The 139,671-nt window shown below is 35.3% G+C and overlaps 3 protein-coding genes across 3 annotated transcripts; 1 reads left to right on the top strand and 2 right to left on the bottom strand.

The window, feature by feature from the left end:
• The first annotated feature begins 27,619 nt into the window (after positions 1-27,619).
• Positions 27,620-100,047, top strand: Tup (LIM1_Isl and LIM2_Isl domain-containing protein tup). Its single transcript, XM_076905413.1, has 6 exons — positions 27,620-27,902; positions 79,827-80,013; positions 87,529-87,833; positions 96,122-96,423; positions 97,493-97,699; positions 99,716-100,047. The coding sequence occupies exons 1-6, from the start codon at positions 27,764-27,766 to the stop codon at positions 99,938-99,940; spliced, it is 1,365 nt and encodes a 454-aa protein (XP_076761528.1). The 5' UTR covers positions 27,620-27,763; the 3' UTR covers positions 99,941-100,047.
• A 3,614-nt stretch (positions 100,048-103,661) lies between these two features.
• On the bottom strand, positions 103,662-108,595 carry LOC143429829 (sorting nexin-4). The gene is made up of 10 exons (XM_076905627.1): positions 108,284-108,595; positions 107,158-107,264; positions 106,802-107,018; positions 106,380-106,485; positions 106,181-106,290; positions 105,980-106,117; positions 105,606-105,816; positions 105,256-105,388; positions 104,986-105,100; positions 103,662-104,909 (listed from the first exon to the last, which is right to left on the bottom strand). The coding sequence occupies exons 1-10, from the start codon at positions 108,359-108,361 to the stop codon at positions 104,859-104,861; spliced, it is 1,266 nt and encodes a 421-aa protein (XP_076761742.1). The 5' UTR covers positions 108,362-108,595; the 3' UTR covers positions 103,662-104,858.
• Positions 108,596-109,997: 1,402 nt separating this feature from the next.
• On the bottom strand, positions 109,998-120,860 carry LOC143429816 (synaptic vesicle glycoprotein 2B). Its single transcript, XM_076905612.1, has 12 exons — positions 120,765-120,860; positions 120,535-120,597; positions 118,479-118,640; positions 116,014-116,176; positions 115,649-115,770; positions 113,870-114,114; positions 113,204-113,361; positions 112,141-112,333; positions 111,780-111,894; positions 111,336-111,495; positions 111,138-111,265; positions 109,998-110,510 (listed from the first exon to the last, which is right to left on the bottom strand). Exons 1-12 carry the CDS (start codon positions 120,823-120,825, stop codon positions 110,440-110,442), a joined length of 1,641 nt encoding a protein of 546 aa, XP_076761727.1. The 5' UTR covers positions 120,826-120,860; the 3' UTR covers positions 109,998-110,439.
• Positions 120,861-139,671: the final 18,811 nt, after the last annotated feature.

Genomic DNA, 139,671 nt, shown 5'->3' on the forward strand with positions numbered 1-139,671 from the left:
CGAAAGGGAGGGAGCCAGGAGGCACGGACCAGTTGATGGGGAGAAGCTTTTAGCCCGGCTAGATGGTGCCGAGATAACGGCGAAGTGCAGAGTGCGCCGCTGCTCCGCCGCACTCGTCCCACGCTTGTGTTCGGACGCGTACGAGAGAGCGCGCGCGCGCGCGCGCGCAAGCGAGCGGACCTCATGGCTATATTGCTCCACTTTGAGTTCAGCGCGGTTTTAATACGGTGTCTGTTGGAATTTTGACAATGCGCTAACGTGGACTGCGAGGAGGGAGTTGCGTCTCGAATGCGTGGATGTTGCGGTTTTGACGTTAGCAGTGCCATGATTGGTCGAATATGACCGTTTTTAAAGTTTTTACAATGCGCTAACGTGGACTGCGAGGGGGTTTTGTCTCGAATGCGTGGATGTTGCGGTTTTGACGTTAGGAGTGCCATGATTGGTCGAATATGACCGTTTTTAAAGTTTTTTCAATGCGCTAACGTGGACTGCGAGGGAGTTATGTCTCGAATGCATGGATGTTGCGATTTTGACATTAAGAATAGCATGATTGGTCGAATACGACCGTTTTTAGGATTTTAGGATCTTCGATGTGCGAAGCAATTGCCATTGCTTGAGATCTTCACGAGCTTTTCTGTAATATACGTACAATATGTCTTTTACCAGTATATCTAGATGTAGAGACATCAGTTTAGAAAAGTCAAGTTTATGGAAACTTTCTACCTTATACCAAAAAAGCTATTTATGTTGCATAATATAATAACTAAAATATCACATATTTTATAATGACTCAAATAAATTTGAAGAAAACTTAACATACCTTATTACAGAAAAAAAGGTCGATTAACAAAAAATGTAAGCATGCATATAGCGTAAAAATCCTTTAACGCAATGACGAAAATAATCTTAGCGCGTTATAGTCACTAAAGAAATACTACAAGACATGCTTTACAACATAAAAAAGGAGATTAACCAAAACACAAGCTGAGCACGGTTTTAATATGGTGTCTGTTAGAATTTTGACAATGCGCTAACGTGGACTGCGAGGGAGTTGCGTCTCGAATGCGTGGATGTTGCAATTTTGACATTAGGAGTACCATTATTGGTCGAATATGACCATTTTTAAAGTTTTTAGGATTTTCTATGTGTGCGACGTGTCTGTTAGAATTTTTACAATGCGCTAACGTGGACTGCAAAGGAGTTACGTTTCGAATGCGTGGATGTTGCGATTTTGACATTAAATCTACCATGATTGGTCGAATATGACCGTTTTTAAAGTTTTTAGGATTTTCTATATGTGCGACGCAATTGCCATCGCTTGAGAACTTCACGAGCTTTTCTGTAATATACGTACAATACGTTTTTCAGTATTCACTTCTGTTTTTATTATTTGTCCTCCAGGAGGAACGTGTAGCTTGTTTTACCTATCATGATTGATTATTTGACTGGTTGAACGATTTATATCTTTTTGTAATAGCATTCTCTCGTGCGATGCAGGCTATTGCTTATATTCTTGCAGTGTTCTTTATGCTTTGCGCACGTTACCATTGTTTTCCATAAACGTCAGAAAGTTTCGTGATTCAAATGGCGAATATCGAAGCGTGAAAATTATAAAGAACATAGTTGACAATCTGTTATTTTGTATTTTTATTCAATTACTGTCTTACTTTTATTTTATATATTGCATTACGCAGTATATTTTGTTTTTATAAAAATGAACAGAACTAACAATAGTTTGTAGCAAGTTTCAAATTTTATTTTTTACCCATCTTTTCTCATTTCTGGGGAAAAAACTCTATAACTTAATGAATATAACAAAATAAAAAAAATTGAATATACTAGGTTATAAATTATGAAACGTATTTACGAAGTGAAAGGTAAGATCGTTGACATTAAATGCAAGTATTTTCAACGCCAATGGCTACCATGATTAATTAAAGCAGCAGAGTTTTAATTTTAAATATTATAAATACATAATGCGAGTTAGCAACTCTAATTTTTATTTTACGAACGTCACGCTGGTAATAAGTATGAAAATACTGGGGAAATTATATTACGACTATTATACATAAAGTGATCCAGAACAATATTTGTTCCACCTGCAACCAAAACTCCAAATTTAAACTAAAAATATTATTAAAATTTGCTTTCACCACAACAGTCCATAAGAACGTAATTTTCCTTCAAATGCATTCAAAGTGCAGCTAAATTTTAACTCGTATAATGTAGAAATATAACTTTAATATTACTGCAAACACATATAACTTAAATTATTTCAATAATAAGTATTAATTTGCAAAATTCACTAAAAATTCATTTATAATTAGAAAAATATTTCATATATTCTTAACACGACTCTCATTTTGAATTCGATGATGGACGACGAAATAAAATTGTTTCAATTAGTCGATTCTTGGGGAGTTCGATAAATATTTCAAACTTACAGAATAAAATAATAATTTTTCCTAAGAAATTTTCCGAAAAATTAACGGTTGTTTGTAGTCGTCAACAATCCTACAATCTTAACTCTCAATCCTGAGCAATGGACGTCTATAGACAAGGTTAAGTAAATGTTTAGTTAGTTCCAACGTTGAATCGTGAAATTCGCAAAGCTGCTCACTTTTCATTAAAATCTAAAACAAAATAAGTAGCAGAACATAATATTTTAAAATATATTACTAAATAGATATTACTAAAACTATTAAATAGATATTACTAAAAATAATCCAAAGTTGAAGAAAAGGATATCGAGACAAGTAAAAGTAAGCCATTCCACCATCACTACTTAGAATCACCACCTCGTTACTTCAAAAACATAAATAAAACGAATTTAATCTCATTTTTCCACATTTCCATGGAATTTTGTAAAAAATAAATTGCTTCCAAATGAAACTATTATAAAATAGTGTTCAACAAATTTTTTAATCCTAAAATTTATGATTTCTATAAACTTTAATACATAGTTATCCATGTCTAATCACGTGGAAAATATTTTGATTAAATACACAAAGTTTCGAATGAACTACATACTCTTTACTAACTCCAAATTCTCTAATTACACCATGAATAATCATTCAACTATAATTTCTATATAATTCTGTTTATTATCTTTCTTTCTCAATGTCAGATTTTGTATCGTGCAATAACAATGGCGGATAAACGTGCGCACAGATACGTAACAAAATATGAACGTTCGTTACATTGAAACGAAGACCTCGAGCAAATAAATTTCATTGTACGTTTCTAACTGATCTTTATCCAGGTACCTCTACTTTCTGACCGATTGTATCATATGTCCTGGGACGCTGTATACGTACGTACTTAAACACCCTTAAAAGAATCTTCAACTTCTAAATCACTAAGAGGGTATCTAGCGCATAAAATTTTTACCTGAACTATCATTACCACGATTTGCGGACCCACTTAAGCTTCTTATGCACCTTGCCACTCTGAACCGTTCGTTCGCAACTGCTGTGCTCTAATTAGTTTCTCGGAACAAATTAGCAAAGATATTGTACGAGTTCGAAGGCTCCGCTTACCTATGAATAATTATCTGCCATTCGTATCTTTAAATTGTTAGTGAATTGCGAATATTAACTATTTAGAAGGAAATTTATTCAGTTCGAATAGACGTGTCTTTTGTAGAATCCATTTGTATTCTTTGTATTATAATGAATATAATGTTTCAACTATGCATTATAATTGTGTAATAATGAAGTGTAATGAAAATGTGTGTATATAGTTCTTTGAAAACTTCAAATGGTAAAAATAGATTCCATTTTACTATACTATTTATTTTGTTCTTAAATTACTTTGGTAGTTTCATTATTTGCACTCATTATAGCTAATATCATCATTGTTATAGAAAAGTTTGCATTTTTTAAATATAAATTACAGCTTAAGTGTCTTAATAGAGTATATAATTTGAAATAAATAATTTAATATAAAGACTAATTAAAGAAATTCATTTTTGACTTGGATATTGCTGTTAAATTATTCTCTATTTTTACTTCACAATTAATTTACAGCTATGAAGTGTGATCTAAAGTTATTAATTATATTACGTTGATGTTTGCACCACAAATAAATTGTATATCATAGCTGTAGAAAAGTAGTATACAAAGAATGAAATATTTGAATTTTGCTAGAAATTGTACCTGCAACATATACGTAATTTGTTAATGGAAATTTGTTAATTTAATCGATTTTAATGGACTAGGTAAAAGAAAATCTGCTCTAAATTTATTATTTTAATGGATGCCAATCAGAAGGTGGAATAACGCAAGCATATTACATAGCGCCATGGCGGTTCTCGTAACGCCATTATAATTTACACTGCTATATAAAAGCAGAATTTTCATTAAAATAATAACGATTAAGATCTGCTTGAAAAATTGTGTCTAGCAACCTAAAATGATATTTTTACTTAATACAAAATGTATCTAAAAATACAATTTAATTGTTGCTAACAAAAATGATTAAATGACATTGCATTAATTCGCAATTTAATTACACGCTTAAGTAAATTACTACAATTGTCCTTAAAATTACAACTGTTCTAATTATGCTACAAATCATTTACACCAAACTGTATCATAATCGTACAGCTACAATTTCAATATAATTCTGTTCATTATTCTCTCTTCCACCCCCTCCTAAAATGTTATTTTAAATTGTAAAATTACAATAGCGGATAAAGTGAATATTAAGGAAATACATTTTCGATTATACAATTTATAAAAGAAAATTCTGTTTACATCTGTATTGCAAAATAATAGACAAAATATCTCCATGAAAATTGATTCTATCTGTAAAAAACTTCTTATACAATTTGAATGTACCAACATTTAAAAAGTAATACGTATTTGTACAATTATTGTGTATCTAGTCTTCACTGTTCGCCATTGCTGCCTTACAAAGTAAATGATCATATTTTTAATCAACTGTTCAACATATAAAGCAGATAGAGATATACATTCTTCTAGAATACGATGAACTAACGCCTTTATACATAAAATATCTTCTCAACGTAATTCACTCCTTAAGATAGACCAAGCATTCCTAATTAAGTTTGCATCGGAAGAAAAGAATGGTCAATCGAACACTGTGAAACTATTTGGCATACAGAACGCTTATCATAAAAGTAATATATTAATTAATAATGAAAACGATACTTATAATTTACATTCACTATATTTTACAAATGTCAGATGGTACACGTTATATCACAGACTGCAGACAATTTACCTACAAATTTAATTTTCATTTTAATCTCTCCATTTTGCAGTTACATAATCACCAACCTCAACTACCTCAACCACGTCCAACCCACGCTAACCCAGTTTCCCTCCACCCTTCTTGAACCATCGAACTTCATCAGAGGTTACTTTAGCCCGCCATCCCAAGTATTCCCAAGCATTCCTCGCGTCAGGACGGTTCGTTTCGCCTACACGACCATCGAAAGCCCCGGATGAGAGACCGTCTCATTAGCCGCATTTTACAACAGGGGGGGGGGGGGGGAGGGCATTTCTCAGATTTACGACAATACCGTGCGCAAATCGTCCCAGCTCAAGAATGAAACGAAACGAAAAGCGAAAAAAAAAAAAAAAAGAAAAATGCAAACAAACTGAGCACCGTCCGATTGACTGCGACAGCCAAGAGCTCGACTCGTAGTCGCTGGCGATCGTCCTCGCAACGAGAGTCGGCATTTCTCAGATTTACAACAATACCGTGCGCAAATCGTCCCAGCTCAAGAATGAAACGAAACGAAGAGCAAAAAAAAGAAAAAAAGAAAAATGCAAACAAACTGAGCACCGTCCGATTGACTGCGACAGCCAAGAGCTCGACTCGTAGTCGCTGGCGATCGTCCTCGCAACGAGAGTCGCGGCTGGCAATTTGGCAGCGGCGGTGGTAGGGCGACGAAGGGCAATAAGCGTCGATGCCTGGGCTACCGCGACGGTGAACGTTTAAGTGCGCGTCGTTGCGCCTGGCGCCACGCTTTACGACGCGTATCCTGTTCTCGTTCGGCTCTCAGGTAGCCGGAGGATCCCTTCCGACACCGTGCGCGCCGGGGAGGAACGACTTTAAGCGCGGCGAACGTCAATCGTAAACAAGGTCACGGAATCCTCCGGCTGAGACGCCTCGCGCCGTCGCCCGTCCACGTGGTAACGGGAAAACGAGGGACCCACCGTCCTTTCTCGAGTGATAATGGCCCAACCCGGGCGTGGCTCGCTGTCTCTCGTCGATTACGATAAGTGATAGACGCAATTGCGGCTTTTCTTGGGGACCTGGCTGTTACTTTGAGGGATTTCAGGTGGATCTACGTGTCTGCTACGGTTTCGTGCCAGGTATTATATAGAGTATGTATACGTTTCATCGTATTTGTCACTCGCGAGTCCTTAAACCTTGTATTTTTCTTTTTCGTGTAAGCGAGATTTTGTTTTTTCGACGAGACAGATTGGGAGAAAGGTCGTTGATCGTACATCGATGTTTGATACCGCGTTGTTTAAATTGTTTGGAGAAATGCAGCTTTTCTTGGGATCTGGCTGTTACTTTGAGGGATTTCGGATCTACGTGCCTGCTACGGTTTCGTGCCAGGTATTATATAGAGTATGTATACGTTTCATCGTATTTGTCACTCGCGAGTCTCTACACCTTGTATTTTTCTTTTTCGTCTAAGCGAGATTTTGTTTTTTCGACGAGACAGATTGGGAGAAAGGTCGTTGATCGTACATCGATGTTTGATACCGCGTTGTTTAAATTGTTTGGAGAAATGCGGCTTTTCTTGGGATCTGGCTGTTACTTTGAGGGATTTCAGGTGGATCTACGTGCCTGCTACGGTTTCGTGCCAGGTATTATATAGAGTATGTATACGTTTCATCGTATTTGTCACTCGCGAGTCCTTAAACCTTGTATTTTTCTTTTTCGTGTAAGCGAGATTTTGTTTTTTCGACGAGACAGATTGGGAGAAAGGTCGTTGATCGTACATCGATGTTTGATACCGCGCTGTTTAAATTGTTTGGAGAAATGCGGCTTTTCTTGGGATCTGGCTGTTACTTTGAGGGATTTCGGATCTACGTGCCTGCTACGGTTTCATGGGAGGTGTACAGAATATGTACAGTCAACCCTCCTATAACGCGGTAAGTGCGTACTGCGTTATATGGAAACCGCGCTATAAGAAACTTTGATTTTAGTACAAATCACATCATTCGTACCGCGTTACATGGAGACCAATAAATACAAAAGACAAGATAAATTATAAATTATTTTTATTGAATCGAAGAGTTCATATAAGAGAAATGATTAAAAAAATGAAACAAAAAGTAAACTAAAAAACTGTTTCCAACTAAAACAAGAGAAACTTTTGTAAAATTATGTAATCTTTCAACACTCATCCTCGCTGTCGGATATGAGTCGCCTAACTCGTCTTCTTTGAATGGATAAAATGTTTTCCTCACTTAGTTCATTTTCACAATGGTTTTCAATTGTAGCTTCTTTTTGTAACTCTACTGCGCGTTATATGGAAACCGCGTTCTACGAGTACCGCGTTATAGGAGGGTTAACTGTATACGTTTCATCGTATTTGTCACTCGCGAGTCCTTAAACCTTGTATTTTTCTTTTCCGTGTAAGCGAGATTTTGTTTTTTGGACGAGACAGACTGGGAGAAAGGTCGTTGAACGTACATCGATGTTCGAAATCGTGCTGTTTAAATTGTTTGGAGAAATGCAAAAACAGATTTGTGTTTGTCGATGCAAAGGACTGATGATATGATTAATTAATGGTGATAGGAAAGAGCTAATGTTTCCAAATGGAAACGATTAGAAGTAATTGTGTATCTTACAGAGTATGTTAAATTGGACGCCACAAACATGTGTAAAAGCTGCATTTATAATTTTGTACTCTAATTTAATACGTATTTTATAAATGTCGTAGTTTTTTGGTGAATTTAATACGTTCTCTGTGAAATTTTTGACATATGCTAAAAAAATTCCAGATAGGCTTTTTAAATACTTTCTGATAAGTTTATAAATACATTACGAAAGATTAGAATTACGATGTCAGAGGTTTTCCAAATCCTTACATAAAAATTGTTCACATTTGGAAAGAAAAATTCCTTTAAATACCAAAAACTGATATTTTGAAATAATTTTTTGCTTAAAATCTGTATACTGTTCGTTCGTAATAGTTCTCGAATCGAAATTGTCGATTCGAGTCACGTTGGTAATTCCGCGCAGCGCTGTTTTTGGTTTTACTTCGTTGTGGAAGCGCAATGGCGGAATGATTGGGTATGTAATGTGTTATGGTGTAACGCGCCGTTTTTAAAGGACGTTATTATGAATGACTATGTTTAATTGGGTTGTTTAATGGATGAATAACATTGCTTTGTTTTTATTTACTTATTTTTTTAGTAATAAGTTGTTGTAGATAATTACACAACTGATATTTTAAATAGATACTTCGATATTTCGATTTAGATCCATAGCTGCTACTTTGTAGAGAAAGTAAAGTATTAATGGCACATATACGTACATTCAATTTCTTCTAAAAAGTAACTAATACTACAAATTGCGCTTTCAAATTACTGCAATCATTAAAACTGAATAACTATATCTTATACACTTGGTACTTTTTATTTACCAAACATTGATGATATTTTTCAATTAATCGAAAAAATTATAACATATCAGAGGCAATGCTGCAATATCCACGAAGCAGTGATTATTAGGTAAAATAAAACATCATCAATGCTACCGTACTATATTCCTATTACAATTGTTGAAATATTTTTCACTGAATAATTCTCCCAACAAAATTTTTAATTCCTTCATTTGGATTCCTTCATTTCTATTACGATTGTTGAAAGATTTTTCAGTGAATAATTCTCTCAACAAAATTTTTAATTCCTTCATTTGGATTCCTCCATTTCTATTACAATTGTTGAAAGATTTTTCAGTGAATAATTCTCCCAACAAAATTTTTAATTCGTTCATTTGGATTCCTTCATTCCTATTACAATTGTTATAAGATTTTTCAGTGAATAATTCTCCCACCAAAATTTTTAATTCCTTCATTTGAACCAATTTCAATAAAAAATAATTAAACGTACTCGTATATATCTTTGAAAAAATAAATAAGCCATAACACTGGGCAATTTACAAGTTCGATAAATCCAAGTGTTAATCATAAACGACGTCCCAGAGTGTTAAGAAATTCCCGTGCGACCATTGGCATTTATCGGAATGAACCGTGACCAGCATTAATATCGCAAATGTTTCGTTATTGTAAATAAATATTGGCGATCTTCTCGAGCATCCGAACAGCCAAGCAGCGGCGGCCAATCAAATAATCGCGAATGGACACGGGAATGTGAACGACGGTGAAAATAAATACCGCGAGCCGACGATTATTAAGTTTACCCAACGATTAATGTTGTTTGCCGCGACATTATTTAACAGCGCAAACCTGGATGTTTGAACGCAGAGCCGAAAGAGGCAACGTCCCCGCGATCGCGATCACCGTTTTTCGACGTCGTCGAGATCCGTGCGACGATTACGTCGAGCACGGTAGTAGATCCTCGGGGATCAAAACATTACGGGTGCGTTCCGGGCTGTTTTAGAATTTCCACGGCTACCTGACCTTAAACTCCCTACGGCTACCCTCATTAGCACGGATTTATCGATGATTTCGCCACGGTACGACCCTCTTGCACCTTTACCATCCTACGGCCCCTCTGATCCTCGGCTCCCGGAACCATTTCCGGTACCAAGTACCCAGAAACCTCCTTCCACGCTTTCCACTCGAAATTTCCGCGTGCATGTCGCTCGAATTTGACGAATTTTGCAGAAAGCTGCGATACAACAGTCGAAAGGCTGTTTTAGCAATGAAATTTAAGATCGTTGATATTAAATGCAAGTATTTTCAACGACAATGGTTACTGTGATTAATTAAACAGTAGAGTTTTAATTTTGGATATTATAAATACGTAATGCGATTTAGCAACTCTAATTTTTATTTTGTGAACGTTGCACTGATGTTCAAAGCAAAGCGATCAAGAACAATATTTGTCCCACCTGCAACCAAAACTTGGGATTTAAATTGAAAATATTATTAAAAATTGGGTTTACTATAACAGTCCGTAAGAACGTAATTATGCTCCAAATGCATTCACAGTTCAGCTTTTTAACTCATATAATGTGGAATTACAACTTTAATATTACTGCAAACATATATAACTTATATTATTTCAATAATAAGATTTAAGTTGCAAAACGAGGTATTCTATAAATTCACTAAAAATAAATGTATAATTAAAAAAATATTTCATATACTCTTAACACGACGCTCATTTTGAATTCGATGATGGACGACGAAAGAAAATTGTTTTAATTAGTCGATTCTTGAGGAGTTCGATGAACATTTCAAACTTACACAATAAAATAATAATTTTTTCTAAGAAATTTTCCTAAAAATTCACGGATGTTTGTAGTCGTCAACAATCCTACAATCCTAAGTCACAATCCTGAGCAATGGACGTCCGTAGACGAGGTTAAGTAAATATTTAATTAGTTCCAGCGTTGAATCGTGAAATTCGCAAAGCTGCTCACTTTTCATTAAAATCTAAAACAAAATAAGTAGCAGAAAATAATATTTTAAAAGATATTACTAAAAATAATGTAAATTTGAAGAAAAAGATATCGAAGCAAGTAAAAGTAAGCCATTCCACCATCACTACTTAGAATCACCACTTCGTTACTTCAAATAATGTAGAAATATAACTTTAATATTACTGCAAACATATATAACTTAAATTATTTTAATAATATACAACAAGCTACAATATAACAATCAAAATACTACTTTAACAATGAAATTTATAAATTTCGTGGTTTGTTTATGTTTGTAATTAAACGTATAACTTTTCTTTGAATCAATTGTACGAATTAACTAATAATTTCGTTGCATAATTAGATCAAGCGTCGTCGTACACGAATTTAAAATTGTCAATTTTGCCAACTTTGATTAAATTGCGATTCTGAAAGGGGGTTGATGACGCGTGCTTTACTTTTATTCTATTTTGATAGCTTTGATAGCTTTCTTGGGTGTTTCTAAAGTAACGTTCGTATCCTGCGTATTGTCTTTAACTGAGAATTCCCTAAATTAGGTAATAATTTTGGTATTATTGGTAGTTTCATTTAAGTTGGGTAAGGGTATTTATTGCAGAGGCTTTTGGCGCCTTCGTAACGCCGGCGCTAACGGCCTGAGCCCCCTTTCACTTCCTCTGTCCCCGTCACACAGAAAAAGTAAAGGCTAGGGGCACGAAGTTTATAACAGTTCGTTCAACGTTGAAAAAATTTTTATGATTTATGGTTTATCGATGTAGATAATGGTTACTACGATTTTCTTAATAAACGCAAACGTATTGGTAAAGAATTCGAATAGTCGAATTAAAGTAAGATAATAAATAATAAATATATTATTTGATTAATTTACGCGAAAATTTATACGAGAAAGCAGAATTATATTGCGTTATTCTTTTTTAGATAATTGTATTGTAATATTGTGAAGCAACTATGATAACCATTTTTTTATTTACATTTTGAGACGCATTTATCGTTACTTTGAGAATAATTTGATTCTTGTCATACCTATTTATATGAAATTAAATTTTTGTACATTTCTGTTGCGTATAAGTATTATATTCGACATTGAAACATGCACAATGGATGAGATATAAATTACTAATTGCGAACAAAAGGAATTTTTGCTTCGTGAAATAATTTTGCTCGATTCCAGAATATTCGTCGCAGAATTAATCTCTTTTAAAAAATTCTTTATTCCGTCATGATTTAATCGAAATTTTATCAATAAATTTACAAATATACATCATATATTTCGTTTAAAACCGTTTTACGGATAATATAATTTATTAAAAGTTCGATTCGTATTGTGCGAGTACGAAAAAGAATGCGTTAATGGCAGCTGAAAGATTGAAATTGGAAAATTGGAATTTCATATGAATTCATGAACGAAATGGATTAAAACAAAAGAATAGTGAAGTAATGGTTCAAAGGTATAGCCACTTATTTCTTCTGTGTATGTACTTTCTTTTATATTTCAAATAGAAAGGAACAGTCGGTATACTTTGACCATTGTAATCTTAAATAGTTTCGTTAATACTCGGTTCTGTAATATTCACAAAATTTCCAGCAATTTAAGTAATACTTTAGAATACACCACAAATTACAGTGGTTGCTCCAACTCAGCACACATTACTATCGAAATCCTTAACTACCTATACATGTAAACTTCTAAAATGTAAGAAGTAGACACATCTTCAGCTGTTGCAATCTAAGAATTCTAATTAAACACATAACTGAACAATTCTACTCTAAAACATACTCAACCTCAAATCGATTCCAAAATGAAGAAAAAGGCATCGTATCTGAATCATTGGAAGCCATCGTTGACCGAATTCATCCTTCACATTCGAATGTTTCCTCTGAAAGGGAAGTGAGATGAATGTAACACTCTCGAGTAGCAAATTTAACCATTTTGGATTGTTCGAAACTCGAAAAATAAAATTTCTTTAGTCAGCAGAATCAGAGATCAGGTTCTCTTAGTTATTATACTCCAAATCCGATCTGAAATAAAAATGATAATAGCAATGCCAACCATACAAGACTTAGAATTTGTACAGTGGTTTAAAAGCTGCCCCAACATCTGTCACTTATAAACGAAAGCCTCAGTACAACAAGAACCGACACTGCGTGTCAGTAAGCTGATCAACTATAGTGCACACGATAGTCACTCTAAGGATACGTCAAAATTGATTAGTGATTACTATAATATTTTTTGAGAGATATGTGTTTCTCTCAAGTTTTCTATTTAAATGTTCACAATAGTCACTCTAAGGATACGTTAGAATTGATTAGTGATTACTACTTTTTGAGAGATACATGTTTCTCTCAAGTTTTCTATTGAAATGTTCAATAGTCAAATGTTCAGTATTGATTAATGATTATTACTTTTTGAGAGATAATGTTTCTCCCAAGTTTTCTATTGAAATGTTCACAATAGTCACTTTAAGGATACATCAGCATTGATTAATGATTACTACCTTTAAGAGATACATGTTTTTCTCAACTTTTCTATCGAAATGTTCACAATAGTTGCTCTAGGGATACATCAAAATTAATTGGCGATTACTATTTTATGAGAGACACATGTTTCTCTCAAGTCTTTTATTGAAATGTTCAATAGTCAAATGTTCAGTATTGATTAATGATTATTACTTTTTGAGAGATAATGTTTCTCTCAAGTTTTCTATCGAAATGTTCACAATAGTCACTTTAAGGATATGTCAGCATAGATTAATGATTACTATTCTCTAAGAGATATATGTTTCCCTCAAGTTTTCTATTGAAATGTTCACAATAGTCACTCTAAGAATACGTCAGCATTGATTAGTGATTACTACTTTTTGAGAGATACACGTTTCTCTCAAGTTTTCTATTGAAATGTTCAATAGTCAAATGTTCAGTATTGATTAATGATTATTACTTTTTGAGAGATAATGTTTCTCTCAAGTTTTCTATCGAAATGTTCACAATAGTCACTCTAAGAATACGTCAGCATTGATTAGTGATTACTACTTTTTGAGAGATACACGTTTCTCTCAAGTTTTCTATTGAAATGTTCAATAGTCAAATGTTCAGTATTGATTAATGATTATTACTTTTTGAGAGATAATGTTTCTCTCAAGTTTTCTATTGAAATATTCACAATAGCCACTCCAAGGATACGTCAGTATCGATTAGCAATTACTACCTTCTAAGAGATACATGTAACTCTCAAGTTCTCTATTTCAATAGAAACTTTCAATCCGCTAGTAGACATTACCAATAGAAACTCCCCAATAAAAATTAATTTCTTTACCAGTTTTCTATTGAAATGGAATGTTTCAATCCGCTAGTAAACATTAGTAATAGAAGCTATGCCTACGGATGCGTCGAGTGCAAAGGGTTAACAAGTGGAACAGTCCAGGATCCGACGTAACGAGGACTCTCGCGGCGATACGAGCAGCAGCGTGGGCGCAGGAGCGAAAAGAGGGAAAGGACGTCTGACGTCGAGCCCTCCGGGGTTGAGACGAGGGTGGGAAGAAGGCGCGGAACGACGGATTAAGGCTTTCCTCTGCGCTGAGACGGCCGGAGAAACCGATTGACCTCCATATTCCCGAACCGGGAGCCGCTCTGAGCCGCTTAAGTAGGTAGGATTTGGTTTCCAGCAGCGACGAGTGCCTTGGTGAGCTCTTTTACCCGGACAGAAGGCGCCACCCCGGTGTTTTTTCCTGTTTTCACGCGCGCATAATCGGCCACGAGCTGCTGGCCCGTCGCCGCTTAGCCAAGCGCGACGTTGCACAGTGTCTGCTGCCAACTTTGGCACCCGAGCTCGACAAAATTAATAACTCGTGTACTAGGGCCACCATCTCGTGGAAGATTCGCATCGAACCGTTTTCAGAGTTGCTAAATTCAAATCTCGAGTCGTTTGTGTTGTACGAATTAAGGGAGTGGGATTAGAGGGAGGTGGGGGGATAATCGAGGGCGACTGAAGGCTCCTGAAATGATCGAAATTTTTATTTCTCGAGAAGATTTTAAGATGGACATTGTCGCCGCTTAGCCAAGCGCGACGTTGCACAGTGTCTGCTGCCAACTTTGGCACCCGAGCTCGACAAAATTAATAACTCGTGTACTAGTGCCACCATCTCGTGGAAGATTTGCATCGAACCGTTTTCAGAGTTGCTAAATTCAAATCTCGAGTCGTTTGTGTTGTACGAATTAAGGGAGTGGGATTATAAGGAGGTAAGGGGATAATCGAGGGCGACAGAAGGCTCCTGAAATGATCGAAATTTTTATTTCTCGAGAAGATTTTAAGATGGACATTGTCGCCGCTTAGCCAAGCGCGACGTTGCACAGTGTCTGCTGCCAACTTTGGCACCCGAGCTCGACAAAATTAATAACTCGTGTACTAGGGCCACCATCTCGCGGAAGATTTGCATCGAACCGTTTTCAGGGTTGCTAAATTCAAATCTCGAGTCGTTTGTGTTGTACGAATTAAGGGAGTGGGATTAGAAGGAGGTGGGGGGATAATCGAGGGCGACTGAAGGATCGTGAAATGATCGAGGTTTCGATTTCTCGAGAAGATTTTAAGATGGACATTGAGTCGTGTATTTGGTAGTTCGTTAAGAGAATCCTGAAGTTTGACGTGTTTTGTACGTTCTTGACAGGAATTCAATAGTTCTGAGGTGAATTTCAACGGTTTTATCTACTTCGTAGAGAATTATTCCTCTAATTCTTTTCGTTTGTTTCATATTACCAAATTACTGTCATTATTGGAATGAGATTTGTATAATTACTGTACGAAGATTGTTCTATGTATCCTATCCATCGTTGTAATCAAATTGTACGGGAATGCATGTTAACTGAATCGTCGCGTTGTGATTGGCCAGATAAGTTTCAGCAAGAAACTACGTTGTGGATTTTATTGTTCGTAATGAATAAATGCTTGTCATCTTATTCGCCATAAAATATCTCAACATCTTCTACTATAATAAAGGAACTTCTACTATGACAAAGTAAACTTTTACTATAATAAAGAAGTTGAAGCAGATTTTGAAAAAGCCATCGACAATCGAAAGAATAGGAAGTTTATATTCTACCTTCTCGATTTGTATAAAAATATATTTTTGGTACACTGTACAGTAATATAAGATTGCGTTTATCAGTTTATGTAGAGAATGAAACGTAAAGATCAATATAAAAAAAATTCCAATTCAACGTTTAACATTGTAAGGCTTGAAAACTAGCCTAAAATTAGTAATAACTGATATGTGATTATATTTTATTGAAGAATATATGTATACGAGCATGTACGAGTGGTGGGATATTTTATAAAAAATAATTAATTATTGCATTTGAAAGGAATAAATAATTAATTAACCATTGTGACAAATGTCTAGTTACTCTGTACCAGTGATGGGAATGAGCACCCATCGAAACGTACTCAAAGACTGAATAGTAACGCGTAGTCAGTACTCTGTCAACAAATTGAAATCTCACCAGCTTTGTTAACTCTAATTACTACCTACTAATTAAGGCAGCTCGCTAAATAAACGAATACAATATTTGAATCGTAGAACTATTAACATTTATCAATATTAAATAATTTATACAGCTTTTTCTGAGATCTTTAAAGACTTTAATTAATTTTAACACTGAAATTAAATTTTCTAAATTAATTTACTATGAGGAATTGTTTATGATTGCGCGTTGTCTGCTCTCTGGACTTTGCAAATTACTCTCTCGGTCGAAGGATACCTCCATTGAACTGCAAACGTACTCAGCGTGGATTCAGAGATGGATCATCGAGCAATATGTGGGTACGTCTCATTTTTAAGTAGTATGCAATAGTTTTTTTGTATGTAAAAATGCGTAGTCACTTTTACAGGGTGGACCTGGGTCCTTGGTAACGTTTTCGAGAGATCGGTCTCTCGAAAACGACATTAAGCTATGGACTACGCGCGTAGATTTAAGTCGTTTGCAATTCAGTCGAAATTTTCCAAGTCCTTTTCAGGACTTTGAAACTTTCAGATAGATTGTAAATTGTATTATTAGTTAAGTTATAGTATAAGTCAAGTTAAGTTTAGGTTCTCGCCGCTGGATCGTCGTTGGATCGCCGTTGGATCGCCGCTGTATTGCTGAAGGATTTTAATTATAGATTCTTTCATATATTTTACATACATGTAATTCTCCATTCCCTTATTCATGTTCATAATAAAATTGTAAAGGAATCCATTCTCTTATCCGAAGTGAGATACATTCACTTCTACAATCCCTTATCGCTCATTTATCGAAATAGAACATAATTCTTCTCGCTTAAGTCGGTTTGTCTTTAGTCAGTACTGATGAACATGCATTATATACACTCTTGAGCATTCTAATTTTTTGCTGTGTGAAGTCGCTTCACGCAGTTTTTTTTCTCTATTCATTCGAGATTTTGTCTTCCATCGTCACGCAGCGAGACAGTCGAAACTCAATCAAACTGATGTGGTTTACGGTGTTCATTGAAATTTCGTAGCCCTGGTCGATTGGTACGCTCGACCAGGATATAAGTCTAGCACAGTGGACGTGTTCGTGGCGTTGTCGCGTCGTCTAGCTCCTATCCTGATGCGCTAGGGCCTTCGAGCCTGCTGTAAGACGGTTCGTCTTCGTCCACGAGTAATGCGTCCTAATGCTAAGCCTCGCTGAGATCTCGATGATAGCCGCATTCAACACTGAGGAGAGCGTTTCGATTGTTTCGACATAAGACGTGACAACTAGTTCGCGTTTTGTGTCAGGTAAGGTTCGCCTAGGGACTAGTGCCGATCCATCGCAGGTTTATTGGTACTTGTTCGTTTTGGTCGTGTCACGAATTTTATTCAATTAATGATATATAACTTAATTTTTTGTCTGCATTTTTATCAAGATTCTTATCAATTTTTCTTAGAATAGAACTATAGAATTTAGTATATCGTACCGTAGATTTTTCTGCGAAACACTTGAATTTTTCCAAAGTGTGAGTAGAGTCATTTTAGAAATTTCACTTTGAGTAAGATAATGGTATTTCTAGTCATCCCTTTCGTAAAATCCATACTGAAATTTCTGAAATCTGTGTTAGATTTTGTAGAATGTATTATAGATTCCAGTTGTTTGAAATTTACAAGTAGAGTCAGTCCTCAGTACCCTCTGTATCGAGAACAAGATAGATGTAATGAAGGGTAAATAGGATTATGGTTCTACGGTTTTTGAGAAAATTTTGTTGGAAAAAAACCGTTTTTGAGGAATTGTCCTCTCGAAAACGATATCAAGCTACGAACTACGCACGTAGATATAAGTATAATTGTAGACTGAGCACTAGTACTATGTAACCACTCAAAATAACCATTATTCGTACACTTCTTACAGAACAAGAGACTTTCAACCTACAAAGATTTCTTAGATTTATTTTAAAGAACATTATATAGCTCGTTACATGTTTAAACTATTTATTTCCAATGATATCACTTTTATCAATATACCTACCCCGTTTTCGATTTACAACACTTTTCTCTCAATCCATCAAACATCTAATTTTCTCTCGAAGAAATTAGAACACTTTAATCGCGAGTGTCCCAATGTCCCAATGTCGACTTCCTTTGCGATCCACTTTCAATTTTCCAACTCCTTTTCAGGACTTTGAAGCTTAAAATTGGACGGCAGATGATACAATTCTCGAACAAAGCATAATTAATATTGGTTTTCGTTGGAAACCAAATACAAAAGTTAATCTCTTGTCCTCAAGTGAAAAGAGATGTCATTTCTTTACAGATATATATTCCTAAAGTTTGTTCATATAAAAAGCGATAGAGCCTTACGCACACACATGATTAATAACCGATGCTTTATATCATCGACTCTATATATTTTATCTTTAGTTTAGTTCTCTTGAGAGAGAGAGAGAGAGTGCAAGGCAAAGCTCTCTTCCAATGTATGAAAATAAAGAACATTACAGAAAAATAAATCGCTATTAGTCATTTATAAAAAACCCATTTCCAACAATTAACTTCAACAGCTCCCCTCACAGTAAATACCTTTCTTCCCTTAACTTTACTTTAACTTAATTTTTTGTCTCCATGTTTGCCAAGATTCCTATCAATTCTTCTTAGAATAGAACTATAGAACTTAGTATATCGCCCCTAGTATAAACCCTTTTGCGAAACACTTGAATTTTCCCAAAGTGTGAGTAAAGGCATTTCGCAAAATCTGGTCCTGTACCTGATCCTATGGATCGAAAACCCAGATCCTACGAATTAATTCAACATTGCAACACTCGATATGAGACAACTGCTCTCTCTGTACATATTTCCTCGACTATCGTTGCATAAACGAGAAAAGCCAATAGGAATGTCGATCGCATCGGTTGTCCGTCTCGCAGGCACGAGAGTTCGTCTGGGAACCGCAGCGTGCCGCGTGAAGAGTGGCGTGCAGCTCGCTGCTCGGATTTTTCAGCTCTGCGAGAATCACTCTATCGAACGGGGGCCGTCGAAACGTCTGCTCCTCCGGCTGGAACGTTTCGGAGAGTCTATACGTAACGGGGGACTGGTGAATTATTGCGCAGGGTTCACATGGCTTCGACACTCGAACCAGCCTGAAAGAGAGATCGACGGGGTGGATGGTGAAGAGAACGAGAGAGAGAGAGAGAGAGAGGGAGGGAGGAGCGCAGAGAGCAAAGGGAGCATCTGCCAGGGATGCATTCGGCGCTGATAGCTTTGTCGGTTTCTCGCGCGTACACGCTCGTACGCGCTGAGCCGCTTAAGAGGCCTCCTCTTCGTCCTCTTCCTTCTTCGCCGGCGTCGCTAACACTTCACAAAGGAGCATTATATATGGGTGAGGCGAATACGCGCACTTATAAATATACGGAGTGGAGCTGAATGAGTTGCCACGAGTTTCGTCGAGGCGAGGGTGGCTGCAGGAGGGGGCGAGCGCGGGACGAGCGATGGGAGGGGTATGGATAAGTAGTTTATGAGATGGGTATTAATTATTGGCAAGTCCGGGGTGTCGAGTTGAGCAACTGGCAGGAACGGTGCCCAAAAAGGGTTCCTGCGTTTAAAGGTGCGCAGGGGGTGAAGGGTTCAAGGTTCTGCGGAAGTTTTAGGTGAAAGCGAAGGACTGTTCGTATATTGGTTTATTGCGTTTGATGGAGAAAAGATCGCACTGGCGATAGCAGTAAAGGTGTCGATGTCAACAGCAAACTTTGCTTCTTGATTGTAAGATGAAATTGTTTTAAAAGTGTTTTAGATTTTTCCTTTAATCTGATCAACAATGTTCTAGACTATTTTTATGCAAAATAACGAAATGTATAAATAATGTTATTTGCTAGCATTTTCATTAATATTTATATAGATTTAGACTCGCGTATGAAAATATTTTTGAAGATGGAGAATAGGATCCTAAAATGTATTTGAAGGATGATGTCTCTTATTGTAGAATCGATCTATTATGTACAGAGTATTGGTTTCTACACAAACGAGTCTTGAAAAATTACTTGCTCTACAAAAATTCAAAAATTATGGAAACAATATTATTAATGAGACTAATAGAATTTCTCAAAACTTTAGCAATTTTTAAAATGACGCCAGTGAAATTGATCAGTCATTATTACAGAAACAATTCATTGTAAAATCACATTCATCAAGAACAGAAATAGGTATTCAGATCAATATACGGAATCGAAATATTAATTTTAATTAAATTACCAAAATAACATTTCAGACATTTTTATATTAATTTTAAAATTCGAAAAGACAGCAATAAAAGATATTTCCGTGGAAAACGGATGTTCGAAATGAGCTTCGTAACTTTTTAATCCGAATTGTAGCTCGAATTTCGATCGAGGAATTAAATCGGCCCTTTATACGACGATATGTCGTCGGACTTCTTTTCAAACGAAATTTCGCGGGAGAAGCGTGACGATCCTCGGGTTTGCAGCGTGACATTGGCCAGGATTAGCATTTTGCACGCGGTTGGAACGTGTTTTGTGTTCACGAATGATCCACGATCGCGGGAGCATGTTTTCTTTATATTTGTCACTCGCGATCCTATCCTCCGTTTTTTTCTTTTGCATACAAGTGAGATTTCTTTTTCAGAACGAGAGGGATTGAAAGGAAGATCAGTCCATCGCTGATCGGAACTGTGCCATTTCAATTCTTCAGTGAAAAAGAAATGCAAACAAATTTGTGTTTATCGATGCAAAGGATTTGCTTGTTGATGAAAAATTAGTTAATAGAGTTAAATTAAATTTTTAAAATGTGATTAAGTGACGAATAAATTACTCGAAGCATATTTCTTTCAACTATTTGACAAATTTTATATATTAAAAATTAAATATATTCTTCTTAATATTATATTTTCTTAAACTAAGTAAAAATTTGTTTTAAAACTTACAATTTTCTCCTTTTTCTTTTTTCTCTCTTTTACTAGAACACTCTAACGGATTTCCAATTTATTATCGTTAACTTCCAGCTTTTTAATTATTTTTACTTAATATACATACAATATTCCAACGAAATATTCCTGAAATAAATAATAGAACGCTGCACGTAAAAATAGTAACGTTTGCACAACATGTTTGATCACTTCTAAATACGAGAAATTAAACAAATATTTTCAGAACCCAAAATAAAATGAAGATCAGTACCAATCATCAACAACTCTCCATTAAAAGCTTCGTTTCAACAAAAACAGTTTCAAATATCGTCCATTAAAATATTATCACATAACGAAAGTCACTAGGAAATTTTAATAAAATGAAACAAATTTCCAAAGAGCGATTAAAGAAACGAAATTATTTAAACAAATTACTTAAAGCACACTTCTTTCTACCTTACAGCATTTAAGTATTTCCATAAACTAAACTGGACGAAAAAGAAAGGAAAAATAATACAAGCATCCACGATTAATCTACGCTTGTCAAAAAAAAATGAAAGATGAAAGACGATCGACGCAGAAAAATTGCACGATCCAGCATGATCTAGCGTTCGCCAAGTCGACGACTACAAAATGTCCTCGACTGTGGTCACGCGACGTCGCAAGTTGGGCGTTCTCGCGCGCGTAGGTAACGAGCAGAGCGAAAGCAGAAGAAAAAAAAGGGAAACGAGCGGTTGCTGACAACGGGCAGTCTGTACGCAGGGGATCCGCTCACGGTTGACCGTGCTGGAGCAACGCGGATTAGCCGCCATAATGCACGCGGTGGACCACGAAAGATATTGGCCTTTTTCGGAGGGCGAATCACGCTTGGCCACCTCGAGGCTGCTCTCTTTTGCGTAAACGCTCCTTCGAGCCGTATTTGCCGAGGTATTTCTGGTTGAACACCGCGGAAATCCATGGCGGACGGTGAATGGCTCGAAAGCCGCATTAGCGTGCCCGTACAATTTCACGATTGCCGTCCGCGTGTTGGCATGCACGTGCCTCGTTGCACGGTGAGAGGTTTAATTGAGCAAATGGATTCATTATTTATAGATGTAACGCTGATTAGTGTTGAAATTTTTTTCTCGTTTCGTAGAAAAAAAAAATTGGAAACCGCTGCTCGAATGCGGTGAAAGTGTTGTGCAAGATGGACGATCGTGCTTTGGATACTTTTCATTCTAGATTGAGTGAATTAGGGGCGTGATGGATCGAGTATTAAATAAATTCGATGGAAATAAATAACTGAAATTATACACTGTACATTGATATATCGAAATATTTTTTGTTAAATGACTAAAACGCAATGAAAGCTCGACTTTGAGGACCATTTGCGACACTGTTTCGAATAACTGCATAAATTGGATAAAAGCAGAGCATTTTCATTAAAAAATGTTACAAATGCTAATGTTAAACGAAGGCAGAAACTTTAATAGAAAAATCGATTAATTTTTATCAAATAATTATTGAAGATTTTCTTAGCTTTTCTCATTTGCTTGTGAATTCGAAGTAAAAATTTATTCACTACATTAGTAATTGTTACATCAATCACGACGGAGAAACCGCGGTAATAATAATAAAGAGTACATTCATTATCCTGTTAATTGCTAATTATGCTGTATTACATTTTGGCATCAAAGCGCGTGATCCAGGATCGAGTACGAGCGATTGGTAATTCATTAACAGCAGCGCAATTATAATGGCCCTTTATTATAATTTTTGATTAAAATTCCTGTAGATAGCGAGAAAAATTCTGGAAAAAGGAGCTTTTAATCATTTTTCTAAAATCGTTGGCTGTAAAAAATTGAAATAACATTGACGTAGCTTCTATTAAAATATAATAGAGCATAGTAATTAAAATCTAATAAAACATAATAATTTCAAGTTGTACGTTTTACTATAATAATTTTAAAATAGATGCGTATATGTAGATGTATATTATTCCATATTAATGTAACCGAGGAAAATTTTCATCGCATGAACTTTATTTATTTAAAAAATTAACGAAAAGCTGGATTAAATAAGAATGCTAAAAAAGAAAATTTAACAGAATTTAAAAAACTAGCGAATTATAAGCAACCACACATTTCGATACTACTTAGAATACTTTCAATTAGTAGATAACATCTGTGTATTCAAGAAAACAAAAATAAATTTATTCACAATTTAAAATATAGAAATATATTATTACAGAAATAAATAAGAATATAAATTATTATTATATATTTATACTATAAATATATTCTGTATTAAATATAGAAATATATTATATAACTAATATATAAAAAAATATACTATGACAAAGATACTTTGAACATAAGTTCTACCACAATTGCACTTGCATCACAAATATTTCCAATCTTAAAAAAAAAAAAAACGTAAAACGAAGATCGAATAAACTTAACGTTCTATTCTTATTTTCTTTGTCCTCTTCGTTAATAATTAGAAAAGTATACAAAGTACAATCGCACAGACATATAAATATATAAATATTTGTTGACGAATAATAAACTACTCGTTTTCGATCGATTAAATAATTAAACGCCCAATTCTCGTTCAACGATACTCTCCTTCGCTCTTGACACGTATTATCGATGTACTCGAATCCCATTTTCCACGTTTTCCGACGAGCCGTCGAAGGCGCTCGTTAGATCGTCTAGCTTCGCTGCTCGATCAGCCTCAATCTTTAATGAGTCGATGTCTGCGCTCGAATTTTCCAATTTCTTCTCCAGCTGTTATCGATCTGTGGATTAAAAAACGAGTCGCGAGTTTCGATCGGTTCTCTCGTCGACTCGCGATCTTTTATTCCACCCGCCAAGCGCTTATTTACTTCGATTCGAAGGATGCATTATGCGTGTCTGTTAGGGTAATCGTGATTACTTTCGCGCGAAAAAACATTTTACATAGCTTTAGTTGATTATTTTTTTCTATTTTGAATCTCTGCATTCGTTTATTGTTCGTTCGTCTGTGTCTCGTAAAATAATTAGCAAAATTATAACGAATCATACATTTGAAGTGTGCGTTCGCACCATAAAAATTGCAATTATAGACTTTAATTAACGTGGGACAATATATATTTCAAACGTACAATGATATTATAAAATAATCCGATTAATCGTACAATATCAAATTATCGTATTTTGATAGAGACTGCGATAATATCGTTTCTGTTATTGGCAATTAATGATTCAAAAAAAAAATTATTGATATCTCTCTTCACACTCCGCTCGAGAAATCGATATTCATTTGTTAGAGATATAATTTAAATCTTCTTATCGATGTTTCTGATTAAAAATCCCTCTTTATAATTCAGTCGCAGTTTATAATTGAATATTTTATTCGCGACAGATATTAATTGGATAAATACAACGCAGAAGTAGTTCTGATCATATTTATAACATGTACAACAATTTTAAATTAAAAAATTAAAAATAATTGAAATATTGTGATGCAGAATTTAGGTAGTTCGAAGTGAATTTTGAAGCAAAGTAATTGGAAGACAATTCTGTTCGATGGATTTCGAAAATTCGAGCCATAATCCAACTCGCAGAGCACTCGAACGACGATATACTTGGAAATGGAAGAGAATGGATTTCAATCTACGTGGCTATAAAATAACTAACGTTATTATCGACGCATCCCCTTTAACAACTCGATCTCGTAAACGATTGCCCGCTGTTAAGACGAATCGCACAGTCGATTTATGCAGAATTCAAAATTTAGAAGAAAAATTTAAATATTTATGAGCGATGTTCGTCGCTGAGACTTTCAATAAAAATATAAAAAAGGAATAACAATATTTAGTACCCGGATGAGGAATATGGCTGACGTTCTGTGTTTTAAATGCGTACAAATTTAATAATTGCACATTTTTGAACAAGAATAACGATAATAAAGTTATTGCGATGAAAGCAATCGATTAACAAGGTTTTAAACAGCGAAACAGAAGAAAACAGCTAAACTCTTGCCTTCACACTAATTCATTCGCAACGTTTCCCAAGCGTACTCGAAAATTTCAAAACAAAGCCATTCGATCACCGAAATGCTCAATGATTCCAACAACACGTGCCAGAGGAGCCTCTACAACTCTTCCAATCAAGGACCTACAATCTTCCAACATAAACACATCGACTATAAATATTCCACGAGTTCAACTCGAATAAATGAATCTCCCATAGAGCAACATCCAAGAGACACCAACAAGAATTGTCCACGAAACACAATAAAAAAAAGCCACGCGTCCCAACGCACTACATTCGAAGTCAAGTCAGTTAAAAGACCGCTCGAGCGAGCTAGTCGACTCGAAGCGAAGCAATCCAAAGGATCCTGTGGTCGCGGGACCCCTTACTCGCGTCGAATCAATAAAACGTCGAGGTATCCTCGGATCGTTGGCGAAAAAGTCGGTTGTAAAGTGAAAAAAGGCCGTTGCGCCGTCGTCAGTCATCGAGATCGAGCTCCGTCGAGGGGCAGACGGCGCGAGGACGAAACCGCGTAGGAATAAGAACGGGAGGAGGAGAGGCGCGAGAGAGGCGGACGGACGAAACAGAAGTCGAATCGATGAAGACACGAGCGAGGAGTCCGCGGCGGGGACAACAGGTTGTCTGGATCGTCGATGCGAAGCGGCGAGGCTGGTAAGAAAAAAATCGCGCACGAAGGGCACGGAGGGGCGGAAGCGGATCGCGTAGCGTCTTTCAGCGGCTGTGGCGGGCATCGAAGCGGAGGAACGCGATCGCGAGGCGGTCGTCGGTGAGGGCAGCGCGCGCGAGGCGGCTGCGACGACGTCGTCGTCGGTGGCGGCGGTTGACGTAGGAGAGCCCGTAGGGAGAGGGAGAGGCGAAATAAAAGGAGAGGAGAGGGTAGGTACGAATCGATTAGGTCCGTCGGCCATTTTGTTGGCGGCTCGAGCCGGCCAAGTGTCCCGCAGCTGCCCCCAGGAGGCGTGGAAGCGACGGAGTCGACTCCATCGGGAGAGCGAATGGCTCGACGTCGGCGTGGAATTCTCGGCTGCGGATAGGACGTGCTCGAGCGGTGCGAGTGGTGGTACCCGACCTCGGAGTGGGGTCGAAAAGGTCGGCCTCGAAGGTGGGGGCATCGGGTGGTTAGGTTGGGTTCTATAGGAGCCTAACCGGCAGTCAGTGCCTCCCAGGGCCCCGCGCCGTCAGTTTCGTTGGTGTTGTGTGTCGTGTAACGTGTCCTCTCTTTCTCTCTTTTTTCTCTCTTTCCTTCTGTCTTTCTCTCTCTCTTTTTTTCTCTCTCTCTCTCTCTTTCTCTCTGTATCCGTTCCACGAGCCCTCTCTCCCTCGCGCCTTTCCACCCCCTTCGCCCTCGTGCGTATACGTATTACCTTCTTCTCTTTTTTTTAGTTGTCGCCACAATCGACGCCGTCGCTGCCGGCCGCGAGTGATAAGGAAATAATTGCGCGTACACGTATACACGGACACGGACACACACACACACGCGCGCGCACACGCGTACACGTAGGTGCACAGGTTCGACGGGCCAGGTCGTTGATAGATGCTGGGCGTCTGGAGGTTCGAAATTTCGAGGACGACCTGTCCACCCGCGTCGAGTCCCTCGCAGGATCGAAGACACACTGGGATCGAGTCGAATACCCCTGAGGATACAGTTCGTTCGGTTCCTGGGATGAGTTTCCATTGAGCAGACGAAGGCGTCTGAGGTTGCGAGCGTGGCAGGTGTGTCCCCCAGCCGCGTCCTGGATCAATCGCCAACCGCTGCGGGACCGTTCTTTAAAGTTGCGCGAGGATTCGAAACCATCGCGCGCGTTCGATCGTAGATCGACGTACGTTTCGAGACATCCACGCGAGCGAGGACAACTCGCGCGATTCAGCATCGAAATTCCCAGTGGCGGATCCGTGAGATGCATCAGGACATCGCGAAAAATCGTAGCTCGTGACGGTGGCAGACGGTTTTCGATTCGCTCGCGAGAGATCAGCGAGGGAGAAGGTTGCAGAGGTCGTCGTTTGTCCGGATGCCAGCAAAATGGCGTGGGTTCCGGTGAACTGTCCCTGGAAACGCGGAACCTCGCCTTGAGAGATCCTCGTCGCGCGGATTCGACGCGGATTCCACGCGGATCCGAGTGTGTGAACGACGCGTGTGTGCACGATCGTGATGGACAACGCGGCTGGGACAGAATCGCTGCTGCGACGAACCTAGTGTACGACGGCGAACCGAGCACCGTCTCCAGTGGTATCGAAGGTGCACTCGGTAGTCGGCTGCGATCCATCGAGGTTAAAGCTACACGAGTGCTCGTCGAACAGAGGACACGACTCGGTTGTCGAGAGGAAACCAGAAGTGAATTTCTCCGCTGTTCTCCAACGGAAGTACAGTGACCATTCGCGAGAAGTGACGAAGTTTCGTTCGGAACTGATTAACCCCGCACACGCTAAGTCCAGGACTCGTGAACGGTGTTTACACGCGTTGGTACGAGATTCGCGTGACAGACAGAAAGCGTCGGCGATCGAGGACGTATAAATAGTGGTGTATCCGTCCGATCTGGTCGACTCGTGCCCTTGAACGTCGCTCGTAAAAGGGGAAGCAGAGCCGTCGAAGGCGAAGCGTGGTAGATTCGAGCGCCGCCGGGGTCGTTACTTGGGACGAATTCTGTTTGGAAAAAAATCAAGTAAGTACGGCCGTCGGTCGTACTTGGCACGAAGGCCTCAAGATTGCTCGAAAATCGTCGAGAGAGGTGCGCAGGGCAGGAAGAGCGATGGAAATCGGGGGCGCAGCGATGCAGAGGATGGCCGCTGCCGGAGGGCCCGGGCCCCTCAGCCTTCAGGGCCCTCCAAGGTCAGTGAAAATCTCACCCGTTAACATACAGGACGAGCCCGGTGACCTCACTTCCCAGAGTACGTATATTAGAAATATACCCACCTATTTTCCTACGATCGTCCGGTTCGTGCGGATTTTCGCATTGGTCATCTCGCGAGAGTTTCGTCTCGTTTCGCGTGTTTTCGCATTTTCTGATTTAAATCTACATTCATAGTTATGGATTTAGAGCGATATCGTAGGGATTCGATTTTCTTCGTCTTCTTGAAGAGTTCGGTTCTTTTTTTATATTAGTGAATTTGTGTGGTAGATGTCAATGGATGACTCGTATTAATATTTTATTATCTATGTGTAATCTGATAATTTGGAAATTGAAATTGGGTTTTTTTTTTATAAATAGAGAGTGTTCTGGGAGTGAGATTGAAGAATTGCAAGAATTTGGAAGTTTATGTTTTATTATTATTAATTTTGTAGTTGGTAATGTACGTTTGTCTATGAAATTTGTTAACTTTTTATTAGATTGATTAATCTATAGTTTTTCTTCGTCCAGAAATTGGACAGAAGTTATTTAAAGTTCTACGTGTTATGAAAAGATACGGTCAGACTTAATTAGCAGAAATATTGCACAGAGTTTATATGATAAAATGTGTAAAAAATTGTGTTTAATCGCGGAGAATCGAAAAATTGAATGACTGTGTAGAAATTAATAATAATACTGTAACAGTTCAAAATTAGTAGTGTAGTTTATTATTTATTAGAAAGAGGAGTTAAGCGTTTCTAGGATTTAAGAGTACAGTCTCAAGAATTGAGTTATGTTCTGACATGAAATTTTAAGGAAAGACAAGTGTGCGATAGAAATTGGAATCAATCATTCTTGTCCTTTAAATTTTTCACGCGATCGATGGAACGTATTAATATTAAACGGTGTACCTCGATTACTTCCAATCTAAACGAAAATGAGAAATAAGTAGCTATCACACGTCTGATAATTACATTCGCTTCGATTTCGACGTGAAAAATTTGAAATTAATTCAAAAATAATAATTTGAACTGTAACTTATTTTATCTGATTCATCTCTACTTAATCTGTTTTTAATGTAATAGGGAATTCTATATTTAATGCACACGTAACACAATTAATGAAAATACAAGAAAGCTTGGAATATTGAAAAATTTGAGAATAGAATTAATAATAATTATCTTCTGTGAAACATTGTAATAAGTGTAGTCACCTATTTATAACAATTGCCTGGAATTCTAACCCACTTTTAATTTCTGAAAAATGTTCCACTATTTTCTGCACTTAATAAGTCTGCTTTCAATTTCTAACAAAGAATATTGCCAATCACTTTAGTATCATTGTGGTCAGTGAATAAACTAGTCTATATACAAGGTTCATTGAAATTACACTACGAAAATTTCACAGTCAATCTGAAATATAAAATACAAAACATTCAACGATTATCATTGAAATTTTACATCTCATATTTTAGAATTAATGTGTAACACATAGCAATATATGATACACAAGTAGAATTGTAAATAATTTATATGACAGGCTCCTTGACAAGATCGATAGAAAACAATATTTTGCTACGAGTTATCAGAAATAAATTTTTCATGCGAAAATTTTACATCCATTTCCGATATTTCAATTTTCTTGTTAAAATTTTCGTCAATTCGTAACGCGGATTGCCAAACAAATTTCCTTAGTTCCCAACATGTCACTCGTTCTTTGAAAATATGAATTGATTCGAGGAAGTGATCGTTCCTCAAAAACATTGCTAATACATTCACTTTAAACACGATATTTTATAAGTATCTACTACATTTAACACTGGTAATTAACGTACTGATAAGAAATAAAAATAATTCGTGCGAAAGAAAATTTTAAAACGCGTTTTGTCTTGAAAATTATCGAATTCGAAAAATATTGGTCGATGAAACTTGCAGGGTTTGTCGAAGAGAAAGAATGAATGGTAAAAGAATATATGAGGCGTAAAAAAAACAATTAAAGTGCTCGCTAAATTTTATACTCTATAAAAGTTCGATGTAGAAACAAATAAGACAAATTTTTTTGAAGATATGCGAACAAAATCAAATACACAAAATTGTGAGAAGGATAAAAATTAAATGAAATACAACTGTCATAAAATATTCTACTTTCAATGACTAAATGGATCAAACTGAGCATTTAAAGAGGATATAAACAATAATATAATACAAGAAAAACCATAAAATATTTGGAAAATCTACGACCATTTACATAAAATAAGTCTATCAATCAAAATCTTAGCAACAACGTTCGAAATTTCTACACTGGCATTCTAAATATAAATTTAAATAAATAGAACGTATCAAAATTAAATTCCACTATACTTAATATCCTCCATAAATAAAAAGTATTTCACCAAAACCAATTTTACTTTCACTAAATTACACGCAACTACTCGCAGTTATTATTATAAACAACATTTATCTGATCTCGATGCACGCATTAACGAAATCAAATTCGCGAATTTTTCGCCAGCCATTCAAACAAATTGCAAGTACGCGTCCATTCCCCTTGCAACCGTATTTCTCTGTAGCTATCCATACATTTCCATTCGTTTGCCACGAAAAACCGAAAAGAAGCAAAAAAAAAAAAAAGAACTGATCCGCGTCCAATTATCTCGAATGCTTTTTCATCGCGTTTATCGAATTATTTCGCGAAACAACATTCCCGCGGCGGAGTTCTCGCGGCGCGTCGCATTTGGGAAACATGGCGGCCCGCACGGGCCAAGCAAAGTAGCGGCGTTCTATGAAAAATCGTGAGAGAAATTCGCGAGCTACGCGCTGGTTAATACGCGTCTCGTTCGATCGAACGGAACGCAAACGCAACACGGCCGTCGGCTGAAATTTTCGCGATCGCTCCTCGTCCAGTCTCGTTTCACGCTTGTTCTGCGAGATCGATCGAATTTGTTATTTCGCGTTCGTTTCGTCCATTTCGTCCATCTCGATACGAGAATCGTTCTTCAGCTTTCAATGTTTCGTTGTGCGACAAGAGGGAGACATGGAGGACTTTGACGAGGGAAGCAATCGTTCTCGCGACTTATCAACGCCTGGCTCGATCGGTGGCGCGGTATGCGAGCTTGTCTACGACGTTTGTTACTGCATTGCGTGGCTGGTGCACGATTTGCTCGGTTTCAGAGGAATTCTCGACGGCTCTCGCGGGATACTGACGCGAGGAACGCGAGTATTCGAGAAAAAGATCGTAAAAGTTCGGCTTGTCGGTGGTTGGACTTTAAATAGCCAGCGTCAGTGGTCGCTCTGCGAGCCACAGGTTCGATACTTCCTACCATTGTCTGAGAACCGAACGTTACTAACGAGGACCATGTACGTAGTCAAACAAGACAGACGATACATTTTTTTAATTATTTTTCGAATTTTATTAGAAAATTTTCAGCCAAGTGTATGCGTATTTAAATTAACCTGCTAATCGATAAATCGAGGGTAGTGCAACAAGCTTTGATTAGCGTTTCAATTAATTATTCAATCTTGTGATTGTTTTTATGTATATGAAAGTATCTGTGAGAGTTTGGTTTAATTGTGCACACTTTTTGGTTGATTTCTGAAAAGCTACATTAAAGTATTTGAGGAAAATTGAAATACAATTTGAGTTCAAGTACTGGTGAGGACACAGTGGGGTGATATTGTAGGTTATGTTAAGTTTTTACGATTAGTTATCGCAAATTCAAATTTTTGAGAATCAGTTTAACGTTCAACGTGCAACGTCTACATGGGAAATGACCAATTTTTAGGACTCCTCTGAGGGTTGTTTTCTTTCAGAATTTCTTACTGAATCTTTGTCAGGTACATTGAAGCATTAGTGAAAAACTCAAGTAAAATTGAAGACATAATTACGTGATATAAATGGTAGCAAAAGGTTCGACATTGATTATTCAACACCTATGTATGAGATTTCCAAGTAACAACTCTTAATTAAGATTTCTCTGTAGGTTGTCTATTTTCATGACAGACTTATCCAGAAAATGTCCAATTTCAAATTCCTTAGTTTCATTATTATATCCAGTGGCTGCAAGAAATATGACCACATTCAATGGAACAATCTTTAATCAAACCCTATATGAAAATACTATTAAACCATACAAATTTGAATACACTTGAATCGTTAACACAAATACAACGATGTGCTCTTAATTTTTTAACCATTGCAAAGTCAGACACAAAACACGAACCAATCGCAAGCCTAATAAACCTCTTCATTCGTCACAATTTCCACTCATACTTTCCCTATTGTATCTTCAAATACTCAAATTCTCCTTTTCTTCTTCATAAACTGTGCACTTAACTCACCTCCAATGACATCTCGCGGCTAAAATTAATGGAAGTTCTGCACAGTTCCACACAAAGATTTTTGTATCTTTTTCACAAACTGAGAAATTTCCACTCATACTCTCCCTATTGTATCTTCAAATACTAAAATTCTCCTTTCGTTCTTCATAAACTGTGCACTTAACTCACCTCCAATGACATCTCGCGGCTAAAATTAATGGAAGTTCTGCACAGTTCCACACAAAAATTTTTGTATCTTTTTCACAAACTGAGAAATTTCCACTCATACTCTCCCTATTGTATCTTCAAATACTCAAATTCTCCTTTTCTTCTTCATAAACTGTGCACTTAAGTCACCTCCAATGACATCTCGCGGCTAAAATTAATGGAAGTTCTGCACAGTTCCACACAAAGATTTTTGTATCTTTTTCACAACCTGAGAAATGACTACAAACATTAACCTTAAAAATGATATATAGCACAAATATAAAAAAAGAGACTCGTATTAAATATTATCGACAATATCAAGTGGAAACAGGGGGTGCCACAGTTCCACAGCACCTACACGCGAGACGCCATTACTCACCACGTGATGCAAAACTCACGTTGCATCGAAGCATTCAAAATTGCCTTCAAAAAACGTAACAATCTCTCGAAGACTGCGTACGGAAGAACGCAGAAACAGATTTTGCTTTGAACGAAAGCCAGAAAGTGCTCGAGGATATAAAAGAGTCGTTACCAAGCATCCATTCATTCATTGGTGTATAATATCGCGATATCGGATCAGCGTGGTCCCGTCGATTGAAATTTTGGGCGCGAATCGAGCGCAGGTGTCGGTCAATCTGATTTTCTACGTTTCCACGCCGCTATCATGCACGCGTAATAGCTTTACTGGTTTGACAATAACAATTTATCGGACGCGGCACGCAGCGAAATGGGCTTCGCGGAATCCTCGCGAATTATGCATGGGACGCATCGATGAGCGCGCGTTGCGAGGTTCTCGCGATTAAAATTATAGAAATTGCATCGCTCGCTGGAACAGCCGTATTTTTTAGCACATTTTCTGACAGGCCTCGTCGCGATCGAATTAATGGCGTCGTGGAAAATTTTTGCGTCGCGTGAGTAACATTCCTTCTTGCTTTGGGACAGTATTTCTTTATATTATCTTTTCGTAGCGATTAATTATACGAAGCAATTTTTTAATTTTTCTATTTAACTCGATTTTTTAAACAGTATAATAATAATGGTAGAAGAACATCGTGAAAGATTCTAGAAACTATATTTTTTGAAAAATCTTAGGTTTATCCGGTGCAGAGATATTCAGATCAGTTGAAAATTGTAGAAATGTATTACTGAAACAATAATATTCCTTATATTTCTCTATTTTATGTGAAAAGGATTTAAAAAATATATAATAATAAAAGAAATATAGCAGTAATCCAGCCTAACTTATAACATAGATGATATAATTGTGAAATATATAATTTGTAAAAGCTGTGAATAAATTAAAAGCATTCTCCTTCGCATTTAACTTTACAGACTTGGAGAAATTTTTGAAAACTTAGAAATATTGAACTTCAAAATCTGTTTTTCGTATTAGAATCTCTGTTTCGCATGAAATAATAGAATTTCGTGTCTTGTAGTTGAATAAGGACAAAAAGGAAAGGTTTTAAGGAGCGATCGCAGTTTTACCGATCCGTCATTTGCAAAGTAACGCGGAGGGAACGATTGCGGTCGAAAATAATGGGAGACCGGTTGGCTGAAGAAATATTTTTACGCGAACGTTTCAAACAGCTTCGATCGCTAATTTTGATCACAATGGGAGCTTTATTATGCTGCTACGTTCTACTGTTTGAACATTTAGTTGCCTGAAGTTTCTGCTACTCAGCCGCGTTTTCTTCTGCGGCGAGAATGGTTATTATAGTTCCCAGGGACTCTTCTAATTTCATATATTAAAATACATCTGCTTTTCTAACATTCTTTACAATTTTATAGAAACAAATACATATTCAAAATGCCTCTTGGTTTAAAATACAAAATTTCTGAGTGATACCATCTGAAAATCGTCAGAGAATCACGTGCTATATGGTTGAAGAATGAATATTGAAGTTATTAATGATAACTGAATAAGAAACAAATATTTTTCAAAATTATTTCTCTCAAGTGAAAATCAATTTTCTTGAAAAATATCTTTCACAGTTAAATATAATTTTTAGAATGTATATTTTGAAACGTCGATCTGATGTTTTGAGTGATCGATTCGTGACAAATGTTAGTCTAGAGAAATGTTGTTTAACTGAAAAATTTGTGTATATCGCGTTGAAACGCATAGATGCGCGAAGTGAAAACTACGCAACTGCGCTGTAGAATTTGTGTGAAAAGGTCTTTCGAACGGTGTTCCTCTGGCCTCTTTATTTCGCGATAAGTTGTTTCAAAAATAACCGACGAAAATTTGAACGAAGCTGCGCAATTTCTTTGTGAAACGCTCTAGTAACATCGTTGCTCTGTACAGATATCCGCGCGAGGACGCCAATGAAACGGTTGGATGGAAAAAGATACAATCATTAACATTTGATTAATTAGCTACAGACATTTTACCATTGGGTGGATACTATTAACCCTTCCTGTACAATGTTATCTGTATTCCATCCAGCTGGTCATTTCGAAATGTATAATTTCCAAATTAATTCAATTGCAACGACGAGATAATGCATTTTTAAAACGCACGAATACGTAAATTTTCGATGGGACGATAATAATTTTAATTAACTGATAAACACATGCCAGGATTATTTTGTTTCCAACTATTTATTATTTTATTATTGATAGGTTTGCATGGCCTAGGACACATTTAATTAGTTTGAAAATTAAGTTATTCTAAGGTTTAAGATTGTTGCTAGCAAATTTCTTTTAAACATTTGCTATCTCATTTTATTTTCTTATTATGTAAAAATAAATAACGCAAACGAAAAGATTGTATTAGTATTAATTTATATTCGCTTCGTATTTATGACAGAAGCAATTTGTCCTCCAAACTTTCCATTTGTTTGGACGAATCATAACATCCAGTATCATTTTCGTCGTTCCTCGAGAGACAGAAGTGAGTTAACCAAGCATTTGTTCAATGGTCTATAGACTCACAATAAGACAAGTCTCTGAATTTCGTGTCGAAGTAAAATCAAAACAAAATCCGTTTAAAGTGTCAATAAAAGACAGACAAAGATTATTTCTGAATAGAATAAAGTATAAATGAGCTAGCTGCGATCCACAAGTCACTTGTAATCCCTAAAACAATTGTGTTCTGCTCGTGAAAAGTTTGCGCGCGCGCATCGTACAGAGAACGCACAGTGTTTCCAAGTGGACCACAAAAGTGTTTGTAAAAACGTTATTCCAGGATCGAAGTAAATCGTGGAAGCCATATTCGTTGTTATAAAGAGTGTTCACTGATTAATTATTTAATTTGCAAAATTTGAGGCTCATAAGGCTCATACGTTTTGAATTTTGGGTCACCGTATAGAGAAGTTTGTGAAATCAAAGACAAGCCTTGAAAAATCCTTTGATGAATTATTTGCAAACTGTTTGTGTATTCTACGAAGAGTATTCAGTGTTTAGTTATTTAATCTGCAAAATTTTAGGCTTGCAAGGGTCAATCTTCAATTTTGGGACTCTGTACGGAAAAATTTGCTAATTCAAAAGCAAGTGTAAAGAGTTGATCTTCTATGAATTATTCGCAAATTGTTCACGGATTGCTTGAGAAGCTTTCAATGTTTAGTTACTTAATTTGCAAAATTTTAGATCTGTTTCTTATTATTAGACAAGATCACCCAATTTTCAATTTTGAGTCACTGTAAAAATTTATGAACTCAAAATCACGTCTAGCTAGAAATTTAATCTCCCATGGGTTATTCGCAAACAAATTCTAAATTTTGAACCATTGCATTAAAAGGTTTGCTAATCCAAAGATAAGTTTAAAAATTTAATCTTCTATAAATCACAAATAATTTTTAGATTCCATAATAAATATTCAGTGTTTAATCATTTAATTTCCAAAACTTCAAATCTACAATTCTCATCTAATTCTAAATTTTAAACCATTGCATAAAAAGGTTTGCTAATCCAAAGACAAGTCTACAAATTTAATCTTCCATAGCTTTGCAAACTATTTTTAGATCCCACAAAATCATACACACTTTAATTATCCAATTTCCAAAATTCAAAACCTACAAATCCTACCCAATTCTAAATTTAAAAGTAATTGTATACAAAAATGTTTTCAACCCAAACACACGTCTATATAAAAATCCACAAAACTATATACACTTTAATTATACAATTTCCAAAATTTAAAGCCTACAAATCCTACCCAATTCTAAACTTAAAAGTAATTGCATAGAAAAATGTTTTCAACCCAAACACACGTCTATATAAAGATCCACAAAACTATACAAACTTTAATTATACAATTTCGAAAATTGAAAACCTGGAAATCCTACCCAATTCTAAACTTAAAAGTGATTGCATAGAAAAATGTTTTGAACCCAAACACACAATTCTACAATTTCCAAAATTTAAAGCCCACAAATGCTACCCACCCAATTTTAAATTTACAAGTGATTGCATAGAAAAATGTTTTGAACCCAAACACACGTCTCTATAAAGATCTCGAATCTTCCACAGCTGATCCGCGACCAGCTCGCAGATCCGCTGAACTACCCAATCGCATGCAATCGTGTAACATCGGACTTCTGTACACGCGTCTTAATTATCGGAATCGCGAAATCTGAGCGGTAAAAAATGCAGGTTAACCGCGGAACGTATTAATCATAGAGAGGGCGTTAGGCTCGCGCGTACACACATACATCCTCGAATCAGATAATTCGCGGACACGATCCCTCGCGGCCACGGAATATTCAGCGGCGTACAACGATTCGACGATAACTTTCAACCTTTTCAACGTAACACCGTGTCCGAACGGTTCGTCGGACACGTATCCCCTGTGTTTCGCTAACGATTATGGATCCGGTACGTCGATCGTAATTATTACCACCGAACGCTAACGTCCACCGTTTTATCTCGCATAATTATGGCGCCACGGCTGTTGCATCATTTATGAATAAGGTATCGACGCGAGTCCTATTGCAATTCGCTTCTGTGTCGTTTTCACGGGGCTCAGAGAAACAGTGGCGCAATCTGTGAAACGAATTCGGTTTCGCTCTCAAAATTTCGTTCTGCGCACTTTCATTCTCGTAGGAAATGAAATCTTTCCAGCATGAATAACGAAGCTGGACGAGTCAACATGGTGGACGAAGTCTATCGCAGATTTTTAGAGCTGACATTTTTAGGTGATCGAATTTTCAATGATTCTCGTAGAAAATGAAATCTTTCCAGCATGAATAACGAAGCTGGACGAGTCAATATGGTGGACGAAGTTTATCGCAGATTTTTAGAGCTGACATTTTTAGGTGATCGAATTTTCAATGATTCTCGTAGAAAATGAAATCTTTCCAGAATAAATAACGAAGCTGGACGAGTCAATATGGTGGACGAAGTTTATCGCAGATTTTTAGAGCTGACATTTTTAGGTGGTCGAATTTTCAATGATTTATTTTCTTTTGCTGGTTTTTTCTAAGGTGGAAGATGGAAATCGTTGAATAATGGAAGATTGGTGTTTGAGGTGAAAATTTGTATCGTTTCTAAAATTTTTGTAGCTTAGATGTATTTAGTTGCAAATTATTTGATTGAATTGAAAGGAATAGAGAGATTTTGTAGATTTCTGAGATTGAATTGGTGTTGAATTTCAAACGTAGAGAAGAAGATTTGAACAGGTTTAAAATAAATAATTTTAGCGATTCAAATGGAAGATGAAAATCGTTGGATAATGGAAGATTGATGTGAGGTGAAAATTTGTATCGCTTCTAAAATATTTTTGTTGGTTAGATGCATTTAGTTGCGAATTATTTGATCGAAATGAAAGGAATAGGGAAATTTTGTAGATTTCTGAGATGTGAATTGGTATGGAGTTTCAAATGTAGAGAAGAAGACTTGAACCTTAATTTTAGCGATTCAAATGTTAAGATTTGTTCGATGGTAGCATTCGATTAAACGTTTACTGCTTTCAACGCATTTTTCAATAACAAAATTGAATCTCCTGCAAGCGAGAAATAGCAAAAACGCATAGATGCAAATTTTGAATTGTTTCCTTCGCTACTGTATTTACACGGAACCTTTATAAAAAATGTAAACACACATTATGCATCTCGAGGTAACTCATAATTAGTACTCTTTCGTCTGGTGTGATTCCATGTTCAAATATAATAATTATTTGAACAATATTTTGTATTTATACTACGAATTTCAAAATTCGATATTATGTAAGTTTATGGTGCTCGTTGCATAACATAATGCGTATAAAAAGAATTGCTATTTCATTTGCGAAATAAAAATTAACTACTATAAAAGCATGATTACGTTTAAAAAGTAATTAATCGATAACAAAACTAGTATTCTTATCTCATTGTACGTGTGAAATGGTTTAAATGATTTATCCATCATAAAATATACAAATTCTGAGCTTCTTTAAGTTTAATATTTTTTTTGCAAACACATGTTAACGTGGAATTGTTGGAGAAAATGCTGGTCAGTTGAAATACGAATGAAAAATGTAACTTAATATAAAATACCGTGATATTAAAAAATCCTGAGATTGCTGTTAATTAGTTATGTTCGTTTTAATTCCTAAATATAAGGGAAAATTTTGTGGAGCGCATGTTTGCAAAATAATATTAAAAAGTGCTACGATTCGAGTGTTCACATGGGAATCTTTGAAGTGATGATTATAAATGCGGTCGAGTTTGTATAACCATCGTGGAAATGATTAATTTGTGCCTCGTTAATACTGCACTTCTGAGAGCTCAAAATACCGTGACAAACGGAATATAAAATATTTTATATTGGAAATCGTATATAACCAAGCTCTGTTATTTAGATGCAATTATAAAATTAAATATATTTCACTTATACAGACAATTAACAGAAGCAATTATAAAATTAACAAATATTATTTCCTTTTTTAAATAAAAGTAATTGTTATTTGCTTATTTGTATACTCTGCTTCCTTTTAAACGTATAAAAGAGATATTTTACGCTATTCCATATTAGGACCGCTATAAATTAAATGTAAAAAATGGGAACTTCTAATTACTATTAACCAAATCATTGTTACATTTTATAAAAATCCAAACAAAACCATAACGTCTAAATTTCTATAAAAATTCTCAAAAAATACCAAAAATACGTGCACAAAAAGTATTCCACATCACAAAACAGCTCACCCCCACTGCACTGTTCTCCAGGTTCTCCACCATCGCGACGACCAATGTCACACTCGTCGACTTCTATTAACGAACCAACTGACTGAATTCGTTTAAACCACAGAAAACGAGCGTCGATCGATCGATGGGACATCGATAATCGACGAAACACCTTGAATAACCGTGACGGGCAACGAAATTATTTAGATCGGATGGCTCGAGCGTGGCGAAGGAGAGGAAATGGAGAACGGGTGGATCGTTTGATTTCGACCAACTATTTAGAGCAGCCCCAAAGACCACGGTCTTAGTTCGAATTCCTCGAATTCACTTCATTTGTTTCTACTTAACTGCCGAATAGTCGGCCGCCGAATCGGTCCCCACGGGTGCAATCAGAAATAAACTCAAGTGAATCCGGTCTGTCACCTCGAGATCGACTCTATTGGTCGGCCAAGAACTTTTCCCGTGTTTTTCGCTGAAAATTCGGAGACAAACTTCCTCTAACCATTTGACTAATCGAAGATTCAGTGATCGAAGGGTTTGCGTTAAGAATACGAAGTTTTAGGTGAATTGAATTTGTATGAATGGTAACTCGCTTCTGTTTAACTTAACCGATTTGTATATCCAGTTTAAGTCAGGTTTTATTGACTTCTCTGTGCATTATGACGAAACTAACTGAAATAATATGTTTTATGGAAGATAGTAATTGTGATGTAAAGTCTTTGTTTCTAGAGACCTTTGAAATGTCACTTTTCTGTTCCTCAGGAGTTTCTTGTCATTTGTTTGAAAGAAGTGGTGATCTATTATAGCGTGACTTGCAAAGATTGCAGAATTCTTTTCGCTATTATTTTGTGTTGAAAATTTGACGAACTGAAATTTACGTATTCTATCATTTACTGCACCCTGGCTTTACACTGTACTTATAGTATGTAGAGTATGTGAATAGAGTTCTTCTAATATAGAATGCATTTCTTAATGCAGGTATTTTACCAATTTTCTCGACTTTTATTAAAATTTATATGTTATGGATTTATAGAAATTTCATGCTATTTTAATTGGTGACTGCCAAGTTTAAAATAAAATAATGATTTAGACAATATTTGTTATAATTAGTAGATAATTATTTTTATTTTAAAAAATACAAAATCTGTTATTGTATTATAGAAAAGTTTAAATTGCAGGTTCTTTTTAATATTATTTGGTAAACTTTAGAAATTCTTCGTATGATCACTGGTTTAATCAAACGAAAAACATAATCAATAGACAGCAATATCAAGATTTCTTAACATTGCAATATTTCATATTAGTTGTGTATTTGATGTTAACATGCATCAAATTTTATTTATTTTTACTTCAACAAGAAAAACACACCCAATCTTCGCACCCTCAAGTGTGAACCAAAATGTCCGCTCTCAGATATCTCTAAAACTACTCTCTCGTAACATTTAACACCACATAGGAAAAAAGAGAACGAGACTTTTTAACTGACTCAATGATATCGCCAACTTCGAAAATTCTGGAAAACACATCGGTTTTCATCCGTCATAAATCTTTAGTGACGTCTCGCCATTGCGAAAATCAAAGGCTGATGGCTATTAGAATTCCTAGAGTTCTCCAAAGACCTGGAATCTCGCAGCACTTATTTCGAAACGTCGAAGAGCAAACGACGATCTGATTTAAACGCAGCGCTGCGTATATTTGAAGAAAATGTTTCGAAAACCCGAGAATTACAAAATGAACGTTCGTCTGCGAATTTTATTACAATTGCCGATTCGCGTGGACCGTAATTCGCTGTTAATGGTTTTGGCAAACTCCAAATTAGATGTGCTCCAGTGCGTCAAATGAAATTAACTTCGTACAGATTTTTAAAAAAGAATTGTTGGCAGTTGAGAAAATTTAAAGTCGACAATTGGTATGCAATAGCCAATATATTAAGAAAAGGATCTTTTTACGATTAATTTAATTAGTTATAATATGTATTATAATAAAATAGAGCGGAAACTTCGCAAAATAAGTTTTTTGTCTTCTCCAACGCAGGTATATTTTGTGCTAATAAAAGTCGCTCGTATAGTTGGCGCAACCTTGACTTTTTAATCAATTATGTGCAATAAAAACGTAAAGCAAAAAAAGGAATCGAATCATCTCCAAAATAAAAAGTTACAAATGTTGGACTTGTTAAGTCACATCGAGCGAAAAAATATTCGCTATCGTTCCAAAAAGTAATGGAAAACTTATGAAAATCACTTCTGTTCTTAATAATATTAATAAAAAAGCACTTGCATGCTTTGATTATAAAATTATATACTCCATTTTGTATATATATAAATTATACAATATTTAATTTATTTACTCTTACATTTTATGACAGAAATTAAATTTATAATTAAATAGAAAATTAGTTTTACTTAACAAAACTAGTATACGTTATGAAAATATTTTGAAATTCGTTTTATCAAATCGTTTCTAATATTTATTTGCCAACGATTGGGTTTTATATGGAGAAGAGACAACGAATAAAAAGTTCACGATATTAAAAATTAAATATTTCTTAAAACTAACAAATTTCGAATTTGTTCAGTTTCTTCGTGCGTTCCAACTATAGATTCACAACTCCATTATGCAAAAACCACCAAACAAAGTCCGTACAATTTGCGAGCGCGTACGAACATCGATCTGAAAACATATTTAAACAATAAATTCTAAACGTACAAAAACACATAAATTCATTGGATAAATACAAATCTCGAGCTTGTGAACTTCCACTAGCGTGCAAACAGAACGAGGATGGCTCATTCTCACCGTGCAATAATAATTAACACGCCATTTTTTCCAATAAGTCGCCATTCGATTCGAACTAACGAAGCCTGGAAAGGTATTTGAGAAAATCAAAAATATGTTACACGAAGTTCATGTATTCACGAATTTGTTATGTTTTTTTTTTTTTCTATTAATTTCTGCTCCAAATACCAAACTCGAATCAACTTCGACGCAAAAATTTCTCGCAATCATGAAAAGTGTTCTTCTCGCGAAAGACAGAGCAGCGATTTGTAATAAAATTGAATTCCTACGAGCAAATTTATTCCAGCTGACTACCGCTAATAACCATTTACTCGCGGTTAACTGAATATTAATGCTCGTTAAACCGGGAAAGAGAAAAAAAAATACGAACTCCAGAGAAGGATATGTAAAAATTGTCCGGTTTTTTTTATTTATGGAATCTCGCGGCGCGCGGAAGGAAGCTTTCCCTGCCAATTGCCGCCATGCGAAATGCAGCTTGTGTCGATTTTAATTAACGGCTAATACATTTGCATGATTAAATCCTACGTGTTACGTGGTCCCGGCATTCCGTGCATCGGAAACGACCACGACATTTAATAGTAGGTCTCGTCCCTCCCTCTTCTTTCTCCCCGTTTTTCTTCCTCTCGCTCTTTGCCGTTCACCGACGCGTATAACTTTGCCTGACGTCGACTTTAAATATTTAAATGTCCCTCGTTCTGCCCTGTTTTTCTTACACCCTCTCAGCTCCTCGTTCTGACGGACGTAATACAAATGTTGACGACAGAACGAATAGGAATGCAATCGAATATTTTCCACTATGTTGTGACAATTTTTTATCGAATGGTATGAGAGAGCACTATCGACCCTTTTTCTAGCGCATTTGATTCGCATCCTGTTATGAGAAACTCCGATTAATTCGAAACGCGTCAATTTCTTCATGAATATTGTAATCTAAGTTTTTTTGATATTGTTAATTGCGTTCTTCAATTGGTTGTACTTTGCACACTTGGTACTTTATTTAGTAAATATTATCAATATTTTTTAAACCATTAAAAAATAAGTTTAATATTAAGAGGGAACAAATATGAAAAGAGTGTCAGTAGAATTTAGTAAAGTAATTAGGGACTACAATACAATTTTTAGAATAATTCCTACAGAAATATAGTGAAGCAATGAAGAGAAAAAACGTTCGCGTGATGCGACGCGTTCTCGACGACGCCACCACCCTGTTCGATCGCGTTCTTGATCATCTTTTGTCTTTTCTGGGCGTTGGCCACCCTTGACCCGCCACGCGATACAAACTACGCCTTACAGTTTTCTTTTCCTCCTCATATAAACTCATTCTTCCCTGGTACACACAAATCAAATTAAGTTCTTTCGTGTTTTACAAAAATTGCATTCTTAGAATGCCATATTGTGAAATAAAATGTTTGGAATGCGAAGAGCAACGAATATACCATATTTATTCAATTCAGGAGTTCATATAAGAAAATTAAGAGACTGTTTAAGATAATTTAAGAGGAATTGTTGTACAGGGTTGTCACAATTCCTCCTCCACGTCGCACAATGTCTCAGGTGCTATATCTGACTAGAAAAAAAATTAATAACTTGTTAAATCGTTTTCGAGGTCGTCGAATCCAAATTTGGATTTGTCTTCATTGCGCAGACTAAGATAATGGAATTAGAAGTGGGTAGGGGTGCGTAGACGTATAATAATCGAGGGCAACGAGAACCTCGTGAAACGAAAAATATCGATTTTTTGACGATATTCTAAGCCGAACATTGACTCGTTATCTATCTATCAGTTCATTTAAATACCACGCGACGTATGCGAACTATGCGTTACAAGAGTATCGCGTTTTAGAAGGGTTGCAGTGACGCGTACGAGCATCACATTGTTCAAGAGTGACAAGCATTATATCGTGGCGTTATCTGATGCGAATAGTGTATCGATACGTAGAGCACAATATCAATAGCACCTACGCATTGCGCAATAATGTGTTATTACGTAGCGTCGATTATAAATAAAGTGCTATTTCGTGTTTGGTATGAGCAGCATGTAGTATTCTAGTATTTTATAGAGAACTATCGCGAGTTTTTCAATGGAGATACTCTGCATTATCGCCAGCGACGAATTCTCAAATATGCTAGCTAGGTTAGAGCCTAAAAAGCGGCGTTCAAACGTGGAAATATCGTTTTCCTTATTTTATTATCTATTTTTAGTTATTTGACTCTGACTATCGCTCGATATTTACTATAAGCGCTGCTTTTTGCTATTAAATAGCTTAATGTAAATAATGTACTTGCATGTTGCATGTGAGCCATATATTGGTGTATTATGAAAAGGGATGCTTTTGGTCTGAAGAATAGAATTGTGGATAAAAAAAAATCTCTTCAAGTTCGTCACAAAGTTGCAAAATTCCAAAGAATTAATTTTTATGAGTTTTTGTTAGCCAAATATGTGATACAAAAAGAAATGGTATATTCGTGTATATTTTTTACAAAAAGTGACGTAAAATTGATACAAATATTGCTATTCTACATTTTATGGAGATTGTGTAGGAAATTTTGTAATTCGTAATCGCTTTGTATGTTATAATAATGTCAATGTTGTGGACTAATTACGATGGAGGAAAAATTGTAATATCGGGTTAGAAGTGGAAATGTTTCGCATTTGTCCTTATTTATATTAATATCGGTGAACGCAACAGTTATGCAAATGAAAAACGCAGCTGCGTTATTTTGCGTTCGTAAAAGATTCAGATTTCGGCGACGTTTAAAATCATTATAGATTATTTATGAAACATTTATGCAAATACAGGGATTCTTTGCACAGTTTACCGCGTACCAGAGACTTTTCTGCATAATTTGCATGAACGCAAAAAATGTTTGAACAAATTAGTACTAACGTAGCCTTGACATAAATCTGCTCGAATAATATTTATGAAATAAAAATTTCGTGCCTACGTAAAACCTGATACTCTCCTATACAAATTTATTATAAACGAATATAAGCAAACTTACAATAATAACAATAATAATAATAATAATAATAATAATAATAAATAATATTGTGCTTTCTATCATTTAAAAAATTTCTTATATATTATTTAATTTTTATAAACGTTCCATCAAAAAACCCTATATATTGTACAATATTGAATTTGCATAAAAAAAACGGTTCTAAGCAATTCTTAAATTTTACAGAGAATGCTTACTCAAGTTCATATCTTCATACAATTAACTGTAATTAAGATAACTTTTTCTTCGAGTCATTGCAATTTGTTTGCAGGACCTGATATCAAAATTGATGATGTACCATTCTACATTAAAAATTGTCAAATTTAAAATATTATTAAATACCATGCATAAGCGATGCCATAATTTTTAATCGAAATACCAAACTATTTATTTTAGTAGTTTTAGATTAACTCGAAGTGCACCATCGTTACATGTATGCTTATGCAATGTATGCATATAGATTTATGCCATAGGTATATTGTAACAAAATTGAAATAGATCCACGTGGAGATACACATGATGCAACAATATTCGCTAGAACACTATGCTGCAAATATAAAGTAGTAGATAAAGAACGACTGTTTCTTTCTACTATTTATTTCTACGTTTCTCTATAAGATAATTAGCATAGATTAATTTATTTGCTTACTATCGAGATCAAAATATCACAAGAAAGATGATACTTTCTATATAATATATTATAAATTATTATAAACAATTATAACAACTCCATTTACTATCATAAAGAAGAACATTGAAGTCTTACTACTTGAAAACAATAAATTAAATAAAGAGTACAAAAAATAAAGAATAATTTAATACAAATACAAACGAAATAGATTAATAACAGTGAAACGAAGTACTTAATACGAATGATTAAATTTTTTCTAACCTTATTGCACTTTCATCTGTAAAATATTATAATTTTTTAAATTACAAATTTATGTCGAAAAATAAATTTTGTGCATGTACCTTAAACAATTGATTACAGCACGAGTAAACATTAATTTCATTGTGCGATCAATTTCGATCAATAGTACTGTAGAGCGAGAACACAAGTTTAAAGACCCAGACGTAATCTCTTAAGCAGTTATCGAGGTGTCACAACAGTCTTGTGATGTTAAATTATACAATTGGTTCTGAATATAATGTTGCAACGACAGATTTAGAGTTGAATTATTCTTGTGAGTTTAAAATTAAACGTGTTACGTTGGATGGGTACATGAAGTGATTATTGTTTCGATGCCGAGGAAATTAGCTCTCGTTTCCTAAATAAAGAAGTAACAGCCATCGAAAATTACTGAGAGACAGATACGACTTAAAAGATCGACGGTTTTAATAGTTAATTTGCTGTTTTTAGGAAGAAGACTTCTCTATGTATCGAATAAAACTTAATTAATTAGTAAACTAGTGAGATTGTAGTAAAATATATTTCATTATGTCGTTATATGATGAGAAAGTAAATATTTGACGTTATTCTGTATACCAGCAGTGTATCAAAATATTACTGAATTTAATTCTCATAAAAATATTCCTATAATTTTACGAAAGATTCTGACAAAGAATCGCCTATTTTTTTTAGAAGAAATTAGTATATTGTCAAACAAATGGCTCTTTTAAAATGTTATAGAAAATTTCGTCGCAAGTCTGTAATTGGTGCGATATATAACGAAGTCCTATGCAATTATACGGTCTTATCATTATATAGTACGTGAACTCAACAAATTTTCAAGGTCGCATTTCATAGCAAGTTCAAACTTCAATTTTGTTACCGTATCGTTTATATTTGTCCTATTTTACCTCACACCGTTTTGCCTCACTAATTTTCAAAGTCGCTGCTTTCACAAAGTTCAAACTTCAATTTTGTCGCCCTTTATTTTCGTTTTTCTTTTTACCTCACAGCATTATGTATCTTTTCAAATTTACTATTGCAGGATATTTATTAATTAAGGACAATTGCAAGATTTTATAAATTGTTGGATAGTTCTTTGCAACTGAGATATTACTCTAAAGACGGATGACAAACAACTGACTGGTCGTTTTAGAACATTCACGCGAAAAACTCATTCGTTTCGCACATTCACTCTCGCTCGCATTCTAGAATATTCCACACAATATTTGAAACCCTAATTATCGACTAACTTTTAATAAGGATATCAATCTCATATTAACACAACACGGAACACAAAATAATCTCAAACTGACAAAAGCATCCCATTGAAAGCTTCCCTAAAACCTACCAAATTCGAACGAAAAACGAGTACTAAAAAAATAAAATAATAATAATTAAAAATAAAATCAAGTAAATGTATCATCAAACATTTCGTCAACTCCTAATTCGCGTGTCATTAATAAAAACAGCTTAAGATAGTTTCATTATCCTTCACTGTTGCATACCAATATCATATTAACGCAACACGAAACACAAAATAATCTCAAACTGACAAAAGCTTCCCTAAAACCTACCAAATTCTAACGAAAAACGAACACTAAAAAAATAAAATAAAATAAAATAAATGTATCATCAAACATATCGTCAGCTCTCAGTTCGCGTGTAATCAATAAAAACAGCTTAAGACGAATGTTCGATGAAAATTTGGATAGAGAACCGCGTGATTTACCGACTTGGTCCCGTCTGCGCGTTCAAGGGCGCCAGGGGTGGCTGGAGGAGGACGAACGAAAGTTTAGGTGGAAATCATCAGCCGATTAGAGTGCAGATGTTCCCGTACGGAGATTATAAGCTGTTTCCACCCTCTGGGGCGCTCTGTACCCAGGGTTCCCTGGGTTCCCGTTTCGAAGGGAGGAACCGACGCGAGGCTCGATGGGGTGAGCTTGATTGAATTATCATGAGTGTTTGCGGAACGGCGGCCTGCAATTGAATTAGGCCCCGGTTCTTTTCTCTATCGACGGTACGTAGACATCTATCAGTGTCTCGCTAGCAGACCCCGCTTTTAATGTTAATCAACAACGCCTTCGTCTCGTCTCGCGATGGAAGATCGTTCGTGTTTCACCCTGAACGAGGAGAACACTCGTCTTTTTCAGTGAACGCGTCTTCGATTCTGGTTTTCTTCGATGCGAACGAAAGTTTGTTTTATATTTCGAGGGTGGCGGAGAGTAAAAGCGACGTGGTGGTTAGAAAAAGTTCAAGGCAGTTTGATAGTTTTTTATTTTCTTTCTCGTACTGGGAAGATAATAAGTTGATCCTTTGGGTTTGGGAAATTATCGAAAGAAGTATGCAATTATAGTTAACTTTTAGTTATTTAAAAATAAAAAATAAAAATTCTAAAGTACTTGTTACAGTTTCTAATTTACTATGCAAGCGATACTTTTAATCTCCTTACAATAAAAATAGTAATTTGCAACAGCCAGAACTCAGCGATCTAAAATGGCAACGAAAGATTAACACACCAATCTACCATCTTACTACTCAAAATTCACACATATTCGTACGAAACATTTCAATTTCAACATCGCTGATTTCTTCGCTAAAACCTTAAAATTCTCCTCGTATTCACCAATAAAATGAACTTCTTTCGCAGAGAAAAACATAATGGTGGCCAGGAATATTCGCGATTGGTCACGGTACGATAAGTAACGACAGCCGCGAGGAACTAAAGTTTCTAGTTCGTTAAGCTTTGCGCAACGAGCGCGCTGCGACGGGAATTAGCGTTCGCGAGATCGTTCCCTATCTGGTAACCGTGTTTTCCACCAGGAGGATTGTTTATCGCGCCGCGGTGGTGTCCGTTTCGCGTCAAAAAGTTGCCCCGCTTTATCGTCCGTTACGCATAAAGTACACGCGTAGCAAATTGCACCGTTTACTCGGTACCATCGATAACGAGAGGGGTCGTCGTAAAAGCGAAACGGGACACGCGTCTGACGGGTCGATCGACGTGATTTATTGAAACAAGATCGAGCCGCGTTTTCGCGCGTTGCCTTCTGTCCGAAGAATTAATCGCAACCAGGCGGGAGAAGGATGCTGGATAATTGTGTCGCGAGCGCGACTGCGAACGGGAAATTGCGAAACTACATCTGCAGACCTGTTCGTTGCTTTTCTGTTTTTCAATATAATTAATATGTTAAACGACATAACGTTTGACGTAAAAAAAAATGTATGAAAACTGTCGTTAATGAACACATTTCTCAATGGCAGGTTGAGAAAGGCGAAGGGGTGGTGTTCTATGTCACCAGACGTGTTCTACCGCTTGGTTTTTACCTTTCCGGATGTAAAAGAGAACATTTGTAGTATCGACGTGTGTACCAGCGGGAATGATTTGTGAAAAATGGTGGATGTAATGAAATATTGCTTACAATCAATTTAATAGCGTTAATATCTTAATACGAGGTTGTTACGCGGGAATAATCAGTGACACGTTAAAATAGAAACGTACAGTGGCTCTGCTTGATGTTTCCGCATTTTTAACCAAATATTCACGAACGTTTTGTTGTAATTTATTTTTGGTTGTGGATCACGTTAATATAAATGCAATTACGCTACAATAATCTGTTTCACTTTTTACAAACCTAAGTAAATATATCAATATTGCAAAAATCTTTTAAAAATGTAGCTTAAAACACTTTGCTGCATCTATTATTTTCAAATTTATTTTGACATTGGTATCTAATAAACCTAAAATTAGATCTTAAACTAATTTTCAAGTTCATTAAACAGCATGCAACATTTCATTTGCTTTCTTTTTATAAAGTGAAAACAAATTTTGAAAATATCGAATTTTTAAATATTTATTCTCAGCAAACGTTTCACTCTGTATACATAATCTTATATTATTAATTCTTTAATGTATTTTATTGTTTAATTTTATTTCACCCCCACTCGAATTATTGTATTATTGCCTGTTGTTGTTACCTCATTTAATCTTTGAAAATTCAACGTCCATTCAGTTTAGAATTTAATCTTAATCTTCACGAATTTGCTATTTCATCGAGACAATGCTAACGCTTTCGCATAATTAAGCCTTTTACTGGACACATTACGTCGAATTAAGCTGGACGTACGATACGATAATCCGTCTTCGTCGTACGATTTCGAAATCTATTAATACGCGCAAAATTCGAATTCCACCTGCGTTGAATCAACAAATCTGTTATCCGTGAGAGCCGAATCGTATTTTTTCACAAATATTTCGATTTATTTCATATTATCTCTAACTTTCACGATACGAGCTTTGAAACGTAAAAATATATTAAAACAGCGTTCTAGCGAAACGACGCGAAGCGAAGAAAAAATTGGAAACACGATAAGAAAGTGATGAAGTGTTTCATTAAGAGGAACCAGCGATACGGATTCATTATTAAATTTCCAGACGCAATTCCCTACGATTAACGCTGATTTTAATACCGCGCGGGTATCGAGTAGTTGATTCGTAGTATTTCTTTCGATGATCTAAGAGTAATCATCGAACGATCAATTATAATCGATGATAAGATTTGCAGTGAGAATGGTGTGACACCATTTACTGTCACAATTATAGCTTTGCGTATATTTATAGATATGTATTTAATTAAATTTGTTGTTCGTCCCAGGCAACAATTATTTTTTTGACTTACTTTTAGAATAACAGAAATTAATTGAAAACATCGTTATCTGGTTCTTTATCTGTTTTAATTTCATGCCTCGCAGAGATTTATGCTATTTTAATGTTAAATTATTATTATTCCAATTTTCACGAAAATTGACAATAAATGAAACTTGCAAATATTTTGGTAGAAATTAATCAATTTAAGTTATCAACTTAAATGTTCAACCGTATAATTATTCTTTTTTATTAGTAAATGTTCCATCATTTTTTACCAACCTTTATAAATTAAAATGTGTGTATCGTTTGCATTTAGCCACATTGTCCAACGAATTAAGTCTTAACAATGAATTGTTCAATTTCGTAAAATCAATTTTGTATCGATTTATTGTTAAATCGATATGCTTTCTTAAAAGAACTGATAATAAATGAGACATATGCAAATTGCTCATACATTGTACATATTTATTTCGCTTGTATTAAATACTTTTTCCATATCGAAAAGTCTGACTCAAAAAATACATTTTCTCTACACGAAAACATACTAACCTTAATACTATACTGAAAATTTTATGCTACTAACGACAATTCAATATCTCAAATCGTGCTCAAATTACTTCAAATTAGATCCACGAAACGAAATTAAAAAATTAACTAACATTTAATTCGTCACAAAGCATCCTTTTGTACATAAATCAAAAAGATTGAAAAGAAGCAAGAGAAAAGTACAAAACACACTTTCGATTGCGCGTATCGTACATCACGTCAATGCAATAATAACAATAATCGGTTTATATCGAACGTGGCGACATGTGCCGAAAGTTGGGCTCTTGGCGAGTGCCCACTCGACGCTTCGAATGAAAAAAAAGCGGAAAACTCGGAAATTAATCGTGACGTCGGATCGAACGCGATGATGAGATTCTGGTCGCTTTATCGTACACTCTGTCAATTCGTCGAGCCGATAACGACGATGTTATCGTGCGAGCGATACCGGGAATACTTTACCCTCGAAAGCGGCGTGTCTTTGATCCGCGAGCCGAAAGCACCGATTTCTCCACGGCATTAGTAATACGCGAAGGATGCCTTCAATTATCGATAAGCTTGTGTACAGAGCGATTAGACATTACAAATCGTGGAATGTCGTTTTTTTCCATATCGCGGGGATAATGCGTAACCGAGCGCCGATTTTCGTCGCTCCATTATTCCGGAAATCCCTCGATTTACACTTCCGCTTCGATATCGATTGCTAATATTTGGACGAATACGCTTTTCGGGATACACGCTCGATGCGTTGCTCGAATTTTGCTGACATTGTTGTTTCCTAGATGCGTTGTTATTGGCGAATGCTCGTTTATTAACATATTCACGCAAGTGTAATCGTTCAGTTCAGTTTTTGGCGATATTTAGGCGAATTGCAATTGTAGTTACTTTCATTAAACTCTCAACTGTTGTAACTCTCTTTTGGGTAGAAGAACAATTTTTGAATTGGTAATTGAAACGCTAACTTCGCGACGATTAGTCATTTGTTTTGAGTACAGAAATTGGTTAAACTATTGTGGTTACGAATCTTATAATAAAATTGTAAAGACCTATAAAAATAAAGTAGATCGCGTAAATCTGAGAGTAAAACACCATAACTATTTTATCACTGTAAAATTTGGAAACAGTATGGAATATTCCGAGATTTTCGAAATTTATCGATAAATCGCTTATCCTAAAACTTTTACTTCTATCAGAATACACTGCGAGAAATGCCTTTACTATTAAAATGCAGTTCGAACAGATGAAAGATCGATGAATTCTACTTTTCTTAATTTCTCAAGTTTACTATCGGAAATATCCTCGATTAACGCTCAGTTTTACAGAAACCAAAGGATTAACTTTCACGTCTGAACGATAAAATTTAATCATGGTCGAAATACGAGCTACGCTCGCGAATCGATTTCATTATCTTCGATTTACATGCGTTGCCAGCAATCGAAGAAACGTGAAATTTACAGAATCGAATATAAATTTGCACAAAATCAGTTAAGAAGAAGAGAAAAGAAATTAAAACACGTCTTTCAGAAGGTTTTTAAAAATTAGGGGAACAGTGGTGAAGATTTGAAGTTGATCGCGCCGAATTTATCTTCTCGTGGCTAAGATAGAGCGTGTACACGCGTTGCTTTCAAAATCAGCGGGAAAAACCAGCGTTTAAAGGAGCTCGCACTGATTATCGAACCTATTGAAATCCTCTCCTGGCTCTTTTTGCCTTTATTAATCGTATTCCAGCTCACAATCTAGCACGACTGTTCGTATTTGATTCTTACATTGTACCGATGAAATGCATCAGTAGACATTTCGTTTCATTACTTTCACTTGTCAGTAAAAACACATTTAGATGAACTATTAGCTTATGCAATTGCAGAGCGTAACATGGAGTGTAATATTAATGTATTTTATAGGAAAAAGTCTTGCAGTGACGTAACTTTCTATCTGATTAAATGAACGCAGCCTATTTTTGTGTTATAAAAAAAAATATGCTTTCTACGAGATATATTGCCCCATATTGATACATGTAATGCATTCTTTCGCGGATAATGAGGAAATAATGAAAATATAATTTTTAATAGATAAGAAAAAGAGTATTTGAGACTAAAATATGTATTAATATAAGATTACTCGAAGATGAATGTAAGTACCTTGCGAATTGGAGATTGCAATGTTTAACATTCGTTACTCGTGTAGTTGAACGAATTTTAACTAAAAAGTCGACCATTTTTCAAGATCATTTATGCATAGCCACTTGAATATTACAAATATGTATTGTACACTTGTAATAATCATATGCAGACTTTCCACGATGATGTTTCCATTACTAACTCAGAATCTGTCTGAATTTAATTAACAGGTAAACACATTTATTATTATAGAATGACGTCCATGAAGTGATATGCACATGACGCTTGCATCACTTAAATAGAAAAATTTGTAGTAAATGTATTTATACAAACGTTTGTGATGGATTATAGTCAATCTTGATAGAGTATAGAATGCTACAGTACTAAAAAACCATAGTGGAAACATAAACATATTAAAATCACTTGGATCATTTTTTCAATGCACATTGTACATTTTTTTTTAGTAGAATCATAAAACGTAATAAAAGGAGCTCAACATGATTAAAAAAAAAAATCGCAATGATAAAGTATATGTAATGTGCTAGTGTCGCGTGTGAATATACAAATAAAATAAATAATTTTAATTCTTCGCTCACTAACTCAAATACGCGACGAGTCATCTCATCTTCCTTCTTCGCATTAGTATTACATCCTACCCTATTTGCTGTACGAACAAAAGATCTCAAAAGAAGAATTTTCAGACTATAAAATTTGACAAACGAATCCAAACGCATTTACAAAATCCATACTTAATTAAATCGCATAAATTTCTCTAAACATTCCATTACCCTTAAAAGGTGATTTCGCAGATCGTACAAAATATGTAATTAAATCCATCTCCCTGTATACTATACGCTATTTAAAAAATTCCAAACAATCCTGACACTCGCCTCGCATCAACGCCACACAAGCAATGTATAATAGCCGTGCGACTACCCTCGCGTTCTTCGATCCCCCCAGAAAGCTAGTTTCCCGAGTCTCGAGGTAGTTCTCCGAGTATATAAGCATTTGTAGATTGAAACGGGCCATCGAGCGCAGCCACGAGGTATACGAGACAAGAAAGGGAGTGGAACGGAAGGACAGCGGTGTCCGAGGCTCGTTAAAGCGAACTAATGGCAGGACCACATCGATTCCGTGTCAAGCCTGAAGCCTGGCGCCGGCGTCAGGTCCCAGAAAGCTCGGTTTACAATGGCCGCGAAGAAGGTCACGGCTGACGACAGTCACGTGTTGCCTTCTGGACATCGTTCGACCAAAACCGAGCGAACGCCCCATCGGTGGCCGTAAGCTGTGGGTCCGTGTCGGGATACTGGTCGACGGGCCATCCTCAAGGTCTGCTTCTTGTCATCGCCGCTAATTTCGTCGGGGGAATCAGGAAGCCGAACTTTACAGTCAACGATACCTACTACCGTCCATATGGTCGCTGTTCAGGCACCACGCAACGGATTCTTGATACGCGTGTCACTTGGTATCCCTTGTAATTTGTTCGGCAGTTTGGCTCCATCGTCGAACATCGTCCTGGCTCTGTGAAATTTTTTAGTTCGTTAGTTTCATTCGATAAATATCTTAGTGGGTTTTTCTTCGTTGAACGAAGGAAATGGATGTTTGATTTTTGGAATTGGCGCGTATAAGTATCCTTTCTGGAGATAAGCATGTGTTTTTTTTTTTATGAAGTTGAGGAGGAATTTGGATAGGTGAATGTGATCGATAGTTTGCTTTTAGAAATTTTCTAAGGATTGATGAAGATTTTGATGAAAGTTCAACTTGATTTCGAAAATCGTATTTCTTTTAATTTTATGCGTGTTATGAGAGTAAAAGGTTTCAAAAGAAGGATTTTACATCGTCCTGGCTCTGTGAAATTTTTTAGTTCGTTAGTTTCATTCGATAAATATCTTAGTGGGTTTTTCTTCGTTGAACGAAGGAAATGGATGTTTGATTTTTGGAATTGGCGCGTATAAGTATCCTTTCTGGAGATAAGCATGTGTTTTTTTTTTTATGAAGTTGAGGAGGAATTTGGATAGGTGAATGTGATCGATAGTTTGCTTTTAGAAATTTTCTAAGGATTGATGAAGATTTTGATGAAAGTTCAACTTGATTTCGAAAATCGTATTTCTTTTAATTTTATGCGTGTTATGAGAGTAAAAGGTTTCAAAAGAAGGATTTTACATCGTCCTGGCTCTGTGAAATTTTTTAGTTCGTTAGTTTCATTCGATAAATATCTTAGTGGGCTTTTCTTCGTTGAACGAGGAATATGGATGTTTAATTTTTGGAATTGGCGCGTAAAATTATCCTTTCTGGAGATAAGCATGTGTTTTTTTTTTTTATGAAGTTGAGGAGGAATTTGGATAGGTGAATGTGATTGATAGTTTGCTTTTAGAAATTTTCTAAGGATTGATGAAGATTTTGATGAAAGTTTAACTTGATTTCGAAAATCGAATTTCTTTTAATTTTATGCGTGTTATGAGAGTAGAAGGTTTCAAAAGAAGGATTTTATATCGTCCTGGCTCTGTGAAATTTTTTAGTTCGTTAGTTTCATTCGATAAATATCTTAGCGGGCTTTTCTTCGTTGAACGAGGAATATGGATGTTTAATTTTTGGAATTGGCGCGTAAAATTATCCTTTCTGGAGATAAGCATATGTTTTTTCTTTTTATGAAGTTGAGGAGGAATTTGGATAGGTGAATGTGATTGATAGTTTGCTTTTAGAAATTTTCTAAGGATTGATGAAGATTTTGATGAAAGTTCAACTTGATTTCGAAAATCGAATTTCTTTTAATTTTATGCGTGTTATGAGAGTAAAAGGTTTCAAAAGAAGGGTTTTACATCGTCCTGGCTCTGTGAAATTTTTTAGTTCGTTAGTTTCATTCGATAAATATCTTAGTGGGCTTTTCTTCGTTGGACGAAGGAAATGGATGTTTGATTTTTGGAATTAGCGCGTATAAGTATCCCTTTTGAAGATAAGTATGTGCTTTTTTTTTATGAAGCTGAGGAGGAATTTGGATAGGTGAATGTGATCGATAGTTTGCTTTTAGAAATTTTCTAAGGATTGATAAAGATTTCAATGAAAGTTTAACCTGATTTCAAAGGTAAAATTTCCTTTAATTTTCTAATTATAAAATTTGGAAAGAGAATCCAAATTTTTTATGAGATTTGTGATTAACTGAATTGTGTAAATTTGTCTAAATATTGTGTTACTCTGAAAGGCATTCAAATTTCATTTTTTTCATTCTAGGCAAATTAACAAAATCAAAAAATGTGAATAAACATAAGTGATTAAGTTATTCACAAAAAGATAAAAATACTTGCTTACATTACATTTGAAATTGAATTACTCGTTGATATTTACGTTTCGCCATTTTCTCCATAATTGCCTTTAATACCGCATTATAATCTGACACAGCTTTCGAACGGCTATCATTTTACTATCGCAAAAGTATTTTAACCGAACCAAGCATAAAATTGCAACGATTTTAACCACTACATTTTATGTGTCGTAAAGTACTCGGTAACTTCTATCATTAAAACATCGTAACCACGTAAAAGTGTGCATAGCACGTATTTGGGAATGATGTACATATTTAATAAACACTTACAACTTATGCTTATTTAGGAATAGAACGTGAGATTGATATTAAACGCAGGAAACTCTAAAAGTTCTCTTATTTTTTTCATGGCTTTCACTTTAAGGTGACAGTGTGCGATAATAGTTTAATACGTTGGTTTTGCACTTAAAGAAATTTTGTTCAATTTAATTCTACATATTTTCCACGTATAACATTAATTCAAATATACAGATAAATAATATTTCATAAATCAGGACCTCATTTGCTTAATACTCTCTTTTACAATTAAAATACTGAATTACTGAATTTCACATAAAAATACTGTATACTTACCAACCTATCGTCACATTTCTACCACATAATTACTCTAAACTCTATGTGTCAATAATCGACACAAGAAAATCGCAGTGCCACGCCCACGAAGTTACATAAAAGCTTCAAACAAACACGATCATCGTACCTCTCCATCGTACAATTTATTTCTATTACAAATCACTCTCGTATTGCGTTCGTAGTCGCGTATGCAAATCGCCGGGACGTTGAAGCATGAAAACGAGCGTTGAACGATTTCTCTACCGGAAAATTGTACTCGACGATCGGTCGAGAAATCGTGGCTCGAAAAACTGCTTTCTCGCTCGATTGATTAACAAGTCAGGTGCACTGTTACGCGCGGCTGTGCGCCTCGACGTAGATGGCGGCGGTGGGGACGAAGTGCGGTCACGGGACACGGGAACGATTAGGGATTGTTCCGTGCGGGTAGAAATCGCCAGTCGGTCCACCCACGTCGCGCTTATAAATATTGAAAAGAAAATTTGTACCAACGCGCGTTCTTACTTTATGCGAGCCAGCGGCGAATAAAACGCGAGATACACGCCTCGAGAAGCCCGCCATTGACGTGACGCGTATTCCGTTCCGGATTTACTTGCTCACACGTAGATTTGACGCGATGCTCGGAAACGTTCGATGGCTTGTTTGCGGCATAGATTATTGCGGAATCATTTTCTGTCCGCGTGCGAGCACGTCGTTTCTCATACGAGAGATTTCTCGAGGTAAAGAGATACGGAGATACGTTCTAGAAGAGTGCGGACGTGATGTGTCTGTGGGAATTACTTTTTTTTTTATAGAATCGAGAACAGTTCGAAAACAAGGTGGTTATAGTGGTCAGTTCAGTCGTCATTATTAATGATTGATGCTTTAAAAACATTTTCAATCGACTTTTCCGTGTGTGGGACGGATATAGACATCCATTTTTTTTTTTCGAATACGATGAATTAAAGCTTATTTTCCTTGTAATCTGCACTTTAAGACGCATCAAACATTTTCAGTTAGATTGGAATGGCTAGTCCAATATAGTGAAACCGTTTGAAGCTAACAATGCTCATCGTCGAAATGTTAGTATTAACCATCAAGAATGAATTGCGTAAGACTTTGATCCTCAAAATTAAAATCTTAAATCGCAATTATGAAGATCTATATACAAATAAGAATTTAGGTTCTAGAAAAATGATAATACTGACGTACAATTTGGAACTAAATTTCGCGAACCAATTTACGTCCTTGTTAAAACAGAAATGCGATTATATAGCATTACCAGTACAAGAAAAATGAATTAAGATGACTTAAAATTATCTAAAATTATGTTAAAGAACAATTATAAACTATATCTATATATTATTAATTCTTTACGACCACTAATAGAGCATTTTGCAATATCACGTAGATTAGGGGTTTTCAACATTTTTGTGATACACGGTGAACAATAATACCACATACTACCAACACAACAAAACACGTACAACCGTACAAGATTAAGAACCCCTAATATAGATTACGTCTCTACAATCTTATACAGTACTTACCAAATTGATGTCTCAACAATATAACCAAACGAGTGCAAACAGTTAATAACAATGATTACCTTAAAACAGTTCCATTTGAACAAAATTCGTACAAAATTCCATACTGAACCTTAAGTGCCCGCGACGCCCTCAGCTCGAGCCTGTTGATCTCCAAGCACAGCAACGGCAGAGGATCCAATCTCGAAACTCCCTCGCAGGAGAACCATCCGCGTATAAATCGATCACAGCCGCAGTTCGCGACCGATTCCCCGAAATCGTCGCGACGCAGAGAGCAGCGAAACGGGTCGCATTAACTTAGCGGATGAATCACGAAGGGTGAACTCGACGGAGGCTGTGGCGGAGACCGCGCGCGTAAATAGAAGTGTCGCGAGCGCGACGCCAGAGGGCAGGGCGCCAGCCGCGCATTGTCCGCGCGATTTCACGGACAAATCGTGGCACAGCCCCGGGGGCGAGATAACGTGGAATAATTCCGTCGGTTCGCGCGTCAAATAAATAAATACGCCGTTTCCTCGCGCGACCTTAGCTCGAGCTCGCGGTCGCGCGCGCGCGTACCACCGATCGAGCGCCCCGTGGCAGTGGTGGTGGTGCAGCCGATTCGTGGAACCGAGCCGCAGCCGCACGAATTAGAACCTGCTCCGGGGCCGACAACGGGGCGCCGGGTGGACGCAAAGGAATGCCAGCCGGACTGATAAAAGCCAGCAACAACACCTACATAAATTTCGGCCCCGGGGATATCTAAGGACGACCTTTCGTTCATTTAAGCATACATCCTAAATTTAGTGCCGGACGCAGCGCGCTGTATCGGGGCCCGCCACGGATACGGCAGGCGCTCCGGGTTTGCGTGTAACCAGCCGCGACGCCGACGCCAGAGCGACGCGACGCGACGCGACGCGACGCGCCTGGCCTCGCGTTATCGTTATCCCCCGGCTTATTATTCGAGGGGCTCGCTCGACGCTGATTGGTGGCCCGCGGACATGCCACACGCGATCCCAGGGAATTCGAGCCCCGGTTTTTAAGTGATCGCGGATTTCTCGACACGTATATGGGAAGTTTTGGGATTTGCGTAGTGGACAGGCTTTTTCATTTTCCGAGGATCTCGATTTAATCTACTTGGGTATGTACACGTGCACGCTTGTCGATTTCTTGTGAAATTAATATTTAAATTGTCGTTTTTAATTAATACTGCTGTGATATTCTATTTATTGGATGCGTTTATTTTAATACATCGAAGGAGTTTACTAAGCAGCGATTTTCGGGTAGAATGAAATGTTATTAATACTACTTTATGACAGAGTTCTTGTTTTTATTCTTGAGAGATTCTATAGCGAATACTTTGCTAACATATTTCAACTTTTTTTATTGGGTTAATTGAGGTAAAGGGTATTGAAGAGTTGGTGAACTTGAAATTATGGATTAATGCACTTGTTGGTTTTCTTTGCATTTATTTTATTGGCAAATTGCATTTTGTCTTAAATGATTAGTCATAGAACGAATAGTATCGATGTGTTTCAACCAATATTGGGGCTAGTTTAATGCTTTGCAAATGTATCAAAGATATATCACTAAAATTAAAATTAATTGAACATTGATAAATCAATTGATGAAAACGTTGCAATGCATTTTCCCCCTATTCTTGACAACTTTTATTTATGAAATCAGAAAATGGAATTTTGCATTATTAATATTAATATTGTGAATCTTTATTTTATTTATAAACATATCAATTAAAAAATTGTATATATTTTTATCTTCAAGTTTGTAGAAAAATGATACCATTTTATTATCATATCTTATTAAGTATTACACTTTTTATTTCTGCAATCAGATAGTAATTACCAATAACGTTATCCACAGTTATCAATGTACTTCCTGTGTGCATACACATATTGCAGAAATGATCAACAATAACCGAAAATTCGAATTGCAAAGAAAAATTTACAGTAAGGTAAAATTTAAAATGGCTGATACAATTTCGAATGTATAATAAAGTAGTTTAAGATGTGGCGCAAGGCATATCTTAATGGAAGTGAAAAATTCATGGAATACAGTTTCCAATATGTATGTACATAAATAAGCTCGAGAAAAGGAGAGCCGATAGCTTTCTACTATCGTTTTATGTAATTACAATTAGGTAACTCTTGTTATTTCTACATTATCGGCACATGTACTCTGTCACATAAAACATGTTTGTGAATTTTAAACTGCTTGTTATTGTCGTGCCTCTTTTCGTACGTGTATCGTACAGATTCGCATATAAGTCATTATACTATATATACAAACAGATTAATCACAGAAATATTTAAAATTATATCGATTTAGAAAATATTATTACTGTTACAATAAAACAAAATTTTGTGAAATACCTTTTAATTACAAAGTGAAAATAATCATTTAAAAAATTACACTTGTAACTAACGAGGACAAGGAGTTTATATTAGTATAGTGCTGTCAAGTTTAGTACAACCCAACTGATCTGAAATCATATGATTCGATTGACGAAGATGAACATAGAAATTAAAGGAAAATTTCAAAGTTTCCTTTAACTAAATAGAAATTCACATCGCTGAATCGATATCAAATTACTTCTATTAAAGCGACTTAGTGAAAATTGCACTTGTAACTAACGAGGACAAGGAGTTTATATTAGTATAGTGCTTTCAAGTTTAGTACAACCCAACTGATCTGAAATCATATGATTCGATTGACGAAGATGAACATAGAAATTAAAGGAAAATTTCAAAGTTTTCTTTAACTAAATAGAAACCCACATTGCTGCTTCTATTAAAACAATTTGAAGTCAAGTAACTTAACTAACGATAACAAACCGCGAAATCTCGAAAGCACATTTCCAATGAACCAAATAATAAAACTCGCATTAATGAACGACTGGAGGTCAAGCGAACTCGACAAATAAGAACGATTAAGAAAATGTCGCGAGAGGGTTTCAACTGAACCAGCTAACGAATAACCTCGTTAATAACTAAACTAGCTGCGAGTAACATCGGGGAACTCGACCAAACCCGGACGAGGCTGCGTTCCGCAGTATCGTGCAGGAGTCGACGAGTTTCAGAAAGCGATACGCGGCTTATAAATGACGCTCGACGAAGTTAAAACGCGCTGAACCAGCGGCATGTGCGGACACGTTATACGCAGCGGATGCTGGAGGTATCCGGAGCCCCGGAGCTCGCGACTTGTAAGGTGCATTCCCGGCCCTGCTACGAAACCGGCCGGGTCGCACAAAAAAAGGGAAATAATTAGCGGAGGTGTTAATGAAATACCTAACGAACGCCGTGGGACACCGGGTCGGCGCCTCTGAACTGCCAACCAGACATCCTCGACACAGTCGACGGCGCCGTTTCCTTCTAACATATCCCCTTGTTCCTGGCCCGCTCCTCCCTTTCACCGCGTTTCCGCCTTCGCCACGGGTTGTACGTCTCATCCGACACTCTCAACCCTTCACGGAGTTTTCGACTTTCGACGAGGAATGCGTCTGCCCGCTACGGAAATCTGCTTGTTACCACGATGGAACCTCCAAACTGATTACCATAGATCCGCGCTCACGGACGACCGACCTGGTACGCTCGATGTTCCGTCCACGGTTGTTTAAATCCCAAGATCGATATATTTCGATTAGGTGGCGCGGAGGCGGGGACTCGTCCTCGATGCTTCTCGTTCCTCTAACTGTTTTATGTTTCGTGGATTTCAGTCTCGCTGGCAGATCGCGAGATGGACACGTGTACGTACGTGGTTTCTTATTTGATGAAATTTTAGGGTCTTTCTTAGTTAGTGTTTTGGTTTTAAATGGGGAGGTATGGAGAGAAGTGGTTTTATTGATGTTTCGCAGTGAGGGATGATTGGTGTCATAGTTGACTTTTTGTCGTTGGGATTGGAATAATTTAAAACTATAGGTTACGAGTAAGAGACTGTTGTTTATTGGGTTTGAATTGTTCTTTCGATATTTTGCGTTCGTAATCGTTAATTTAATTATTTGACGTCGAGTAGTTTGAATTTAAATGAGTTGACATTAATTTACTGACTGGAGCTTACTACTTACTTGAGTTGAAATGTAAAATGTCGTTTCAATATTCTGCGCTCGTACTCGTTAGTCAAGTTACTTGACTTATATACAGTGATTGAAAATCAAAATAATTGGAACATGATTTATTTAAATCTCAAATTGAAAGTTCAGCTCTTTCACGTTGCCATTAATACCCTGTGACGTCGAAATATTTCATTCTTTCAACTGTTATTAGCAACATAATTCAATTTTTCAGGAGATGAATATTTGTATAAAAATCAAATTAGCCAATGATTGGCTGTACTTGGCGATTCCATAAAAATTCTTAAATGGATATATTTTTTTGATATAGAAGCAAATATATTATTGCTCCTCCGCAATAGTTATTACGATTATAATGAATATTTATCGTGACACTTTATATTATCCTAAGAAGCATCGAATATTAGCAAACATATAGAAGAAAAATAAATAAGGTAAACAAATCTGTGAAAAGATTAGGAAATAAACGTGAAAGCAACGTACGTATCGAAGGCACAATTAAGTATTTGGAATCGAAACAACTGTAGACAAATGTATGCGTTCGTCCCTGATTAAGCAAGCTGATTTATTTTCCACGTCCCATTGGGTTTATTCGGAACTTTCTACCGTTTTAAAATATATCACGCGTAACAGTCGAACAGCGTTTCTTCACTACACAGAAAAATCCTTCCTTCGAAGATCGCTCAGGAGGAAAACAGTTACGAATAATTACGTGGCTAATACACACAGGTGTTACTGCAAATAAACTGTTGCTTTCGAAATATTGTAAATTCCTCTGTAATGAGAATAATTTTGTGGAATTTATAAGATATCCGAATGTCCAGTTATGTTTAGAGAAGTATGCTGTAAGAATAAATTAAACGTCCTGCGATGAGAATTACACAAATTGGAAGAAACTCGTAATGCGAAGATATGGCAAATTGCTAGCCTATAGGAACATCTGTTAAAGTAGACACATGACAAGCATATTACTACGAAATAAAATTCACCTTTATTTCCTTCATTCCCACGACATAGCGGTATGTTATTTTATAATTGCCGTTTTACGTATTCTATTTTAGAATGATTCAATTTTCCTAGCGAGAAATTTGTCGAATTTGTTCGTTAGAATTTTTTCAAGTTATTTAAAGAGAATACGCGGGAATTATTATTATGCTGTTTAATTATTCCGTGGTGACTTTTCGTCCCTTTTTAATATAGTGTCAGGCAGTTGAATTTACTTAAGAAATTAGGTAATAGAGAGTGTTAGTTTTTCAATTTGTAGCGTCATAATGGAGTCAGCGAGAGTTAGTAAGGTGGGAAGAAGGTTAATATTCGAAACGAACGCTGTATGCATGATTTTCTATGCTAACTATAAGAAAATATATTAGAATAATTCAGAGGATAAATAAAAAATTAGAAATAGCAGACAGTTGATTGAAAAATACTTGATAATAAAATTATTATTGGACTTATAGAAAAACGTCACTGTTAACAGTGTCAGTGAGAATTAGCTAGTTAGTAACTAATTTTAAGTAAATCCAAAGAAAAATAGCAGAAAGGAAGGAACGATTAGCATTAAAATGAAAGGATTCCGATAAAATGAATTTTTATTTCCAAACAGTAAGACCTTTCAAATGAATTGTTAACAATGGAACTGTCGATATGTCAGCGACAGAATCCTCAACATCTAAGTACTTAATTTTGTCCATAATTAAACGTAAGTCATAACAATTAATTTTGTTTAATTAAAGTAGAAACACTAGTGACTGAAACTTCTTGAGATCGACATTGTATGTGCACATTCAGCTTTTTTATAATCAAGATTATTTTAAGTAATAAAAGAATTAAAATCTGTTAGAAGAATTAACTATTTGCTATCGAATCTCTCAACAATAAAATTTGATTATAATAGAAAATTATAATCCGTCAATCTCCTTAAAAAGGTTAACCTAACTTAATTTTTCTATTAAATGAATTATCAGCTACGCTTATTTTATTAAAAAAAGTCTGTCAAATTTCACTAAAAAAATTCGACTAAAATCAATTGTTAATTGTACAAATGTCCATCGTGACATTACACGTTAACATTACGTTAACCTCGATCAGAAGAATTCGAGGACTGTCCTAATCGACGTCGAAGCCTCTGTCAGCTAGTCGAACATTCTTAATCGTATTTCCTTTTCGTCTCGCTGTTCTCCATCAGCGCAACGCATTGCCCTAAGATACCACCTCTATTTTTTCCTCTTTCACGCCTCTATCTGCCCCAGCGTCACTCTCGCGGCGGCCCTCTTGCTCTATTTATGTGCCTTCTCATTTTTGTACCCCTCTTCACCGTCTTATCTACCTGTTCTAAATTCAGGACTTTTTACACGGCCCCCACCGTCAAGGGTTAAACCGTGCGCGGTTCTCGGAAGTGCGGATTACAAAACGAGACGCGGCACGATCGCGCCGGAAACGTCCCTGGTTCTCGATGGAAGAGAATCGTGTCGCAGGCTGGAAACGAGGATGCGATTTATCCTCGACAACCGTCTACGAAACAGTGAGAATAGAAAACTGGGCTTATCGACTTTCACTAATGAAATACTGCTGTAGTAGCTGTGTCAGGAGGCAATGAAGGTTCGTTTACACGTTAACGTGTCCATTAGAGGAGGAATCGGCTCACACCAGAGCTTGCCCGGTGTTCAACAATCGTGTTTAATAATGAAACGCTGGTGGAAAGGCTTCGTGGTTGTATTTGGGTCTTTTAATTTTACTGTTTTGAATGCTTTAGGGGAAATAGGTAATTTAAATGAGGACAGAATTAAATGGTGCTTTCTAAATAGTAATTGAATGTATTATTTTGGTGTAATTGGGAGTTTGATTAAGTGGAGATGGTTGGAGTAAAGAATTCTTATTCGCAAAGAATCTTGGACAGTGTTTCGCCATTTTAATCAATTTTGTATATTTTTATGCTTCCATTTGGGTCGAAATTCTGAAGATAAAGTACTTTTTATATGAAAACGATATTTGTAACAAAGAGTTTTAAGGTTGAGACTCGCAATTTTGCTAAAAGCCTTTCGCTACAGTAACGATACCGATATAGCATAGAATAAGATTGCAGTACTGGTTAAAATAAAGCGGAATGTGATAAATATGACAGAAGGTTGAAGGACACTGACATTGCATATGCATATTTAACATTCTATTCTTATTCTAAACGATAAAAATATATTAAAATCTGTTGTAGTCACTGTTCACTGCAGAAATTTTCAACAATAAAAACAAAATACTCTGATAATATGAAATCATAAACGCACACATATGTATCTATCATTGATTCTTCTATGCAACGAATCATCAGCTACATTCTCTCAATGAAAAAAATCTGTAAATATTGAAAAATCCGAACAATTCAAACAGTTTAAACATTAAAGTCTAAATAATTCATGAACAGTATCTACGTGGTGTTCTAAAAATATAATGTTGGCTATATTTGCAATCGCAGTGCGGTAAATATTTAAATGAAGATATGTACGTAACGTGTACGCGCATTATAATGATAAAGACAGTTGTAACAGCAAAGAAACCAAGACGCATGAGAAGTGTATCGAGGTGATCTTAAATCTGACGATGATTCGCCACCCACGTTCAACCAGTAGTCAGCTATGCACCCTAAAAATCCCAGCTCTCGCGCTCCTTCTTTTTCCCGCTCAAGATTTTATCCCGCTTATCGTTATTATTCTTTTTTCGTGTTCCACGATCCATTTCGCCGGCAATCCGTCCGATTTATTATATCTGTACGCTCGCCTCATAATTACGACCCGCGTATCACGTTCCTATGAATAACTATCAACAATTTATCGCTCGATCTAAGAATTTATTGTCGCGACACGATTCATCGAGCAATCAGATAATTGTTCGACAACTGCTCGAGTTAATAAAATGTCCAGAGATCTCGTTAAAATCCAATTAACGATCAATTCAAATACACGACACGTCGGTCTTTAAATAATATATTAGATTCACAATGAAATTTGAAGTTTCATCGCAATAATCTTGATATCTCGTAACTCTGTGTTATCTTAAATTGAAGAGAATTTTATACGCACGCGTGTATGCTTTGTTCGAGATTTGCTTTATATGAATTGTTAACTAAACGTTATACGAACAGGTTACAAACATTTGCATTAGAATTGAAGATAGTTTAGATATTTTTCGTGTGCAACGCGAGTAATCGCTTTTTTCTTTTTATCTAAATTAGTTTACTATCAAGTAACCTGCTAATTACAGTACAAAATCATTTGAAATTGTAATGTTGCACATCTGCATTTTAATACACTTCATTTATACGTTTACAAATCTTCTAACAATTCGCGCGATGGCAGTGATACAATTTTTGTTATTTTCTTCTTTTCCTGTAATTTCGAGACAAATTGTTATCAGCAATTAAGGAAATTAATTCTCGAGACGGCGGGAATTTTGAAAACGCTAAGGTTAGATTCGAATCGAACGAACGTCGAAGATCGCAGCGGAGTCGCAACGGAAAGGCGCAGAGAACGCGGAGAAGGTATCTTATAAACAAAGTCGAACTGGAAGTGGTACGCGAGGCGCATGCATTATTCATAGTTTTCAGAAATCGTACAATATGCCCGATGCAAGGTAAAATTTAATTAAGCATTCATTATTACCGCATACATTACAAACCCGTTCGAAATGCGATTTTCTCTCGACGGTAGACGCGTTTCGGTGGTTCGCGCTCGGTAATTGGCAAGCCTCTTTATTTACCTTCTTAACGAGTTTGTCGATAAGACTTTGAAAACACGCGAAGAGTTTCCGTCGTTACGCATCGAGTTTGCTCAAACAGCGCAAAGGTCGTCGATTTGAATTTCATGTCCCCCTGCGAGACCCGCGGATAATACCACCGCGTAGGATAAGTATTAAGCAATATCGCGTGTTTTATCGTCGATCCCTCTATTATCAGCCCTTTTAATCGCGCGTCTCCAAGTGTCAGAACCGTGACACGCGATGTGATTATAATTGCCCGTTTTAAATTACGCGCGGGAACCACTTTACCTGACGTTTCAATGTCGTACCATGTGAAAGTCTGAACTAAAGCGATTTTCAATGGTAGTCGCAACGAGTATCGCGTTTCTGCTTCTAAACGGATTTAACCAAGCGAAAATTTCTAATGAAATCTATTCAATTTTCAATCATTATCTTCGAATCGCTAAAACTTTCTCTGGCAAATATTGCTTCTTAAAGCAATTTAAAGCATTCCAGGCAAAATGGAAGGATGAAAATGTTCAAAACTCCCTAAGATCGGTACGACGAATATCTAAAAATTTTTGAAAAATGTTTTTCACTTCTTTAAAGGTCTATTTTTAAGTAAATCATCTTATAACTTAGCTGATAACTTACCCGATAAAAGTAGCAATTAAACTTCTATAATTCAACTTTGTCGCTCGATACCTTCGAATAAACAAAGTTCCACTGTTCCAACACACTCCACCCATACAAATCCAAGTCTCTCCACCAAAAAAAAAGAAAAAGAAAAATACAGAAACTACAAAAAAGCAGAGACACCAATTTTTAAGTAAATCATCTTATAACTTAGCTGATAACTTACCCGATAAAAGTAGCAATTAAACTTCTATAATTCAACTTTGTCGCTCGATACCTTCGAATAAACAAAGTTCCGCTATTCCTACACACTCCACCCATACAAATCCAAGTCTCTCCACTAAAAAAAAAAAGAAAAAGAAAAATACAGAAACTACAAAAAAGCAGAGACACCAATTTTCAAGTAAATCATCTTATAACTTAGCTGATAACTTACCCGACAAAAGTAGCAATTAAACTTCTATAATTCAACTTTGTCGCTCGATACCTTGTAATAAACAAAGTTCCACTGTTCCAACACACTCCACCCATACAAATCCAAGTCTCTCCACCAAAAAAAAGAAAAAGAAAAATACAGAAACTACAAAAAAGCAGAGACACCAATTTTTAAGTAAATCATCTTATAACTTAGCTGATAACTTACCCGACAAAAGTAGCAATTAAACTTCTATAATTCAACTTTGTCGCTCGATACCTTCGAATAAACAAAGTTCCGCTGGTCCTACACACTTCACCCATACAAATCCAAGTCTCTCCACCAAAAAAAAGAAAAAGAAAAATACAGAAACTACAAAAAAGCAGAGACACCAATTTTTAAGTAAATCATCTTATAACTTAGCTGATAACTTACCCGACAAAAGTAGCAATTAAACTTCTATAATTCAACTTTGTCGCTCGATACCTTCGAATAAACAAAGTTCCGCTGGTCCTACACACTCCACCCATACAAATCCAAGTCTCTCCACTAAAAAAAAAAAGGAAAAAGAAAAATACAGAAACTACAAAAAAGCAGAGACACCAACAGCAATAGTAGCGAGCGAACATCGAGCGTGACAGGCGTCGGTGGTGAATTCGTCACCGCGGGCAGGCATCATAAATTCGTGCGCGTTCCATATTTATGAGACACGGAGGGAAAGAGCGAGAGGTGGCGCGTCGTTGCAGCGTTCGGTGCATCGGTGTATCGGTGCACGGGCAGCTCTCGAAGATACGAGCTGGTTGTCGTCTCTGGGAGCTAATGGGACGCCGCCGACACTCTCCTCTCGTTCGAATCTCTTTGATCCTGACCGAACTTGCCCTTGCCCCTCCACCTCCTCGCCCCGTCCGCTTCGCCAGTGCCCCCTTGGTCCCGGTTCTGCCGTCCTGACCTTATCCGCAGCCTCCTCGGGATGATCTTCATGGTGGTCGCGAGCGTCACGGGTCTATACGGTGTTGTAAACCCGGGATCCGGTAGAAATGATCGATTTTCGCCTGCCCTGGAAGCCGGCTCGTTTGTCAACTTCTATACTTTGTACCTCGCCACGCTATCGCAGCGCGCGAGCCACGCGGATAATTATGCGCGGCGAGTAACTTTAACGCGCTTCAACGCTGCGCGATTTCTACCTTGTCGTCTGGGGAATTTCAGTCGCGATCGCTCGTTCCAGGGAACGTTTCGCGATGCGTCTATGTATAGCGTGGAAAACGATGTTCCTTTGTGAAAATAGATTTATGTTTCTGATGTTCTGATGCGACATCTCTATTGTTTGATGGTATCTCTTAAATTGTTGTGTATGTCAGAATTTATTATTTCTTTTTAGAACTTATCGTTTTTTACACAATGGATTTCATATTGCAGAAGTAGTCATAATTTTGTGAAAAATAATTATTTTAGTTTAATCATTGGAGTTTGTTAAATATCCACTTTTAAGATGTGCGTATTGAAATTCATTTTTCTTCTACCTTTTATCGAGATACTTAATACATCTCACGTCCTTTGAAACGATACGATTTACAAAATTGGATTGTTTTTAAAAGCCTTCTGCGATTTGCTGCCACTTATCTAGAAATAGATACAGCAATCAATTTGCCTTCAAATTGATCTAAGTTAATTTACTTCGCCGAGCTATATAGCCGAACTATCTTCGAAATCGTAGAAATACCAAATCAATACGAAAAGTGGATATCGGAAGAGGTGCAGCCACTTCTTAAGTATCGAAAAGAAACTAATTTCATTTGCAGAGATAAAAGTTACGGAAAAGGAAGATTGAAGAGTTTTAAATGAATTCTTCATGAATATATTTTTTTGCAGTTAATAGTGAGGGAATATTCAAAAGAAAGTGCTTAAAATTCGAATATCCGAAAATAGGGAGCAACATCCATAAACTTATTTTTAATAAAAGGAATGAATGAAGTAGAAATTTCATAAATTTATATGGAAATTAATGTTATCATAAGATAGTTGGATTTTGATTATTAATAATATCTTTACACATCCAATAATGTTATTTTATAATCAGAGTAACATTGACACGTAATTAATATATATAAATAACAAAAACTGTAATATTTCGATAACAAACTATTGCAAAAACCTATAAATATTCTCTTATCTTACAATACAGTATTATCCCTCGTTAATAAAATTAATTCGACTCGCTGAATTAATAAAATTACGATCCTTTTGAAATCGTATTTCATCACATCACAACAGGAATTCTCAAATTACATTTCATAATCCAGCACCGTTGATTTCACCTTTGATTCTCACAATTTCCATTGTTCGCGTATTTGAAAAAAATACGATGGAAATTCTGCGCGCTCGATTTCATTATTGCTCATTTACATTGTCAATATTTATCCATAGCAGGACGACTGCTTGTCCACTCTATTCTCATTCGATCGGTTCTCCCTTTCCTTAAATCTTATCCGCGCGCGGTTGAGACCTTCCAGGGTGACCGTAAATCTGAACCCTTTTCCATGCGCATTTACATCTGGCTGTAAGCGAGAGAGGGCGTAGGCAAAAAGGACGAGCGCTTATCTGCAAGCTTATCCGCGGTATCGTGTACGACGCGGACGTTCTTCTTATTTCCCAACCGGTTGGGAAACGTTCCACGGGGCCCCGTTTTTTACCGGTTTTTCGAGGTGAAATTTCGTCAAGTCGGAAGCCGTGCAAGACGCCCCAGCCTCGTCGTAAAACTTACAGTATCACGGATCGTTCTCCATATTTCCTCTCCACCCCCGCTTCTAATCGCATACACGATTTTAACGGTGATCGTAGCTCCGTTCGATTCCTCTCTCACCTCCTTTTATTCCTTTTCGCTGCGGAGGACGCTTGCGCGCGCTACATTGTCCAAGAGGAATTTCTTCGCGGTTCCTTTATTGTCCCGCCTCTATTTTTGTCGAGCTAAGCGTACGCCTCGAAACTACAACTTTGTATACTCGATAAGAGCACAGTTCTCCAAGTTGTTACGTCGCGAGCGAAATGTACGCATTCCGTGGAAACGAAATTCATCGCGGGTTTATGCTACCTTTTGTTCATAATGAAGCATAGAATTTTTAGGTTAAGCTACGCGTGCAGGTCGCTGCGATCGATGCGTGGTACACTTGTTTTTTGATCATCATTGTAGTTGCAAGTTTAGAGTGGAAATATGCGAGTTTATGGTGCTGTTAAGAACATGAAAACGTGTCGCAACTAAATTAGTATTGCTACTGTTATCGAACGGCAAAGTTAATTGAATCGTGGCTGAGTTTGTAATTATACGACGTCGTAGAATAATTTGGTGTGCTCTACTGACTGTTACGAAGATTAAATCTTTGCAATCGTTCCACAACTCTAGATATTATATCACTCCGCGCTAAAATCATTTGAATTACGCTTGAAAATTTCAATTTTCTGTGTTGCAAAAATGGACACCATTAGAGCGTTTAAATGAATCAGATTGTGACTCGATTACGAACTTAGGCTGCTTAATCGATTTTTAACAAATTTTTCAATAGAGTAACATTAAATGTCTTTTTAACGCACAGAATATCAAATGAAACATTTCTTCATATTTTTCAAAGTTTCTGCCTACACATCTTCAATTTACAGTACAATGACAGTTTAAAACTTCAGAACCCAACTTCGTTGACTGTGTTGAACCAATCAATGCTTCAAAGTCTCAATTTATAACGTCTCGTTTCAATCGAATATTTAATAGCTACCATATGTAGCTATACACACAGGTAAAAAAACTTGTTATCACGCATAAAAAGTCTGTTACACGGATACATAATTGCATCTAGCTTCAGGTGAAACAAAATAGATTCGTTTTACGTTCGCACGTGGCTGCGACAGCCGTCAGTGCGCGAACAGCGTCCGCTGGAACTTTTTACGGGCATTAAAGATTCTAGCTGCCATTTAAACTCGTTGCCCAGAGAAAGAGGTTACCGTCGCGAATCGCAGATATCGTTTTTTATCGCGCGCACCACCGGCTTGACACATGCCGCGATGTACTTGCACTTATCAAAGAGCAATGCAAATTACAGAGAGTACGCGGCGCACGTGTGCACAGCGACCAGTGGTAAATGTCGTTGCTTGTTTCATAACAATACAACGTTGTTCCGTTTATTGTAATGTGTGCAAACGCGTTCAGATTTCGCGGAATGGAAACGCATCGCGACGCTTCTGCGCTTCGTCCGCGCGGCGTCGCAACGAGACGAGCGATGCGGATTAAAAGATCGAACGGTTTTCAGGATAATCTTTTGTCGTGTCATCGATTTCGTAGGAAATGAATCGCAGTTGTAGACTTCAATTTTAAATACAAGATATTGTGGTGATATAACCATCGTCCATTTTTAGTGTAAAATAGAAATAACTACTGTGAAAGTAAGAAGAAATCGATCGCTGAAAGAGGATCGATAATGTATTGATACTTCGATATGCTATTTAAAATTAATATAGGTCTGTGCATTTAGAATTTGTTTTAATGTAAGTACAATAATAGTTAGAGTGAAGCGATCTATATATTGGATTTGTAGGAAAGTATTTTCGGTTTTGTAGTGTGAAATAAGATTCATTCTTTATGTACAAATGTTGAACTAGATGCAAACAAAATTGTGTGCACTTTGCTCGTATCCAAACCTGTTAAAAGAAAAAAATCATAACCCTGACGGAAGATTTTCAAAAACGTCACGACGCTATCTATATATGAACGCTAAAAATTCTTCCTTGCTAGTCCAAAAAGCTGTAGACTATTTTATAAAATATAATATACATATGTGTATAAAATATCGAATGATATTTTCACCAATTGTTTCATTTGAATGTTTCACAGGCTTTAAAATAGTATAACGATAAAAAAACCTATAATTATAATATATTTATTATAATAAGCACAACTGAAGATATTACATTTCTGGCTTAACATAAGAATAAAAAGAATAGTAATAAAAAATATTAAGCTTTTGAGTATCATATGCAGGCAATTGTTAGACAAGTTTCCCGTATGAGACAAATGTCCAACTGTATAATTTAGTTTAAAGACATTTCTCAGTGGAAACTTTCCTGTGTCATTGAGACTACATTGTGTACAATTAACATGTACAGTACAATTATAATATATCGTATACACGCGACGTTCCACGTCAGCATTATAATTTCTTATGCATATCGAGAATCATTAGACTTCAGTTGCTCGCATAAATGTACCTTTCTATAATACTGATTGCCTTCTACACTTCATCCGTAACATTTATAGTCCTCTTTAACAAACGGAAGGTTACAACAAGCTTCGCAAAACCGTATACACAGTAGAATGCATTTCGATTTATTTTCACGATGATTCATAATTTGGCAACACCTGATACTATATATCTTAACTCGACTCCAACTATAATTTCTGTAACCATTATACCGTTATTTTTAAACAATTGTCCTGTTTCGTTATCTATGTCTCCAAGTGCCTATAATTACCTTTCGAAGAAATATTTACTGTTGGATATACTTTTTTGACCCGTTTTATTTCCTGAAAACCGTTTGTCTCTTCTATTCGAATTTGATTTTCTCTTATCGTTTTATTTTCTGAAAACTATTTGTCCCTTCTATTCGAATATTCAGTAATTTTTGTAAATTGTCCCAAAAGCAGTTCATTTCGTTTATATTAAATATTCTTCGCACGTATTACTAATTTCACTAAGTAAGACGTTATTTAAAATAATATTAATTCAGTCGAACGCTGACAAAGTTAATAATTACTTCGATTCGCAAAAAAATGTTGTATAACATTTCTTCTACGATAGAAATCAGCTTTATTCGTAAAATCATCTTGTATTCGATTTTACAAGTCACTCTGTCGTATTTTGTGTCCACAAGATGTGTTAAAAGAGTTATCTAACCAATTTTTCTAACATACTTGGTGGTATATTACGAACGGAAAGGTCACTACTGATTTTGGCTCGTTTGTTATACGCTCGTTACAAAAGAACCACTCCACGTGCGCTCTAATTGGACCGAGGTAATAGTTCTTTATTTTCCTTGTATTTAACGACTTGTTTCGTTGACATTCTAATGGAGGAATTCAAATTGACGACCCTGCTCCTGTTCGACGTTTCAACGAAAGCCTCTGACGCCGCCATTTGCATTCCGTGTACATTCTTTTAGCTCCTTTTCCCCCAGGGTTGCATATATGAAGTAAACAGAAATCGCAATCAGAAGACATGGAAAGTATTTGTAATACAAGCGATGATATAAAAAATGAAATGTCTCGAATGTAGTGGCAATAACCTTGTATTTATGGAAGGTCAAACCATCAATTTGAATAACTTCTCTCGATTGTACGTGAAGAAATATGCGAAAAGACTATCGCTGTTTTATAAATATCTGTGCGTAGAATCTTAAATTTTTTAAAACAACCGATATCGAATCAACCAAGACGTGTAACATTTTTAATTCGAATCTACCAAAAATGCTGGAAGAGTTGTTCATATATTTTAATTATATGGAATTTAAGAGACCTTTATTTATTTTATTCGTTCAGAAAGTTAAGGGAAGATTGATAGCAAGCGTAAAGGAGTATTACAGTTTGTCTGGAATGCAAAATTGATGCTGATTTCTTTAAAATTAACCAGGATGCTCCCGGGACTGGCATCAAAATCGGTTGCCTACAAATTAATTCGACTCATTATGCGGCTACTGACACGCGAAATCGCGAATCGATCCGTCAACTGCCGTTTACATAATTAAACAACAAGCAAACAACTAAATCCATACACGCATACGATAAAACGCTTCACTTTTACATTCTATGTATTGGACCGCAATCTTTTTCGATTAATGTTATTGTGGACGGATCCATTTTTCATCACCAGTGAGAATTCGTTTCGAAAAAGGACCGATTGTATTACGTTTCGAATGCGTATCGCAAATATTGATGCGTTGCCTCAAATAAATTTATTTCAATTAACGTGGAACCCGATTATCAAGCTTTTTAACGAGTCCAAGACATCTTACGTGATTTTCAATTCTTGTATGCGATACATTTAACCTTTTTGAATGTTCTCGCACAGTTATACGACGATTCGATTCAGTTATGGCTTCCATTTTGTCATCATTAAGTTCAGAACAGTAGCGAGTCGCGATTAAAATTAGTTGTCTTTATGAAAATAAAAAAGTGGACTATGTATAATAAAATGGAAGATATTTATATTTGCACTCCATATTAAAATTGACTAAAATCACACGAAACTTGTTTCTACAACTTACAACTGTCAACCACCAACTCTGAAACTAAAAAAAGTGATAACCTCGAAACAGAAGAAGAGCAAACCAAGCATAACGCTATCTACTCATACAAACCTAAATAACTTTCTCGTCAACTCAAATACACCGTACCAATAATATTCGAAGAAAAGAACACGTTTCACCACGGTGTTCCAAATTCATAGATCACCAAGCAGAGCGTCGATTAACAATACCCACAAACCAGTCTCTCCATTCATCGCCTCAAAAGTTCGTAACAATATCATCGTTATATTTCATTGCAGTCGTCTCTATACGAATCTCTCTCTCCCTCTCTCTTCCTAAAAGAGAACAGAATCTATATTTACACGAACGGAATAAATAACGAAGGGGCAGGGGACGGGCGGAGGAATCGATAGGTTAGGCACGGTATTGTGGCAGGCGTCGGATTTAGGAAGAGCTGCGGAGGGGCTGACGCGGAACGACGCGGCGAAATTTATCGGGCATCCGAGAAGGCAAGCCCAGACCAGCCGATAACGCTGCTCGGTCGGCTGCCTCGAGTCGAGTGGAAACGTGTTTCGCGTTTCACGGCCGAAGAGGAAGAAGCTGCGCGGCGACTCGACGGTCTTCACCACCGCATAGATCTGGGCGGAGTTTCGTGCTACCAGGCTGAGCTCCGTACCGCCCAGCTTCGTCCCCTGTTCGTCCTTCTGGGTTCGCCTGATGGTCCCCTCCATCCCGTCCGCGTACGCTTCCTACCCTTGTCAGGGTTCCTTTCGCGTCCCTACCGCGCAAACGCGCCCCGACACGCTCTCCCAGCCGTACCTACGTAATTTCCGACAGACGCACCCGCCAGTGGCCCAGCCACCGTTTTCACCAGGCACCCACGCCCGCTACTCTCTCTCTCTCTCTCTCTCCCTGCACTCCTGCCCTTTTTTTGTTTTCCCTCCGACTCGCTGATTGCTGGCATTCTTCTTCGATCCGGCCGGACCCGTTCAGAACGCTCGCTGGGATGTATATACGGGGTGCTTTTAGGATGTTTGGATAAACGGGAATGCCGCCGCGCTTCGGTGCACGCTCGAGGAGGTCAGGGAGGGTGCTGCCAGGAGATTTTCAGACGTTGCGCTACTTTGGTTCTTATTCTTTTTTGGCTACCGTGCTTTTGTATATTGAGAATGTTGATCGTGTTTGGTGAGATGTTTTTAGGTGGATATAGTTGATCATCCTTATCCTGTAACGCGGTACGATTATAACATGGGTTTCATGTAACGTGGAGCGAAAGTTGCGATGGGTATTTTAAGTTTATACGTGTGCTAAGATATATATATATATATAGGATTTTATTTTGTAATGGTATGCATTGTTAATTGGTCCTCTGAGAATGTAATTTTTGTGTAACGCAGAACGAATATTAGTTTATGTTTTACTTACTTTTGAGTTTCTTAGAGCGTGGTTTTCATATAACGTGGTACGAATTAATCGTGTTATAAGATGGTTGATTGTTGTTTGTTATTTGTCATTTATTGTGTGTTTGTTCAGTAAAAAAGTCGTGTATGATTTGATGACGAGATGACAGAGTCGTTTTCCTTCCCAAGATCAGCGTCACAGCAGTTTGTTAAATAGAACATGCGTTAGTTGGCGCGATAAGTCAATTCTTTCGTTCATTTTGAGTTTTGTGCTATTACATAGGTAAAACAGAGAGTGTAGGTTAGTCATAGCTGCTTACTTCATAAACACGAGTCGCTGTCATGGTGGAGATTGTGATCCATGTGAAATAAAGGCAGAACGTGGTTTAAGGAATCTGTAATTCAAACTCTGAGCGTAGTTTCTGTTGCCAAAGGATTGGTGAATATAGAGTATGTATAATATTTTTGTTTGCTGATTTTGTAACGCAATATTGAGAGCAGTAAATAACTATGAATTATTGTAACTATAATATGAATAGCCACTGCATAGTTGTGAAGCAAGTGGTTAATACCTGACAATTAAATAGATAGATTTGAAGATCGAAGACTTTCATAAATAAATATACATGCGATATAGCTAATTTATGGACCCTTTGTAAAAATGTTGGTACGTAACTACTGTGTGATGTGGCATGTCAGTCTTTTTTGATGAGCAAAATACAGTCTCCATTTGAAAAACAAATAGAAATACAATTTTGATAATACATGTAAGATTTCAACAAAACATATAATAATTTATAACAGTGTCGTACACAATATACAGCTTCTGGAATCGATGCATCCATCTTACGCATTCCATCAGTGACAAACAATTTATCCGAATAATACTTCTACATTTGGGATTTCAATATCTACAGCTACAAATTCCAATGAAACGATAATCCTAAAGAATAACGATTAAACAACAATCTTATTTATAATTCCAAACTAGAATACGCTCGCAGAAACATTCGAATATCCTTCTTTCTAATAAATCTACGACTACCATTATTACTTAAAAAGGCAATAAAACACGAAAGTTTGATAAAATAAAGCGAGGGAACCGTTGCTGGACAGTTTGGAGTGTAAAAGTTCTCGCGAAGAATTCGATTTCCAGTCGCACCCCTCGCGAGTCGCGAGTCGCGGGAGTAAATCGGTTCCGTCGAGCAATGGGGCCCTCTATTGTTTCCCTTCGCGCGTCGAAACTTATCAATAGCCACTCGGCGAGATCTCGAGTCGGCCGCTTTTTTCTACGCATCCCACTCACCGGAACAAAAGATGATGACTGCAATTTTCGCGGAGAAGTGTCCGCATCGGCGGCTAAAATGACGCGGCGGCAACCTACGCGTTTTCTATTCCGCCCCGTAACAATGGGCACGAGAATGGTGGGAGGTTGTTTCGCCTAGATACTCAAAAGGACGTTCGTTCAACAATAAACATTCAGTCGCGGAATCTTCGTCATATTGTACGCCTCGAAATGTATTTCAATGCACCCGCGTAGGCTGCGTCCGTGTGATACTTTACACCGTTTTATACAGCGAGCACTCGCGATAATAAACAAACCAAAGAAAATTACATAACCTATTTCTTGTACATCTGAGAATTAATACTATTTTCCATGGTACACATCGTATTTGATATAAATTAATTGTAATGGCGAGAAGACGAAAGAAGATGTCGTAACAATTCACAAATATCTAACTTAAATTCTGTAAAACTCGACTTAACCAGTCAAGTGCGTTCGACGTGTATACTCGTCGGACGAAACCTCTACTGCGATGCGTTTGACGTGTATACTCGTCGTGTAAAATAAAAAATTACCATTCACTATAAAAACTCGAAATTTCAATAAAATGTAATAAGAATATTATTTTGTGGTATGTTGCCTTTATATTACCAATACGTATTTTCTTATTTTTCTTGTTTATTATTTTATTATTTTTTGGCAATTTTCAAGCTTTTAGTGAGAATAATGTTTTCAGAAACGAATTGTTAGTTTATTTGACGAATAAAAATTTTTCGTAAAATGTATAATAGTACCATTTGCCCTGCGTTCGACGTGTATACACGTCGTTGCTTGTATTTAATTCCGCACCCTGTGCTGATCTTTTCAAACTAAAGTCCACAGTTAACTGGTTAATAAATATAATGTTTGCTACTCTGCAAAAAGTCAACGTAGAAACGTAGTAAAATTATGTTTACATTTCATGTAAAGAATCAATGTAAACTCTAATTACGAAATCTTTATTCCGTTACATCCCCACGCGCGCCATGTTGCAATCGTCCGATTGGCAAATCGAAATTTCGTCGACGCGTCGCGCGCGTTTAGCCTAATCAAAGCGCCGGCAGGCAAGTGCGTGGATTTAAAAGAGGTTCGATCTTTTTTTCGCAGAAGGCACAAGTTCGCATTGCGTGGGCTGCGGCGGGCGAATCCACGACCAGTGGATTCTGCGAGTAGCGCCGAATCTGGAATGGCACGCTGCGTGTTTGAAATGCGCGGAGTGCCAGCAATTTTTGGACGAGCACTGCACCTGCTTCGTGCGGGATGGGAAAACGTACTGCAAGCGTGATTACGTCAGGTAACGAACAATTTCAAGTATCTACCGTTAAGATCGAAAAATTGTGTTTTCAGTAGCCCTTTCGGATCTGATCTTTTGCATTGATTTCGTGCATCATCAACAATGCCATGTATTTCGAATAAAGTCAAACAGGTGGATGTGTTGTACTAGTTTTTATCAAAAATATGCTTAAAGTTATAGTTAAAGTTATATATGCTTAAAGTGTACTAGTTTTTATTAAAAATATGCTTAAAATTAGGGCGTATAAATAGTTGTAGTCACAACTTTAATATTCCACAGTTAGATGTTGAATTGATCTTTGATTTCTCGCCATTTGATGCATCACCAATAATATCATGTATTTCGAATAAAGTCAAACAGGTGGATGCGTTGTACTAGTTTTTATCAAAAATATGCTTAAAGTTATAGTTAAAGTTATATATGCTTAAAGTGTACTAGTTTTTATTAAAAATATGCTTAAAGTTAGGGCGTATAAATAGTTGTAGTCACAACTTTAATATTCCACAGTTAGATGTTGAATTGATCTTTGATTTCTCGCCATTTGATGCATCACCAATAATATCATGTATTTCGAATAAACTCAAACAGGTGGATGCGTTGTACTAGTTTTTATCAAAAATATGCTTAAAGTTATAGTTCAAGTTATATATGCTTAAAGTGTACTAGTTTTTATTAAAAATATGTTTAAAGTTAGGGCGTACATATAGTTGTAGTTACAACTTTAGCATTTCACAGTTAGATGTTGAATTGATCTTTAATTTCCCGCCATTTCATGCATCGCCAATAGTATCATGTGCTTCGAATAAACTCAAACAGGTGGATGCATTATAAATATGCTTAAAGCTAGAGCGTACATATAGTTGCAGTTACAACTTTAATATTCTGAGTTAGATATTGAGGTTCTAAGCCAGTGTAGATTATAATGTGCGTTGGGTTTGAAGGGGTTAACTTAGCACACTGTATGCGTGACACCAAAGTCTTAAATGTTACTTTAAAACTGTAACCTAAAAAAGTAGAACAAAAGACGAATTACGATATCAAATATAATAGAAAATAATTGTTGGATTTTAACTCTTCGTACTCGACGACTTTTTTGGTGGGACGAAGTAGCAACTCGAAATGAATTTGCTCGTATGTGACGAGTGTCTTACAGATCACATGAAATGATTTTATATTGATATTTTATATTTTTTTATTTTTATTTCGCTGAATATGAATTTTATTTTTGGTGATATTTTGCTAGATTCATTACATATTTATTCTAATTTTCTAATTTCTTAAATCTAACACCATGTCAAGCTTTCATTTTCTCTATCACAATTTCTTCGCGAGCACAATCAATATCGTTTTTCAAACAATTCAAAAACAAATTTATCCTCATTCGAACTAATTTCACTCGTGAAATTCACTTTTGTAAGACCTCAAAACTTAAAATCAGTCGATGAAGAATTCGAGCCGCCATGGCAACTTAAAATCGCCTCTCGAGCGCAAAAAATAACTAAATAACAATTTTTACCGTAGAAATGATTTTGTATCCCCTACTAAAACGAGAGGTATTTAAATCGATGGAATAACATCCTTATTCGAGTCAACCATCTCTAGTAAAACCGTACTCTTAAAAGCAGAATGAAATTTCATTCAGCAGCGAAACGATGAAATATTTTAAGGAGAATCCTCGTTTCTCTGCTGTCTGCATAATTCACTCGAATCGAAACATTAAATGGAAAAGCGCGTCGCAGGCCGATGCGACGGGAAATGGCACGCGATTCGCTCTTCCTGATACGCGTTTGCAACAACATAGAGATTGGAGAGAATTCTGAGACGAGAGAAAAAAAGAAAGGGGCAACGATACGTGAAAACAGCGGAACGGAGCGAATGGTGGGAAAAAATAGGGACGAGGAAAGTACGAACTGACAAAACGTTCGTTCGGTGTATTTTTATCTGGGCATATACGGAGCAAAAGCCACCGTCTGCACACGAAACGCAGCCGTGGCAAAAAGTGTGGTTCACACGTGGTTACGACGAATTAAAAACAGAATTCGTGCCTCTCGTTTCGCGGGTAAGTTCTTGGCTTGGAATTAAGCGAAGAGTACAAATAAGCAAATTTGGCCGGTTTGGATGCAAAACTGGAGGATAAACAAATATATCTTTAATTGAATCCCTGTTATTCTACGAGTCAGTCCTGCAATTACTTCCTTTTTTATAAACAGAGAGAAATTTCTAAATTTGCTGAAAGTGTTTGAATTATTATTTGTTCAATTTTATCCCTTATGTTGTAAGTACTGTTGAGAAAGAGTTGAACTTTTTTGTGACTTTTCTAGATTAGGATTGCGGATACAAAATAATTTCTTTTTTATCATAATTTGCAAGATGTAACGAACAACAAATTCGAAGTCAGAAATGTTTTCATATTTCTCTACGAACTTTTTAAAGAGACCAACAAAAACTGTCTATATTCTGAACTGTGACAATATGATATCGATACAATACTGTCACAACATTTATTACTCTAGGTTTCAATTTAGACGCCATGTTAGTTTTATTCTTAAGAATATATTTACAATTTTATTTTATAAATTTACATTCTGTAAGGGGGGAGAAGAAGAGTATCCTCGGTTAAACGCTTCAACAGCTGTCGCTTAAAAAGCTTCTCGTGTTTTTACTTCCTGACGTCTGCCTGGCATAACAGTTCTTTAATCAGGTGTGACAGATGAAGAAACAAAGATGTGACGTAGAACTTCGTTCTGCGAAAGCATTTGTGAGAGCAAAGTGCGAAGGTTAACATTTATCGCGAAAAGATCGCTTAAGCTACTCGATACGTAAATTTAAAGTAGAAGAAGAACGTTGTACGCTGATTTTGCGCAAACTTCTCTTGTTTGAACTATTTTCGAATTTTATTTTGTGCGAAGCCAATGTCGATCATTTGTTACAGTAATAACCCAGCTCATCAGGTGATATTGAGTTTACGAAAATGATAAATCCAAATGACAAGCTGGTTTTAACAAAATATTCAAATGAAACTGGAAAGGAAGTTTTGCGAATGCTGAAGAATTATTCTTCTTTGCAAATGTGTAACTCGAAAAAGAGCTAACTTTTGGTTGTACCATTATTAGATAACATAATGAATGAGAGCGTTCGAAAAGAAGAAAATAATTTAATTAAAACGCGCGTCCAATTTTTTATGGCTGTTAATTAACTTCATAAGTAAAATGAGAAAGATTTCAAAAAGATGACAAGGTTTCCCGCATTTTTTGGCACAAATATAAGTAAAACGAAAATAGTTTGTGAAAACTGATGAACAGTTACCATAAAATTAAAATTATTGAAGGTACTTTGGACGCAAGTTAAATAATATCTTCTACAATTTTGAAAAGATAATTTCATTCTCACATTAAGAAACATGTTTAGACCATATGTAAATTCTTTTAGCGATTATACTTCCTATCTAATCTAAAAATCATAGCTTCTATCTACTATTTAATCCAAAATCACAAAAGCACGCGAATATTAACCTTTCGAAACATTGACACATATAAGTATATTTCGATGTATTAAATTTTCTTTGATTATTCGAAAAATATCGTTAATATTTAATAAACGAAATAGCAAGCATATAATATATAATCAATTCTAATAATTGTATCAATTTAAAAATGCAATTTGTATTAGTTTCTTTTAACAAGAAATTACAGATACGTCCAAATACCTATGAAGAAGTAAACAAAATAGCAATTCATTTATGAGACAAACAGTATCAGAACCTCTGAATCATCAAGATAGAAGAGCAATAAATAACCAGTCGCCATGACGGACACTTCGCGAAACAAGACTGGACGCGCGTCTAACAACCATCAATTGAACAACAAATAAGTGGCACGTTAAAAAATGCGAAAAGGAGAGAATAGTAATTTCCCAATGGCTCGAACAAACGCGTACACGTTCGCTAATGTAGACGCAAGGAACGTCGCTTGAAACGGTGCAACGACTTCGAGCCGCGACGGAAGAAAAAAATGGCGTCTCACCGCGCAGAAAGGCAGAACTTTGGAAGACTCCCCGTGCATCGATCGTCGCGATCTCGCCCCGCGAAGTTGTTCTCGTTCAGGAACAGCCGGTTTATTTGCATTGATCCGTCAAACGTCGAAACGCGTCCGTAACGACGACGAAGACTGGCGTATCCGGTCGACACGGATTTGCCAGCCACGGGAGACACCGATGACGCCTGTTTGTTGTTTCTGTCGCCGCGCACGAAAAGTCGAAACAACCGTGGGGTAAAACGTTCACTTCTGGGTGTTCCACACGGGCGCAGCCGTCTTCGAGTAAATCTCGTTGTCGACGGCCGGAAAGTAATGGGCCTCGGATCGTTCGCTAGATTTCAAGCGAAAAAATCTTTCGCCCCGCGAATCGAGCTGTCCAAGCACCGTTCCGTTTGCGCAATCGAGCCGATAAGTGCAACGAGGGCGGACTCTCGAGTTATTTTCTGCACCTTTCGCGATCATCTACTGCGTGCATTTTTTTCATTCGCGATAGTTTATACGAGGCTCAGAGTCATAATTGTACGCCTCTCTGCCTATCGGACAGAGCATATTTCGTGCAACTCGTGCTTTGGAGCGTAAATTATTTCCTAGATGGAAGTGGATTTTTCCTTCGTTTATTTTCTTTGTACTTGATGCAGTTTCAGTATTGTGTGTATGCAGTATCTTGAAGTAACTTGTGAGTTATCATAGCGTCTATTGACTTGTTTCGTCGTGGTTCTTAGTTCGCAATATATGTGAGACTGAAGAATGTAACTTGCTTTTATAGCAAAAATACAATTTTGTTTGCAGAGAAATTTATTTTATCTACTTTTGGTATCGATGAATGATAGTAATGCGTTTAATGACTATATTCTTTGTGAAATTGAAGAATGTAACTTGCTTTCACAGAAAACATGCAACTTTGTTTACAGAGGAATTTATTTTACCTACTTTTCTTGTTAAACGAAGATAATATATAAAATATAAAAAAATATGATATGCAAAATATTCTGCTCTCTTCTTTCTCATTAACAAAAATTTATAATATTAATAAACAAGGCAACCATTTATTACACAATTTATTACACAAAATTCTTAACTAATTTCTCATCTTTTGTCCACATATCAAATAACTTCTCAAATTGCGCAACATATTAAATAAATTCTGCAATCATGCGATGTGAATATTATATTACACTTCCCAAATGACATTCGTACATTTATCTAGTAGAAATCTCATATCGAATATAACAATATATGTACACTCTGTGGTAGAACACGATAACCAGTAATACAACTTACGCAATTATCATAAACAATGCAATTTATGGGACAGAGAAACATTTCGTCATACTATGGCTATCTTGGTGCAATACAGTTGTTATTCATTAAATATCGTACAGCTTATCTGGCAGTTTTTCGTCTCCTACCGACATTTACCACCATGGAACCACGTCGCAGCGTGCCGTACGCGAAAAACCGACGTTATCGCGGTGACTCCACTCAATTATCGGCAAAAGTCCGCGATATTGATGTCTACTCGAGTAACTGATAATTAACTGGCTGTCGCCAGGCCGGAATTATGTGTCCCGGTTTATTAAATAAAATTCGACAATTTAGGAAGCTCCGCTAATGAATGCAATTTAGTTTCGTTTGCCCGAAACGGTACCAAGCGCTGGGCTGCAAGCACAATTAGCTTAAAAACTCGATAATTAACCAGCCGACCCGGCGGCTGAGTGAAATTTCGCGGGTACGCGTACGCGCGTGCAAGTCGACGTAAATGGGGACAATAAATAAATTTTGCCAGCGAATTTCCACGAAAGAAGAAACGCGATTCGAGTTTTTACGTCGCGTTCCCGTTCTCGGATATTTCGAGTGTCCGTTCGGATAATTTATGCGCTCTATTATTGCCTCTGGATTCGATCTGGTTTTTGAAATATCGAATTTTTCGCTAATATCACTTTGCGGTACTTGATTTCCTTGACTTGAGATCGTTGGGTCGTATGCATTCTTATGGGTCGCTGAATTATATTTGACGTCGTAATACTGTAATGATTCGTAAACTAAAAGGGAAGAATATAATTAAAATTTTTCGTAAATTCTTTTCAGTCGAAGAAATGTTAATATTATTTGTTTTAAAATTAATAGGATTTGTATGGTTTATTAGAATACTAATTAAAAATTAAAAATCAGAAGGAGAATTAATGGTTCCTTAAAATTGTTCAAACTTATAATTAACAATGAATTTTGTACTTTTTTGTATTAATCAATAATCACTTCTTTCGAAGAAAAAATCTTGAATTTGGTTTGCTACTAGATTTCATCTATCATCGATAACATTAATTACCAGTCAATAAATGGAGAACAATAAATTTATAGAAATAAACACAATTTCCTTGGAAATTGTTTATGATATCTATTACACTGATATTGTGCACATTACTATTCGCATCTCTCCAATTATTATTATCGTTTTAACAAACATAACTTAAATTCCAATCATTTTATTCATTTACATAAATACCGCATGAATCCTGAATAATAATCGATGAAACAAATTAACATGCAATAAAGCAATAACAACGCAATAAAACCTCGATCATCAAAACACTTCTCATCCAAAGAAACTTCTCAAACTTCCGCACAAAACTCTTCGTTCAACGTTGACATTTATAAAACGCATAAAAAATAGTATTCCTCAATTTATTATCAATCCGTTCCACTGTCGCGATAATAATAACAATTCTCGATCATCAAAACACTTCTCACCCAAAGAAACTTCTCAAACTTTCCCACAAAACTTTTCATTCAACGTTAACATTCACAAAACGGTTTATAAAAAACAGTATTCCTAAATTTATTATCAATCCGTTCGACTGTCGCGATAGTAACAACAATTAGACAGAATTGATTCGAATCGCGTGGAAAACGAAAGAAGGAGATCTATTCGAACAAGTGGCGAAGGAGTCTCCCTTCGTTCAACGTTAATATTTACAAAACGGTTTATAAAAGCAGTATTCCTAAATTTATTAGCAGTCCGTTCGTCAGTCGCGATAATAACAACAATTAGACAGAATTGATTCGAATCGCATGGAAAACGAAAGAAGGAGATCTATTCGAACAAGTGGCGAAGGAGTCTCCCTTCGTTCAACGTTAATATTTACAAAACGGTTTATAAAAAACAGTATTCCTAAATTTATTATCAATCCGTTCGTCAGTCGCGATAATAACAACAATTAGACAGAATTGATTCGAATCGCATGGAAAACGAAGGAAGGAGATCTATTCGAACAAGTGGCGAAGGAGTCTCCCTTCGTTCAACGTTAATATTTACAAAACGGTTTATAAAAAACAGTATTCCTAAATTTATTATCAATCCGTTCGTCAGTCGCGATAATAACAACAATTAGACAGTATTGATTCGAATCGCATGGAAAACGAAAGAAGGAGATCTATTGGAACAAGTGGCGAAGGAGTCGGTAACATTCAGAATTGGTTGCAGGCTGTTCGGGACGAAGTGCGACAAGTGCAGCGAGTGCTTCAGCAAGGACGACTACGTGATGAGGGCAAAGAGCAAGATTTATCACATAAAGTGCTTTCGATGCTCGGCGTGCATGAGGCAGCTGGTGCCCGGCGACGAGTTCGCTTTGAGACAGGACGGCCTCTTCTGCAGACACGATCACGACGTCCTCGAGGGTGGGAAACTCTGCTCAGGCCCAGGCGGTGTTCCTGGCAGCGAGAACAACAACAACGCATCCCTTATGAATAATAATCATCATCTGCACCCCAACGACGGCTCGATATCAGGTAATGGAAACTCTCTCCTCTATTTTATTGATCCCGAATTGCGCGAAAAGGGACGGGCGTAGCCTGAAACCTGTACTTCGATGCGAAGTACGAATAAAACTCGACGTGGAGGATCAGGATGAACACGTCTCGTGTAATGTGTCGTTTGGTGTTTAATAAGAATTTTTTGGTGTTTATAGTAGATGGTTGAATAGTTTGATAGGTTATAATTGGGAGGGGGTTGTTTTGGGACTTGCAAAGGGGAACGTGTTTATTGAAATTTAGAAGATGTTGAAGTAATAACTATTCGTACGAGTCAGTTTAACTGGTTAAACTTCAACGTTTCGAGGCTAATTTGAGAAGTGATTATGATTTTATAAAAATTAAAGATATTTCAAAACAGATAGTAACTTTTACCTCAAAGTGACCAGTTTGTAAAACAAGAAAATGTAACTTAGCATGTCTGCAAATTTCGAAATTGCTTTCAAATCAACTAATTTCGATAAGCAATAGACATAGAATATCACTAAAAAAGCAACAAATTTTTAGCTATAGTTTTCCATGATTACATCAAGATCGTTTCGTGTTCTTTAAACGAAATACCATATTTAGAAAATACCAATTTCGGTGCAGGAAATTTGAACCGATCTCAAGGCAATCCAAAATCGTCACAACCTGAAACTTTTTAAATAGCTGAAAATCGATGTCTCCATAACCTTACCTCCATCTCTCACGCTTAAATCCAAAATGTCCGCCCTCCAACCCTTAAACACTCAAATTATGTGAAAAATACAAAAGAATCTTAATAAATCCCAACAATATTCATACTTAAAGCAATACAAATTACATAGTCGTCGATATCGTCGTATTCGCTATCACTGAACACAAAAAGAAAAGAAAAAAGAAGAAAATGGAACCAAAGGTCAACGACATCGATCAGACTACAGAGTCCCACAAACGACGAACGACAGTGTCGCGACTTTTATCACGTCGAGGAAAGGGCAGGGCGTATTTGCGGATTACACTGTCTGGACAAGGACTATCAGGGCACAAAGGGAAAATTAGCGAGGGTTGGAACTCAAAGGGTCCACCTGATATAACCGTGTTTTGTTAGGATCACCGGTCATAATTAGGTGTTGATAATTGAAGCCGTTAAGACCCGAAAGGCTTGACCAGTTCCCTTCTGCGGGGCGGGATTACACGGGATTACGGTGTTCCTCGAGCTGGCCGTTCTAATATGCGAGCGCACGCATCCTGCGGATCGGCTGGATTAAATATCTAATAAGGCTTCGCGCGGCTGATAGTAATTCAATTACGCCGCGACGCAGGCGTTATCCTGTTAACGAACGTTGTCCTGGCTGACTTAGCGGTGTTAATTGCCGCGGAGGACACGAGGCTAGCTAATTGGCGAGACGTGTCAATCTTACGCGAGATGTTTCACCGTTCGTTTGGGAATTTGAGGGAATTTTTTGGAAGTAAATTGGTGGGATGCGAAGTTACGTTTGCTGTTAAAAACGAAGTTGTAGCGTTGAGTAGTAACGCTTTAAGAAGTGAGAAATATTTAGTAATTAATAATTATTGATGTTAATATTTATTCAAGGAGTTTGTCGCGCAATTGCAACGATGATTCCTTGTGCACAATTATATATGAGAAGGTGGCACTTTTTTTTCATACGAAACTCCATTTAAGAGACAATTCTTTTGGTACAGGTGTAGTTAAGAAATTATCATTTCTGAACTCACGTTACAGAATATTAATCTTTTATACTGCGAATTATTCTTCAATTGCGTTGCCAACTTCCTACTATTTAAAGTGTTTTATTTCAAGTTTACTTTAATAGACAGTTCCTCGACTGCTATTTGTAAACAATTTTCTTTACTAATTATATTAAATATAGCTCTTCAATTTTGTTGTAACTTATATTTGTGAAATCTATATTTAATTCTCCTTTTTATTCACTCATGTCGAGTCACCTTCCACAAAATTCGAGGAAATTCTATTTGCGATTAGAACGTTGATTTGACCAGAGATGGTGAACAGACTCGATGTTCAAAAAGTTGTTCGCTCGTAAAGCATTTATTGTCACACGTTCGCTCTCACTGGCATTCGAAAATTTTCCATATCGTTTGAAATATGAAGTAAGGATTGAAAGATGTAAGGACAATTTCATTACCACGGTCTAGAATTGATATAGGATATTATATAAATATTCAAAGTCATGAAAAAATTGGATGTAAATGCTATTATTCATGTGAGACTGTACATTGTCAGTTTTACATGGTAATTTTTAAGTCACTGAACAGAACCTTGAAAATGTTATTGCATATTTATTTTAAATTTTATCAAATGCTAGTATTGCAAAGATAAAAATAGACAATTGGATTAATCAGTTACGTTTGTAGCTATTATTAGCACATATTCAAAATTAAAATTTAAAATTTAAATTTCAATTCATATTTTCTGCTTATCCACGGTTGCATGGTCATAAATTTATATTAAATATGAAAATGTGTTCAGAGAATTCTTACAAAATGTTTATTTATGGAATACATAAAATTATTTCTAAAAATATATAAGAGATATGATAAAACCTCACAAAAAATTCAACACAAGTATAATAATTTATCATATCTATCCTAATTTTACATAGATTTGATGGTTTATTTATATTCTGTAGTAAGCAAAATTTAAGCAGGTAGCTATTTTTGTGAAAATCGTCTAATTTCAAGGGATAAATTAATCAACATTCACAAAGTCTCCAAAATCTTTATTTTTTTAAATATTTTATTTCTTTTTAATTGTAGATACCAATCTTATTACATTAACAATGGCCCATAAAAATGAAAAATTCCAAAAAAAAAAAGCCATAACAGTCATATTATTTTAGAGAATAAAATGCATCAGCACACCTTTAACGAATTCAAACAATATGCCTCCACGAATTCGGCTCGAAAATCAACGCGAGTGTCCCTAACCATCTTCAAATCCCAGGAAGAAGCGAGCACCGTCGTACGAAAAGTTTCATTCCCGGATTCCGTGGTTGCACGGCGTCAGAGGAGGCATCCGCAAACTCTACCGAGCTTACACCTCGGCAAACACCGGCGAGCGGGTCGTTCCTAAACGTTTGGCGAGTCGCTGGTCGAAAGAACGCGGCGACAGGAAAGTGCGCGACCGGGCGTCGAGAAGCGAGAAGAAAAAGTCGCCGGGAGTCGTCGTCGCCGTCGCTTATTATTTATACACGGCCGCGTCCGCTATTACTAATTCATTATTTACACGCGGCGGCGATAAATTATATTTGGACGGCCGTTCTAACGACCTGGCACGACGACGGTTAATCGGTGATAATTGGGAATTGTATAGAGCGGTACACAGAGGGCTAGCCTGGGACGTCCTCTCCTAATTACCGCGTAAACAATTTCGTGGAGGTAGCGGCGCGAGCCGCGTAGTTTCCACGGGTGTTTGTCACTCGGCTACCTCGTGGAAATCGTACCGCCTAAAAACAGTCTTTTTCCCGATGCACGGTGCCCGCGGGCCACGGCGGGAGTGGTTTGACAACTCTTTACAGTGGAGCCGAGGTGTCAAATGTAGCACCTCTCTGCCAACTACCGTCGCACATAACTACGCACGATCACCTTCATTCCTTCTTTTTATTTATGGAGGTTTATCCAACTTTTTTTCATCACCTCCGTCCGGGAGTCGCTTCCTTTCCGCTCGGTTTTAACGGGCGGACGGGTCCACGAATTCGGCCGTGCGTAGACTGTTCCCGCGGTATTTTACGCTTCTCGAAGTACAGTTACTGTCGGTCGTAAAACTCTACGCTGTACCCCCTGAAAATTGCTGATATTTCCACTCGACGAAGGTTCTGGACTTTCTATCAATGGGATGCTTCGCGAGCCCTGGAGATGCTACTGCAATTGTTTAGCAAACTCGAACCAAGTGTAGAATGTTAGAATTTTCCTTTGCAATTGTTGCTAGTGCATAGATTTTTCCTTGTCTTTTAATCTTAAGAAATGCATTGAAATGAATTGAGAATCTTTAGAAATGATTTGAAATTCTAAAATTCGAATCTATGTGTAATAAAGTAATTCGAAGTCAGTGTCGAAACGAACCGTCCGCTAAAGTCCAGTTAACGATTAATCGAGCTCCCCTCGTCGAGCAGAAAAGTGTCCTCCTTCGCGGTACACGCGAGAGCACGAGAATTCTTCCAGCCAACAAGTAGCACCGCGAATGCCGCCATTACCCTCTGAGAGACGCGCAGACGCGCGCCTGCGATAGGCAAACAGCGATAAATGACGCAACGCGGCTCGTTAATAATAATCAGTTCCACTCTGCGCAGTGATTTCGTCGACGGTTACCACCGTCGTCCGCCAGCCACTCCCGCGGCAACGTTTCAGCTTTCCTTCGTATTTTTATCTCCGCCCGTACGGGCCGCGGTTCATCCTTTGTCGCCGCTTATTTGGTTAGGACTGAAAAATAGACACAAGGATTTCGTTTGCCCGCTCGCCTTTTCGTCTTACCGTTCGCAAACACTCGGCCCCGCGCGGCTACCAAAAATCCTTCCGAAGGACACCGCCAAGGAAACTGGATCCTTATCGCGGCACGAGTTACTTATTACTCGTTAATTGGGAGTTAATGAAATTCGACGCTCGTCCCTCGTCCAGCCGTTTACATATGGGTTTTGCTGTTTGGCCGGCTAAAAAGTGTCCGAAAGGTTCGTGCCTCTCTTCTACCGCTGTTTTTTCTTCGCCTCCTTCGTTCCTCTTCCCTCCCCCTCCTCCCCTCCCCCAGCCTAGCCACTCACGTTTACTTCTACTTTTTGTATCCACGGCGGGGAGAGCCGTTCCGGAGTCGACCGCGGCTAACAAGGGAGTCCTGGGCCGGGAGGTTCGTTTTATATCCCGTGCCGGTTTGTAGGGAAGTTCGACATAAATATCGGGCAATTTCTATTTGCTCGTCTGGTGATAATGGATGAGATAAACCGTTGTAGTACATGGATATGGGGTGTTCACGCACTTTTAGCGCATATTGAACACTATATACGTATGTTGGTTGAAGAGGAAAAGGAGAGACCTTAGGAGGACGCGCGTATATGGGTTAGCTTTCGGTTATAGAGGATAGGTAACCATAAAGATATTCCCTTGTACCGTCGGATATAAAGAAATTTCATTATCGACGTGCCGCGATACCGTTCGCGATACACATTTCTGTTTTCTTCAATTAACGACCTTGTTTCATCGGGGTGTAACTGTTTTTAGCGCAGATAAAGTGGATCGTCGCGCGTTTTGCGCGTCATACGAATTGCTGCGAAAAAGTGTTCGCCGTATCCGTCGACATATGTCTCGCGAGATATTATTGCGTGTACGCGATACAATGTAGGTTTTCCGTTCGTTCTCACTTTTTGGTGCCATTCTGGTTTGTACGTCGACGAGAAGACGTTCCAGCACCACTCGTATTCGTTCAAAAGCGATCTAATTTTAAATGCAGGACTATAAATACGTTGATACTTAATGCATTAATGAATGAGCTATAAATGTGGATTTAAATTAGATAGAAATGAACGAACATGTTGCAGTAATAAATCAATGGTGTTGATAATTTCTAGTTTCTACGGAAGCTTATTTGTTACTCTATTAATTATTATTTTCGCTTCATTTCCGACGATAAATTTGTATTCGTCTCGTTGCACTTCCGCTCTTCTCAGCCGTTAAAACGTTATCGATGTAACGCGTCGTCTATTTTTTCCGTTGGACCAACGCTACACCCATCTTCCAGTAACTTAAATTGTATTTAAACGGCGTTAGAGAAAAGTTGCTTATAATAACGAATAAACATATTTGTAATCCGTAAATGGTAATTAATTAACGTCATTTTTATAGTCGAATTCATTCGTTGTATTATTAATCGTTACTCAAAGTTAATTTTACGTGGCACTGATGGGTCAGTGCGTGATTTATTATGTTCAGGATGATATTATAATTAAACGATTACCACTAAATAAATAAAATCTAGCGACAAATTCTGTAATGGTACCAAGTAATTTAGTTAATCCATTAATAAGTTACGTGAAGTAAAATTATTTGTGTACATACACGTTAACTTTCATTGGAATTCGTAAATAGTAATGGATCTTAATAAATTCTAAGATTGGAATTCTCAATGTTTAAAAATAATTAATAATAAATCGAACGAACCTTTATAGATTTTGTATAGTTTAAAAATATTTGGATACAGTATTTTCTATTTTAAAATATTGCAATTACAGTGTTTTGTTACAGTACTTGATAACAAAAATTATTAAATGACTTATGAAAATTATTGAATTTGTTAAAATCAAGTTGATGGTTTCGAACTGAGATTCTCTATAATCGATAAAATTGCAGAAAAACAATGCTAAAGTGAAATACAAAATGCACGAAAAGACATATAATAAATTCATATCCAATTTCTAACATATTTTTAACATTAAAGCTACAACCGATTAAAGCAGATATACCAATTTTCCCCGATCAAAACCAAACAACAAATATTAAAAAACAAATGCTCCAAGTGTAAACCAAGCATTCGTCAAACGCATGTAGCAAGAAATTCCCAGAAACGAAACAATACAAAACCAAAAACCCGCAACCCAATCTCCACTGACTGCATAAGTTCTTGACAGTTCTAAAATTAGTGTCAGAGGCTAACGAAAGGAATACTTGGAACCTCTGCTCGCATTTTTCAATCGTTTTTAAACGATTTCCACGGTTCCAACGGCATACACGCAACTGTTGCAAAATCGAATTCAAGCCTGAGCACGATTCCGTGTAAACCGCCGCGGCCCAATCACCGGTCGACGCACGGAAACTTTTTTCGATCGCACGCGATCACCGGTGAGACGCCCTCGGAGACGTCTTTGACCTTTCCCGGTGGACCCGGTACCGATCACGGAATCGTGGCCAAGGTTTGCTCATCGACAATATTGTCTCTGGCCTCTCGAATAGCCAGCAGGCGTTCGTCTTCGCGTTCTCCATCCGCCATGTTGAACCATTATCCGGATCTCCCATTAGCTGGCGAAGAGCGTATTGCAGGACCGGTTAGGGCGATAGTCGCGGCCGGACATTCTACTCTGCATTCCCCTGATTTAGTCGCGTCGCTCTTCCACCGAGACGTTGGCTTTTTCCCAAACACCCGACGAATTAGATTCGACAATATCGCTCTTTGTACGCGAACGAAGTAGTTCCAAATCGTACGGCGTTTCGCTTCGAACACTCGAACCGTCCTCCTCGTACTCGAACCTGATGTTTGCCACGACCTTCGATCGTAAGATGGTTCTGAACGTTTCTTAAGTATCGACTACGTTGAAATTTGTTAATATGATCATTTCGAAGGTTAGAATATTCATATGGAGTTGTTTGTACAGCTTTACTGGAATTGTAAATTTCTGGTAGGGCAGTTAGGTACTCCATGATCGTGTATGGAATAGCTTTTGGTTTCACGTGTGATTTCTCATGCTGTGTTTATAGTTAACTTTGTTCGTTTTTGTCTGATGATGTATTTTACTAAAATGGAAGGTAATTGGGGGAAGATATGGTCTAAGAATTTTTATTAAATTTGTGAAGTATTGATATATATTTTTGTATGACATTAGTAAATTTTATTTATTGTTTAAATCAGGCGTACGGTGATATTTGTTAATAGGGAAGCTGCGATTCCACATAAAATCTAAACAAACACTAGAAATAACAGAAATGGATAATCTATTTTGATCCTAAAATAAATGCATTATGAATCTTCTAACAAAAATGATCGCATATTGTTAGAAAATACAAGGCAAGCAACGCTTCCATAGCTTTCGTAAACTGTAGGCCACCAGTATCCATATATCTGAAATATAAAAAAATTATTGATTTAATCATTAAGCGTTTTAATTTCACTGTGATCCTGTAATGAATCTTTAACAAATCCTAATTTTCTCTTCATTTACGATAATTTTAAAGAACCAAAGGTACACATGCAACAGTGTCCCTAAAAAGCTAAATTACAACAATATAATAACAAGTATTATCCTTTTCAAAACTCACTCAAACCCATTTAGCACCAATAATTATAATTCCACAAAAATTGTTATTTTCAAAAATCAGCGAACAATGGTACACTGTTTAAATCTTGACGAAAGCCGCAAGCGTCTCTGGCGCGAGAGACTCCTCGAAATTGCTCGGTTGGCAAACGGTCAAAAGACGACGAGAGGAAACGCGGATCGAGATCGTGGCGGGGAAATGGAAGCTGGAAAGATTGACGCGTGTAATCGGTGGCGTTGATTTGTTCGCAGACTCCGGGTCCGAGAGTGGATCGCACAAGGCTGGCGTGGGTGGTACTCGAGGGTCGGGCGGCCATAAAAGCGGCGGCGGTTCTGACGGGAAACCAACCAGGGTCCGCACCGTTCTGAACGAGAAGCAGCTCCACACTCTGAGGACTTGTTACGCGGCGAATCCGCGGCCGGACGCGTTGATGAAGGAGCAGCTGGTCGAGATGACAGGGCTGAGCCCGCGCGTGATCAGGGTATGGTTCCAGAACAAACGGTGCAAGGATAAAAAAAAAACGATCGCCATGAAGCAGCAGATGCAGGAAAAGGTAAGCCAGCGAGTTTTCCACTCTTTGACTACTCTTTCACTGTTATCCGCGACTGAACGAGCTTGGAAACCTTGCGTTTGTGATATTGTGGACGCTTGTAAACCTTGCGCTTGTGATACCGTTGGCATTTAGAAAATTTGAGCTTGTAATACTGTAAGCGCTTGGAAAACTTGCAGTTGAATAATTTGCGCTTGTGATACTGTAGGCATTTAAAAATCTTGAGCTTGCGATACTGTAGACGCTCAGAAAATTTGCACTTGTGATACTGTAGGAACTTAAAAAACTTTCGCTTGTAATACTTAAGAAGCTTAGAAAATTTTAATTTGCGCTTATGATATTCTAAACGCTTAGAAAACTTACGCGTTTGATATCGTGTGCGCTTGAAAATCTTGCGCTTGCCACTGTAAGCGTTTAAAAAACTTGCATTTAGAAAACTTGCGCTTGGAAAACTTGCGCTTGAGATACTCCAAACGCTAAGAAAATTTACGTGTTTGATATCATAGGCGCTTGAAAAACTTGCGCTTGCCACTGTAAGCGTTTAAAAAACTTGCATTTAGAAAACTTGCGCTTGGAAAACTTGCGCTTGAGATACTCCAAACGCTAAGAAAATTTACGTGTTTGATATCATAGGCGCTTGAAAAACTTGCGCGTGACACTGTAAGCGCTTAGAAAACTTGCGCTCGAGATACTTTAAGTGCTTAGAAAACTTGCACTTATGATATTGTAGACATTTAGAAAATTTACGCTTATGGTACTGTAGGCGCTTAAAAAACTTACGCTTGCGATATTACAGTCGCGTACACAAAGCTATACAATGTCTTCCATCTATTCAAACGATAAATCAATAAATTAATTTTAATTAACATATTAAAAATTTATTCTTTCTATAATTTCAATTTTCAGCCAAATGCGAATAAAGTAGAAATTATTTCAATTCAATATTAATGTCACACTTGGTAGTATCGATATGACTCGTTGAGGTATTTAAAGCAAGGCGTAATCGTAGGATTTATAGTCGTTTTTGGATGCGAAGTAACTGTTTAACAAATGAAGGTTTTTTATGTTTCAGGATGGCCGTAAATTAGGCTTTGGTGGGATGCATGGAATTCCTATGGTGGCCAGTAGTCCCGTGAGACACGAGAGCTCCATAGGGATAACGCCGCTCGAAGTGCAAGCTTATCAACCCCCGTGGAAAGCTCTCGTTGACTTCGCCCTCCATACTGATTTGGACAGGATGGACCCTAACGCTTCCTCTTATCATCATCTTGTATCCCAGGTGATTAATTACTAATGAAAACTTGAACAAACCGCCATAGCATTTTTATTATTTAATCATTATTTAAATAATAAGCGTACGAATTTTGAAAATCTCTTACTCTATAAAATCATACATATTAATTTAAAATTGAAAGATAACGAATACTTTGCTATTTTAGAATTCTTTATATCCCAAAATATACCATTTAATTTTTTTCACATTAATTTTATCACTAAATAAAGTAGTTCGTGAGTTAGAATGGAATTTTAAAAAGTTAGAATAATAATAGTGGAATAAAAAATTCATTTAGTGATATAAATTACTCGTTCATTTCATAAAGCAGTTTCCTCAAAGCAATTAAATTACATAAATAATTGTTAACATAAAGAAATTTGAAATAAAATTGTAGTAATTATAGTGATACATTTTCAATTGTCACACTTTGAGTATTACAGAAGCATAATTACTTGCATACAGTAACTTGTTCTTTTCTTTATAGTAAAATTCAAAAGAAAACTAGACTAGCAGCAATAAAAATCCCTCAGCTTACTTTTCATATCCATCAATTTACACTTAATATAACTTAACTAATATCCACAGACTTCGTACAACGATATCGTGGAAACGAATAACGTATCGAAATGTAATTTTCACAGCAGAATTATAATTTCCACGGCGGAACTGTGGTATCACCGGAAGTAGAGAAAAAAGACGGCATAGGTGGGTGACAATGGGGTAACAGAACAGCGGAGTACATACGTACAGTGCACGATGGAATTGACTCGCATCGTTCACTAAAACAATTAAATTAACCAACACGACAATCAATACGTTTTAAAAACCAATTTTATTTATAATTAATCTGTTCAGAAATTGCAATAACTCTAGAAAACCAAAAGTATAATAAAATAACGTTAACAAACCATTAATGGTATTTTTATTCTATATAAAAATGATGGTTCACATAAATGACTTTAGAATTCTAATTTTCTCGAAGATAAAACCTCATCAAATCGATTTGCCAACCCAAAATCAACCCCTCTAATACTTGAATTTGAAAAAATCCTTCTCAAACTCAGAAGACGTATAATTATTGCTCGTATAATAAAATTAAATGCGTGACTACGTTGCAGATAAGTAGTTCTCTGGTACCAAGAAGATTCCAGTTCCGTTTAATCAATTTGCCAATCCAAAACCCTTCTAATACTAGAATTTGAAAAAATCCTTCTCAAACTCAGAAGACGTACAATTATTGCTCGTATAATAAAATTAGATACGTGACCACGCTGCAGCTAAGTAGTTCTCTGATACCAAGAAGGTTCCAATTCTGTTTAATCAATTTGCCAATCCAATACCCCTCTAATACTTGAATTTGAACAAATCCTTCTCAAACCGTTTTCAAACTCAAAAAAACGTACAATTATTGCTCGTATAATAAATAAAACTAGATACGTGACCACGTTGCAGCTAAGTAGTTCTCTGATACCAAGAAGGTTCCAATTCTGTTTAATCAATTTGCCAATCCAATACCCCTCTAATACTTGAATTTGAACAAATCCTTCTCAAACCGTTTTCAAACTCAAACAAACGTACAATTAGTACAGATAAGTAGTTCTCTGGTACCAAGAAGGTTTCAGTTCTGTTTAATCAATTTACCAATCCAAAACCCCTTTAATACTTCAATTTGAAAAGATCCTTCTCAAACCGTTCTCAAACTCAAAAAAACGTACAATTATTGCTCGTATAACAAAATTAGATACGTGACCACGTTGCAGATAAGTAGTTCTCTGGTACCAAGAAGGTCCCAGTTCCGTTCAATCAATTTGCCAATCCAAAAGCCCTCTAATACTTGAATTTGGAAAGATCCTTCTCAAACCGTTCTCAAACTCAAAAAAACGTACAATTATTGCTCGTATAACAAAATTAGATACGTGACCACGTTGCAGATAAGTAGTTCTCTGGTACCAAGAAGGTCCCAGTTCCGTTTAGTCTTGGTGATTGGTGAAAAGATCCGTAAACTGTGTCTCGTTTCAGATGCACGGCTACGATCTTCACAGCGGGCCACCGCAATTGCCACCGCCGGGGATGCACGGTGGGCCGATGAACGACGGCGGAGGCGGCGGACCGCCACCCCCGGGACCACACCATCCGAGCGGCGGTGGCCCAGACATGGGACAGCACCCGGACAGCACGGATAGCTATGTGACTTACCTCGAAAGTGACAGTGACTCGCTCCACCACGATACAGGAAGTCCATAGTGTTGTGCAGTGTGGCCAGAACGAAAGTGTCCGCTTTCTTCGTGGTCCTCTTTTAACAAGTGCTTGAAGAGAATCGTAGTCTGCGAGAACAAATAGGTTGACTATGCACGATCTATGAACGAACGGATTGAGCAGGCGGTTCGGAAATATTGCGGCTTTACCGGATGGAGGGGTTAACCCTTTCGCGCCCAACGCGATTTTATATTATTCTTTCGCACGCTTCCGCTTGCGTTAATAAAGAAATATCGGTGGTTTTCAAAAATAGCAATGATTAAATTGCTCCTCTTTGGTGATTCATTGATCGAACACGTCAATGATCGACGAATCTTGATGTTGAAATCGATGCTTCGAGTTTTTAAAAGGTTTGATAAGAGCAATTTTGAATTTGCATTCAAAATAAAATGTCAAATATTGTTTTAGCTATTGTACATCGATATACAATTTTAAATATCATTTTTGTGTGAAATAAAAATTTCATTGATAGAATATTAAATTTAAGAATCGAAACTATTGATTACAATTGTCCACTTTTTACAATCTCATCGAAAAATTCTCATTCATTCTTCATCGAGATGGAGTGAGAACGCACGTATTTACACATTCGTATTAATTTTTATCGATCGAACGAACGAATTCGAATCGACGCGCGGAAGGGTTAAGAAGCATTGATATTTTCGAGAAAAAAGAATCAGGCTAATTCGAGAAACGGTACAATTTCCAGATAAACACGAGCTTAAATAGCAGAGGATCGAAGGAAACGATTCTAGAGAATGGCGTGAATGGAAACGATCGGGAATAATTGTAAAATATGCGAAACGGGAATTAAAAATTTACGTTTCGAAACGATGAGGGGAGACGAGTAATTGTTTAATGTATTATTTCGCGAGATCGCAAGCGTCGCGCTCGATGTTTCGCAAAACTGAACATTTTTATCGCGAATCGGCGAGGTTCAACGACGAACGCGTCCGTTCGCGAGAAATCTCAGGTAGATTGTGTATAATGATTCACGAACGATATCGGCGATCAGACTTGTCGATTTAACGGATTGATCGATCGTTCGTTCGTTGCGAAATGTTTAACGGTATTTAAGCGAGACAGACGAGGTGAAACGGCGATATTTTCAAGTAATGGCTAACCACCACCCCCTGTGAATCGATTTCTTCACGGTAGAGTGTGTAATCAAACGCTTGCGAGTTAAGAAACGCGGTGTATGCGTGAACACGATCGACGATAGACGAGAGATCGTGCGAAGTAGCCGACTATAAGTTGATCGAGTTTCAATTTTACGATTATCATCGATACTTTCGAGTGACGTTTCGCCCTTGCGCACTGAAGTTGTGGGTCGATTAAATTGTGATCGAGGAATTGCGAAATGAATACGTAAGAACGGTAGCTGTATTAATTGTCGACGTTAGGTGGTATAGAGTTATTTAATTATTTAACACGTTAGGAACAGGATTAATTCGTTTCTTCTCATTGTTTACGCAATTTCAGTGTATGCTGATGGGTGAAGGGGTGCAATAAGTAAAAATGTGAATCGTTCTTAGGTCAAGGTGTCGTCTTGTTAATAATTGCGAGATTATTAATCGTCTCCGGTTTCGAACGAATTGATCGCTTACGTATCTTGTACGCTTCCGATGATTCTTTATTTCGAGTTTTATTTCAGCCAGTTCGAACGACCAAAGAGTGTTTTTATCACAAACAGAGAGACAGCGATGGAAATAATAAGGGGGCGCTCAGTCGGTGGCAGAGTTGGGCGTATTTGCTAATCTACGTGAACCACGAATAAGAAAACATTCATTTCGACGATTTTATTAAACGAATCTTTACATTTGAAATGAAAAATTGTATTTTTATTGGTACGTTTGATATGTGTTCAAACAATTTGACAAAATGTTGTTCGAAACAGGATAAGAGAACTTTTAAAGTGTAAAGTATGTTAAAAATGTAAACGATACGTATTAAAATTCAAAAATTATTTCGCATAAATTACTTGTACACTGTATTCGTACTCATTCATTCCAAACTCATGTAAAAATTCATTGCTTCGTTCGTAAAATGTGTTACACCCATCAGACACGTACTTGTTGAAAGAAAGTAATTACAAAAACAGGCAAATCTATTTTAAATAAACGAACAGACACATTACGAGCTATTCATTCTATAAAAAAAAAATTCATTCGTCACCAGTTACTTCGATTTCCAAAACCACACCCCTATAAAAACGCATGGAAATTTATTTTCGACGATACCTACGTGAAACAGATAATAAAAATGTCCAACTCTGTTCGTCCGACCACGTATCGTTGCAAACAAGAAAAAAAAAGACCTAAATAAGTAAACGATCATTTAAACCTGTAAATATAGTTATGTCCACTATAAATTCGAGTGAAGACGCCCGTCTAACTCCTAATATCGAATACAAGAATAGCCGAGTCACGTATAAACGATTTAAAAAAGCAAAAAGATGTAAGTAATATCGACGATAGCACACTTCCCCTCCCTCCCCTCCATCCCTCCCTCCCGTCCCCTCTCGATTTACGTTTTAATAAGTCGTACGCGTAAGCGCAGCCTATGTACATTCGATTAAATACCAAAGTGTGCGGAGTTTCACATGAACACGCGATACGCACCGAAAATTGTAAATAACAACCCCTACGAACCCTTACAGCCGCCACCCTACTCCTCCTTTCCACCCTCTTCCCCCTCTATCCCTCGTTGTCGCTAATTAGTGGTTCGTTTTTAGTGGTGATTCGTTTAGATGTTTGTATAGAATCGTTCCACCGCCACCGCTCCTCTTGTAATGTACATGTTGCGAAAAGGAGAACACCGTAGACCTAACGTTTTCGTAATCTGTTCGAATCGTCTTCGGATTTGTATAATATTTCTATACCGGCGCACACACATAATAAACTGTCCAATTAAACCACTCGTCTGTCGATTGATTTGCGAGCCAATCCTTTACCAAGTATACCTCTTTAAGTATCGTTTCGATCGTCCTTTCGTTTCTATTGTACGAAGACTTCGTTACAGGATCGTTTCGTAGCGATTATTGTGATCTTTGAACACGGTTTAGAGATTTTGCGAATTAAAGACGGAAGAATAGGGAATACGGAGATATTTTTTTTTTAATTTGTTTCATCCTGAGAGGGGGTTGGAGGTAAAATTTATATACACAGTAAAAGTATTTGAATATTTTGTATAAATTTATTAATTATACTATTATGAAAATGATTCTATATATGAGTAACATAAACTTTGATCTGGAAATAAAAGCTGTCTCGTGAACGTAGTTTTAGTAAATATCTACACTTTTTAAATGATTTTAAAAACGGTGAAGCAATGATCTTAAACGCACGTCTATTTTCGCATAGTTTGTAATATATTACGAACTTAACGAAATTGCAAACATCGAGTGCAGAAAAGATTCGCTGGACACAGATCAAAATACATAAACAAATGAAGAATACATTTGCGTGGGACACGATAGGATATCAGGTTCCTACTATTTCTTTATTCTGGATTTAGTTGAATTGTGAACTACTAAATTTGATCGTAAAAAATAAACGTATTTAAATTTCAAATAACGATACTATTTTGTAACATTCAAAAGCTGTAAAAAGGGAATAAAAAAGAATATATTTTCATTAGGAGAGTGGTTTTTAATAATTAAGTACCACATACGATAGTTTTATTTTATTTAAATAATTATGAATTTTTTATAATTAACTGTTGCCGAAAGTATTATAATGAATCGAGTTCAAGCTAATTATTCATTAAAAATGACATGAATTATTCCTTATAAATATTGTACATATTAGATATTTGTTGAAAAAAATATGTGATTTGTCGTATCTAATTTTACGTAAACTGTTTTATCGATTGCAAGAGTATTAGTAGACGAAGTGTATTTAAAAATCATCAAGAGTAACATATGTGTGTCGAACTTTTAAGTATATTGCGTATAGTCGGAATAGAATTATAAATATAAAAATCAAACTAGAAGGTCGAGTTAATAATTCAAAGATCGTTATTATTATATAGGAATTATCGTAAAATTTTAACATTTGTATAACAGACATCCATCGATTTTAGATGCAGTCTAACTTGACACTGTAAAATTTGTGAACATAAATAAATCGTTGTGGAAACAAAGTAAATCGTTACGAAAGCTCGTACGCATTTCAGTCTGCTGTTGAATGAAACACAGCATTCTTAGATTACGTTTTACCATGAGGCCAAATACGGGGAGCTACGGTAATTACAAATCATACACACGACATAGAAAAACGTAGTTATTTACGTGTAAAAAATACTATATCGAATCTTAAATTTTATGTTTCATAGATAACGCTAAAAATTTCTATAAATTACGAAAAAATAAATGCAACAATTGTATCGATAAATAAGGTACAACCAAGAGATTTACTCGCCGACCAACAAATTAAAGCTTGTCGAGCAGATAGAAAACGGTATATAAAAAAGTTACAGCAACGATATTTTCAACTTTCATGAGTAACATTCTACAAGTTTCGCATGGTGATTTATATTATATATAAATCACACGCATCTCGACGTATGACGATCCTTAAGTACTGCCTGAACATTCGCGTAATTGGTTAATTATATCTTACACGTACAACAAGAACATACTAAATACATATAAATATTAAATAATATTTCACATATCTATATATCCAACATGAATTCGTGTGTATATATAGTTATGTATGTATATATATATATATATATTTATAATATATTATCTATTCTAACATTAAATATATAGAAACAATCTTGTACATTCATGTAATAATAAGCGTACAGTATGAGTGAGCTTACAAATATAGGAATGTATATCGCACGAGAGATGTGGGAACGATTATTGTTCTGTGTCAGCTTCGATAATAAAGGATTCTTATGGCATACTTTCCAGGCAATTCTTGATATGCTGCCAAGCTTGCAATCCCTGCAATCATATGGATTCCACGCATTAGTCTATATCTTTATCGTTAAGTCATAATTAGTAGCGTACAGAATATTACCTTTCTAGCAAGTTTAAATTGCAAGATACAATAAGCTGCTAAAATCTCTTTTAAATCCATTACTTTTTGGTGTTGAAATCGTTCTATATCTATCATTGCTTTAATGGAGAAAGATCTGAAAATATTACGCATAGGATGTTGAGAAATGCAAAATAATAATAACAATAAAACTTAATCTTAACTTTGATAATAGTTTTGCAAAATGTATAATAGTTACTATTCCAGACACGAGTATATATGTGTACAAAATATTGAAACCAAATACGTTACTTTAAATCTTCATCCACTCGTTTGACTGTTTCTTCATGCTGTGCGATTCTTTGTTCTAATTGTAGCATCTTTAATTCACGAACCTCTTCCGTATCAACGGAAACAAATAATCGTGACATTAAACCCGATTTGCCTGTAACAACAAATCGCATTATATTAATTAATTTCCTTATTTTTAATTCTAATAGTAATGTTAAGGATACGCAAAATTATATAGCAAGTACGAGACTTGCATATAGATAGCAATATTTTATCCATGCTATAAGATATTATCCAGAAAGGCTAATGTGCTAACAGAACCGACGATAATTTTGTACACCTCTATAATAATATTTATTATAGATTAGAACCTTGTATAACTTTTTCTTTTTGCTCGAATGCAGCAGTTAGTGCATCATGAGCTTCGTCTTTGGCTAATTGTAACGCTTCTCTCCGTTTGACAACCGCTTGCAGTGCAGAAGCCCCAAACAACCATTCTTTCAACTGATCTGCTATTAGTTCCTCTTCCTCAAGAGTTGTGTCTATTGTCGCTGCTAACGAATCCAAGTAGTGACCCGATTTCTAAGAAAATAAGCTGTAATGCAGTGCGCTTTGCAATATATATACTTATAGTGCATCTTAATTACGTTTCATCATATAGAAATTTTACATAAAATAAAACACATTATTCTAATTTCTCTAAATACATAGTGCAAAATGACACTATAGTATAAACTCTAAATACCTGCAGCCCATCACCCATCTCCCTTTCTATGGCACTCCATTCGCTGAACACACGACCATAATTCGTATGTAATTTGTACAGACTGTGTTGTTTTTCTACAAGTCGCGCACGCACTCGGAGGAGATTACATAAATTATTCTGAAATATGAAGAGAATATTATCAATATTCAACCCTTAATTAATGCTCGATAATGAACGTACCTGAAGTTCAATTCCATAATTTTTTATTGTTTCAAATCGTTTATCTGGTTTTCTTAGTCGCACTGCTACACTTAGTGCCTTTAATTTTGATTCCACTAATTGTAAATAACCTGTTATAAAAATATATATGGCTATAATATTTGCGATGGATGAATACAAATAACTAATAAGCACTGGTTTAAGAAAATGTACAATTTACCAGTCTCTTTGATGCTTTCCCTCCAGCCATCTTTCTGCTGTAAAAATCCCATAAAATGCTCATCGCGAGACAATATGGGATGCGAGGCTACCCTCAATAAGAAATTCTTTAAAAAACAATAATTACATATTTTAGATCACAGTTTTTTTGTAAATAAAACTGTTATGTAAATAAGATGGTCTATGAATTGATTGCCATAATATTTAAACTGATTCTTATAGTCTACCAAAGAAATTTACCAAAGAAATTCAAACAAAACTTTATTTGTACCATACAAAGAATTTATTGATACGAACAAAATATTTTTTCCATAATAAAGTCTCAAATCATTATGAGTGCAATATTTTTTAATTAAATGATCAGAACCAGCTCAATTATTCTGATGATTGATTCATAAACCATCCTGTCTCTGAATAAAATACCTCAAGACCAACTCTACGTCTATCAACAAAATCTGGGTCGAATGTATCGGTTGTAACTTTTTGCCAAGCATATAAAACCTTTTTTTCTGGTAACGGAGGCAGTACAATATACGGATAAGAAATTTCTAGATAAGCTCGCAGCAGTTCAAATTCTGTGTATCTGCGCCACAGAGAACTTACTTTGGTGAGTGCACCTTTAAAATCTGGATCAGTAACTCTGCAACAATATACATTACATGCTCTTTGTAGATTGAAATAATTTTTATTAAAAATTAGTAACTAAGGAGTACCTATATGAAGTACTTGAGGATTTACTGTACTTTCATTTTATTATTAAAAATGTTATTTGCACTTACTTAGTCTCAATGAGGTAGACTGTATAAAACTCTCGTAAATTCAATGCTCCGTTTGCTCGCTTTTCAGTCTCGACTATTGAGATCTCCATGTGGTCGAACAATGAATCCTAATGCACGATACATGTAAATAAAGGATTTAAGGTGTAAAAACACAACTGCCCTATTAATATATTTATGAATGATAAAGGTAGATTTTTATATAAAAATAACAAGCCCAAGAAATGGATTTTAAATTTATACTATTACACACTCCATTTATTATAGAATCTATATAAATAATTATTTCGATATATTAATAAGGCGTAAATTTATTTTTAACGGTGAACATTAATAATAAATTACGTTCGAACAAAAGCATAATTCTTAATTATAGATTTAGTCCCTGAAATAAAGAGCGAAAAATGTTGTAATTCGCAGCATCCGCATTAAACCATTCAATAGAATAATGTCCTTTAATGACATCTAATTTTAGTGCCTGCATGCCCATTTAAGATATCACGGATAGGTTTAAATACCCTCCATAAACGCGTGCACATACCATAGGTATGTGCCGCCAACACTTGAACAGCGGTGCTCAAGCGAACAACTCGCATGACCTACTTCGAAATTTATCGAAGTCGAATAAGAAAGTTGTTTTCACGCCAATTACACAAACAATTTTCTCCAAACAACACAGTATTTACTTTAAATATATTACACTTTAAAGTATACTTTAAAGTAACATTCTGAAAATGGTTTCATTAAAATTATTAAGTAAAATTAACGTATGAAAATATGGCACTGCGTAAGTCTAGTACAAATTAAACGATAAAAGGAAACAATTACGATTTATCTTTTAAGAATGTTGTATGAAATGATACGAAAGAAGATATAAAACTTGTATCGATCATAACAAAGTATGAGAACCACTGCGCATCGTTTCGATTCTTTCCCAATTACTCTATCTATTCCTTTATTTATCGTTTCTTCAATGTAAATAGATGTAATTTTGTAGTTTATGATAGTTGTTAGACAATATCGGTACCAGAAAATCATTCGAGGCAGCAGACGTTTAAAATATAGTATCAAACGACGTATTGATTTGGCGGACGAATTGAAACGGACAAGCAATCAAATAGTATCTCACCTCTTTTTGTGTCTCCATAGTGGTCATGTTCGCGTTCGCCTCCCTCTGATAATTTCCGTTCTGAAACACTTCTTCCATGATTTCGAGCCGGCCTAAAAATCTACGAAGCGGCGAAGGAACTTCTCGAAACCTTTCACATCACGTTTACTTTCACCATTACTGATAGTGCCACTGCCAGTTTATTCGATAGAGCGCTGCAGGTTGCACCGAGCTAAACTCCCTTCGAAACGCCGATAACGATGCACTTTATCGTTGCCCCTTCAGAACAGCTATTTTCTTACCATCGTTCGAGCATGTTTCTAATGTTTGAGTAATTAATTCAGCTGGAGAAATCCGTTTGAAACGCGATTACGTTTTCCCAATAATCGCACCTCGCGAAATTTTCGATCGTATTCTAGGGAATTTTGGGGGATTATGTTGGTACCGTTAAATTTCCAAAACTGCATATAGTTGATCAGAAGAAGTGGTATAATTTGCGCATGTTTGTTAAATTCGATGTTCGTGTACAAAATAACTACCTTATTTTGATTGTTGATGTATCGTGCACAGGAAAATTCAATATTTCTTACTTGGAGGAGGGATAAAGATAACTCTGTACAGTTAACTCTTCTATAACGTGATTAATCCGTATCGCGTTATAAGAGAATTTATAAGTATACTGTGCAATTTATTTGAAATATTTCTAATTAGTATTTATTTTGGAATATTCGGAATATTCTGGACTTATTAATACATATTACGAAATTGCAATTGATGTTTGTTAATATAATAATTTTATTTAATATTTTTTATCACTCATCTAATGTACAGGATTCGATTAAAACGTTCTGATTTTAAAATTCAGTACTAGTAGAAAAACCTTACAATCATAAGAATGCAATCTTTAATAATTAATTTAACAATTAATGTTACATGAATATTTCTATCTTCATTTATATATAAATAATTTACATATACACAAATTTAAACCTGTAGTTTAATATGATATGTTTGTGTTTGATATATTCTATAAAAAGATATTAAATTGATTAATATTATTTTATATAATTTATAAAATTTTAGGACTATAAAGAAAGAACCCTGCAGACTCTGACTGCGATTTGACTTTTACCGACGTATGATAATATAGGTCACGTCAATTATTTCCTGATTTTAAAATAATAGCCATAAAAAAAGATTTGAGTTCCAGTTTCTCAATTAATTTTTTTGGTTAATAAGAAAAGGAATTTTCATTTCTGTATGAATTATTTATTTGAAATTATTGTATATATATAAATTTTTTACTTTATTGCTCTAAAACTATTTTACAACTTTCCATTTGTGAAAGAGCACCTAATTATGAAATGTTTCTTCCGGTAGATACTGTATTAATAAAGGTGAGCAGTTATTTATTTAACAATTTGAACTTAAATGCTTAGAATGTATATTTCTAAACATCATGTCATATTGCATATATTTTATATTAGTATTTAATTTCGTGTAAATTTCAGATATGTCTAGTCAAATTCATCAACATTGGTCTTATCACTTTTTTGTATATTTTTCAGATAACTACTGTAATGTTTTTTGATCTCGTCTTTCAAGGTCTAGAAAAATATTTAAACTTCTTATGGGGTGTCCAGAGAATAATTTTTGAAATATCAGAAGCATCAATAATCATTACTTCTTTTTAACAGTGAGAAATAAGAAACGAAATTCTTAAGAAAAAACGAGCTTTCTGTAAAACAATAATAAATTAGATTTATTATATAACAGTATGTTTCCTCTTTTTTTATTATATCACGTAACGGATATTGTGATATTAAAATTAATTAATATACTACCTAACGATTCACAGGCTGATGAGATTATTAAAAATGTTCGAGGATTACCCTAAAATTATTTTACGCTGTACAATCGTGAGATTTGCCAGAAATCTCATTTTGAACACTCACTCCATTTCGAAATTGTTGGTACCACGCACTCGTATAAAATGATGAGGGTATCTTATGCTACATGATCGTAACTGGGTTATATTTACATATTTACATGATGGAAAATCATGCATCGAAATTATACAATCGACGAGAGACCAGGAACAAAACATGTATGTACGTATATTTACAAGCGACCCTTTCAGCAATTAGCTTATTACATTTAATCCATGTACATTGTCGTCAGGCAAGTTGCTTCGGTTTATCTTTTTGCGAGTGCTTCCGAGGAAGAAGTGTCACTAGAAACGCCGATACTGAAAGAATGAAAAACAATGAGTGAAATAATTAAATATTAGATTACGAATATCACATATATTCATTTATGACTAATTTATGTGAGAATAAAATATAGTAACCGTCATTTTGAAAAATTATCAGTGCTACAATGTTTGTACTGCTATGATTTGTCAAAATTGATTTTTTCGAGAAGCTTGCTTGGATTGTGAAAATTTTATTGTATGTTTCCAATATATTTTTGCACGAGGAACCATCTTGTGTCCAATTTCAACTATTTGTACGACATTTACACTGAAGAACCTTTCATCCCCAGTAATTGAAGAAAGCCGATGTATGTGAAGTTCCACAATTTTTTTTAAAGATCCTACATTTAGTTTCTTTTACATTTTAACGATTAAAACTTTAGACAAATATATAAATAAATTCTAGTACTGTAGAGAGAAATTTAAAGAAAGAGAGAGAGTTGAATGTGAAATATTTGGCTCCTTCGTTCCACTAAACATATAAACAAAAATTGAACTTGATGCAGGTAAAACAGTATTTCTAACCATTTTTGTGGCCCACTCTGTACGTACTCCATACCTTCATTTACATAATTACATCATTTTGCTCTTTGCATCGATGCTTCTATTAAGAAAGCTTACCTAGAGAAGCTGAACCAATCATAATGAAAGGACCCAGGCAAGACAAGTCGAATAGAACTGGGAATAGTAAATTGCCTACAACTGCCCCGATTCTGCCCACCATCATGGTTAAACTAACTGCCATAGTTCTGAAAACAGGCATCGAACAAGTGATGGAATTAACTGTTATAAACGGTCTCGTTTTAAACAATTTCGTACCTTAAGCAAGTAGGAAAATTGTCGACAATAATATTTACGACACAAGCACCACCTATACTGGACATAGCCACGAAAACCGAACACAAAGCGAGAATGCTGTCGACGCTTTGAGCCCAGTAGAGGGACGCGCAACAAGCAGCTGCTACCATGAAGCAAGTTGCTGAAAACGTGGTTAAATATCGATAATTAGTACCAATATTTGTATTTAATCAGTTAACTGTGGAATTTAGTTTTTAAAATCCTTTAACGAGTGAGTAATTGGCTTTACTGGTCAGTATTTTAGTCTCTTTTCTACACACTTTTTAGAACATCAAATAGATAAAGTAAGAAATAGAACAGTTAAATAAAAATTGAAAAACAGTTAGATGGTTGAAGAAAAATTCAGTTAAATTTTTTACGAATTTTGTAATACTTTTTGGAATTGAAATGGGGAAGTTAACATACCTATGAGTTTCTTCTTTCCGACTACAGTGATTAGTGTACCTGCCAAGGTATATCCTACGACACCAGTGGTTGCAATCACGATCGAATTGATGAACACTTTCGAATTCAATTCCGCCTGAAATCGAGTATATTAAGTATTACAAATCTGCTATCATTTTTAACGTAAGATTAATTTCTCATATAATTACTTTTAAATTTATATTAATATTCATTTCTACTTAGTACACATATACGTAAACAAACTAAGGATTAATTATTACTATTTTCTATCGATCTGTTTGAAAATCGTCCACTCTGATTAATTGGAAGGTAAATACGCTTAAACAAAGAATAAAGTAACGGCAATTTGAAGTGGCAATACCGGTATGCACGTGTGAGTGACATTTAAAGTTTCGTTTACGAAACTTGATGTGAAACTATGGTTCGTTTGTCGTTGGCCCAACATGTAACAGACGCGTGGCTCTGAGTTTATGTATTCCTGTTTCGAGTAATCGTTCTTGAAGTGCTCCATCATTGTGAACAATTGTGGCATCCATAGTCTGATCGAGTTCGATCTGCAAATTGAAGGTTTCTCGTTGGTCAACGATGTTCGTTTTCTTTTGACGATTTTAGTCGTTCACGAACGTTGGCTCTTAAAATATTAAATACATGTACATAGAAGTAAGATTCAATAAAATCGATAAAGGTATACAATTTCGAAAAGTCTACAACAAAGAAAATATTGTTTTATTTAGCCATTGAAATTTGCTGTGAACTATTTCATTTAGTATTGACTTGTCAGATAAGATTTAATTATTTTTGTGCAAATTTTTTAATTTAATTTTGTCGCTTTTTATAGGATTTTTATGTAGAAGTAGTAGTTATTAATGTTACTCATGTTCGAATAATTGAAATTCATTTTATATTAAAGTGCTCTATCAATGTAACATGATTATAATAATGACGTTAAAGCTACATTATTATTATCATTATTTTAATGATGTTTCACTGTATCAAGTAAGTCATGAGAATTGTATCGAGTGATTAAATACATTTTAAAGTTTAGAAATAGAATTACAATTATTTTTAATTAATATAATGACTGAGAATCACAATTTTTAATTGAAGCTGTGCACCTCTTTTTTCTAAGAAAATAAAGTACTTAAGAACTTCATTAAAATTAAAATAAAAAAGATCTGTTACATTTTTCACAAAACGAAAAAAAATGTTCAATCCAAAATTTGTCTCTGTAAATGATAAACTTCCAAATACTGCTTCTTCCATACATTATCATCATTTCAAATCCTTTTCAATTCCAAGCAAATTGTTCCAAATTTTCGATAACCAAATCACTTATACTTTATACGCTAATAGCAAATCGGATTGAAGTATTTAAAGAGTCAGCGATGGTGAAACTGCGCGTAAAAAAGTTCACTCGATCTGACCCTATCGTGGCGCCCAGTTGTATCAAACCTATCGCGATAAGTTTGAAGATATTTGGCGAAAGAAACAACGGCCTGATCTGTTGCCAGCAAGAGCGCAACTTATCTTTCACTGTGTCGCTCGACGATTCAACGGAATATTCTTCCTCTAGATCCTTCACCTGAAATACAAAAAATACAGTGTTTGTCTGTGTATGCTATATATAACACAAATTCTTTTATACCATCCACAAAAAATGAAATATCGTTCGATTCTTCCTTACTTTGCAACTTTAAACAATTTATTTGTATCATTTTTAAACATCCGATAACGTCAGAATTTCATAACTTCACTTCCAAACTCGAATTCCACAAAAGTTCATTCGACGGTTATTCTAAATATTCACAAATCGATGGTTTATATTAAAAAAACCAGAGTTCAACAATTAAACAATACAAACACTTCACCACCAGTACGATACGCAACTCTATCGCTTATTTACGACGCGAGACATCGCTGGCAACCGTGCGACACGCGAATACCATGCCCAAGAAAACACATTAAGCCAGATGTAATTAAAACTACATTTAAAATGTGCCTTTTCGTCGATAAGATAACCAGAGCAATTGAATGGTACGTCGTCGGTGAGATTGCACGTGGAAAAAAACCTTCGATCGAAGATCGCTTACTGGATACGTGTCCGGATCCTTGCCAGTGTTCACAGAGTATATCTTCTTGAAAACCTGGAGAGCCTCCTGTCGTCTGCCCTTTAACAGAAGAAAACGCGGGCTCTCAGGGAACGCGAAGATCGCCATGCAGGCGAGGAACTCTGGCAACGAGCAAATCGCCAGAAACACGCGCCACGAGTTAATCTCCATTGTCCCGTTTATGAGGTTGATGGTCCATTTTTGGGGTATGATCAGCCACGCGATGCCTGAAACCAAAAATGAGGAAAGTGTTTCTACTTTTTCATCTTGATAAGCGTAAAAAATGAGGAGTATGAGGGAAATTAATGCGTATCGAAACATAAAACGATGCTATATATGTATACGTATATAGAAACCATATCGATGATAGTGTTCTTTCTTTAGATTACAATATTCTAATTAAAAATGCATTTCTGATTTTTTGTACGAAATCTGTTCTTATCCGAATCTGTAGTTTTAATAATAATTATGTAGAATAGTGTGGATGTATACAGGGTGTTTCAGAAAAATAGAATTAGAATTAATCTCTAACATAAATAAATTTTATTCCACATTCTCGAATTGTTCTAATTCGTTTTATAAAATGTAATATGGATCTAGAAAATATAGTTACGTATAAAACAAAAATTGATGTTTTATAGTGAATGATATTTCAAATTTTTCTCATAGTTGGTACTTCCAGTAGCAATTTTCTAAAAAATAATCACTTCAAATTTTACTACAGAAAGATTAAAATTAAAATACATTTTTTTCCCATACGAATTAGCAATTAAACATTTTATTAAGAGAGTAATAACTAAAAATAATAAATACACGTACTACTTTTTGTTACAGTTCTTGTTTATCAGAAACATTGTATTGAATAATCTGTTACGTAATTGGTACAGCTCCAGTAAATCAGGAAAATAAGTTGGACAGATGTAGATACGCTTATTTCGTCATTCCATCGCCGGTACAATAATAAACTTTTCAGCGTTGGTGCACAAGAAATGCATGCTGCGTTCAATGACACTTGCTATAATACATGTGTATATACACGAGATATCTGTGCTACCTAGCAAAGAAAAGACTCGATGTATATCCATGTGGAACCCTGAGAGAAAGTTAAATTATACCTCTAACCAACGTAATACGTGTAGATCAGATGATTTACATCCTATTATAAGAGAACGATGAGCAAAACGAAGGCATGCGCTTACTTGCAGCGCATACGTTGAACAGAATTAGAGGAAATCGACTGTATGTTGATACTTTTACTTTTTACGACTCTATTTCATTATCTTATCGTTAAAACGCATTTTAGAAATTTAATAACCATTTTCATATTCATACACTATTACGACGAGTACAGGTATCATCATCTATGACGTCATATCTGTAAACTCTTGTCATGAAATGATAATGTTGTACTTAGTTATGATAGCAATCATTATTATTGTAATATTTTACTTAATTGTCCTTAATCGCTACATTATTCTTAAAAGACTTAATTGTTCCTAAAGTGCTTATTTGTTTTTAAAACGCACCTAATGCTTTTTATTTTTATCAAAGACTCGAATATTTTTGTTGTATATGTTTTTTTTTGGAGGCTCTTACTTAACGTTCTCCACTCATTTCCTATATTGTTTATTAACAACGATTTTAGCTTTCAACTGCTTCTAGTACGATTTAATATATCGATTCAAAGGAAAAAGAGCACCGTTTTATATTAATGATTTAATAAGATAAATCAGATGGTGTCAAGGTGAAAAAAGTACTCACAAGGAAGAGAAATGTTCCCAAGCGAGAAGAAGACTCCTAACCACATGTACATTCGAGATCGATGCGTCTCGTTGTGCAGTTCCGCCAAATAAGACATCAGAGCAGCGTATGGACCAGATATACTGAAAATTTCCAAGGAAATTATTCAAATTTACTAACATATTTGTGTCTGTAAATTTAAAGGAAGAAATTAATTTTTAAGTATTTAAATTACTTAAATAAATTGAAATATTTTGAAAATACTTAAAGAAATTAAAGAAATTAAATTTTAATAAAAAAATTCTTAAAGAAAAGAGAAGAACTTATAAGATTAAGAATTCTTATATATTCAATTATATCGATTGATTATCGCGTTGTCAACTTACACTACGCCATCGAGAAACTTGAATAAAATTAAAAGCCACGAAGTATGCGAAAAACACGTCGCCAGGCTCAATATCCCGGTGAACATGTAACCATAAAACATTATCTTCTTACGACCAAATGTGTCGGTCATGAATCCCCAGAAAAACGCGGTGCTGATCATACCTGGAAGTAATGAAAATTCTTAATAACTGAAAAATCAATTTCCATTGGGACCACCGAATGTCGTTTAACGACAACACGTTTCAACTTTTCGATTACAAAAGAAGAAATGTCTAGGAAAGTTTCAAGTTAAAAATATTTCAATGAAAAGCATTTTATTTTGATTGATTATAAATATATTTAGTTGAGAATATTTATGAAATTTACGCATCACAGGATCATAACAATATACATAAAATTAAAAAAAATAAACGAATGAATAAAAAATGATATGGAAATTTTCAAATGGAGCAGCATTCAAAACATAACTTTATATTATTGAAGATTGTACAGATATGTATTTAAAAAATTATTTGCTGCAAAATAAGACAGAGGGAGAGATTTTTATAAGTTTGTAAAATATTTGAAACCTTTAAAATAGTTACTATAACTATAGAAATACAAAATCATGATACAATTCACATGAAATTTTTCCACAAAAGATTTCTTCCAAGCCATAACCGTTTATAAACACCGATTTTCCGTGGAATTTTTCGTTACCATAAATTCTACCTGCTTCTATTTTTACCAGGACCTGATGATACCAAGTTTGTTTGTTATACAGCTTTGTGAAAGGTAACATTGTACTTTGTATTATCAGAAATGTATTAATTAGTGTCGTAAACCCTTGATAAACTTCCAAGCAGTTTCTTTTCCTAAAACATTTAACCTCGTGTCGTTTGGTTCTTTGTGCATAAATACCTAGCTACTGATTCACTTTGTTCCATATATATAAGCAATCATACGTCCGTTTTTTAAAACTATTCAACTTGTATGTAAAGGGTTTACTCTATTAGTATTTAGTATTGACAGAAGAAAGATCGATGCAACCATTATAAAGTAGAAAATAAGACAAGATGGTTAGAAGAATGAAAAACTAAATTTGCAATTTACAGTTGCATTATTGTGAATGTAACTGTTATTCGAATTATTTTTAAAAATAATAAATGAAAAATAGTTAATTTGAATTATTTGTGCAAGCTTACTTCGAAATAAAGGCGCATGGAAGACTCAGAGAGGGTTGCAACTGAACACAAGATGTTTCCTTATGTAGAAACGTATCGAAAATGTACAATGCAATTTTTCTATTCGAAGGAAATGAACTTTGAAAAACCATTGAGTATACATATCGCATTTCCTAAATTAGACCGTTTATAGTAGACAAAAATATGAACTTGAAATTTAAAAAAATATGAACTTGAAATTTTTAAAAATATGAACTTAAAATTTTATCTAAGCAATAAAATGCATAAATGGTAGATATATTTATTATCTAACGTTATCATCAGTAATTACATATTCATATTTATATAACTATATATGTACACCTACTTTGTATGTTACCTTGACTCTCATAATATGTATTGTACGTACATTTTCTCAGAATTGTAGTAATCCAGTTAATATCAACAGTATAGCTAGCTTATGCAGAATAATAAGTATCTAACCGCTATAATTTTGTTACCTAACTGTTAAAATAATATTTTTGGAAAAAATTAGTTGCAATTTTTAAAACAATCAAATTATATTTCTAAAAATGCGAAAAATTCATACAAGTACATTTGCAAGTTATAAAACTTCATTTGAACATACTGAAATGATTAAGAATAAGAATTTCGAAATTAATTGAAACAATTTTTAATTATCATTGAATTAATAATTATATACATATCTATAAATATAAAAATAGTTGAATTAACGTATGATAAATGTATTATCTGCAATAAAATGTGACTATCCTAAAAGTTTCCACAATTCTTGTATCACGATTTTGTAGCTATTCAACGAAATATCATTCATACAGCTGCTTCAAACAGGCAAAAAGAACTCACAATTACAATAAAATTTTTGTGTTTCACAATTACAATAAAAATCTTTTCCAAATTCTCTCTTACTTTACCAAGCAATTAACTCTGCGCCGGTGATCTGCGCAGATACATTGCGCATCGAAGCGAGTAAGTAATAAGAACCGGAAGTACCTCCATGAACCGCGAGTAGAACTCAAACGCCACTTTCCATCGTTTAAAAATCCCTGTCACGACCAATTACAAGATTCTACCAATTAATTACCACCTTCGTACTCGCGCGAATACACCCGAATTTTAATCAAAATTTTTATTCAATTATCAGGTGAAAATTAGTTTTTATTAAACTCACAGTCCCTTGTGTAAACGCGTTCTAACGATAAACTCGCTTTGATTCTCCGCGTCTTCAACCAAACCTGCAATTGCAGTCACCATCGAGCGTTTCTAAAGTAATGTGCTACCTGCAAATGTCATCGAGTTGAGCAGGCCCTTGTCGAGCATGGTAAGCCCCAGGTCGCATTCAGCGGAAGGTAAGACGTACGACATCGTCGAGGAGGAGAAGATACTGGAGAAACTGGCGGGCAACACGGCCAACAGCAACAGGTAGTTGAACTTTCCATAACCTGCCGGCAAATTAATGTTCTGAAGCACTGTCTCTTAACTTTCCTCGCTATTCTTTCGCTGGACTTCATTTTGCGCAATTTATCAACACGCTCGGCTGCGAACGTAAACCGACGACTTTTTTTCTACTTCCTTTCCTAATCTAATTCGCCTCGTGCTCGCATTGTGTTGCTCGTGGGCTTGTAACGAGCTAGTGGCACGTTCGACACGACGGCTCGGTTTTTCGTAGGTTTCCAAATCTGACCGCGAGCGTGCACGCGCGGAACGCCTTTAGGGACTTTTCTGCGAGAATGGTGTGAGTGTTTGTGGGTTTCTTAACATTAAACCTACCAGAACGGTGAAATGACTGATTTTGAAATTTTAATCAAATTTCTTTTCTATTTATCACATGAAAATTATCTTTTAATTTTATTATGCTTTATTACTCGTGGTATATTCTGTACTATTTATAATCATCTGAGAAAGTATATAACATTCGTTAATATTTGAAAAGCGGTCGTCAACCCTCCTATAACGCGATTAATTCGTATCGTGTTAAGAAACTCAGAAGTGAGTAAAATATAAATCAGTTTGATTCGTTCTGCGTTACATGAATCCTCAGAGCACCAAGTTATCAATGCATGCAATTGTAAAATAAAATTTTATAAATGCAAAAAGCAAGATATAGTTTAGTAATGTGCACTTTTAACTGCACATTATATGGAAACCGTGCTATAAGAGTACCACCTTCTATTATAGGAAGATCGATTGTATACAGAATGTCGATAGGTCTAGCATTAATGTCGCGTTAAGAACCACTGTTTTAAAGTGAAACTTCTTGCCTGGCTATCGACAAGCTGGAGAAACTTAATCTGTGAATGATAGACTGGATTCAAAGCCGGATCTTTCCCCATCGTTCGTTTTTTGAACGGGCATTGCGCAGGTAAACTGCACTTCAGACTAATCCGGATACTTTAGCGGTTTTACGCGTTACTATTATGGCGTGATCAGGCTGTCAATATTTATTGTCAATATTTCGAGGCTCTCAATGTTTATCGTATGTGAAAATGATCGATATAAGGAGGATGAGTCGTTAAACAGTGCCACGTTTTATTCGTAAATTGTATAATGATTGTATTAAACAAATTTTTCGATAAATAAGTGAGTTCTCGAAAAATTAATTAGTTTATTATATGCTTCGCTTGATACTAAACAATATTTACTTGAAACATCTTTTTATTTAACGAACAGTTTACTGTTAACTATAGATGTTACAGTTATATGGCTCATATTATATTGCCTATATTATTAAACATTGAATTGCATTAGGAAATGCACCAGTTGCATTGTCAATATTTTTGGAATAATCGCGAAAATTTGAGAAATATATTTTTACTTCAACTGACCATTAATTTTAGGAAATATTTATAGCAGTGGTTATTCGTTCATGTCTAAAAATTGTATATAACTTTAATCCTTGTTGTCATAGATGTGATAAAAATTGCACAGGGCATTTTATATAAAATAGATTACTCAAAAGATAAAAATCTTTTTTATCTCTGGCAATACAAAAAATATTTCTTCGTTGTTGTTTAATATTAGTTATATAATTATTAGAATTAAATATAGACTATCACGTCGCGATAGATATTTGCAAAATATTATAAAACATTATTATAATGTAATCAATTAAAAATATTATTATAAAATAGTATAAAATGTAGAAAACTTTTTAAATATGTAGTATGGATAAAAATGTAGAAAAGTTGCATAATATATGACTCAATTAAATACTTTTTAATTACGCTTCTGTTCAGATTAATAAAAAAGAATTATTATTTACATAAGTATAGAAATTTTGCGGTGCTAGTTAGAAAACACGAGAGGAAATGTAAAATACAAATGACACGTGCTTACCAGAATTTATTATTGCTCGTTCGAAATCTGCAGGACCGGTCTCCTCAGACTTTACGTCTTCACCTGCAACGAACCATAAAAATAACTATTAACACGTTTGAATACGATATTTTTCATGATAATTAGAAACTCATTTTCGTGCAATTAACTTCGACAGCACTGATATCTGTATGTTTAATGCACAGAGAAAATTAAAATTAGTTTCATTCAGCGAAGCGAGAGTAACATACGTGGCAGTTTACTATAGCTGAACATCGAAAGCAGATCGAAGATTCGTTTGAACACCATCATTCACGCGCTATGCTCAACAGAATTAATTCTTGCAATTAAACAACCGTTTAGATTATTAAGTACTATGTAGTAATTTGAAATATTTTAAGTTTAACATTTAAAGCGCGCGAAATTTCCTCGGTCGTGTAGAATTCAAATTAGGTAACGTGACTTCGTTTAGTGTTTTCAATTAATTTTTCAATATTTTACTGATAAATATTGGTGGATTTGTAATTAAAAGAAATAATACTTTATCAATATTTTAGATGTTCGTGTGACTCAACAGATTTCTGTCTGTATTTTTCACTTTTGAAATTTATGAAAGTGAAAAAAGCAATATTACTGTTTTAATCTTTTTTGCAAGATTTCGACAAGACGCTGATCTCTAACATATGCATACAAACAAATGAGGAAAACCAAACTTGTTTCACGAAACAATAAATTATGCACTTATAAGAGAATTATATGTTAATAGTTTACACAACAGTTTTGTACTAAATCAACTTCTTTTTACAAACCAAGGACTCTTCGACAAGTCAATACTATATTTAATTTGGCACTAATTGCATTTAATTTCAACTAAATATAACATTTATTTTGAACGTTCATTCACTAATAAATTATTTCGACTATGCGATAGAACTTGATTTCACACGATGTCCACGATTCTTCAGCGATCTCTTCAATATTTTCGAAGCGTCATTGAACGTGATTATAGTTTATCGGTTTACACTGCAAAGTAATAATGCCATTTATTGTGTCCGTAGTTCGTGCTTTATCGCAGAGGTATGTATCGATAAACAATAGTTTTTCCACGAAAAACGATTCACTCGACTTTCCACTGAAAGTTGCTACTTTTACATTACTTTAGTGCTCTCAATTCCATATTTATATAAAATTATGATACATATACAACAACAATATATAAAAATTGAATAAACTTTAGTTAAGTGAAGTTAAAAAAGTTTTTGAGTCGAAATTGATAAATTAATTAATTATATAATTAAATGTATGACGTTTAAAATATATTAAAAGACTTTAATGTTGTATATTATAATTTCTATAAAATCCATATAACCTTAAATAAATAATTAAATATATATATAGGACATAGAATTGTAACACATATAAGAATACACAAATATTACTCAAAGTAATAAGAAAATGTTAATAATTTTATATAAATTATGGAACTGATAGTTTTCAGTCAAAATATTACATATGAAAGTCTAGAATGATTGATTACAATATGATAATTTCAAGTATCACTAATGTAATGACGTACAAAGCCAAACTGAGGCATTAACGTATAGAACAAGTTTCTAGCCAGGATACGTGTTTATATTGATTGCTCGTTACTTGCGTGTTTCTATTGAAGAAGCGTTAGAAAAACAAGCTGTTCGAAATTTTCGTCACGCACGAATTCCATTATTTCTCCATTTAATGTCTCGTACTGTTTTCTTCAATTTATTTCCACTTACAATAGTTTGCATAAAATGTAAAAATTTAAACTATATATTTTATTCAACACTAGTAGAATTTAACGACATCTAATATTTTTTTCGACAAAAGTCAATATTTACATTATACATTAATAATAATTATTATTTAATGATTATAACAAGAATAAAAATAACTTGTAAAGGCTCGAGTAACATAACTTAACAATTTATAGAAAATTTTAGATGCCCAAATTTTCCAAAGTTTGATCACTTTTTAACATCTTACTTTGTCCTCCGTTTAAATTAAAATCTCACCCCATAGGGTGCAATTTTATCCCAGCTGAGAATCACTGCGTTAATATAAATATTCCTCTTCATAAGAAGGATTTATTTCAATACACCCACATTTATTGCAAGCAGAGTAATCTTATGCATACGTGTGTTCTTAAAAAAAAAAAACATGACGCGTATATAAGTAGAGCTTATTAAGCGAGAGAAGAACACGAATGAAAGTTTGTATTTAAAGTACGTAATTATGATATTTAACATGTTGCTACTCGACGTTGACTGGTAACACACTGATCTGTATTAATTAAAAGGCACAGGCAGTTCCAATTATAATCGACACGTTCAGAAAATGAAGTATAGAAATCTAAATAAAGGAACAATCTCGAAGAACGTATAATAAATCATTATAAATCAATTTTTGGACATTTTTTGGATATGTATTTATCAGCAATTTTGTATTATTCGAAATAAATGACAATTACGTATTTCGTAGGAGTTTTCTTCGAAGTTTCGAATACGAAAATTATTGTACTTGTATCATCTGAAATAGAATTTAAATTATTTGCATTATTTGAAGTATTATTGTTTCTCAATTATTATTGAAAAATTTGGCCTATTATTAAAAATATGCGTATACAAAATCAAAAGTGTTTTTAACTGTTTAAAATATAAAGATTTTAACACTTTTTGGAGTATTTAGAGATTTGGAGGACACAATGACCTTGATCGTGTGAAAGATGAACAAACGTCCACTATTTAAAAAAAAAGCCCAATTATTCTATGTTTAATAAGCATAACCGACAATTCTCAAAGCTTGTAGCTGATTCATTCACCTGCTGTAGATGACTGCAAATTATTACCGATGCCTGATGCTAAATGTTCACGTTTTGCAATTAATCCTCGAGGATACTAATTATTTCTTAACTTATTCTTTGTGATAAAAAATGTGAGAACACGCTTCGATTTACAAACTCAATGGTATTAAATATAGTTACATACGTGAGACCTTTGTCGATTTTAATATTCCTGAAGCCTATTATAATTAATATATCGAATGAAAAAATATATGTAGCCTTACAAACACTCTCTTAAGCAATTCATATTTCTATAGAATCACTCATACAATGTTAATAAATGGATTATAATTGCATAAATGAATCTAATAAAAACACAATCTAATTTAATTTATTTATACCACCAATACATATATTAGGTCCATCAGAAAATTCTGTCTGATAATATCAAATTTCAGGCTGCAATAGGTATGCACATGCTCATTTGAGAGATATGCTGCCATCTCTCTTTATCATTGCATTTATGCACATGTGACCTCTAAATTAACTGAAACAAAAACGTCTCGTGTAATTAACAAATGAAAATTCGAGACTAGGTTGAGAAATTCTGTCGCATCAACCATATTTCAGAGTCCTAGCACCCTTCAATTAGCACTTGCTTCTCTTCTTGTAAAATTTTTTAGGAAAAAAGAAACTTTAAACTGAGACAGATCTTCACCTATAAAGACAAGGCATTTTTCAAAAATTGCCATCACACTAGTATAAGTAACGATAGAAATTATATTGTACAATAAATATTATTAAATGCATGAAAAATATTATTTTCTTTTACTTCACAAACGGACAGAACTCTCCAAAAGACCAAATACATCAGTACATTTTCAAAAATTGATAAGAACCCAAATTACGATAAATTCATCACGTAATCTGCTATCTGAAACGATCGTTTCAAAAAGAACAGTATAAACATGATACAAATAGCAACAACCGCAATAAAACGTTAATTAACAACCAAACAATCTCTATTAGCACAGGCTCAACCACCGATTTGTCTCTGTGATTCTGTTATCTCTTCCTATCGAGCGTGACCATCGCGATTAACTCGCATAATTTCATTGTGAGGATTAACATTGTGAGGAATTAAACGATTATGTATTAATATGCAGACCTCGAAGCGTAATTGGTACCCCGTTGAATATGCGGCGCGTGGCAGCGAATGGAAGCTGGTGGCGGGAAAATTCCGCGACACGGCGTGGCGAAGCGACAGGTATTCTGGCTACGATGTGGAAATAAATATTAATAAACCCATTATCATAGCTGCGTACGCGCGTTTATCATGCGCGGATGTTTATTGGTGATTAATTATCAATTGAAACGAGTTTCTTGGATGCAACCACGACAATGTTGATTGTCAACAAGTGATCATCGACGATCGCGCGTTTTGAGATGGTTTTGGCGAAAGATCGCCATTTTAAGAGAGATGGTACTGGTAAATTTGAAAATTTTAACAACTTTCATTGTGGATTGGATTAGAAAATTTAATATGCAACATGTGAGGCGTTTTGTTGGATTTTTTGTGACGCTGTTCAGATTTTAGGAAGTCGATGGAAGTTAAAAATGGACGCTTTAGGAGAAATTATTTGAAACAATTGTGTTATGATAGTATAGCGCATTTATAAAGATTTGATGAAAGTAATGTCAGTCATGGAAGTATATAGTTCTTAAAAATTAAATTTGAAAAGAAGCACACAAGGGTTTTATACATTTTATAAGCAACCCTAAATAGGAAGGTATAAAAATAGAAATCCTACATAATTTTTTATATTTTTCATTAAACGGGTAAACTTGCATCTGAAAGCATAAATTATAATATTTTGTTCACACTTTTTAGAAACCAAATTTTAAAAAGAATATAAAAATTTTAATTTCTTCATTGAGCTCTAAATAGAAAAGTATAAAAAAACTGTTCTTATGTGACGTTTTATGACAAGGACATCGTCCATCAAATGTATATAATTACTTTTGAAAATATAAAAGATAATATTTTATTTACACCAATTCAATAGTAGAACGCCAGAAAAAAACTCACACAAATTGGACAAAATATAAATTTAATTGCAATGACAAATTTTGTACAGTTCAATATACCTGTAATAAATTTACTTTTAAAATTAAATTCTTTGTTTACTTATGGTTAAATATACGATATACTATAATCACCACCACTTCTAATTTTTAGCCATCAAATGGATCAACAAATGTTGAACAATATTTTTAATCGACTTCTTATAAAAATTTTAAATACTTACTATAATGAATTAAAAGAAATATCTATAATATTTTTAAGCCTTGATAAGCTTAACAATGTATTTACTGTTAATATATTCGGCTACAAAATGTTTTACTTGAAAATAAAAAAAGGGAAATATACAAATTGTATCTTTCATATAATTTAATGCATTAAAATTGAGAAAATTCTCTCCTTCCTATATTAAACACAATTCCCTGTTTCACACAAGTGGAACACTCCAAGATTTCAATGGTATGCCACACTAACAATAAAAAACAATAATACCAAACTTTTAAATAAAACCTAGACGCTCACTGCACTTCTGCCAGAGAAATAATTCCGGATTGACTGCTTATTGTTACTGTGTTAACTGCTGCTGTTAAACTTTAAAGCCATTTGTCCATGTTTTACTCCTGATTAACAAGAATTCAAATAAGATAATTTGATAGGAAAATAACTGAAAATTTTGAATTTGAAAAAAAATTGAAAACTTCTTGAATGCATCTTGCTACGAAAAATGAATCAAATAAATAGTAAAGCATACAGTATAATAATATAATTAATTTTTTAGCCTCATGAAAACCATAATGAAATATTATTCTAAATGAAAAACGCAAACGCTGTTAATCCTTAATTTTGAATTGCAATTGATGCACGACAAATGCAAAAAGTAATGTCACACATTTGACGAAAATAACACTGTCGAATTAGTCAATGAAAAATTGCGCAAGATTGTTGATACATTGTTTAAACGAGAGGTATATGCAACTGTTACGAAAGTACTTACGAAAATGTTTGTGGATGTGCACGATACTTAAAAATGGGTCGCATAAATCATTGAACACGGTAAATTATGAAACCGATCATTTAAATTTCCTGCAAATGAAATTTACTGGGTTTACACTTATTCTACAAAGATAAATCGGTGAATGTGCATAGTCTAGCCAAGTACGTTGATAATAAGTGCTGAAGTAATAATTTATAGCTTACTTAAAAGCAGAATCGTTAATGTTGGAAAAATTTAGCAAAAATACCACACGGCGAAATTTAAACTTATAAATTAATATATTCAATTATTTTTATAAGTTGTAAATCAAGTATAACCGATTAAAATAATAGAAAACGCTAATATAAAATTGATATAATTAAAGGAAAGTACAAAATACTTTCTATAGATATTATTAAAAATTATTTGAAACGATAATTAAAAATAAAAATTATCATTTTAATATGACTTTGGTAATAAATTGGAAACTTTAAAATCCTACGATTTACTAGTTATTCCATGCTATCCAACACTTTTTAACAATTCCACCTCATTCATATTGAATAGCAATTTCTAATGTTATCAGCACGGAATTCGAAATTCTTGTCGTTACGTAAATCAATTACAGGAGTTAACTGATTGACAGTAACACGGATATGATGCATCGTCAGTTAACGCTGACAAGAAAGAAATATTAAACCGCGAGTATTATTATCGAAACGATTTGCACGTATATCGCGATTTATTTTTAAATCATCATGTTTATTAAGACCATTAGTTTATTAGGGTCATTTTTTATGCACCTACTTCTACTGGCAGCCGCCAATTTGACGCATGAACAAAAGCATAAGCAATCTAATTATACGTTATAAACTTAAAAATAGGGATGAAAATATGAGACACACGTTTGTAGAAAGTTTAGATTATTCATATTTTTGTAATCTTCCTTAAGAAATTTGAAATGTGTTAATTAAACGAGTTCTGTAAATTTAGTGTCAACACATTCGCACGAGCATGTTTTTCACAAACTTTTTATATGAATCAGAATATTTTTGTGATCTAAAGATCTTTTGACAAAAGTCTATTAAAACTGTAATAATTGTACCTAAAAATTTCTCGATTTTTAACTAAGAATTCATTAAGAGTGCGCGCACATCAGGCAAAACGAGAGTACTCGTTTCTCGATGACAACGTTTATAATTAAATAACGAGAATTTCCGTTTAACGATGCGAATGCGTTAAGAAAGCAAATTTCGATGTGTTAAATGTGTGGCTGTTTCCTGTCGAATATGAAGCGGACGTGGGTTTGGCAGTAAAATCGAAAGCGTTGTCAATTAAAATGAAAGAGAAAGTAGAATTAAGGTTAGGACTGTAATTAAAATGAGAGTCGGGGCGTAAATCATGTTTGTACCACTATAATTGATACCCAGTTCCAATATAAAAGAGAATAAAAATGTGGATTATCGTTTGCAGTTAATAAAATTAATATTAATATCTCAGATAGCATAACACATTTTAGTTGTACGTTAAGTAACATTGATTAGTACAAATTGACGTTTGTGGTTGGGCAAGAGTCGAATTGTTAATTCAAATATTTGATTTTGGAAGCATTTTCATTTTTAGGGCGTCCATGTTGCTTTTCTACTTAAATATAAATAAAATGGTACGTAAAATAATTATTATTTGAATAACATCTGATTATCAAGGATATTGATGTTTGAGAATGTCTATCGTGATACTTTTGTGAAGTATTGTGTAATTTACTGTTGCACAAGAGTATATTTGATAATATTTCTCTTATAAACAATTTAACGGTAACGCACAGTTGTATTAAACAAGAAATAATAGCAATTTATATAACAACTGTATTATTAAACTACTTCGTAAGAATTATTATTATTTGCTATTCGATATACAATCGATGACTGACAATATAAACATTTTGAATTTCAAAATCTCTCGACCCAAATAATGCAAAATTAATAATATTTGTACGTGAAGAAATCACATAACAAGTCTCGCAGTATGTGCTTCCTGAACTCGTATAAATGTTATCAAAATTTACGGCCAAGTGATATGCCGAACCTGTCACTCGAAATAAACTGAAATTTTATGAATGTTTCAACAATCGTCGACTTTTCAGCATTCTTAAACGAATGTGCAGTAAGACTTTCCAACATTTTTCTTAAAACAAACTTCTTTACGAAACGTATCGTTTCTAATGCTGCGAGAGAATGTTTAGAAAATTTAAATTACGTAATTTGTATAAATAATAATTAAAAACCATACAATGTTGCAAAAGTATTTAAAATTTATAATAACAGACAATAAACGCAATCTATTATCCCTCAATAGCTATTAACAGAGCGTTTAAAAGTAAATAACATTTTACAACATTACCAAATTTTTTAAATATACTATATCACATATTTATAAATTAATTCAGAGCAATAAACGAAAATAATTTTATCGTAATACAATTTAAGAACAAGGAAACGAGGAAGAGTTTCAGTTTCCATTAAAACTTTTCGGCTTGGATCTCGAAAAAAAGCCATAAATGAAATCGTTACTCGGTTGGTATTGCTAATTATGTTTACTGATACAATTCTCGTAGCAAAAAGCGATGCTCGTTTGCAATTGTACGTACACGTTACGAGACGCGCACAGATGCAACGCGGGCGAAGTTTTACGTGACTTTTGAAAATATTCGCGCAACAAGCGGTGCGTGATTTCCTCGGTTTTCAGCGTGGTTCCATGACGAATGTGATAAACAGAAGGAGAAACAATATTAACACGTTAATTACTCGCGAACTTATCTTTAGTAGCAGCACCATTTCGGTATTTTCGATATTAAACCGTTTCACTGCTGCTCTATTCGCCCGAGACTGATCCGATTTGCGCGCTCCGGTTTTTACTGCCGCTTGCGCCGCAGTTCGAAAGTGGCTACGATTTTCGTCGCATTTCACGAGGAGCACGAAACAATCGTAAGTATTCCAAACGATACCAATGATATTTCAACGAATTTCAAACAAATCGTCAAATATAACATCAAACTCTCTGAAACAATGTTACAATACATTCTTGTTTTAGTATGGAAATTAGAAAAATTAAAAATGCTTTGGATTTAAAAATTATATATCGTTATTTGGTATTAATTATTTGACCAATTTTAGTATTGAAAGCGAAATTACAAAAAGTATAAAGAAGTTAAAAAAGGAAATTAAATTTCGTCGCTAAATTACTTCCCTGCTTAAAAAAGAAAATGAAAACAATTGTTGAAAGTTACACGCGCATACTTCACCTTCTCACGTCTTTGGCCACACATGTGGACATTATTTTTTTATTACTATTAATGGTCAGCGACACAAATAAAATCGTTATCATTTTTTCCGCATTTTTTTGCTTTTCGAATTCCTATAAATATAAAACAAATCGTAATAAACCAAGAAGTTCAGTCATTCCTGTCCTCGCTCTAAAAAAAAATCATGCCTGAGGAGGATGAGCGCCACACGGAGCACAGAAGCGAACTTCGTCCCCCAATAATCATCCCACCTGTGGTCACATCACAAACTTGCCTTTATAATTCACCGACGAACTCATTAAATTATCCTGTTGCGTCCCCTGGTGCGGAAATCTGCGGGATCGTGGCCGTGTCACAACGAGGAACTCTCTCACACGCGTAAAGCCGAGAACCTCGTCTCGATTTCTTTCTTCCCGCGCGGGAAACGATGGAGAAAAAAAAAAAGAAGAAACCGTCGATGCGAGTTGCAGGGGATGATGGGAGGGGAAAAAAAAACGAAGCGACTCGTGGTTGACGCGCAAAGTGAAACCGTAACGTGTACCGCGTTGCGAGCAGTTTGCGGGAGCGTAGTTTCAGCTGCATGCACCGTGGATGCCTGCCGCGAAACTACAATTCGCCGTAAAATCGTGCGAACGCAAAAGCCACCTGCTGCCGGCGGTGTATGTAAATCCTGGCCCTGGTGGGGCGGAACAGGTTGCTCGAGCAAACCGCGCGAGCGATAGGCAAAAAAATGAAGTCACCTCCACCCGCACCCGATCCGTTCGGTCGTTTGCGAGTCCGCTGTTTCCCGTTGAGGTGTTCTCCGCGCGAGAGAGCTTGCGTTTCCGGTTTCGAGAACGGTCCTGTTTAACACAGCTCGCGTGGACATTGGTCGAGCCACAAATATCCGATGTTATGGCTATGCTCGCGACTCTATATTGGGTCCTGCGATTGATTTTTGGGATTCTTGAAACTTGTTCGATTTGAATAAGAATATGTAAACGAGTAACGATTTGTTTTAGTTCAGATTGGTTTCGATTCGAGCAACACGCACCGTTGTTGGGCTGTGTTTGTACTGCTCGTTGGAATGCGTTGTTTATTGGCTGTTTTGATAAAAAGCAATCCGAGCATTTGAATAAAGAATACAGAGCGAAGTGAAACGGAACGAGAGATTTGAATTGTTATTATTTTCGAGCGGCCATTTATGCAACGTTATCATGTAACAGAATCACATACTTATGGCACGTTGGTGTGGCTAGATATGTTATTCAACTTGTCTCCTGCAGTTTTTCTACTCGCATACAATACTTTCCATGTGTCACTGTTGTAATACCTGTAAAAACTGTGACCAATTGTTTTCACTGCGTTTCTATGTGAAATAAAAATGATTCTAGGCTACTTATAATCGTCAATTTCGTATGCACCAACCGATTACATTTGTTAGTTGCTATTTGACATGAAACAAATTTCATTGCTACATTTAACAAAACTTTGAGAATTGAAAGAGAAGAAAAATATTATATAAAATAAGTAGAATTCTTAGAAGTACAACGAAAGCCTTATAACAATTTCTTTGAGTCAAACTTGATTGGATTCCTGGTTGAACGAAGTCAAAGGATCAAGTACAACACGTTTCAAATTCCAAAGAAAGGTGTTATTCACAAGGTACGTAATTTCTAGTCTAACGTGAAGTGCTGAATTCAGTAATTATGAATATAAAGAAGCTCGTCTGGTTCCTTGGATCTGGTGTTTAAAGAATTTATAAAGAGTTTAGAAAAGAATAATTCTAAAGGTTCGAGAAAGTAGCAAAGGGTCAAAGATGAGACATAAAGTAGAAACAACACAAGGGATGAGTAATATTTAGGATATACGATCACTTGAAATAAATCGGTATTTACAAAGGATACTGATGTTAAATATGGCTGATGAAATAGTAATTTGGCATCCAACAGCATTACCACTATTCTTCACCAAATTAAATAACTCTCAACTAACTTACAGCCATCTATGTTTGCCGTTTACCATCATTTTTCTTAAAATTACATGATAAAGAGTGCTTTCTTAAGTTTTCAAATTTTTAGAACAAATTGTTGTATCCAATCATAACTAATTCGAATTTTTGAACATCCATCACGTTGCTGCAGTAGCTTCACCGTAATTACCAAGCGGGTAGCCAATAAGTAAGTACATAATGCAACGGAGGAGAAGGTTAACAAATGCTACGCGTATTGTACATACTGTTTGCTCGCATAAACGACCGTTCCTCGTATGAAGAGCAAAAGATAAATAAACATTGAAGAAGTCGTTGTCATCGAAAATGAGGAATTATATTGGGAAAACGATTAGCAATCATTGCCCTAACTAATGAAAGGAAAGCTACTTAAAATTACAGAACAAATAAGAAGGTGCGAACTTGTTGAATTAAGATTTATTAAGGTCGTCTGATAGCAAGTAGGAAGATTCCATTCTCAGACTCTTATGTGAACTTGAGGGAGTTTCAGGGTAGAAAAATGTATCGTGCCACGAAATATGAAGTGAAAAATTGTTCACTTTTAATTATTGACACTATTGCACTTTAAAAATCGTAAATATATAATAGTGTATTGTAACAATTCCTCTTTACAACAAATTCGTTTTCAGAATCTGACTCAAGTTGTTTGTCGTTTCACTTTCGTTCACTCGAATTCTCCCATACGCGAAACCCACTCTGATAAGCGTCTCGACAGTCTCTACTGTGAATATATAGAACACTTATTCGAGACTTATGTATGACACGATTTAAAGGGACCTTTGGATAAGACTGTAGTTTTATTGGAAGTATAAAAAGTGACAGCGTGTAAAATCAAATTTTATAGAATTCTTCGATTAAGTAAAAAGATATTGTACTATATACATGTATTACTCAATTGAGAATTAGAAATATTTGATAACATGCGTCAATTGAAAAGAATGTTCGTTGCGATCCTTGAACTTCTGTTGACAATAATGGTTTCAATGCTACGTCAGAAATTTACATTGATATATTACATGGATAATAAAGATGAATATAGATATAAAGGTACAGAAAATGGTGTCAAGGAAAATTAAATGTTAAACGGAATGTTAGCTTAAATTGTATAAAGAATTGAAGCAAACCATTTTCAAGTGTATTAGACCCATCGTTTAATGGTAAAAGTTCATTTCGTTTATGCGTATTCTTGCGCAGTAGAAATAATGTTTGAAATCGAATTTTTAGAGAATTTGTTTCTTGGTGCTTGTTTATGCTCTCTTCTCTTGTGATAAAGTAGGTCTTCGCTAGATGAATCTTTATCGACATTTCCAATCTATTGGCAGAGCATTAATTTAGTTTGAAGTTAAGTCTTTTTCCTATTTTTTAATTTATTTTTATCAAATTTATGATTCTATTTACAGAATTCTATAAAATATATAACATTTTAATATTTAAATAGTTTAAAATTACATACGTGTTTAATATTGTAGGAAAAGTACAATACATACAATATGATTATCAGATAGTAGAAGTTGCATAGTCTTCATTTCTATTAATCAAAATGTCTTAATTTTAGAACATTTGTACATTTCTTGTGAACTTATTTAATCTTATTTCTGATATCAATCGAGAAGTAATTAAACAATGAGTCATTCTTCTCGCGATATAATATTATATACACTTATCACTAAACACATTGTCACTGTTTTCTAAATGATTCATACAGAAGACAAACACAAAATTTCGTAAATATCTTACAATTTTGCGCGCTGATTGAAACCATTAAATATCAAGACTGAATCACATAAGAGTTACAAGATGTTTCTTTTTAGATCATTAGATTTAGTGTAAAAATATTTTTCTATATTTCTCTACGAAAAATATTTTGAATAATGTTTTTTAGGGACTCTTTTAACATTTCCAATAACGAATTAAGTATAATCATTAGTCTTAAGAAACGATATTTAATAAAAACCCACACTTTCCTTTATAAATGAGATGTGTTGCTCTCGAAAATGAAATTTTCATTTATTTTGACAACCATTCGAGCTCAAAAATTTCTTTTGCAATGAGAAAATGAGATACACATATAATTCCTATTTTACAAAAGATCATTTACTTTGAAATCGTATCTATAAAATGAATTTACTTATAGTATGAAGATATTAAAATTAACATTGCAATTGAGTTGTAAATAATCGTTGCACGACGCGTGTGAGCAACATTCTGAATGACGATACGCCTGATAATTGATCAACAATCGATAACAAGGTTCAACACATTATTGCATCGCTTGTGTAATTTTTATTCTATCACTTATTATAAATATTGTTGATTTAATATTTTATTGCGTGAATATCTTCCTTTAACAATGAATAAAATTTAATTGAACAAGATTTGTTGAGATGAAACCGAAGAAGCAACAACTTTGCATGATACTGACTACACACAGTAACGCTGTCCTTTTGAAACGAACACCATGTATGTAGAGCATCATTAATCACGAAAACTGGCGAAACGAAAAATTGCATGCAAAATTTGTCGCGTGCATACCTTCATCTCGCTTTTTACAATTTTGTAAACACTTTCTGTAAATTTGCAAATGTTTAATGGCAGAAAGTATACATTGGCAAATTCCATTTAGCTCATTTGACAATGGCTGAATTTGCACCGTTCGTGCCTTCGCTGATATGACTGTATGCTTTACTGCATCCATATTTAATCCTGCTAAAATGAAGAATGCGTACAAAGAAGATGGAAAATGCCGAAATGCACGATCTAAAATTTCACGATATGGAAAATATGCAATCGATGTACGAATATATTAAGAACAATAATTGTCAGATACGTATGCAATAAATGGTAATTGCATTCACTATTGTTGCACGTAACGTAAATATATTATAATCAATTATTTCAAAATCTTATCTCATTACTTTGTAGTTAGTAATGGTTTCATTTAGAATGCGCAACTACAAATCAATTCATATCCAAATTATGTAGAATTAATAATTGAATACAGATATAAACGAATCACTGTAATATAAAAACAACGTTCAATAATTGCGTATATGCATATGCCATGCCAATTATATTAAGTGAACAGCGACAATTACAAACAGTCAGGTTTTGATTCGAAGCCATAATCATAACTTGAACTTACTTATATTTTTCATGTTATAAAATTAATCTGAACAAATACCTCGATTCTCCATTAAACGTACACAACAAAACGGCAACGAATAATAGTATCATACTAGGTTTATTAACACTACTTAAGTAGACATATTAACCGGTCGATCTAACTGATTTACGTATTTATTCACAAAATTTTTACTTTCAATTAAATTTCAAATCATTGTCATCAATTTAACATTAAAATAATTTTTATTTGCACGTATCTGACAACCGTTATTTCTCTGCCATTTGAAGCTCTTATTTCTGTCACCACTTGCAGTAATCGTTTAATTAAAAATTTGTACCCACATCTAGGGTAAATAAATATCCTACGTACATATAATATCGTTTAAACATTAAAAATAAATAAATAAAAAATATTCAGCTCGCAAATTTCGTTTATGAACACCGTCGCACGTAAGGAACAGTCTGAGTCTGGTGTGACTTGAGAAGGTAGTTCCACAAAGACCTGTTCTTGCGAGACACGATGGCCCTGCTCGAGATTTAGCGAAGCAGAATTTGGAGACCCAGCGTCGAACATCCTCGGGTCCTCGATTCTGAGGTCAAATCTCCCGCGTCGATTCGTTCGGACCATCGACTGCTGCGAGATACTGGCGTAGGACTCGAGGTGGTCGCGAATCCAAAGTCAACGAACAAACGAATCGATCTATCCGAATTTGTATAGATCTAAGGCGTGCACTATTTCTACACGTTTTTTTTTTTAATATCATACAGTTTTTTTAATGATTCCTGCACTAACGTTTTTAAATTTACGGATTTCCTTATGGTAAGATTAAAATAAAGTATATCTGTAACAAAAATGTGAAGGAGTTGCAATTATAGAAATTGTAGAAGATAATTAAATGTTAATAAATAGTTAAGAGGACTCGAGGTGGTCGCGAATCCAAAGTCAACGAAGAAAGGACTCTACCTATCCGAATTTGTATAGATCTAAAGTGTGCACGATTTCTACACGTTTTTTTTTTTAACATTATACAGTTTTTTTAATGATTCCTGCACTAATGTTTTTAAATTTACGGATTTCCTTATGGTAAGATTAAAATAAAGTATATCTGTAACAAAAATGTGAAGGAGTTGCAATTATAGAAATTGTAGAAGATAATTAAATGTTAATGAATAGCTGACAATGTTTCTCCCTTCGAAAAATATTCTAAAATTGTGGATACTGTATTATATACTAATAATTATTTTTTACAGCATGACACGTTGTACAGTAGGCATCGTCAAGTACAAGAATTCGATAATCTTTGCGATGATTCGCAAATTTTTAAAATATCATTCTTAAGTCATTTCTTATTATTTGACTACGATTAATTTACATAGATATCCCCTTTTTAAAAATATTTAAATTTATACGTGAATGAAAAAAAGAGTTTATTGGCTATAGAAACTGATTTATCATGTCTCTCCCTCTCTTTTTCTGATTTGCCATTTTTGTAATTTACTCTTCTGATTTAAAGATATTTTCCTCTAATTGTGTGATCGAAATTCAACAATTTATTAATGTTTTAAGTTTATATTCGCAATTAAATTAATAATACTAAAAATATTGAAATGTCTCACTCGGGACCATTTACATTTCGTGTGTTGACTAATTATTAACTTTCTATCCGAAATTATGAACGTGTTCACGACTATGCTCGTCAGAGTCGTCCATAAAAAAGTTGCAGTGCTTAAAATGCAAACGAAAGAAAAAGGCGTGAGAATATATGTGGGTAGCAAAAAGCAGGAAAAAGTAAAATGGAGGAATGCGTATGAGCGTTTGAGTAGCGTTACATTGTCACTGATTGTACAGAAGCGATCTCGAGGCGAGAAGCGAGTAATCTGGTGGAATATTTCTTAGACGTAATGGCCATTCCATATAAAGAGGGTTAATGAATATTAATAACTGATCGAATACCGTATATAAAACCGTTCGTTTATAAATAACAGTTTCCAGTGCATAAAATTCTTTAAATTTCTCAAATCAGTCTCACTACGAAATTGTACCAAAATTTTTCAGCAACTATCAAGGATTCAATTGAAGAGGAATCACTTATTTCTTCACTTTCTATTGTTACATCAAATTGGTCAAATTCTGAAGAAAATATTAGCAATATTGGGTTGTTTAATATAATTATTTATACACCTTACACGATTAAATGTAATCGTGCTTCTATCGTTTGTCCAAAATTAATTAATGACTCGTCCAAGTTCCATAATCGGAAATGTAAAAATGCACGTTTTAAATTTAAACTGAAACGTTTTGAATTTTAACAATTACCTAACACTACTCTGCATAATTATTAAATTTCATTTTAACCGTATTACATCAATTTTACGATAACGACTCGCTCGAGACAGAATTTCAATTCTCACATAAATTATTACAATGAAACGAGGAAATTTCCAAACTCCTCGGTTCCATTTTAGAAGATATTCAAAATCGAACGAAATTCCTTGCTTAAGAGTTAGAACTATTTAATTATGCAGAATACTTCTCTGAATCGATCGTTCGAACGGAGCGTCCCCGGATGAGCCAATGAAAAAAAATTCGAAAGCTGTATCGAAAATCTGGAATATTCATGAACCGTGCACTCCAGATATGTTAATTTGCCGCTCGTCACATTACATGCATTGAGATTAGAGTTACCTTGATAATAACTGGCCAGCCGGATACAAATCTACATGGACTGATTGAAATCTAAAATGATTAATTGTCGAACGGATCGAGTGGAGTAACGTCGAGGGAATTATCAGTATAAACAACCAAAGAAATTGATGAATAAAAGGAGGTAATCCCTGGTTCGCATACGCAAACACGTGTAAACGTATTTACGATTGGTTCCTCGCTATTTACGTGGAGTGACGCCAACGTCAGACCGGTTCGCTTATACCGCTCGAAACTAACGTAACAGGCGCCCGTTGGATACAGTGATTCCACTTTGCGTGAACTTCGTTTTCCCACGGTTCGCCTCGATCATTTTACCAACTTGTCTATCAGATTCAACTATCTCAATTGCAAATGACCAAACGGATTTTCTTTTCGCAAACGCACTCGACCGTGCTACAAATCGGTGCAAGCGTAGAGGAAAAATAGAAATGTGCTCACGTGACAATGTTTACTTCGTGCACGCAATGGCCGTGAATTTAAATAGTTCGTCGGACTTTCAGCACTGGTTACAAAATACGTTCGAATGCATAATGCGTGCTTATTGTACAGGCTGTATCAAACGTGCGGGACTCTCTTGTTTGAGAAGTGAAAACGTCCTATTAATCTTGTTCTGAAATTATACAGAAGACTATGCGTGACACAGTTAATAGGTTATGCGTTGTATAGATATCGAATAATTTTAAGCAACAGATTTGAAAATAGAATGTAATATTCAACTAAAACGAATTTAATTTTCAAATAAACTAAAGTTCTGTATTTCATTTTGTTACCAAGTTATTTGTAGTCATTATTAACTCACGGTTGCTCTATTTCGTAGAAAATGGAGTTTCTGTGCAAGCTTTATCAAAGAACTTCGCAGTTTCTCAAAAATTCCGGGCATACGAAACTCAAGGCTACACGAAATGTATCTCAGCCGCTTCTCGACTCGAATATTTATTTATTCTCGACTCACGGACTCTTGCAATGTTTATTAAAAATATGCGTGCGCGTAAAATTGATAACACTTTAATATGAATTTATTTCTTCCACCATGAATAGCTTCTTGCACACGTTATCCCGGAACGTGTCTAACGTGCGAAAACAGCTTTGAACGCGGATATTTTTACAATATGAATCACTTGTATGTGTATTTTTGATCAAAGAAAATCTTTATTATGTTGTTGCAATTAATGCTTCCTACGATTGTGTTGCAAGTCGTTGATGATGCGTATTATAATATCGAGTTGCAGAGAGGAATTAACGATAATTGCCATGGGAGTTGCTGGGTTAGTTAATAATTAACAAATTATATTCCCGTTGCTCTGAAAACAGTGAAACATTTAAGTATAATACATCATCATTCTGATGTAATAATTTCTGATGTTTGCAGGAAGCTTGAATTTCCATACTTAACAAAAAATGCCTGCTAAAAAAACCAGTACCTGCTAGAAGTACGTTTATTGAACGCTTGTGTGAACGTACAAAGTGTCGATGTGAAGTTCATGACGCGCTAAATTGCCATTTTCTTTGCAGGATCGACTTGACTGTTACACACACTTTCTCTTCATTGACGAGATCTTCGAAAGTCAAAAATATGCTGAGGTTCAAGTTAAATAAGTTATACGGATAATGTAATCAATAAAATGTATTTTGTAATAATGCAATATTAGTTTTTTTAGCACGTCGACGCTGACTCTGATGCTTCGATGATGAACGACGAAAGCAGATTTTTCAATTAGTTGATTTTTAGGGAGTTCGATAAACATTTCAAACTTACGGAATGAAATTATTACTTTCTCTAACAAATTGTCCTAAAAAATGTTACGTGACAGCGTTAAAATCACTGTCAGCATCTAATAAATTTCTAAAATGTAACATGATTGTAACATTAATAAATGAAACAATGACTGTAACATTAGTAAATGTAACATTAGTAAATGAACATTTTCAATTTCTCCAGTTTAATTATGTCAATAAAAATTTTATTAATATAATTATTTTTTAGTTTAATTAAGAAACAATCGTTTTACGAGAGAGACTTCGATATTTAATTAGTACATACAACACTAATACATTGACAAAATATTTAATTAATGTTCATTTATATCATATTTGGGAATGGAACGTAGTTATTAACTATATCGTCTAACATCATAAAATTAATAATAATCATTTCTATTCGGAATC

The sequence above is a fragment of the Xylocopa sonorina genome, chromosome 12 (genome assembly GCF_050948175.1).
Source record: "Xylocopa sonorina isolate GNS202 chromosome 12, iyXylSono1_principal, whole genome shotgun sequence".
In the NCBI taxonomy this organism is placed as follows: Eukaryota; Metazoa; Arthropoda; class Insecta; order Hymenoptera; family Apidae; genus Xylocopa; species Xylocopa sonorina.

Coding starts and splice junctions, on each gene's coding strand:
- Tup (XM_076905413.1), top strand. CDS start 27,764: ATGGAAATCGGGGGCGCAGCGATGCAGAGGATGGCCGCTGCCGGAGGG. Junction 27,903..79,826: donor CGGTGACCTCACTTCCCAGA/GTACGTATATTA, acceptor TTTTTTTCGCAG/AAGGCACAAGTTCGCATTGC. Junction 96,424..97,492: donor AGCAGCAGATGCAGGAAAAG/GTAAGCCAGCGA, acceptor TTTATGTTTCAG/GATGGCCGTAAATTAGGCTT.
- LOC143429829 (XM_076905627.1), bottom strand. CDS start 108,361: ATGGAAGAAGTGTTTCAGAACGGAAATTATCAGAGGGAGGCGAACGCG. Junction 107,265..108,283: donor CTATGGAGACACAAAAAGAG/GTGAGATACTAT, acceptor ATCGTGCATTAG/GATTCATTGTTCGACCACAT. Junction 107,019..107,157: donor GTCTACCTCATTGAGACTAA/GTAAGTGCAAAT, acceptor ATATTGTTGCAG/AGTTACTGATCCAGATTTTA.
- LOC143429816 (XM_076905612.1), bottom strand. CDS start 120,825: ATGATGGTGTTCAAACGAATCTTCGATCTGCTTTCGATGTTCAGCTAT. Junction 118,641..120,534: donor ACGAGCAATAATAAATTCTG/GTAAGCACGTGT, acceptor ATTTGCCGGCAG/GTTATGGAAAGTTCAACTAC. Junction 114,115..115,648: donor TGGGAACATTTCTCTTCCTT/GTGAGTACTTTT, acceptor TTTTGGTTTCAG/GCATCGCGTGGCTGATCATA.